We start from the raw sequence: 144,179 nt of genomic DNA on the forward strand, positions 1-144,179 counted from the left end.
AGCACTCATTTATTTATGAGAAGATTGTTTTATACATATATACATATGATGGACCTCCTTCTTATAGCCGAGTCCGAACGGCGTGCCGCAGAGCGACACCTCTTGGGGGAGAAGTTTTTACATTGCAAAGTACTTCACTAAATATATATATATATTTATTTATATATATATATATTGTCAAGCTAAAAGGGGGAAAAACTACATTTTGCTAGCCAAAATTAATATGAAGTGATTTGTTTAAAGAAGTTTACTTGTCCATTAACGCTTTTCAAGATCAAAATATTTATACATTTATATTTAATTTGTAATATTATTACTACAAGCTTTATAAAACACTAATTTTGTTTGAAACAGAAACAAAGCAAAAAATAATATTTTTAACCAAATGGTTGTAATATCTGTTTGATTCTATAGCATTCAGGTGACTTCCAACTCAGAGAAAACACAGACCTCTAAGAAAAACACATATTTGAAAAAAAAGGGAGAAAGACATTACCACAAGACGGAATGGAAGCAAAACTTGCTTCTGTGGTCGGGGCCAGTTTCCGCCACCAGAATCTGCATTCCAATCAGAGTAAGAACGAAATTAGTAACATCTAAGAAGAGACTGAAGGGAGAGACTGATCCCCCGAAAATCGGTTTTGAAGAAATGACAAAAAATAATCGTGACCCTTCAAAATTCCAGACCATCGAAAGGAATTCTCTAAAAAAATCTAATAGAGGTTAAAATCAAAGAGAAAAAAGTTGGAAAAAGTGGTTTAGGAACCGAATCAAAAATAATTTATAATGTAGCATACAATGGTCTAGTTTGGAAGAAGATGGAATTAAGAGCATTTGGTAGAAGTTGGAGCACGTCAGCAATCGGCCTTATCACTCGTCGTATTGAGGTGGACTCATAACTTGTATGCCATTTCTTCAGTTACACAAAATTACTTTACTCTCGTGCTCTAGTCAAAAGAAAAACGAAATATATAGCAAATAGATAGGGGGTTATTTTGAGGCCTAGTACAATGTTAGACAGCTATGTCCGCAATGCCCACCCATCCAGATCACAGCTTTTTGCATTCGTAAGCTCATTCTGTTGTGATCCCTACTCCCAAAGTAGCTCGTCTACCCTATTGTACCATTCAACCATAAAAACTGTTCACTCGAAGCGAGACATTATCATATTATTATTTAACAAATTCGTCGTTTCCTTAAAATAGTTACTGGCTAATTTCATTTACAAATCTTAAAATAGAAGGGTAATTCAATATAATTTTCAAATAAAAATGACCGAAACATGCTGCAACTAAGTAACGACATTGGTTATTAATTAGCTAAGGGCTTATACTAATATATGTGATATTCATGTGATCTATGTACACGATATTCAATTAAATGCATTATTGAAATACATTAGAGTGACAAACGAAATCGAAAAAAAAACATTAGAGATACATATGTTGATAACTTCTGCTTTGAGATTGCAGACAGAGAGTATCAAAACAGAGCCAACATCATAAAAATCAAATTTGAATGTAAACCAAGAGAGAGAACAAAAAGAAGTAAACTCTCCACTTACTCAGTTTGATTGCTCCCATGACGAAAGGCTCATCGAAGAGAATAGCTGGAAAGTGCAGGCGGAAAAGAGATTGATGGTAGCTTCATTGGCTTGGCTGTTGGTATATTCTCTCATGAACAATGTTGCTTAGCACTGGGCAACAAATATATCTGCAACACACTCATCATTAATCGCTTATAGCTAGAACGCTTGTTTGCAATGATCCATCACCATTTAGCTAAGCACACAACCCACTATTTCTGTTTTGCACGATGTTTGTATGTTATGATTATGTATGTTCAGATGATTGTTTACCAGTTGTGTGTTTAACTACGCAGATGGCCATCAAATGTATAAAATGACCGAGAAATACCACTTTTACATATAGAAAACTTCATAATGGCAACCAAAAACTTTTATTGGCAAAACAATTGTTCAAAAAAGAAGGAAATTTAACATTTAGCTGATGTATAACCAAATACAAATTATGGAACTGCCAAATCATTGCAGGCACCACTTTACATTTAGGAGAGCATTACCAGACCTTTATGTCATGTCTACATTGAATCGTTTTGCTTATATAGTTTTGAAAAGCTACCGTTCACACTAGTTGAGATGTTTTGGAAATTGCATTCTTCATCCCTACAACACAAATGTTATAATACAATATTGTTAAGATTTATTGTCTTACTTCTGCTGCAAAATGTTGGTTGTTTTACAATTTTTTTAAGAAAAAAATTTGATTTTTATTATTTGACATTATTCAGGGCTGTGTTTATTTGACACAATTTAGGCATTTAATGGGCTCTCATGCGTTGAATAACTCATTCTTATTGCAAATGAGTCATTTTTCCCTTATAAATTAGAAAGAAAAACAATTAGTTTTCAGAGCATTTTAAAGGGACCACGTGTCGTTTGCTCAAAACAGCTTTGGTCTGAACAAAGTATTACATAGTCTTCTATCACGTGCGTAAGTGCTTGTGGGTAAACGTCGCCATGTGCGTTCTTGCGTTGAATTACATACCATGGCCCTTTTGCTGTATACGAATTTCTAAAAATCAGCTTATTAATGTTGTTTTCAACGTTAATTTCAATAAACATTTTCAACGTTTTTTAAAATGAATTTAATAAAAATAATTCATCAATTTTATAGACTACAAAACCATTTTATTGCTTAATTGTGCCCGCCAGATGCGTGCTTGCGTTTGGAGTGTAACCAAATATAATTTTTTGACAACCACACGTGGTACAAGAGGTAATGTCAACAACAACAACAACAACAAAAAATCCACCCCCAACCAAATGCCGTAAATTGAAATGTCAAAGTGGTTTTAGAAATAAACCTTGTTTTACAACTTATAGTCTGTAGATTTTTGTCAAATGTTTTTTATATATGTATTTTTATCATTGTAATACTGTTTTGGTGCTTATGTGTTGTTTTGTTGCTTATGGTAGAGAACAATGTTCTCATATACCAGGGCATTTGACATTTACATTTATTGTTAAATCAAAACAAAAATAACAACCAAATATTATATGGTGCAATCCGCCATGTTGTCATCTAGCTGATCGACGTTTTGGCAAACACACACACAAAGAAATTTGTGTGCGTGTGTGTATACATGAGCAGAGAAAATGCGAGAGAGAAGATATCAAAAGAGAGAATGCAAACGAAAATCCGTCATCTTAATACTGTTAAACTTGGCCGGCTGTTAGCAGCTGTTCACGTGAGACCACCTTTTTAAATCCGCCTTGACAACCATGCAAGCTCATACACACGTGAGAGCCCATATAACCCACTTTTACCATACGCGCTGCGTAATGCATCGGGCACATTCGTTACCGCTATGTCAAATTGCAACCGCTGTGCGTTAAAATTTAGCGTCGTAACATGTTGTTTATATTTCTTCCTTGCTTCATGTACCAAATATACAATAGAAGACATGTCGACTCCTAGGAAAAAAGGTTATAGTTACAATTCACCGTATTCCAAACCCGTGCAGCAGCAATATGCATCACAAAGTGATGAGTTTATTTCACTTGAGATGGGCGGAAAGGCAAGGAAGAGCGATGGGAATATAAATCAGAGATGGACCAACTCAAATTTTTTTGGTAGTCAGCAGAAACATTGGCGTACCCCTCGCAAGAATGATGGTGATGCACAAAAAAATAAAGTAAGGATAAAACCTGAACAAAAAACAATTAATTCATATACGTTTTCCATAGAATGAATTCTCTGGAAACATTTCATTATACATACATCCATCAATGACGGAAGATCCATGGCTTGATTTGATGAAACGTATAGAATCGATTGAAAAAAGCCAAATTTCAATGGAAACCGAAACGGAAAATGTCGGCGAGATTGATTAAGACAAAGGTTAAAAAAGGTAACATCTTCTAATTCGATATGTATTTTAATCTTATACTAAAAAGGCGTAAGAAAATTTTAAGCACTCGCTTGCCTGTAAAAAATGATCAAAACCTCCTTTTTTTAAATGAAAAATAAATGCAACATGACAATTTAATTGTAAACAATTATAGAAAATGATGACATGAGGATATGTCCACCTTACTACAACAAAATTCATAAGGTCGACGTCATTTAAGAGGGGGTAGTTATTTCACAGTTTTCTATGCTGATGCTTCTTCAAATACTTTTCCCATTCGCTGCTTAATCGATTGTATATATTCATTGCAGCACGAGCGTCTTCTACAGAGTTGTGCTCTCCCGTTTGTATCTCTTGTCCCAAGATAACCAAAGTAAGCCGCTTAAGACTAGGTGTACGTCCATTTGCAACTAAGCGGCAAAGAGGTTTATATCTGGCTGTATCGCGAATGTTTGAATAAGGATGTTTTATATGTAAAACTGCCAAGTCGTTTCGTATAGCATGGCCAACTAGTATTTTTCCTGTTGAAAATAATTGGAAAAACGTAAGGGAATTTAAACATGCATAATGGACGCACCACTTACCTTGTAGAAGTTGTATAACTTCTTCTTGCACTTGTCTAAAGTCTTCTCCGTTTTCAATATCGTGAGACCGAATCCCAGAAACACTCGTACGATAATCCGTAACAGATTCTCTTGGCTTGACAAATTTGTCAATTAGGACTTCTCCTCGTTTGTTTACTATTGACACTCTGGCTAACATATCTTCCTGTCCGTTCAAACCAATTCCAACCATTTCGCAATCCATAGCCACGTACTTGTTGAGCTGATTTGCTTTCCGTTTTTGACGAAGACGGGCAGCTTTGGACAAGGTGGGAGCTGAAGTACTCACTTGCTGTTTCTCTTCATTAACAGCATCATCTCCATTCGTATCTTCGTTTATTGTATCAGGATTTAAATTTTTTTGTAATTGGGTTTCCCAATTTTGACCCGCATTTTTGCGATTTACTGCTGTATGCAAAGCGCCGCTAGTAGGAGAAAGAAGCTTCATTGACTCCATTGATGTATTCAGATTTTCATTTGACCCCACAACGTTTGCCAAAATAAAACTCGCGTTTGTTTTTGCGGGTACCGTATGTCTCTTACGTCTCTTCTTTTTCTTTTTCGATTCTGTACAATCCGTATTTTCAGACATTGGAAAATAATTTTGTTGTATGTATATATGCTTTCGTAATTTACAATAAAATTAATTTTAAATATTGTTTTGATGGCTGTAAAAGCAACGTGACATAAATATGTTGACATTTAAAGACATTATTTGAACATGCCAGTTATTGCTTTTGTATAACAAACGTTAGTACAATACGTATTGACGTTTTGCTGCAGGTTTATAAAATATAAGCACGTTTATACTGCTCATGAAACACGTCATGGTACAAGAACTTAAGGGTATGATCATGCGAACAGCTGAGTACAATTTCTTTAATTTGACAAATTTCCTAATGTTAAACATTGATGTGTGTGCTTTCATGTGTATGTGTGTTGTTTACATGAAAAGAAAATAATTGAAAGACGAAATATTTATTGTATTTTTTTATTCAGATTTGGTTTTTGCAAATTAAATAGTTTCGAGACATTGAAAAGAGGCAAATTTATAGAAAGTGAAGTCATTAGCCTAACAACAAGGAAATCAACTATACATTCCTGTGGAAATGGTCGCACAAAATTCTTGGTACTTCTTAATTGATATTCCAGTTTTTATTTGCATTATCATGTGTAGCAGCCACAAGTTCGAACGATTTTTCGTTATAAACGTGTAAATTATAAATTCAAACGATAAAAATGTGAAAAATAAACTGATGCAATCTCCTATGGTGAGATGTAAAAATGACGTATCATGATATAATTACCAAGTGTGTACCGTAAACAACTGAGTAAAATTTTTTGTCCGCAAAGTGCACTATCTTTCAATGAGTTTTGGTTGTGTGTGTATTATAGTTAAGAACCATAACACATACAAGCAAAGAAAAAATGGCGCAAACTATTTAGTAACATACTAAAAATCAGAATTGCACTAATCACTGATTTTGACTAGTAGTACACTCAATATTTTGTTTTTGGGCAACTGCCACTACCTGAAAATGAATATATCTTGGTTGTTATTTACTCTGGTGAGAAAAAAAATTATTTTGCTGCGCCAATCGACCATTTTTTCTAATACTGACAAATGTTGACGTTTGTCAAAACTCAAAAGTAAACAAGATGTGCGCGCCGCAAAATAATACAGGAAAAAGCCAGAAAATAATAATTATTTGCGTAATGATTATTTTTTAAAAATATTTTCCATTAGGTCAGGTTAGTAGAAAAATTACTTAACGGCGGCGAACATTTCAATAAACTACAAACACAAAATTGTATTTTGCCCATTATTGTTAAATAACAACCTTTTAGAATCCCGTTGCCAATGATAATAAACAATAATTTTACTTGTTTTATGCCAAATAAAGGCTGGTACTACGTTTATTTTGGTGAAAATATTTCGAAAAATCGTTCTATTATTGGTTTGACAAGGTTACCACATTTGATTTTGTTGGCCAAAATGTTGCCAACGAATTTGTCAGCTGCTTACATGTATGTATACACAAAAATATGTGTGGATCTTACTGAAACTCATGCATGTTTTTGTAATTTTATCCAAAACACACCTCTCCGAAATTAATAAATAAAGAAACACACAACTATTTTAAAAGAAACGGATACAGCTTTTATTTGTAACAATAATAAGATTTTGTAGAATTTTCACTGGTATAAGTTAAAAAAGCACAACTTTCCAAAAGCCTTTGCCAGCATCTCCCACTTGTACCAAAGTAATGTTGTTGTAATTGAATGTCAAAAAGCACAACACGTTCTTTCACAATCGTTATTACGTGGTATAGGTTTATTGCAATAGCTTGTTATGACAGAAATATTTATTTTTTTATTTCAGAAGTATATTTATATACAAATACTTTCTTAATTATGCATCCACAAATACTTATTTTTTTCCACCCGAGTATGTACATGTAAGCAAGATCACACCTCACTAGCAAACACTTAGTTACAATTAGAAATTTCGCGATCGCGTTTATTTTAGATAAGAAAACGACTTCCTGTACAGCGAATGTTGTTGTGATCTTTTTGGGTGTCGTGAAATATAAATTTTCCCTAGATAAAAAAACAAGTTATAGCGAAATGAACACTTCTCATTAATATTTTTCGCTTATTTTTTTTATATGAAGTTTCACTGCACAAACCGAATATAATACCAACCTTAAGGCTGGTACTACGTTTTTTTTTTGGGGAAAAATTTCCCTAAATTGTTCTTTCGGTAGTTTGCCAAGGTTACCACATTTGATTTTTTTTGGGTTTCTTTGGCCAAAATGTTGCCATTTAGATACAAAAATTCATACGGCACCAACCAATTTATCAGCTGCTTACATACATGTTTACATTCAAATGTGTGAGTTTGGACCGCACTCAAATTCATATATGTTGTTGCAATTTCAATTAAAAACCTCGCCTTCGTAATTAATAAATAATGAAACACAAAACTTTTTAAAAAGAAACGGATTCTGATTTTATTTCTAAAAATAACTAGATTTTGTGGTATTTTTGTTATTATAAGTTAAATAAACACAAATTTCCAAAAGCCGTTGCCAGCATCTTCCACTTGTATTAAAAATAATGTTGTTGAATAGCAAGACCAACAGCACAACACTTTCACAATCTTTATTCAATCCCATGGCAGCCGGTTGTTCGTACCGGATTGACCCGATGGATTCCATCACAGGCAAGGACTGCCACCTCAGTGTACAACACTGCTACAACAACAATCTTTATTATTCCGTACAATAATTTGTTATGAAAGATACATTAATTTTTTTTTTATTTTAGAAATATATTTTTTTTTTTTTTTTTTTTTTTTGGACTTTAATCGAAATGGCAGAGTACGACTCTATATGCCAGGTTGTACTTCCGAAGTTGGTGTCCCCACCAACTGTAAATTAAAACACGTGTATTAAAAATACAGAATTAAAACCAATGTACAGTTATAACTGTACTGTGTATAACGATGACTAAGCATCGAATCCCGAAGCGTCCGCTTCAGACGAATTCTAAATGCAAAGTGTAGAAATATATTTAATTATATTTATATATTTATGCATAGTCTATTTTCCACCCCTAGTAAGTACATGTGAGCAAGATCACTAACACTAACAAACACTTAGTTACAATTAGAAGTTTGGCGATTGCGTTTATTTTACATAAGAAAACGACTTGTTGCGCAGCAACTGTGAATGTGCTCTTCTTGGGTGTCGTGAAATGTCAATTTTGACTAGATGAAAAAACAAGTTATAGCGAAACGAACACTTTTCATCAATATTTTCCCCTTATATTTTTTACATAGAGTTTCACCGCGAAAACCGAATATAAAGGGTGATTTTTTTGAGGTTAGGATTTTCATGCATTAGTATTTGACAGATCAGGTGGGATTTCAGACATGGTGTCAAAGAGAAAGATGCTCAGTATGCTTTGACATTTCATCATGAATAGACTTACTAACGAGCAACGCTTGCAAATCATTGAATTTTATTACCAAAATCAGTGTTCGGTTCGAAATGTGTTCATTCACCGTTACGTTGCGTCCAACAGCATCTTTGAAAAAATACGGTCCAATGATTCCACCAGCGTACAAACCACACCAAACAGTGCATTTTTCGGGATGCATGGGCAGTTCTTGAACGGCTTCTGGTTGCTCTTCACTCCAAATGCGGCAATTTTGCTTATTTACGTAGCCATTCAACCAGAAATGAGCCTCATCGCTGAACAAAATTTGTCAAAATTTCGAACCGAACACTGATTTTGGTAATAAAATTCAATGATTTGCAAGCGTTGCTCGTTAGTAAGTCTATTCATGATGAAATGTCAAAGCATACTGAGCATCTTTCTCTTTGACACCATGTCTGAAATCCCACGTGATCTGTCAAATACTAATGCATGAAAATCCTAACCTCAAAAAAATCACCCTTTATTACCAACCTTTAAGTCGTTTAAATTTAGTGACATCTGCCCACAATGTAGGCGGCTTAGTTATGCCGAACGCAAATGGGTTACCCAAACGCTAATGAATTTACAAATACTGCCATGGGACTTTGCTCAATGAAACGTCAAAATTAGCTGTGCTTTTAAAAAATCTTACTAGCCCCTGGGCTACTCAAAAATTATTCATTACACTAAACGTCATATTTGCCTAGAGTGAACCCTGGATAGAAATGCTCATCAAATGACGTGTGTGTTTTGTTCTCATTAGTTGTGAAAGGTGACATTTTGTTCCCTTATCACCTTTCAGCTTTTCCCTCTCATCCACAAAATCAAGTTGCATTGCCTTTGTTTTGAAAGGTGAAAAACGTGAAAATAAATTAATAAAAACCGAAGAAAGGAAAGTGAAATTGTTTGAATTACCCCCTACCGAGAAAGTGTTTATATATTTTGCTAGCTTCATGAACCAAATCTAATAAATAGACTATAAACGAAGCTCCACAAAGTATAGCTGATGCCTCGTATTATGCTAAACAAATAAATACATTTACAAGTCGCAGCAAAAAATGCCTGACAATCCAGCAGCTCCTAAGTCATTCCCATATCCACCTATTTGGAAAGATGAGGCTCGAGTACAAGTTTTGCTGGCACCTTTTAGAGAGCGGGATGTAAATCCGGAAAACTACGACTCAAAAATGAAGTTCTGGAAGGACATTATAGTAGAATATTGTTTATTTAGAGGTAAAACGTATTTTTGCAAGCAGGAACTGCAGCAGACGTTTGCATTGGGGAGAAATAGAATTCCCGCGTGTTTGGATACCGTATTTGATGAATTGACAAGGCTAGGACTAATTCGTTCACGTAACGATTATGAAAGTGACCCCCTCAACAGTTGGTCCGGTTGGGCCGTCAACAAATTTTGGAGAACGCCGCTTAATAAGGTGAAAAACGTATTTTTAGCATCCTCCCTCGTTGAGAAAGATCTGGAAGAATTTGTTCATTTGGAAGTTATAAAAGTAAATTTTATAGATTATTTTATGCTTTCGATCTATAATTAAAATTAAATGTAGAAATATTGCAGCGATTTGCAAGTGTTGTTCGAAAAACCACCTTATCCGGGGACTTTGCACCACTATGGAGAACTTAAAGACAGAGTTGCTGCAGTCATTAACTTGTCCGAAGGTTCATTTCATATGTGTCTAGAGACTTTAAATGTTTTACAAAAAATAGGTTTGAGTCGTACCGAGGGCACTGATGGAAGCAATCTCACCATACATTTGGTGAAGATACCATGTAGGTTTGTAACACTGTTGAGAGAGACGATATATATATATATTCTTTTTATTAATTTACAGCGAAATCAGAATCTGCAATAATAATTACGGAAAGTGACCATGCAATTCATAATCTGCTGGTCACCAAACAGGTTCTCCTCAAGCAGCTTGAGAGTATAGAAAAAGAGATTTTGGAAAACGAGGAAAAAGCTCGACTCTATGTAAGAGACAATAAACGAATGTTGGCAAAAACCTATCTTCGCAAAAAACATTTGCTTGAGAAAAATCATGGTAATTTAAAGCATCGGATTTGGTATTGGGTTTAACCACCAAATTTATTATTTTAGAAAAGCGAAGCAATGCCTTACACAACATTGAAGTGCTTATTTCGAATGTGGATGATGCTAAAAGCAATGGAATTGTTTTGGAAGCATATAAATACGGTTCGAAGGCTTTGCAAGATGCTCTGACAAAGTCAAATCTCACTTTTGACAACGTAGAGGAAGTTGTTTCGGATGTACGTGAAACTGTTGAAATGAGTAATGAATTGCAAGATTCCTTGGGAAACATTAAATTTAACGAATCGACATCCATCGATGATAACGATGATGAACTTGAGCGTGAACTAAGAGAACTTCTTGGTCAGCCGTCAGAGATGGCTTCCCCAAAAGCAAAGAATGAAGGCAACAATAACTATATGACAGATGGACAAGTATCCCATAAAGTTGAGATAAGTGATGCTGAATTAATTGCCATGTTGGACGCATTAGATGTCGAAAACAGCTCTCCCTCTCACGATGCATCGTCTACTACTACTAACGTTTACAGGGAGCATGCTAATTAGTTGACTTTAATACTTACTATGCCATATTTAAAATATATATATATTTTTTTTTTAATAAAACCGCTTGAGTTTTTTTTATAAATTTGTCGAATTGTTATGCTCTGCTTTTATTGAATTTATGTGGCTTTGTGTTCGTTGAGATCATTAAACCAAATACAAATGTGACGGTATAATGGGAAATTTAATTTTTGGCTTGTAATTGTTTATAAAATGCTTGTCGGCAAACAGAATTAGTGGTTTTATGCTACGGCAATTCTAGTGAGCCACAATAAATTTTCCATAATGTGATCCGTAAGGCCGAATTTATATAGTCACTGAACCCATGTTTAGTTTTATTTATTCATGCAATATTATATAAACTAAATTCACAAAATATTAATGAAAAGGTGCCGGGCTACGTAGACCATATGCAACTGTCGTAGAACCAGGGAAGTAGTCATATGTACAAAAATTAACAAATAAAATTTGAATCGAAATGGGAAAAGACAAATATATGCATAAGTTCAGTTGCCTTGTTAATTATACATTACGATATTAGGAAATACGAAAAGCTAGAATGAAGTCGTAAGAAAATGAAAGGACTCGGATAGTATGGTATCTTAATATTAAATGTTACTAATACTGTGAACCCGAAGTGATGCATGTAAAAGCGACAGTTTGTCAGCTCTGGAACAATCCAGTATAACTGTAATGTTCTCATTGGTCTTTGAGGAAGGGCAATGCATTAAAATATGACCCACGGAGAGAATCTCATCGCATAAAACACGTCTAACTGGGTCAGAACCATCATAATAGTGCTGAGTATTGAAGAAGGCTGTCCCAACTCTGAGCCGGGCGAGGAGAATGCAGTCAGATCTGCTAAGACTGCAACAATTTCCAGGTCGAAAAGTCGCTGGGTTAACCCTTCGAAAGAAAGACGTCGACCGTTCTCAGCTGATGATATCTTTAAGTCTCCTAAGTGCTCTAAAAGGAGCCAAAAGTGCAAAAGGATGACAAGGTGGGTCGGAAAAATCAGAACACCAAGGTTGTCGGTGCAGACCAATGCCCTGTCCCCGTGGCTCGCTGCAAACTCGGCGGCAAATATGCCAGTAAAATTCGGTAATCTCGATGCAATCAGAGTCTCAAAATCGGACGCCGAGGACTTCCTTAAGACCGAAAAAGACGTGTGGATTCCATCGAGAGAGCCATCAATGAAATAAGAAACTTCAAGGTCGTGAGCAGGAAACCTCTGCAAAGAGGGCTCGAAACCCTGCAGAGTCGAAGGTGTCCATCCTATGCGCACTCAAGGTGTCATCGAAGGGTCTAGAAGGTAAACTTATATCATACTTAGAAAAAAGCAAAATATTATCAATCGAAGTTCGTCCCCTACGAGCAACAGAATCAATGCGGTCCCAGAAGATCCCATGCAATCCATCGGATGGCAAGGTTATGGATCTGGAGGCCAAATTCATAGAGTATTTCTTCAAAAAAGAGAAAAAGTCCAAGAATCTACCGTCAATCCTTAATGCCTCGACAGGAGTGGATCGCTAAAGACCAGTCGACGTACGAAAATACTCATTGATGGAAACGTTCAGAGCTGAAATGTTGGCATTTGTACTCCAACCAAAAATTGTAATGGCGTGGGAGAGCGTCCCTGAAGTCAAGGCCCTACCAGCATCGACGGCGGTATCCAAATGAGATCCCTTCGACCTAGAACAGATCAACTTCATCAGGTTGTTAATCTTGGAGTGTTTCGATCTCAAAAACTTGATATGCCTATCCCATAGTAAGTTCCTAGAAAAAATTCCACCAAGAACCCTCATCTCACTCGTCACCGCAACAGTACAGTCCCATAGGGAAATGGAGACCGCATGACAATTCCTCCCTCTGCATATATGAAGGATTTCTGTTTCATTGGCAGGAATAACCGCGCCCGAAGAAGTCGCCCAGTCAACACTTTTTCAATTCGACGATTATGCCCAATAAACCCACACGGTCAAAGGCCTTCTCCAGGTCCTGTGATATAACAAGAGAATGTCTGCCCTCCGCAAGGTTATTCCGAAGGGCCTTCTCCAGTCCATGACACAAGGTGTGAACGCATGTTGGTGCCCAGCAAGGATCGGAGAAAATACCAAGAGACGAGCATGAAAATCTTCCCAAGAACCTTCGACAGAACTGGAAACAATGAGACCGGCCTGTAACCATTCAAGCGGCCGGGATTTTTGCCCAGTTTGGGGATGGGGCAGAGAACTGCAATTTTCAGCTGTGTGGAAAAATACCTGACCCTAAAATATCATTATAGAGATTACATAACCTAACTTTGAGAGGAAAAGCTAAGTTCCTGATCATCGAATATGTAATCCTGTCGAGCGAGGGTGTTGAGCCTTTCAAAGAAGAAAGAATCTAATATGTTTGCAGGGAATCAATGTTCAGTTGGTGTTTAGAATCAACAACAAACTGATCAAAAGATGCGTCCGAACTCAAAGAACTCCAGTGATGGGCAAATTCATCAGCAATCCTCTGTGGATGATGGACTGTCCGCCCGCGAGGTTCCAAGTATGGTCACTCGCTGCCATAGATACCATAATGAAAATGATTAAAAGAAAAACTAATTGAAAATCTAAGATTATGTAAAAGGAGATTGAGGCTATAAATATACGATTAAGTATTTAAGAGTCGTATGTTGAATTCGGTGATGTTTTTCTGAAGGTGTTGGGAGATATAAGCACATTCAGGTTGGGAAATTTCGTAAGTACGTAAATGAAGCTGCAAATGGATACAGCAACAGATATTTCCATCATATCGGAATCAACTTGGGAACAAATTGGTAAACCAGAAGCTCATACCACCACAGACAGCGCTAGTGATGCTAACACCAACAGCATCAAACTTCTGGCCAAGTTCAACGTAGACGTCGATATCAACAACACCACAAAGTCTTTGCAATGCTACATCATGAACGTTGATCAACTCAACATCATGGGTATCCATTGAATACAAGCATTTGGACTTTGGGACAAGCCAATATCGACGACAAGATAAAAGTCAAAATTCAATTACTGCCCAAGGCAAGGGAAATTTTCTTTCAAAACGTCCAGTACCGTATGCGGCGAGAATTGAAATTGAAAATAAACTAGACAGACTATAGAAGACAAACATAATCACACCTGTGGACTCACCAATAGTAGTGAACAAGCGGAACGGAAAGATACGAATTTGCGCAGATTACTCAACTGGTCTGAATTCGATCGTAGAGCCTAATTAATATCCATTACCTACCCTAGAGGAAATACTTTCGGATTGCCACAACGCTTCTATTTGCTTGATAGTTCAAGTGGAGGTTGAAGACGATAGTAAGGAGCTTCTTACTATTAACACCCACAAGGGTCTGTATGGATTCGATCGTTTGACCTCAGGCATCAAATCAGCACCAGGGGCATTCCAGTGAATAACGGATGAACTTTGCAAAGGCATTGAAGACGCAAAAGCATACATCGACGACATCATGCTAGCCAGTATTCATTTTCTGATCACATTACTAATCTCAATCTGCTTATTATTGACAAAGAGGTAATTCAACCAGATTCCAACAAAATCAGCGCCATACAAAACTTGACAGTACCCCAGAATATCGCAGAAGTTCGAAGTTTATTAGGTTCCATCAACCATTACGGTAAATTTGTTAACAACATGAGAAATTTACGCAAGCCCCTTGATGACTTACTCAAGAAAGACCAAAAGTTTCAATGGACTCCAAATTGTCAGAAATCATTGTACGAGTTCAAGAAGATTCTTTCATCGCCTATTCTTTTAACTCATTATAACCCGGACTTACCAATACATTTTGCAGCCGACGCTTTTTCGCATGGTATTGATGCGGTAATTTATCACACATTCCCCACCGGTGACATAATTCATCACATTTCAAGATCTCTGACACCGGCAGAGAGGAACTATAGCCAAATAGAAAGGAAGGTTTAGCTCTAATCTTCGCAGTACAACAGTTCCACAAGATGTTATTTAGGCGCAAGTTTTCTTGCACACTGATCATAAGCCCCTATTAACGATCTTCGGCTAAAAAAAAAGGAATTCCGGTAAACCGACTTTCACGTTGGGCTTTGATCCTTTTGGCATACGACTTTGACATCACATACACCAACACCAAAGACTTTGGTCATGCAGACGTTTTATACAGACTCATCAGTGACCATGAGAAACCATCTGATGACTACATCGTGGCCTCCGTGTCACTCGAGGAAGACGTACGACATGAACTGTCTGCGAGTATGGCAGCAATTCCAGTTTCGTTCGAGATGATAGCCAGCACTACAGTCAAAGACGACGATATTAAGGAATATGTTCGAAAATGTCAGAATTTTAAAAAAGCAGCAAAAACCCCTGTAAAGACAAATCTTTGCTCTTTGCCAATAACTTCTCGCGATTATGCCGGTCCCGTCAAGAACAAATACTTCATGCTACATCGATTCATATTCAAAATATCCATCGATATATGTCATTCACAACCATAAGGATACTTACCGAATATTGTGCTTTGTTCGGTAAACCAGAACAAATTGTTTCAGACAATGGCACCCAGTTTTGCTCTGAACAATTTCAATCATGGTGCAAGGAAAGAGCGATCATTCATACAAGAACAGTAAGATTTCACCCCAGCTCTAATGGACAAGCAGAAAGTTTCGTCGATACGCTTAAACGCGCATTAAAAAAGTTCGAAGGGGAAGAAACTTCCAAAGCGCTTCAAACGTTCTTAGAAGTATATCGTTCAACGCGAAAATGAGAACTATCTTTGGTACTATTTTGAAACCAGCTCGAAGCACACAGAAATTCAATGAACAAATGGAGAAGGACTACAGCAAAAATCACGGTACACATCGTAGATCTTTCAACCACGTAGATCTGGTCTACGCCAAAAACTTCAAAGGCAACAAAAGCTCCCGGAGAAGTCATCGAAAGAATTGGTAAGGTAGTCTACAATATATTAATCGATGTAGGAAACAGAAAAATACTCGTTAGAGCACACGCCGATCAACTGCGTTCAAGAGATGCCGATACATCCAACAAAGAAACCTCTTCATCAGTATTACCACTGGACCTTCTACTGTAAGGATTCGACATATCACCTATGCAGCCAAATGAAGATTTTGCTACACCAACGTATAGTTTCCAGAAGAAAACCTGTAGACCCAATAAGGCGCTACCCGCTTTATATTTCAGAAGGGTGATGTTAGGGGGTAGAACTACAAACAGAAAGCATGCAATGTGCAACGGCGACAACATGAGGCGACAGAAGAATGAGACGCATTTATATTGCAACCGCCTTGCACAAGCGTCACTTAATTTTTGCTATTCCTTTTTCTACTTTCATAAGGTAAGGTAGTATTTTGCGTAACAATCAGCTTAAGTGATACATATATACATTTTTCATTAATTAGTTATTAGAAATAAGAGTGTTTTATTCAACATAAAAGCACAACGAAGACAAAAATAAAAAAATTGTACTCAGCTGTTCCCATGATCTCACCTTATAAGTGCATCATGTGTTCTACATTTTTGAGCACGTTTCGTATGTATCCAATTCCTTCATTTATGTAAACATATCTTTGAATTTTCTGTTTTGCACTCCTAAAATTTTGAGTAGTATTTAATTCCTTATTTATTTTTTAAGAGAAGTTTCAATGGTAACTTTTATTATATGTACTATAAATTATTTTTGGTAATATTAGTTAAATTTATGTGATTAACTATTTTTGAGTAGTATTTAATTCCTGATTTATTTTTAAGAAAACTTTAATTAATTGTTAATTTTGTAGTTTTTTAGTCATATATGGTCTAACGACTTGACTAATAAGTGAGCAAGTTAAATTAATATTGCCCACTAAAATTTTTTTACCTTCTACAAGCTCACTTTTTGCACTATTTTCTTGTTGTTGCTGCGGCTGCTTGTTGACATTAAAAATGCAGGGTGCAGCTAAAGTCAATTGTGTTGCCATTAGGTGCCGCATTTGCTCAAGATGGCTTTATGCATCTTGTGCCAAACTTTCTGATGAGGATCTAATTGCATTGAAGGAAATTAAAGTCTGCATTTATATATCTCCCTAACCCTATGAACCAGTCTATCAGACACAGCTTGTAATTCAATCGGGGATACATCATCAGGTCGGGTGAAACATCATCAAAGGATTTTCGGTTCAGGCACAATTTTTTTAACAACCTCCTACGAATGCATACCAGTGACAACCTCTTCTGGCGCCATGTCGTCCATTGGAGAATTCCCCGGGAAATGTGTATCAACGAGTAGTGTTTCCTCACTAGACATTGTCCATACATTCTCTGACATTGGAAACCGGACCATAGTCTTACTTTACTTTAATTGGCTATGACAGAATATTTGTTCCACTAGCCGAACGTAGAATAGCGTTCCAAGCGTCTCAATCTTCTGCGCTCATTCTAAAATCTCTGACACCAAGTTTCGAGGTGTCTCCCACCACTTGATCTTTCCATGGGGCTTTTGGTCTTCCCGGTTTGCGTGTACCACCGTGTTTACCTTCAAAATACTTCTTTATTGAAGTTTCTTCATCCATTCTGACAACATGACCTAGCCAACGCAGCCGTTGTACTTTAATGCGTGTAACTATCGTCGTCATACAGCTCGTGGTTCATACGTCGCCTATAATCTACGTTAACGCAAACTGCTACATATATTACGAAGAATCTTTCTCTCAAATACTCCAAGCACTGCCTTATCTGCTTTCACAAGTACCCATGCTTCAGAACCATATAACAGCACGGGTAGTATCAGTATCTTGTAAAGTGTAGTCTTCGTCTGTCGAGAGGTGGCCTTGTTTTTAAACTGCTTACATAGTCCAAAGTATCATCTGTTTGCCAGTATTATTCTTCGCTTAATCTCAAAACTGGTGTCATTCGTTTCGGTTACGGCACTGTTACTGACTGTCTCAAAGTTGTGGTTCCCAACTTTCTCCATTTTCTTTATCTGCTCGGTTGTGTAAGGCTTTTTGGGAGTTGAAACCATCCATTTCGTCTTATCTCCATTTACTACCAGATCCATTTTCACTTAATCTCTTTCGATTCTTTCAAAGGCTGCAGTTACTACTTCCGGTGACCGACCTATGATATCGATGTCATCGGCATAGGCGAGTAGCATGTGTTCTCTTGTGATTAGTGCCATATCTATTCACATCTGCATCTCGTATAATCTTCTCCAGCAGGATATTAAAGCGATCACACGATAGGCTGTCTCCTTGTCTGAAACCTCTTTTGGTATTAAATGGTTCGGAGAGATTCTTTCCCATTCTTACTGAGGAACGCGTATCAGCAAGTGCCATCCTCCAGAGTCTTATTAATTTTGCAGGGATACCAAACTCAGACATGGCTTGAAATACCTTTGAACGTAAAAGAGTATCGAAGGCGGCTTTGTAGTAAACAAAGAGATGGTAGGTGTTAATTTGTCCTTCTCGGGTCTTTCCAGGATTTGGCGCAGTGTGAATATCTGGTCTAGGGTGGATTTACCAGGTCTAAAGCCGCATTGATAGGGCCCAACTATCTCATTGACTTTAGGTTTTAATCTTTCACACAGTACGCTCGAGAGTATCTTGTATGTGATGGGGTGGAGACTTATTCCTCTGTAGTTGACACATTCCGTCTTGTCTCCTTTCTTGTGTGCGGGACATAGTATGCTGAGGTTGCAATCATCGGGTATGCGTTCTACTAGCCAGATTGCGCAGGTAAGCTGATGCATGCGCTTTATCAGCGTGTCGCCTCCGATTTTAAATAGTTCAGCGGGTAACCCGTCGGCTCCTGCTGCCTTGTTGATCTTTAGTCGGGTTACTGCTACTTGGACCTCATTCTGACTAGGAGGTAAACATTCTATACCATCATCAGGGATTGGTTCTGCGGTATCATCTTCGCCGCCAACATCGGACACTAGCAGTTGGGTAAAATGTTCTTTCCATATCCTCAGCATGTTTTCTATGACAGTAACCAGATTTCCTTCTTTGTCTCTGCAGGAGGATGTGCCTACACCAAAGCCATCGGTTTGATATTTTATTCTTTGGTAGAATTTCCGGACTTCATTCTGACTTCTGTACATTTCAATTCGCTCACACTCACGACTTTCCATTTCCTTTTTCTTTCTGCGGAATAAACTTTCCTTTCTCTCATTTCTCCCGATACCTCTCCTTCACCATTCTTAGCCACTTCATCATTTCTGACGGTTGGTATTCGTTGTTGTTGGCATATTTTCTAGTGACCTTAGTAACTCTCTACCATTCTGGAAGTTCATAGCCAAAAGTGTTATTGTCATCATTCAGCTCATTGATGACGTATGACACAATCGACAGTTCGCCAGCACTTCCTTTCTTAACAAAGTAACCGTGAAAAATTTATGTTTTAAACTGTGAAAAACGAATATCGTACCCAAAGAGCGTAAGAAAGGACAAGAGCTGGCGTTAGAGGGCAATACGGGATGACGAGTGACAAAATTTAAAGACACAACATATTTGAATTGCTTACGATATTTCGTTTTTCCTTTATTCCAACTTTCGGTTGCAAAGAAACAAAGCAAAATACGAAAAAATGTTCGAAGGAATGCCCGAATCAAAACAGAATAACCCGAAAATGTTGCAACCCTCAATGTGAATCCAATTGGAATACAATAAAAATGTTGTGTCTTTAACGCGAGTTATTTTACGGTAAGGGGAAGACAAAGCATCTTGTATTAGATCTTATATTCTTTGATTTGTGTTGTGCTTTCCTTAACCCCTTTGCAAAACACCAATTCTAGCATACAATTTATTCGCTCTTGCACTCCCTTGAGTATCGTGGATACACACCAAAGAATGATAGAGTGTATGGATCAAAGAGTATAAGATCTAATACAAGAGAGGGTTTCTGCTTTGTCTTCCCCGTACCGTAAAATAACTCGCGTTAAAGACACAACATTTTTATTGTATTCCAATTGGAGTCACATTGAAGGTTGCAACATTTTCGGGTTATTCTGTTTTGATTCGGGCATTCGTTCGAACATTTTTTCGTATTTTGCTTTGTTTCTTTGCAACCGAAAGTTGGAATAAAGGAAAAACGAAATATCGTAAGCAATTCAAATATGTTGTGTCTTTTAATTTTGTCACTCGTCATCCCGTATTGCCCTCTAACGCCAGCTCTTGTTCTTTCTTACGCTCTTTGGTATGGATTTGGATACCACAATAATATTTGGGTTCAGTGAGAATGGATGCTAAGTGTATTCTGCCTGTCCTGCCGACATTTTCTATCGTGCGAGTCACTAAATCTGCACTCAAGAAAGTTAAAAACAATCTCAGGCGATATCATTTTTTACTCTAATTAGTGTCTCGATACGGGAGAAAACGTGCCACATGGCGATATATACCCATGATTGACTACATAGGGACTAAACAAAGTTTAAAAATCGATTATCAACGTCAAGGACGTCTTCTCCGCTCTGCCCTTAAGGCATACATGTTGTAACCTTGAGGTATGCCTGAAGTTCTCCGACGTCAGACCCTCACAAGTCTTTTCTGTTAATAATATTCTTTTATTTGAAATGGCAATTGCTACGCTTTTGTAACAGGATGCACTTATAAGTACAATTTTTTTATTTTTTTTTTTTTTTGAATATGCAGTAAATCTTAATGTCAATGGCTTGATAGAAAAGTTGTGTCTTTTTTCTAAAATGTTAAAAAGATATTTTATTTGATACGATACTCCACACATAAGCAACAAAACAGTGTTATACTGATGAAAATACAAATATAAACCACATTTGAAGAAGATAAGTCTGTAAAACAAAGTTTATTTCTATTTCTTCAATTTTCGGCAATTGCCACTCAAAGTAGTTTCTTCGGGGGTACACTTTTGTTGTTGTGCTAATGACGTTACCTCTTAATTGTACCACGGTTTTGTAATAAGCATGCCTCTTTACGTTTACGATACATTTAATCTACATAAACGAGAGCATAACCAGACCTTAAGTCGGGCAAAGTCGACCTTTTGAAACCCTACATCACTTTGGATTCTCGAAATTAAAATTTGTTCAAATTTGAAATGAAGAATGTGGACCGATGTCCGTACATATTGTGGGTGTGTGTCATAGAGGAAATCGCTCTGCAAAATTTCGAGATAATCGGTTGATAAATGCGCTTAAAGAGGCGCCGAAGTAACGGGAAACATCTACATTAAGTTATTTTTAAAAAGTATATATGATGCGGATATGTGAATGGGATATCAAGTACGCCGCCTGACCTTTCCTTATTGTATAGTTAAACTGAAAAGATAAAGTTAAACTATGTCCTGAATCATAACTTTTATTTCAAGTTTTTTTGTCCAATGCCATTGATATTTTCTGGACAAAGTTCTTGCGCTAGGAATTAGGTGGTCCACGTCCAAATTTTTACAATATTTTGACCCAATTTCTATGGTTTTCGAAATCATTTTCCTAAATCCTGATCCTTCAAAATTGACTGAGGTCCTATGATCCCGTCTACAGGGGTTCGAGAGTGACTTAACAGTAGACCTCCAAGTGTTCCAGCCACAATATCCGCCTATGTTCGTTTACTACCCTGTTTATGTCCAAACTCAGCTCGCTGATTCTTTAGTTAGTGGGATCCGTAAAACGAATCCCATCACGCTCATCTGCGAGTACCACTGCCTGCGCTGGGAAATTGGGCCGTACTTGGGGTAGTCGACCGGTTGGTATAAAGCGAGCGGCTGCTGCGATAGTGATTTCTCGGAATTTCCTCTTGGCAACTGGCACATGCGTGGGTGCGGCGATTAGTGTACTCTCTGAAGCTAGCCCAATCGGCCTTCTGATTGATAAACGTCCGGCGCTCAGAGGTAATAAAGTCGGGTGGTCGGTCGATGGTGAGAATTATGGGAAGGTGGTCTGACCCCAAAGAGATGATGGCTTGCCAGGATACATCACTCAAGAGATCAGGGGATGCAATGGAAATGTCTGGCGAGCTGCTGCACCTCCTCGAAATCCTAGCGGGCGCATCTTCATTCACCGTGCAAAACGTGGAGCCTTCAGTCTGCTCTGCCAAAGCCATGCCACGTAGGTCGTTATCTGGGAGAGAATGGCGTGACTGCTATCCCCATGCGCTCAATGTAGGGGTCACTAGCGCCAGGCGCAGGGGAGATGGGTCTGTATTGCACGGAATGGTGTATCGCGAAGGCCCCTACTCCATTCCTTGAGCGATCCTTACGTAGAACATTGTATCCGTCACAACTGTGCAAACTGCATAAAATCCACAATCTCATCGATCTTACCACGGAGACCGTTGCAGTTCAGTTGGAAAAAATTATACACTTCCAATATTGGGGCTGGGATGCTGCTGTTGCGTATATTGCTGCCCGGCAATATACGCAAAAGCAGCAGCTGGCTATGATCGCACAGCAACTTGAAGCCAAAGTAAGATCGGAAATGTACCCACTCCATGCACCAGTTACACCTCACCGACACCGACCGGTGATGGAGGCGGTTCTGGCAAACCGAACAGAACCAGGGTCCGGGATTTTTTTCCAACCCCGACGCGGACCAGAAGCGTGCGGAGAAGGCACTCCGGAACGTGCCTCTCCCATAACGAAGAAAAGACGAACCAGGGGCCGTGTCTGCCCCGTGCACATAGTACCAGTCTTTATATTTGAACTGAAAAAATCGGAATGACAGTTCTGTTCGATTGTTTCGGTAATGTTTTATTGTATTGTAGCATTATTAAAAAACGTATTTACATGTGTTATATTGTGTTACGTGATATAGTTGAATAGAGACTACTAGCAAATATCCACAATGTTTCAACACCGTACTAGAGTTCGGATTTAATTTGCAAAACAAATGCACAATAATCGCAATTGAGGAGAGACTTGTGACTTATGTACATAATACGTTCAGTCAGGAGCTTCTCTTTTATGAGAGAACTGAATGGGTATAAATGATTCTTGCAAAGAAATAAACGAATAGTGTTGGTATGTGTATGTGCTTGTGATTGTGTGTGTATGTGTGTGTGTGTGTGTGTGTGTCTACTTACATCTAAATAACTTATTGTAAATGCTTAAAGCTAATGGCTAATGGCTAGACAGAAGTTCCCTATTTCGCAATTTAATATTTGAAGCAGGTTAAAATGCGTTGCCTTTTTCTCATACAATAGATGATTAACATTGAAAGTATTGTTTAGATGCGTTCGTTATCCTCAGCTATTCGATTGCATAAGTGGTCCAATTTCGCTTTTCAGACGAATTTCGAATTCCATGCTCTCGCTAATGGTTCGTCAAGAATCTGTTTTTTGACAACTTCCCAGCGTTACGTGTATATTTGAAATAAAATTAATATGCTCAGTATGGTACAAATGAAGCATATCAATACGGGCAATATGACGATGAATCGGAACGATCTGAAAAATATGATGATAACACAAATCAGATTTTTTTGTGATAATACAATTCAGATTTTTATTGTTACCGTCTATGCCCCAGTGCTGGGTGTCAGAGATTCAAGTCCATGTCGGCTTCCAAGTCAATGTGGTTCATCGAGATTCCAGAGCTATTAAAAATTTGAGTGTCATTCGTCGTCTCGCTTCCGTTGCCTGAAGACATCCGTTGCTGTTTTGATTTTCCTAGCATCCAAGAGATTACTTTTCGAAAATTTCTTATTAATAATCAAAGAGCTAATGAGCTAGCTACGAAATGGAATGAATCATGGATGATTGAAAACAAAATACAAGCTGGTCATACACATGACTAAATTTGACTAAAAATTTAATGCATTTGTCATAAATAAGATTTTTGAAGCCGAAAGCGTTAGAAACCTCTTGAGAAGAATGGTGGGCAAATACACGCACACACACACAAACTATTGCACATGTTTGTGTACGTAACCAAGAACATAAGCCTATGGGGTTGGAAATACTGTGCATAAGTGTTTGTGTGCCCACCACTGCTGCTTTAGAAATATCCTGGAATTCAACTTATAACAGTGGAAATTATTAATTTTGTAGAAACGTTCATATATAATGTACGTGGGAAAGCAGTTGATTCGAAAAGATTAAAGTTGATACGAAGAGATTAAATTGAAAAAAGAATGATATGGGGGTGTCAATGTTTTTGTATTGTGTGCATGTTTTGCTTCTCATATTTCATACAAACCATGAACATTCCTCTCATGAAACATTTTAGTTTTTAAAAATTGTTAGATATGATTTCGCTAATGCTATTTTCATTTAAACCGCAATATTTACTTCTTAAACTGCTGTCAACACTTACCTCCACTAAAGCATAGGCAGCCCTCATCATCGCTCCGCGATTCCCGACGAGAATTTTTTATCTCCTTGTTCATTTCATTAATGCATCGCTGATAGTAATCATAATCTTTTAAATACCATACAGGTGGCCAACGATGTTCACGCAAATACTCCTGGTTCTCTTGGTGCAAAGCCCTCAAGCCTTTAATAGAATATTTGCAGATGATGTTGTAGTTGACACACAAATACGACATGCACCATTCGGCCAATTGATGCGCATTGTAGAGCTTCAATATAGAAATATTGTATTATATAAGAATACACAGGTGTATGCATGTACAGTGAAGCCTACTTTCACGGGTTCCAAAAGTTTAAGGCAATGGTCCACTGTCTCATTCGTTTCATTTTGTGAAATCATTGTTAAGTCCTCTATAACTCGGCACTCAACCAAATTCAATAAACGTGGCAGGCATAAGCGGTTGGCTAACTCCAACAGGTTTAGACATTTAACAGCAGATATATGCGGTATTTCATCCGTATACAAATAGCATAGTAGTTTGTGGAATGTGTAGGCAGTAACACCAGGAAAAACAATCTGCAACAGGAGTAAATGTATTAATCTTTGTATTTACATATATTATACGAATGACTTGACAGTACCACACTGGAATGAGCTTCACGGAAGTCCCCCGCCAGCATGGCTCTCATAACATCACATCTGGCAACCATGATTGCCCGATGCGCTTTCATTTGCCCCTCATCGTCCAATTCAAAAGTGATATCTGTAAAAATACCATCACCTACGCAATGCTTCTCCATACTTTCCTTAATGCTCTGTAAAACAATTCGTTTGAAATTGAACTTCCAAAGGAGCCAACAAGATAAATTACCAAACAAATATGAGTATTTTGTTCTTCGTTCACACATGGCTTGGATAACAAATGGGATAGTTGAGATAGTTCCAATAATTCTGCAGCCTGTTTGATATCCTGTATAAAGTCATAATTGTATTTTCACCAATTAATAGCGCAAATTAATTTTTTTTTTTTTGTGTATACATACCTCTATATTGTATATATCGATTGTTCCTGTATATATAAATTTAAGACATTGGTGCAACGCCTGTGGTGTGATAAGCTATTTGTATACAAAAAAAAAAAAAAAAAAAACAATACAAATTTCATTTGGTGGATTATTGTTATAGGGGAAACAAATTTTCAACCAAAATTTCAAAAGGGGCACTCGGAACTTGAGGACTTGCTCTTTTTTTGAAAAGTTTGTCGCTGCATTGGCGTTGTTAGGGGGTCGCGGGGGAGGGGTGCTAAGCCACCCCAGAGAATCTGCATTAATTAATATTCATTTATTTTCGTCAAGCTTAACTCTACAATAAATAAATTATATTTCGATTCTAATAGAATATGCGGTCGATATAAATTATGGCCGAGTACTCTCGAAAAGCGTGCAAAACTTAAAGATTTCGGCAATTGATTTTGTAAAGAACTTCGAGGATAAAAGAAAATTCAAACCGAAACGAACAATGTTTTTTAACAGATTAGAAAAATTCTATGCTAACATAAACAGCTCAATTCGAAAACTCCCTGGGAATTAATTTCTCCCTCGAATAAAATACTCCTATTCTGACTAAATGGGGAGAGGAAAATTTTGGGAGAGGGAATTTCAAATTATCGAAAACAGCCGTTGTGCTTCAGCTGTTTTATTTTGGCTAAACATTTGATTATTATTTTTTGAAAAAGAGAACATAAAATGGAAAAATAACCAGAAGAAGAACCAAGAAGTTACAAAACGTTGTTAAAAAAAGTTGACAAACATGTGCACAATTATGGCCTAAAGCCTGCCACGATATTTCTGTGTTGTGATAACAACTTTCCGTCTTTATCCAACAATCGTTGGCTAAAATAAGATGCACCCAGAGTGGTCTTGTGGAGGTTGGTCTATTCCCTTGCCAAAAGGAGTTTAGGTCGCTGAATCTACCGGACTACTGAATCTGCAGGATTACTTTAGTGAGTAAATATTTATCACCACAACACCCCCTCTCAATCGAGAAGTCCAAGTTCACCACATAGTTTTGAAAAAGTCCAACATCTAAGGATTTGTTAAAAACATCAGCTAATTGATTCTGGGTGTTGATTGGTTCTACACCTATTGTTCGATTTCTCACATGCCCTTTCAAAAAATCGTGTTTTGTGTAAATGTGTTTGGCTCGTTTGCTTTCTAAATTCTTTGACATCCCAATGCAACCTCTGTTGTCTTCATATATCTTGACTGTAAAATTTTTAATTTCTCCAAGATCTTCCATCAATCCACGTAGCCATAGTGCTTCTGATGTTGCCAGACTCAATGCTATATATATACTGCCTCGGATGATGACATTGCAACGGGCTGCTGCTTTTTTCTACACCAGGAAACAGACGAACCATATACTTTAAATAGAAAACCGCTTATAGATTTCCAATCATTTTAATCAGATGCCCAATCGGCATCAGCATAACCAACTGGGGGCTCATTATTGGCGTTTTTGAAACAAAATTTGTATTCCGAAGTTCCTTTTAAGTATCTCAATACTCTCTTCAGATGCTGCTGCCAGTGTAAATCTGTTGGATTATTTCCAAAACGGCTCAGTAAAGCAGATATCTGGTCTTGAGCATAACATTAGGTACACCAGACATCCTAAAAGTTCGCGATATGGTTTATTAGTACAGGTATCACATGCATTCACATGTAATTGTAATCCTTTCTCCATAGGCGCTTTTACATTGTTACATTCGTTCATTCCCAATTTTGACAAAAGCTTATCAATGCGTTACCCTTCTGAGAAATGTACAAGTCCCCATTATTAAAATTGAAATTCATTCCAAGAGAATTCTGCCATTTTAAAATGCTGTGAAAGTTTTCTTTTTAACTCATAAATACTCTCCAAATTATTTCCAGCCAACAGCATATCATCCACAAAAAGATTTAAAAATATTGAATTCAATTTTCGTATACAGTAATAATGTCTTGATCTGGTAAATCCGAGAGATACAATGAAATCATTAAATTTTTCATTCCAACATTTCGCCGCTTGTTTCAGTCCATATAAATACTTGCGGAATTGCCATAAAAATTTCTTCACTAAGGTCTCCATGCAAAAATGCTGTCTTAACATCGAGTTGATGAAAATGAAATTGTTTCTTGATACCAACAGCCAGTACTACCCTTATTGTTGTTAATTTTGCAATTGGAGCGTATGTATCATAGTAGTCGATTCCGTATTTCTCTTGAAAACCCTTGGCAACAAGCCTGGCCTTGTATTTTGATGAATTTCCCAAATTGTCATTTTTGATTTTAAACACCCACTTGGATTTCAACAAATTTTGGTATTGGGACTATATCCCACACATGATTTTCTTGCATCGAGTGTAGCTCTTCTTCTACAGCTTTTTTCCATTTTCCAGCATCTTTTCTTGAAGAAATTTCCACATAGCTGTTTGGAACTTGGCTTATACTAGCATCTGCTTCAAAACCAGTAATGTAATCAAGAAATCTCCCTGGAAGTCTACTCATTCGGGTACTCTGTCTTCTTTTTTCTACTGGTTCTTCTCTTTCTTTAAAGCCATTAAAAGAGGACACACTCGAATTCTCAGAATCACTGGCATTTTCAGGTTCTATATCATTGACTACTTCTTCATCTATGTTTATTGGAGAATTTTCAGACACAGCAACATCCTCGACTTCCCCTCTTGCTCGTTGCTGCTATATATTATTTTAGGTTTTGAGGTCACTTCTTGAACAGCCTTGAATAGGAAACTATTTTCATCAAACTTCACATCTCGGGCTAGAATGATTTTTTTCGACTTTATATCCCATAATCGGTACCCTTCCAACTTTTCGGTTTTGGGTCCAACTTTTTTCTTTGAATATTTGGCTTCCAGGAATATGCCATGCATCCAAAAATTTTTCCGATATTGTTCATTTTGCTGAGGTGAATACGCAACTGTTGTTTCTACATTTCCTTTAACTTTGTATCACAAAATCTGATCTTTTGACAAATAGTCATTTTTCCCATCATCAATAAGCGTCACGAAATATTTCGATCCATTCCACGCAACTGGTGTGATAGGACCACATACACCCAAGTTTATTCTTTGGAGTCATCGGGTAGTCCGTGTCCTAGTGCCACTAAATGGACTTCTACAATGCTTACTACTCTACTGTTCTTTAAAAATTTCACATCTAGGCCACAATTGGTGAGCTTTCTTACTGACAACAAATTGTCCCGCAACTCTGGAGCATATAACACGTCTAGTACGATCACCTTGAATCTTTTATTACTAGTTCCTTCAATATTACCAATTTGTTTCGCAACAATAGAATGACTATTCTTCGCGACATTCATTTCAACAGGCATCTCCAAATCTTTTATTGTTGGGAAACTAGATTCATCCAATCCAAATTGAACTTGATTTGGCTGTCATACGTTCTTTGAACTGTTGTGTTCTTGTATGCAATGAATGACACCGACTTACTTTCTGCAGATCTTGCATCCTTCCGCCAACAATTTTTAACTTGGTGGTCTTTTGCTAGAAAAACCTGTTGATTGATGTTGAACGTCTTCATTTATGTTAGAAAATTTCGATTCTTCATTAATTAGCCTTTCTTTAGCCATGTTAAATGTTAATTTGTGTCCCTCTACATTTTGCAACACAGTAACTAGGGGATTAAATTTATCAGGCAGCGTCAAAAACAGTTGCGCCAACACATCACTTTATTCCATGTTTGCTCCAGCAAGCTTCAAAATACTTTTTTAAGATCGTCACAGATGGCAAATCGTGGATCTATGCGTACGCGAACGAAAAAAAAAAATAACAAGCGACCGTGTGGGTCTTCGAAGTCGAGCTAAATTCAGCGAATGTTGGTCGTGGAAAAAGCGCTTTGAAGCAAATGGTCGTCTGTTTCTTCGGCAAAACTGTTCAAACTGCAGGTGTTCAAAATCACAAAATCTTCCTTCTACCCTTAAGGTATCCACGGGTGTGCATTTAAGTAATCCGGTAGCACTCCTAAAGCAAGAGTTCATGGTCACGTTTATCTTGGAGATATTCCTTGAAGAAGTCCATCCGTAAATAGTAATACCATGTGAAATCGTGCCGACAGCAAGTTGCTTGTATCGATGTGTGGACCTCCTTCCTGGAACAAATAAGCTACATCAATTACGTTCCGGCAGATGCAGTCGCCTCGATTCCTACAGAGCTAGAATTGATGCCGACGTGCAAGATGTATGTCCCGATTGTAACCAGGGACCGCACGATACACGTCACCTGTTTAACTGCCCGGCCAGACCCACTCGACTCAGACCCAGATCCCTGTAGACGCACCCCATCTTAGTCGCAGAGTTCCTGGGTCTTGACACTCAACAGAATCAAGTAGATAGAACACAATAAACTGCTACAACAACATAAACTTCTTCACGTTCTCATCCCACTGAAGTTTCCTTGTGAATGTGAAACCCAGAACCCTCATTTGTCCCAATATCTGTACAGGTTTATGCAATTAGATCTGCACAAACGTTGGTCGGTGGCCCAACGCTGTACACAATCGTTAAATTCATTCAATTCATTCCGCGTTCATAGCCCTGTCACGTAGCATACAATCACACTGGGAGAAACTCAGTTCGACCCCCGTGCGGTTCAGGGCGGTGACTGTCGACCCATCTCCTCATTATTAAATGCCCTTTCAGTATTCAGGAAACCCGCCATCGCGTACTCCTTCAGTAGGAGGACTACTTCATGGAGGGCCGTCTCCTACGACCTACCCTTGAGGCCTTCTACGTTTTTAATAAACACAACTGCCTCTTCACATTTACGATACATTTATTCTAAATTTACGAATAAATAAAATAAAACTTTAAGACTTGTACTTGGCCATTTGATGTATGCAATTTTTGGAATGGAATTATAGGCTCAAAGATAATTCGCCTTATTCCGGTTGGCAATGACCTAGTCGAAATTCGAAATTTTTACAAAATGGTATTATGGTTCTCGAGAACGAAAATTCGTTTACATTTTTGGTATCACGTCGAATTCGACTGTCAAATTTGACGAATACGATCGATACATAAGTTAATTGCATTCTAGAATACATCACGCCTCTTTGTCGAAATAGTATGGAACCTATGTTTTTTTCAAAATTGTTTTTTTTTAACTGTCAAAGGCGAATAAGTTACAGAATACCACGAAACGTGAAATTCGCCTTCGACTGCTGTCGATTTTCGCCTTCGACAATGGGAATAAGGTGAATGTTTGTGCTCTGATAACAACACTTTTTAAACGTTTGCTTACACAAGTTTGCAACGCGTAAATTTTTAAACGTTCCAGTATGGGATAGGGTAACTCGAATTTCGACATTCCGTTTGTTGCAACTTCATATATCGATCTTTTTTCCATGTACGGTTTCCACACTTGAAGTGATTGAAATGTCCCCTCACCCAGGTTGAAACGCGTCTCAGTGTTTTGTGTTGTAATCGTAAAAATCTTTGATAATTTAGCTCGATTCGAAGAGAAATATACGTTGTTGTTATTGTAGCAGTGTGTTGTACACTGAGGCGGCAGCCCTTGCCGATGAAGGACTTCATCGGCTCAATCCAGTACGTACAACCGGCTGCCATGGGATTGAGAAATAAATGTAAAGTTAAGAAATAAATAATCTACGCCTCAAAAGGCAGGAAAAGTTTAAAATACAAGTACGGCAGAGCTCGGCCGGCATTCGAAACTGGACCCTGGGAGCAACAGCGACAGATGTCGTTGTTGTAGCCACATTTCCAATGACACGCCTTGTCATATCGAACATCATAGGCACCCAGTATTTGTGCTAGAGCCAAAGCCGCCTCTCACTGAGACTCTCCGCTCGATGCGGCTGATTGTCCGCGACTGCCGTTGCAACTACTCCGTATGGAGCATTCCACTATCCGCAACCTCTGGACGGACCCGGTAGCTCGCAGCTTCTCGTGACAGCACTCAACACCACACAGATCGAACCTCATTGCTCCAGACTGCGTGGTGCCGGGCGAGGGACGTTGCCTCCGTTTGGCGTTCGTAGTTAAGCCTGCAAAATATCGATGGCACTGTCGATACTATCGACAATTTTTCTTGTTAATGAATTTAATTTTTGTCATTCTACCAGAACTAATCAGTTGGTTCTTCCGAGGGTAGATAATTTTTTGAGTAGTACTTTTTTTGTAGTAGTAGTAGTATTTATTTTCATAATTCTTTATGTATACAATGTGTGGTAAGATTTTGTACAATATATAAATAAATACTTAATATTAATCTCTAAGACATGACATATTGTCGTTAGTCTGCATATGGGGTTTTGCTATTGTTATACATATATATACAGATAATATTCAGTTTAATAGTTGAATTCATTTATCAGATTTAGCCTGTATCTCATAGCCATTTTGGTGTATTTTGCAAGCCGTGTCCATTCTACAACTGCGCCATCAAGAAGACTTATTACTTCGTTTTCTGTTAATATTTCCTTGTTAAAATATATTTTCCTAATTTCTTTTAACACCGGGCACCGGCCTATGAAGTGTTCCACGTTTTCTATCTCCATTGTGTTGCAGAGCGAACATATTTCGGATCCATTGTTCCTGTATATATTACCATTTAGAATCGTTGTTTCTGTTCTGATCTGTAGTATGCATCTTATGTCTTCGATCTTATATGATGTTTTTAAATAGTTTGCTCCTTGCATAGGATCTAAATTTCTGTATATCCTACTTGTGCTCTGCTTTCTCGACATATATATATTATAATTCTTTACTCTTAGTGCTTGTAGCAGTTTAGTTCCGTTTTCTTTCCAAGTTGTTTTGTTCAGATTGTTTATTGACCACTCAATATCATGTTCCGCTCCCATTTCATTTAGGCGTTTTACCCAGGATAATTTGTTCTGCAGTATTTTCTTTGAAAGAAGAAATGGTAGACGAGATTCGTCGTACTCAAATAGAGTTTTAAACACATATCTTATGTTTAAATCTAGTGTAAATATATGTCCATTTTCGATGGAAGTTTCTAGCATTATGGCGTATGTTGGTATGCAATCTGGGAGATTAAGCATTCTCTTGATGAAATATGTCTGCAGCTTGTCAACTTCCTCAAAGTGTTTGTAACCCCATACTTGCGCAGCGTATGATTGTATTGATCTGCTAACGGCTAGAAAGAGTTTCCACTTAGATTGAAGTGGTACATCCTGTTTTTTTAGAAAGTCGTTCCATGTGCTATTTATACTAGTTTTTGCTGCTTGATTCCTTTTTTCAACATGCTTGCTAAAGCTCATGGATGGTGTTAATGTTACTCCTAGATAACAATATTCCGATGTTATCGTCACAGGATTCGATTTAAATGTCCAGTTTTCATTTCTGGCTATTCTCCCACCTTTTCTAAATACCATAATTTTTGATTTATTTAAATTTACTTCGACTGTCCATAGTTTACAATACTCTTCCAAGTTGTAGATCATTTGTTGTAGCACATTTGGTTCATCGGCTAGTATTACGATGTCATCGGCATATAGAAGTAATCTTACATTTAATCCATTTAGGTTAACTCCGCCTTCTAGAGTGTCATGCAGGTCATTTAGGTACAGAGCAAATAATAGCGGTGAGAGTAGGCATCCTTGTTTGACACCTGACGAAGTATTGAAGTATTCCGACAATTCATTTCCGGTCCACACTGCTGATGTTGTGTCTTTATAAACGTTTTCGATAAATCTTACAGCTTTCGTTGACATGCCTATCGATTGCAGTTTGAATATGAGCGCTTTCCTTGAAATGTTATCGAACGCCGCCTTAAAGTCAACGAAAAAAGCATACGTTTTCTTTTTTTGGCTGAAATTCAAATGTACGATTGAGGATAGGTTATAAATATTGTCAGACGTGCTATAATTTTTACGAAAACCTGCTTGATACTCATTTAGTATCTTATGTTTCTCCGACCATAGTGACAGTCTTTCATTAAGTATGCCCATCATTATTTTTGCAATACAATTCATAAATGCAATACCTCTATAGTTGCACGACAAGGTTCTATCCCCCTTTTTGAAAATTGGATAAATGATAGTCCTGAGTAATGATTCATCAACACAACCGGAGTCGTACAAGGTATTGAACGTATTCACAATTTCTGCCAATAGATCATTTGGTGCATTTTTAAAAAATTCGTATGGCACTCTATCCTCGCCAGGAGCCTTATGGTCTTTTGTTTTACTCAAAACTTTTTTGACTTCCGACAGTGTTATTGGCGTGTCCAGCTCGTGATAAAATTGCAAATTGTGTGCATATTGGATGTCTGATTGCTCTTGGTGAGGATTTAATAGATTTTTGAAGTGCGTTTGTAGATCTTCTGCAGAAGATTTAATTTCTTGATAGTAGTTCGTGTTTCTTATTTCTTTGGCAATTTTCCACCACTCTTTGCTATTTTGCACTCTTTCTAGGTTGCTTTCTATGATTTTATAGTAAGAGTCTTTAGCTTTTTGACAGATTTCCTTATATTTTTGCCTTTGATCCCGATACTCCAGTCTATTTTCCTCGCTACTGTTGGCCCTGTATTTCTTGAGTGTGGCCTGAACAAGTATTCTTGTTTTATGGCACGTTATATTAAACCATTTTTGTTTTGGAGTGAATTCTTGGCTTTTTACACTTACATCATAGTGAGCCTCTTTTATTATCTTTACTATGTCTCCGCAGGTAAACGATATTGTTGTTTGTTTTCTATCTTGTAAAACTGATGATACTTTGGATTGGTATTTTGCTAAACCTTTGGGGTTCCAATGCAATTTAGGTAAAAGTTTTGATTTGTTCTCTTTTGTAAGCATTTTCAGAGTCAGAATTATTGGAAAGTGGTCTGACCACATTTTATCATCTACATTAAATTTTTCTACAAATTTCAAAAGATCTTGACTGACGGCACATATATCGTTAACTGATTCGCCAACGCCACTAACAAACGTAAACTCTCCATTTTCATCACCCGCCGTCATACCGTTGATAACAAACAATCCAGAGTCATAGCACAGGTCCAAAAACTGTCTTCCTCTGTTATTTATAATAATATCCTTGGACTTTCTTTTCTCAAAACCTGCCGAAAATTCTTCTTTATATACCTCATCTAGGAGTATCTGCATGTTCCCAATTCTGACGTTAAGATCTCCAATGACTATTGGATTTACAACTTCACTGTGCCGGGTTACATTTTTTACGATTTCGTATGTTTCTTCCCACATTGCTGATCTCATATAGATAGGTATAATAGTGAATGCCGTGTTTTGAGTTTTTATGCAAATAACACACATATTCTCTATAGTTTGGAATGTACTATTGAAACCCTTTATCCGCAAATCCTTTTTGATTCCCAGAAAATATCCTCCTATACCTCTTCCGTAATTACTTTGTCTCGTAGCTGGTATCCATTTCTGCTCAAACTCTCCGAAGTAAATTTTAAAGCGTTCAAAGCTATCAGCGCAGACATGGGTTTCTTGTAAAGCAACGATATCCATAGTTTTTATATAGGCAAAGAAATCTGCAAATAGAACCTTGTTTGCTAGGCCATGTATGTTATAAGACAATATTTTTATGTTTATAGGATAACTTATATCTAAGTCTTTAAAGGTACACACATTGTTTCTTATTAGTTTTTTTGATTCGATTTTTGAAGCAATTGGTGATAGTTTAAACTCACGTCTTCGATGATTTCTCCATATAGTTCTTTCAGTATATCTGCTGCTTTCTTATCTCCACTGACAAGTATTTTGTTGCTATTCCACGACATCCATTGCGTACCAATCTTAATAGACGAATTTTTTACCATCACTCTGTGAGTTTTGCTTTTCAATAAAATGTCAGTTTTCAATTGCATCATAACTTTTCGATCGACCTGTTGATTTTCATTTAGATCCCTTTCAATTTTTACAGTTGATCCTGCCAGTTTCACAGTGTTTTTGAGTATTAATTCAGCCATTTCTTGATTTTGCATCTCGGCTACAACTGATATTTTGCTGTTAGAAGCCGTGTGTATTACCCTAGCAGTGGTCACTAGTACATTGGGTAATTTTAGTACATTCTTGCATATATTCTGAACAGAATTAATGGGGGTACCTTCTTTAACTAGACCCCTAAATATAACATTTTTGCGTCTTCCATGGTCAACTAATCTTCTTATTTGTTGTTGATCTTTTTCTCTTTCTAATTTAAGCTGATTTATTTCCTCCTTCAATTTCAGATTTTCGTTTTTTAGACTCTCAACTTTAATGTCAATATCTGTTATGTGTTGTTTAAGATCTTCAACATCAGTTTTTGTACAAAGAGTTTTGATCTTTTCATCCATAACTGCTTCCATAGATTTTTGCATCATAATCATTAATTCATTTACCTCAATATTTCCTACAAGGGCAGTCCTTTTAAAAGCAGTTGCTTCCTCTGGCGATGTTTCCCGTAGTGTTCTCTTCGGGGTATTCATTTTGTTTTGTTTTATAACGTATTTTTTTCGAATGTTACAAAAAAAAAAATTGGTACTTTACTTTTTGTAAGGGTTGCACGTTTGTACAACTCCTTGCCTACGGATTTAAAGAATTTCAGTCTGTCAACAAGATCTTTATCAAATCGTCTTCGTCTACACTTTCAGCGCTTTTAATTTTTGTGTCAAATTGTCAACAACTTTAACGGAATGTTTTTATCGTGCGTATTATTGGTAATTTATTTATTTTTTGATTTTAGTATTACTTATTTTTTTCCATTTTGTTTAATTCTTTTTTTTTTTTTTGTTAAGTGATATTTTTTAATTATTTTTTTTTTCAAGCTCTTTTATTTATAATTCTTGATAATTTGTTTTCAAAGCCAAAAGTATTATTGTGATCTTTTTTTTTCTATATTTTGGTTTAAGTATTACTTTTTTTATTATGCTTTAATCATTTTTTTAATTTATTACGTTGATCTTTTTTGAGTAGGATTTTTTTTAATCAGTTGCTGCTTATAATTTTTAGTAATTTGTTTTTATTTGTTATTTAGTTTTATCTAGATTCAGAAAGTGTTAAATAGGTTAAATTTTTTTTCCATTTTCTAAGTTTTTGAGTTTTTTATTTTTAATTAGGTAGTTTTTTAACTTATGTTAGAAAAAGTACGTCTTATGCATAGTGTGATTATTTATAGGCCTGATGGCTTCGCATTGCATGAAATGAAATAAATAAATAAATAAATTTTAATTTATGGTTGAATATCGATTGATTTTTTCTTTCGTTACTTTCGGCAAAGTTCGATTATTTCCCAAATTGAACAACAAATTAGCGATCCGCTCCTGAATGTATCCCAATCATTAATTTGTTGACTATTTCATGTATCGTTCGGATCGTCCCATAAACTGATATGGCTTCGTCATTAAATCTCCCGATTTTACTTCTTAAGCCAATAGAGGGCGCAATTTTCATCCGATTGATAATAATTTCACTCATGATTTCCAAATGACTTTTTTAAAGTTGTCTGTGCATTTAAATTGCTTCTACATAAACCGAGGTCTTTAATTTTTGATTATCTTTTTCGTTTTAAATATAGGTGATAGGTGATAGGAAATTAAGGATAGTATCGATACTATCGATTTTTATTATTAAAAATATAAAAATATCGAATGTTGCGAATACCGATAGTTTGCCAGCTCTAATTCAAAGTAATTAACACAACTTCCACAAGCTGCATAGATAACGTGTTTATACCATGGAAGCGATTGTAGTTGTATGGATAAAAAAATCCAACACAACAACGATGAACACATGCATGCACTAAGCTCGTCTCGAAATCGAAATAAACGCAAAAATCTTACAATCAGAGAAAGTTGTTAGTAAATACAGCAAAAATGTTTCCTGTAACAGAAAAAAAATGAAAATTTGCCCATGAAGATTGAGAGAAGTTTACCCCAGGTCCTGGGTAAACTTCTCTCAATGTTTGCCCCAGGACCTGGGGTAAACTTCTCTCAATGATAAGGCACCTCCTTTTTATAACCGGGTACGAACGGCGTGCCGCAGAGCGACACCTCTTCGGGGAGAAGTTTTTACATGGCAAAGTACCTCACAAATGTCGCCAGCATTAGGAGGGGATAACCACCGCTGAAAAATTTTCTGAGAGTCCTGCCGGGATTCGAACCCCAGCGTCCAGCGTCATAGGTGGACATGATAACCTCTGCGCTACGGTGGCCTCCAGCAGAGTCTGCTAAAATGGAACCGCAGTAAATTTTTGCTAAAACAGCAAACATTTTCTGCTGTTTTAAAATGGTAAGTTTTAAAAAAAGCTCAAAAATGTCAATAAAAAGGAACAGACGACGGTCATTCCCACTGATGCTGACAAAACAATTGGCACTACCAACCATAGAGGAACAAGCGCTGAACAACCGCATATCCAAGGATACGGAACGCAATGAAAGCATTTGATGTAAAGATAAGAAAAAACTAATGTTCAAAAGCAGAATAAATACATACATTTTTTCTTTATAGATATTATCAAGACCGGCAGAAGGAGCTTCACCGTCGTTTGCGTCTAGAACGAACAGACCGTCATGTCGCCTATGCCGTTCTGAGTACAGACAGCAGCGGAAAACAAGAGCCTATTGCCATTCCTGTCCGGCACGGAATAGCCGTGAGCACTACGCAGGCTGGAACAATGAGATTCGATCTGTGTGGTGTACAGTGCTGTCACGAGAAGCTTAGCTGCGAGCTACCGGGCGCGTCCACCGGTTGTGGATAGTGGAATGCTCCAAACGGAGTAGATGCAACGGCAGTCGCGGACAATCAGCCGTATCGAGCGGAGTCTCAGTGAGAGGCCTGGCGCACCGGCTGCACAAATACTGACTGCCTATGATGCTCGATATGGCACGGCGGGTTATTGGCGCCTTTAAATATCCAATGGCTAACCTGTTCCCACGGCGATCTGTCCTTTGAACCGGAACGAGCTTGCTCACCTACAGGAGCTTGCCGAGGATCGTCACCTCCACATGAAAATGTAGCTAAAACAACAGCCATTTCTGTAACAAACCAGCTTGTGCAGAGCATTCAACACTTATGCATTAATGCGACACCGGCACAGATAATACGTTGGACGAGGCACAATTTACACAAAAATAGTTTTTAAGGCTTTTCTCATATAAAACTCATAAAAAATTTTCTCCCATTCGCTATACATGTATAATTAAAAAGTAGTAAAAAATCATAACAAAATTCAATACAAAAGTACAAGTACAAAAGGTGTGGCTCTTGTACTTCGTGTAAGGGCAACGGATGACGCAACCGTCGGATGGTTAAAAACATAAATATAATAAGAGTAGTTATTTTGTCTGCTGTTATTTTAATTCGTTTAATAATCTGCAAACTGTAAGAAATTGAAAAAAAAGGACTATATGTGCTTGTAAAATTGAAAGCTAAGGTGGAATATAGTTTTTTTTTTTTAATTTTTATGCAATGTTTGAACCTTTTTTAACCTTTTGAAAACAGCAGAAAATGTTTGCTGTTTTAGCAAAGAATTACTGCTATCCTATTTTCTGCAGACTTTTTGCTAATACAGCATACATTTTTGCTGTTTTTACTACAATTTCCCTCTGAGTGTGAAAAAATACATTGGTATCGGTCCTATAAACCGGAATAAGCTTGCTCACTAATGGAGATTGATGAGGATCTCTAACTCCGAAGAAGTATGTGGTGCCCAAAGAATTGAGTCGGTGAAAATAACCGACCCTATTGATTTTATAAATAATTGTTAGAATAAACGTATACGAATTATTTTGTTCTTATATAAAAGAGCAAAAACACGTTTCTATAATTCTTTTTTTGTTGGATATAGAATACGCCCTCCTGCTGAGCTGGTTATAAAAATTTATAAAATATAGTTTACCTTTGTTAGTGTTAGAATTGTTTGGTTAAAATGAATTCCTCTGGCGTTTTCAACTTGGACCACACGAATGTTCTGAAAAACTGGATGATGCAAATCTTTGTAAAGTTCAACAGGACGTTTTGTTTCGATAAGGGGTAACGCCTGATAGCTTGAACGGCGCTTTATTTGTTCCCACATTCTGAAATATAGTTAATATAAATATTTAAAATTCATAAATGGTTGAACTTTTTATGTGTGAAATGAAAAGCACAAATAACTTGGAATGATTTTAATACAATTTTTTTTTTGTTCTTTTTTAATGATTTTGTAATTGTTGCTGGTGGCGTCACCAATGTTTCGAGATTCATATTTTGAATGTACTTCTTTTTAATAGCAAATAGGTTATTTGAACAGATGCCAGTTAACAATTGAACACAGCAACCAAATGAAGCTAACATACATACATATTTATCATGGCTCTCATGGCTCACATAATTATTTTTTTATTTATTTATTTGCCCAATTTCGTTATTTTAAGGCGCACAGCCCATTTATAAAATTACAGTAGAACTACACATAATGTTAGATTACTCTTTAATTTACCTTTGTGCTCGGGATTCGTTACGTATCAGTAAACATTCAGTATCGTCGTTAAAATCAGCCGTAGTAGCTTCGCCGAATGTGGAACTAACCTAGATATTTAATAGATAATTAATTCTGATACATATAGATATATATATATATATTTTTTTTAGCTATTTGAAACTTACCATGCTGGACTCGCTACTACTTCGACCGCCCATATCGGAGATTTCGATATTTAGTACTCGGTTGAATACATTTGAAGCAGTAGCAACCATAAACTTGTGCACGGGAAATTTAGTTGAGCCCACAACGAGAATGAGATCAGTATACGTTTGGGCAAGAAACATATTGTACATATCCTGCCGGTAATTGCCCACAACTACCGTTACTTCTGGCGGTGGTGGCTTAGGTGGCCTAAATGGAGCTTGCAGCATGGGTTTTTGCACTTTTTTAAGGTTGGTCATCCAAAATCGCTGCTGACGTCTAGCTATTAATGCAGACCGGATGGCGTTTTCAAAAACCTCGTTAACACCGAAATAAGTGAAAACACTAGTTTCGTAGTACGACACACCCAATTCTCTAGCAACGGCACGAGCTTCGTCCGGCATCACTAAATCACTCTTAAGAGCGGCCCTATTAACAATAATTTTTATTACTACACATTCTGTTTTTGTTTTTTTTTTTTTTCATTCCATGTACCTCACGAAGGTACTCCTTTCTCCAAAATATGAGAGATATGTCTCATCTCTATACATATACCGCAAGTCATTTTTACATCCAACTAATATGACTGGAACATCTGGACAAAATCTTCGTATTTCTGGATACCACATAGCTTTACAATTGCGCAGTGATATGGGACTTGCTATTGAGAAACATAGCAATACAACGTCGGAACTAAATATTTATTTTAAAGTAGTTTTCTTAATCTCTGCTTACACAAATTGTTTCGTACGCTGTTATCTTACCGTCCATAAGCAAAACGTCTATCTTTATCATGGTCGCCGAAAGTGTCCCATAGTCGTAAAGAAACGTTTACTCCGTCAACCACCTCCCATGAACGTTCCAGTACGTCTTTGTAAATACGATACTGATCAATTGCCCAGACAGTAGGTACATGTGTGGATAGTAGCTGGGAGAGAGAGACATGTTTATTGCAAGCACGGGCACAAATGAGCCTTGTTTTCCCAACTGCAGTGTCGCCTACAAGCACACATTTGACAAGTTCTTGATGGGGTTGTTCGTTATCCATTTTGCCATCGACAATAAGTTAATCCTCCTGTAAATGAGTTGCAAAATATTAGTCATCAACGCAGAAGCGCAAAGGTAATATAACATAATGTGGGAAAAAAGAGGCGATGAGTCCGCGTTCTTCCTATAAGTGGGAATGGTATCAGCCCTAAGTACATTCAAGTTAATCAGACAATAACTGCTGGTTTCATCTTATTTAACTGCATTTAAATAAACAAAATAAAAATATCGCGCATATATATGGGCCTATTCATTGTGTTCGCCTACATCTTGAGACAAGAGTCTTTAACATGAAAGAGCCAACGATACACAAGCATCAGACTTAATATGCTACAAGTTTAACAAAGACATCAGAACACGATGATTTCCTTTCGCATTTGTGTGGAATCGTAAAAAATAAATAAGTTTTCGGTATATTCCTGGGCCGTTTCTCTTACAAATCTTAATGCATGCAAGGCATTTAGATTCGTCATGCGTTAATGTGGTGTTATCCAAAAGCACACTTTGATATTTTAGAAATGGAAAACTCGACTGTCTTGAGACATTTTATACAAGTGCGTACACTCCTTTTATTTTTGTACTAAATGATTGTGAACAATAATACAACGACCAAAACATTTATTCTTCTCGACAACTTACATGCAATGACCTATAGGTGGGCCAATCACTTTGTTTCCCGTTGTGCTTGTTTTCTTTAAGCAAACTTCCGTATCGGTGTTAGGATAAGTTTCACTGTTTTGTCAACTCTTAAAACCAATTTTTTTATGCTCCAGCTACGACTTCCAGTACAATAGCTCATATCTAAATCCATATATTGTTTATTTGCTTCGAGCCATGACGATTACATTCGTTGTTTTAAATTCCTTTATGGCAAATGGAGGCAGAAATCAAAGGAAATTTGATTCAAACTGTAAAGAATTTTATATACTTTATATAGAAATATTGATTTATCTCGACGTTTTAAGTTTTCTCCGCGTATTGAATCCGGGTTCTCATAATATTCTTATTTATTTAAGCCTAAACACTAAAAATAACGTAGCAATGGATGGACGTTATAAGTTGCATCGTATGGCTATATACGAACCAATGTTTGCAAAACTCGGGGTCCAGTTTCTCAATACCCATAAATAAGTTATACCATCGGCATATGAAAAGCGTGTAAAATTTGGGAAGATGGAGGGAACGAAAATTGTTTACGCTTAAGTTCAACGGTCAAAACGCAAAAAAAATGGTAACGACGAAAATGCGAGCACATTCCGTAGAAGAGGTACTATAAGCAAAATAGTAGCTTTGTGGCGCTGCGCCAATACAAATTTCGCTTCAATTGATTGCAAATGTTATTAATTGCTGAGGAACTGGGTCACAAGCAAGATTTATTCATTGATAGGAAGGAGCAGTTGCCCAGCAATAAAATGTTGAGTGCACTATACTCGGCATATAATTTAGACGGGAAAAAAGACGAACACGACCTCCCCCGGCAAACCAGAGTGGTTCTGGCTAAATTACGTTCCGACAGATGCAGTCGCCTTAATTTCCGCAGAGCTAGGATTGATGACGACGTGCAAGATGTATGTCCCGATTGTAAGCAGGGAGCGCACGATACACGTCACCTGTTTAACTGCCCGGCCAGACCCACTCGACTCAGACCCAGATCCCTGTGGACGCACCCCATCTTAGTTGCGGAGGTGGGTCTTGACACTCAACAGAATTAAGCAGACGAAAGATAGTACACAATAAACTGCTACAACAACAACAACGGGAAAAAAGATGTTCGTTTAACCATAATTCTGCACCAACTCCCGCAATTTCAGGCAGTGCCACAATAAGTGCTCAACCGTCTATAACGTGTAAGTCCACCATGTGTCCAGGATTCACTAATTGCATGGCGAAACAATTAAAGGGGTTTTATTTGTACAACAACCACATATCATATGCTGCAATCCGCCATGTTGTCATCAAGCTGATCGACGTTTTGCCAACACACACAAATAAATTTGTGTGCGTGTGTGTATATGTGTGCGTACATGAGCGTAGAAAAGAGCAAAGAGAATGCAAACAAAAATCTGTCATTTTAATACCGTCAAACCTGGCCGGCTGTTAACAGCTGTGCGCGTGAGACCACCTTTTTAAATCCGCATTGCACTAATAGGAGGATCGGTCACTTGCGAAAGTATAAAGTGGATAGGCCCCATGAACATCATAAAGGAAGTAAAATCTGTCTATTGAAAATGTCACCAAATAGGAGAAAACGTAGACAAAGAATGAATGTAAAAGGGGAACAAGTTTACATTCTCCATGCCAAGTTCTGTCAAAAATTAAAAAAATTTTATGTCCGCTGATCGCTTGGCTTAACCTTATTCAGTGAATCCTGCCATGTGTCAACCGCGACGTAAAAGTCCTGACATTGCAATGGCTTGTCAGGACCCCTTTCAGCTTCAGAGCAGTAGTTCCACCCCATCACGAGAGGTCCCCTGAACACACCAAGTTACCACATATTGGTGAATAGCACCCACATTATCTTTCGGTGGTTTATGTCAAGCCCTTTAACCAATCTTGGCAGCATACTATATGCACTCTGACAGCAACACAACAAGATGAAAACGTCAGTTTCGCAGCCAACAAACTTTAATACCTTCCTTTTCAAATGACCTGAAAATACCGCAAATATCCAAGAGCCAAAAACCGTCCTTGTGGTGATTAAGCTCTTCCCACAATATTCCTATTTAAGCCCTTTGCAAGTGGAAAACTATCCTGTCCATTAACATCGTATGAACTCAATTCAGGAGGAATCCCCACGTCCACCAGAGAGTTATGCATTTGACGTATGTGATGTGTGGTCCCTGGTTATAATCGAGACACACGTTTATGAAGTTGGAATCAATCCCAGCCCAATTAGAATTGAGCCAAAACTATCCTGATCTGCCGTGGAAGTTTAAAGCATTCACTTGGTAATTATTTTAACGCTACAATAACCTAGAAAATACAATTTAAACCTGACGTCTTGGTGGTTTTGTGAGTAATGTCCCTGGAGCTAATAAGAATTTTGAACATTTTTAAATTTGTGATATATATTAAAAAATTAATAAACTTCTTACTTCATGCTCTGATTGGCGAATCGAATTTTCTTCGCCCTGTTTACAAACGGTGACATATCAAGCTCCCAAAAAGATGCTTTGTTGTAGCAATTCGCCGATACGGCCAAGGCGAATTTACTAATCAAGGCGAATACTCTAATCAAGTTCAGTGTCCATCCATTTCTCATCACGCACTTATTTTTTCATCTTTTAATATCATTTTGGCGGCTTTTGAGGTACCGGGATTATGGAAATATTGATTGGGACGGTTTGATGCAGTGCTTATATGCCTTTGATTAGGCATCCTTCTTTTTTCATAATGATCTTATCCTTGGAAAAGGATTCATAATGATGGTGGTGATTGGATGAAGCGCAAGAAAACTTTGTCAGCTCAGAATCTTAGAGATTTATCCTATAGTGCATATCAAGAGCATCGTACTCCTGAGAATTGGACGACTTTTTGTAAATATCGGAACAAGGCCAAGTCCGTTATGCGAAAGAAAAGAAATAGATATTATTCTGAACTATTTGGTAGTCTAGATTCCAAGGGCTTTTAGAGTGTTCTAAAGGATTCTGGTTGCTTTGGCGATGATGGTGATGTTGATACGGTTAACAATTTTTTTGGTTCCGGTGTTCGAGCTAAACGACCTATTAATAATGCTTTTGAATAATTTCTCGATATGGGAGAGCAGTTTCCTTTCGTTGTGTAAATATAGATGATGTTGCGGTAGCTTTAGGAAAAATTAAGACGAAGACCATTGGTGTTGATGGTATTCCTATCAAGTTTCTTAACTTTTATTTCCCTATACTTCTGATTTGATTTTGCATTTATTTAATTCTATGTATGGAAATTTTCGCATGTAGTACCAATTCCTAAGTCTTCTATTATTCGTGGTCCTAATGATCCAAGACCTATTTCAATTCTTTCAGTAATTTCTAAAGTTTTCGAACATATTCTTAAAGACCAGATACTGTTGGGTGTTGGGCATAAAATTGTTGATTTCCAATATGCGTTTCGATCAGGTCACAGCACGACATCTATGCTGCTTCATCTTACTGAGTCAATACGGAATAGCTTGAATAATGGGAATAATTGTGTCCTTTTGTCTCTTGACTTGACTAAGGTATTTAATTATATTTGCTTTGGTACTATGGTTGAGAAATTAAGGGATAACTTTAAGTTTTCTAGATCTGCTTGCAGGCTAGATAACAATTGCGGTAGAGCACTATTTGAAAAAGCCAGAAAATAATAATTATTTGCGTAATGAATATTTTTTAAAAATATTTTCCATTTCTGCTATCAGATTTATTGCAAATGCGAATGTTGCAATATGGATATATTTTAGGTCTTGCTTTGGAAAAGAGAAAAACACGGCGAGTTAGACAAATAATGTTATTTTAATGACATCTGTATTACAATATTTCCCAATTTTAGGAAGTTTTGTACATGGAACCGTCATCACGAACCATTACTTCACGAAAAATGAATGCAAATGCAAAATTTGCTTCCATTTTTTCTATTGTTTAAGTTTGGTCGAATATTCAGTTTTCGCGGTGAAACTCCATATAAAAAAATTTGGGGAAAATTTTGATGAAAACTTACTATAACTTGTTTTTTTGTTTTGTTAAATTCACGGCGCCCAAAAAAAGCACAACCACTGTCGCTGCGCAACAAGTCGTTTTCTTACGTAAAATAAACACTAACACTAACTAAGTGTTTGTTAGTGTTAGTGATCTTCCTCACATGTATTTGCTCGGGATGGAAAAAAATATTATTTGTGGAAGAAACTGTTTGTATTAAAATATAAATAAATATACTTCTAAAATAAATGTTTCTTTCATAACAAGCGATTGTAATAAATCTAAAGTAATATCGATTGTGAAAGAAAGCGCTGTTCTTTTGGTTTTGCTTTTAAAACAACATTATGTTTATACAAGTGGTAGCAAACACTTTTGAAAAGTTGTGCTTTTTTAACTAATGCATACGAAAATACTACAAAATCTAATTATTTTTATTTGATAAACTGGTTGGTGCCATATTAATTTGTATGTGTAAATGGCAACATGTTGGCCAAAGAAACCCAAAAAAATCAAATGTGGTAATCTTATCAAACCACTGAAAGAACGATTTAGGGAAATTTTTCCCAAAAAAAAAACGTAGTACCAGCCTTTACATGAAAATGATGAACATAACTCATGCCAGTTAAACAAAATATTGACGCCGTTATAGAAAAATCATTAAACAGCGGCGCCATCATTTCAATAAACTACAAACACAAAACTGTACTTATTTCCATTATTGTTAATTAACAGCCTTTTAGAATTCCGTTGCCAATGATAATAAACAATAATTTTACTCATTTTATGTCAAATAAGTCGTTTAAATTTAATGACGTCGACAATGTAGGCGGCTAAGTTATGCCGCACGTAAGTTGGCTACCAAAACGCAAATGAATCTACTGACTAGGGCTACTCAAAAGTTATTCACCACACTTAACGTCATATTTTTACTATGCCTACAACTTTGCTACCATTCGACACACAGCCTTTGTGGGGAATTCTAGAGTAAATTTTGTTGAAAGGATTAAATGTTTGTTAATAGTGATCGATAAATACCTTAATTTCGGTTGTCATATTGACTCTCTTCATTCTCGTGTTTATGGTATTTTGCGTCAGTTGTATTCGGTATTTATTTCCCTTCGTGGATGAAAATCACACTTGCTCGCCCTTTAAACTTCTTCGCTTAAAACTTATTAACTTCTATTCTACAATAAAACTTAGTGTATTGTAGTTGCTTGAATCTTTTTGTATGGCTAACATGGGACTTGTTCAAAAATCCAACAGTTTAAATTTTTGCATAATTATGTTATGGCTGGGGAGCCAATTAAAATGTATTAGGCTAAGAATCATACATCTTTTTGTAGCTGTGAAGTATTTAACCTTTTAATGTTTATTTAGTAGTATATATCGTTGTAATACGTCTTTTTTGGCCGGGGAGGCTTATATATAACTATTAAGAAATAAATAAATAAAAACCAATCACTGAAACCAATAAAACAAACAAAAAAGTTACCGGCAGTTGCTAACAGTCGGCCAGATTTGACAATATTAAGATGTCAGATTTTTGTTGGCATTCTCTTTGTTGTTATCTTCTTTCGCGCATATTCTCTGCTCATGTACGCGCACGTAGACACACACGCTCACAATATTCTTTGTTCGTGTGGGCAAAACGTCGATCAGATTGCAGCCGGTTGTACGCACCGGATTGACCCGATGGAACCCTCATCGGCAAGGGCTGCCGCTTCAGTGTACGCGTTCGTCTTTTTTTGTCATGGGAGAGGCACGGAGCGCCTTCTCCGCACGCTTCTGGTCCGTGCCGGGATTGAAAAGAATCCCGGACCCTGGTTCTGTTCGGTTTACCAGAACCGCCTCCATTATCGGTCGGTGTCGGTGATGTTTAACCGGTGCACGGAGTGGGTACATTTCCGATCTTGCTCTGGCCTCGCTTCACTACGGGAGTATAGTCATACTGGATATGTCGCAAGGTGATGTGCGAAAATAGCCAGCAGTGGGACACAAGCGTCGTCGTCGGACTATGTGACCCCCCACGACTTCTCCCGTATCATGCCAGTGTGGTCTCGTCAACTTTGTGACACGCAGTGGAATAATATTCAGATCTTCCAGAATGCCGCCCACCGAACTTCGACGGGCTGTCTCCTCAGTTCTCATGTGGACCATCTCCATCAGGAGACAAAGATCCTACCAGTGCAAAGACATAACTAAATACATGCTGTCTAAGCAATTCCTTTTGGGCTGTTATCGCAGAGACCATCCAAATCATCATCTTGTGATCTAGAGCGTGAGGTTCAGCGCTACAAGAGAGAACCTCTACATCAAGCGGCATATCAAGCAGGTCTAGACAACATTCATGCAGACACGGTAGCAGATGCGGTAAATGGCTACCGGGTTAATGTAGTCCTTGGAAAACGACCGCTTCCCATTGCACATGAAGAAATTGACCTCCCCCGGCAAACCGGAGTAGTTCTGGCTCAATTACGTTCCGCAAATGCAGAATCAAGCAAACGATAGATAGAACACAATAAACTGTTACAACAACAACTGTTGTCTTTGTTGTTGTTTGACTTTTGTTTGTGTTCACAAACGTAGTACCTCTTGTGTTCGCACTATCTTCGTCACCATTTTTTATAGTGCGTCTTGACAGTTGTTCGTATGAAATTTCGAAAATGGGCTTAAGCTTGCGACCCGTAAGACAGGTAAATAAAACGAATCAAACCCAAAAACTACATGGGAAAATCGCCGTCAAGCTGATCAACGTTTTGCCAACACACACAAAGAAATTTGTGTGAGTGCGTTTATACATGTGCAGAAAGTGTGCGTACATGAGCAGATAATATGCTGCTAGGCAAATTTATAACAAGTAAAGTCACTAGCCCAGCTGATGGAATTTTCCAATTCCAAAGTTGTTTCCAAATCCCACTAGAACGTCAATTGCTGTGGATTTTAAAATTTCTTCACCAGTGGGAATTTGTTTGTTAGTGTGAAATTTCGAAGTCTGTTGCGCCACCATCCACAGTGTTGTATAGTTGATTTCGTTGTTAAATTTGCCTAGATATACGAGAAAGAAAATAACAACAAAGATAATGCAAACAAAAATCTGTAATCTTAAAACCGTCAAACGGGGCCGTCTGTTCGCGTGAGACCACCTTTTTAAATCCAAATTGGCTTTTGACGTTCTAGTGGAATTTAGATACAACTCTAAAATTGGATAAGCTGACATACTGATTTTAGTTTGTATAAATTTGCCTAGCCTATAACTATACTAAATTTCTTTACGTTTATACGAATAATTGGCCAATTGGAGTTGTAGCTTTTCCATCCCAGCTGATTGATTACCTTTACTTCGTATTGCTTATTTTAATATTTACAAAGTTTCATTGATTATAAAGAATTTGATCTTACGAAGAATTTAATGTTGTTTAGATCTTTTGCCTTACTCCAGTTTCGCCAGGCTCTAGGAATAATAAGAAGTGTGTAAGTGAAAATCTGAAGATGACATCATAACTTTGATGCGATGAGAGTTAAGTTATTTGGTCATATTATTCACAGAGAGACGCATCATCATCGCCAGCTAGTTTCGTCAATTTGCACAGTGAACAGGAATAAATATTCGACAAAGGAAATACCAACTATGAGTCTAAATCAAACTGATACCCACGTGAAGTTAAGGTAATAAAGTTGCAATTTTTATTTGTGTCGGTGCTTCACACAATTTTTGTTGAGCCTTTCAGTTTTTTTTTATTGACATAGGAGCTTTACGGCAATTGCAAATTTAAAATTCGCTTTATTATAAAATTTGTTGGTCAGTTTAAGGTTGTTCGTAATTCCATATGATTTATGGTTATTCGTTTAAAGAAATATATACGAAAGTATAATTCTAGGTTAGGCTTGTCTATCATAGTCTCAAAGGCTCTAAAAGGGCATTTTAACCCCTTTTGTTACATATATTCTATAACCTGTTGCCGTTTATTTTAAAAAACATACGTGGAAAATTGTCAGCATTTGACCGGCATTTTGTATCACATATAAATAACGTAGATCGTTTTATCCTTAAAATATTTATATAATGTCCCGAAAATAGAGTTGCACTCCCCGTAATAATTGTACAAACATTTACTGAATTAGTGATTCGTCCATCTACCACAAATGGTAAGAGCGCAAAAAAACTACCAGGAGCAGTTTACTTTTAAATTAAATCAAATAAAATGTAGTAGTAGTAGTAATTTATTCGTTCTTATGAATATGTAGCTAATGCTAAATTGTTCTATTAAGCTTGTATTTACTGTAAGTTTAATAAATACATAAATAAATAAAATATTATTGTATTTAATAGTATTTCCAAAAATTAAATTCAAGTTTTAAACTGATTATAAGAATACCCGACATGGAATAGCTGTGAGCACCACACCAGCTGGCACATTGAAGTCCGATCTGTGTGGTGTTCATTGCTGTCAAGAGAAGCTTAGCTGCGAGCTACCGGGCGCGTCCACAGGTTACGGATAGTGGAATGGTCCATCCGGAGTAGCAGTAACTGCAGTCGCGGACAATCAGCGGTATCGAGCGGAGAGTCTCAGTGAGAGGTCGGGTGGCACCGGCTCTTGCACAAATACATAGTGCCTACGATGCTCGATGTGACTAGGCGAGTTATTGCAACATTTTAATAACCAATGTCCACCCTGTTCCCGCGACGATCGGACTGTAAGGAGCTTGCTTACCTAAAGGATCTTGACGAGGATCGCCACCCCCACATGAAAATATGGTTACAACAACAACCATATTGACTATGTGACATTAATCTAAAGTTGCCTTTCCCAACCAATTAACAATTGAGTTTATTATTTTTACATTAATGTTGCAATTTCTTCGAAGTTATGAAATTGATATAACTTTTTACTTTATTTCAAAGAAATTCATGAATTAAACATTTTCTGTAATTTAATACACTTGGAACATTATTATAAAATTGTTCCCAGCTATATTTACTTCACCATTTAATAAGCTAATTAGCTCTATTTCTTCTAATTGACTCTCCTAAACAAGGTTTGAATTTGCTTTAGCTGTGACTATGAAAAATAAACAAGCAACAGCTAAACCAAGTAAAAAAAATCAGAACTAACATGACTTCCCAAAGCTTTCAACAGTATAAATTACTGTATTGCATTATAAAGATCTATGATATTAAAATTTAAGTTGTCTCCAATATAATTAATGTCGTCTTGTTAATGAATGTGCTTTTGAGGAAAAAATGCATGTGCATATATCCTAATTTATTACGTATCCCCTGAAGGTGTCAACAAAAATTGACGAAACGTTGGGACAAATGAAATAAAAAGGAATTTTTATTTACGTTTTTGACTGAAAAAAGTTCAAACAAAGTTAATTTTCTGTGTTGTTACTACTTTCTAATATTTTGAACCTAAAATTGTCTAATTGAGTCTGTAAAGGACTGCCACTCTTACCTTACCTAATCCCTAGTTCACTCATAGTTGGGTATATGCAATTAAATGTTGAACAGTATTATTTACATAAGGTGCACTGCGTACACAGAAAAAAATCACACAAAAATGTTCGGTTAAAAAATTTTACTAATAATAAAATCGGTTTCAGTTAAAAAATTTATTGATTTAATCATTTTCTAATTGAACATAATTTTTTTTCAATTACAGTCGTGATTGAATTTTTTTGCCAAAATTATTGAGTCAATTAATTTTTTGATTGAATGTGAAAAATTTGTCAATCACAATCGTTATTCAAATATATTGCTTAAGTACATTCAGTTAAAGGCTACTTCGCCCCCTACAGCAAAGAACAAATGTCAAGAAAACTTTTTCAATTAAAATTTTAATTGAAACTAAAAGTGGTTTTAATTAAAAATTAATTGAATCAATAAGTTTTTTAATTGAATACGGATTTTTTTTTTTTTGAATTTTAATCGTGATTGAAATTTAGAAAATTTTTATAGTATATATATTTTAATATATTTTGTATATTAAACATAAGAAGTACTTCATTGTAATTTGTTTAAATTGGCCACTGTGTGGCTTCAAGTTGCATTATCTGAATATAATAAAATGAAAAAATTAATTGATTCAATCATTTTTTTAACTGAAACTCAGCCTTTTTCAATTACGCTTGTGATTGAAGTTTTTGTCGTTTTCAATTAAAAAATTTAATGCTTCAATAATTTTTTTTTAACTGAACTTTAAAAAAATGTATATATAAATTTGATTGCAAATTTTATATATTAATTTAACAAGAACGATCGTTTAGACTCTAAATTTTTTTTCTTTATTTATTTATGATAGTAATACAAAAGCCTTCGTGGCCAAAAACGCATTGCTAAGAACATATTCCCAAATAGAAAAACTTATACCTACATGTATATACAAACTTTATACATAATCAAATTCATATACGAAAATTCAATTGGCTTCCCCGCCTTAACTTACTTTACTCGCCTTAACTACGCACTCAATTACAAATTAAAAAGTAAAACAAGTCCTTAGCTGGTTGGCATTGCAAAAAAAAAAGAAATCCGAGACAATTATATCTAGATAAAGTCCGATCGTAATTTGGGACGGTATTGCGGGAGGCTTAGAACAATTCACTGATTAAAATGTCAGCGTCATCGGTTAATAACTAAAGCTTTTATGGGTTTTTGACCCTTTGTCGGCAGATCGGTCTATATGGCAGCAAGAAGCAAGGCAAGAACTTAAACAGCGTGCAGCAAAAAGACGCCAAATTTCAGCCCAATATCTCAATTTTTGAAGGCTTTAGAGCGATTAAAACAGACGGACGGACAGAGACACGGACAACGTTAAATCGGCTCTGCCTTGGCATATCTATCTGATTTAATTTGATTGATTTGTTTGTGTTAACCTACAACAAGATTTCAATTATCTTATAATTATAGTATGCGAAGTAACATTGGTAAACAATGATGGTTCACAAAAGGTTACAAACAAAAAAAAAAAAAAAAAATAAGTACAAATTAGCATAAACTCTTTAAAAGAAAAAAAAATAATTAGAATACAGAAAAAATATCAAAACAAATTTTATGTTTTTATAATACAAGAATAGAAAAAATATAAAATTGGTGTATTTCCTTGAAAATAGTTTATGAGAGACTTTTTAAAGTGTTTTGCGTTGCCTGTGGATTGTATCGGTGGGGGCAGTGAGTTTCATAAGCGGATTGCATTTACAAAGAACTGCCATTCAGAAATCAATAGGCGATACCGAGGTTGGTTTTTTTTTTAATTTTATTTCTATTACAATTGAGTTTAAAGCTCATCTAGTATTTTTACAATATTTGTATGATCTGCTTAGTACTAATACTTATCATTAGTAAGCACAATAGTTGAGAAGTAATTCGACAATTACACTCTAATTTTTAATGATTTGCTTAAAATTAGTTGACCAAATCCAACGGAACAGTCCTTTGCAGCCTTCTTGTGGACAATACCGCCGATTATCGGCGACTGCCGTTGCAACTACTCCGTATGGAGCATTCTACAGCTTCTCGTGACAGCAATGAACCCCACACAGATTGGATCTCCGTGTTTTGTTGTTTCAGTTTGTTTTGTTCTTTCGTCTGTTTGATTCTGTTGAGTGTCTCGATCCAGGAACTCGGCGACTAAGATGGGGTGCGTCCCGAGGGATCTGGGTCTGAGTGGAGTAGGTCTGGCTGGGCAGTTAAACAGGTGACATGTGTCGTATGGTCCCAGGTCACAATCGGGACATCCTGCACGTCGGCATCAGTCCTTGGTCTGTAGGAGTTGAGGCGGCTGTATCTGCCGTATCGTAATTGAGCCAGAACTACTCTGGTTTGGCGAGGGAGGTCAATTACTTCAGGCGCAATGGAAGGCGGTCGTGCTCCAAGGACTACATTAACGGCATGAATGTTGTCTGGACCCACTTAATATGCCGCTTTATCTAGAGGTTCTCTCTTGTAGCGCTGAACCTCATGCTCTAGATCATGTAGATCTACCTTAAGACTTCTGGACGATGATCTGGATGGTCTCTGCGATAACAGCCCAAAAGGTATGTCTTGTAGTTATGTCTTCGCACTGGTAGGATATTTAGGACATGAGAACGTCACAGTTCGAAGGGCGGCATTCTGATTATTATTCCACTGCGTGTCACAGAGTTGACGAGACCACACTGGCGCTACATAACTAACCACAGACCGGCCAATTTGAGAGCTCTTACACATCCTTCCCACATGCCACAACTATTTGCTATAAAGTCGTGAATGTTAGCATATCTCCCAAGTAACAATTTTTATTTACTATTTCTATATCCCGTCACGGGATAGCTGTGAGCGCCACACAGGCTGAAACATCTCGAGTTCATACGGAGTAGCTGCAACGGCAGCCGAGTGGCACCGGCTCTTGCATAAATCCCGAGTGCCTATGATGCTCGACATGACAAGGCGAGTTATTGGCGTCTTTAAATAACCAATGGCCAAATGGTTCCCGCGGCGATCGGTCCTTCGGACCGGAACTCATACAAGAGCTTGACGAGGATCGCCACCTCAACATGAAGATGTAGCTACAACAACAACAACAACAACAACTTTTTCTATATTCTGATTTCGATATGACCATTTATTTTCTCCAGGTAATCGACCTCCGAACACCATTGTCTTTGATTTCTCCAGATTAGCCATAAGATCCCATTGTATACAATACTCCTTAAGCATAAGTATCATATTTTGCAAAACCACTCTCTCTTCTGCCAGTACTACTATATCGTCTGCATATAATTACACTCTAACGTTGATGTCCTCCAACATTGACCCCCTTCCAGCCACTTAAATTAAATGTTGTTAATATTACAGAGGGATATGATTTAAGTAAACATAATCGGCAGTAAATTTATGTTGGAGGCTTTTGTTTTGCAATGTTTTCAGGCTAAATAACATTGAAAAAAGCGAACAGGATAATCGAGAGTATAGGGGACTACAATTAAAGAATGGCCTCAAAGTTCTACTCGTTAGTGACGTTGGCACCGACGTTTCTGCCGCAGCCTTATCCGTGCAAGTTGGGTAAGTTGAAATTTACTTCATTTTTCGACCATCGCCATATTTATAGTTGATTTTCTTACAGGCATATGTCGGATCCGGATACACTACCCGGACTGGCACATTTTTGCGAGCACATGCTATTTTTAGGCACAGAAAAGTATCCGAACGAGAACGACTACACGACGTATCTTTCGCAAAGTGGGGGTTCGTCTAATGCAGCCACCTATCCTCTGATGACTAAATATCACTTCTACGTTGCTCCAGATAAACTAGACGGCGCATTAGATCGATTTGCACAATTCTTCATCGGCCCATTATTTACACCGAGTGCCACAGAACGTGAAATCAATGCTGTAAGAATTGTTTTTTGTTTTCCTTTTCTTAATTCAGTTGAACACCGGAAGTTTCTTCGGACAGGTTAATTCAGAACACGAAAAGAACATTTCGAGCGATGAATGGCGTATAAAACAAGTGCATAGGCACTTGGCGAAGACAGGTCATGCGTATAACAAGTTTGGGAGCGGGAGTAAACGCACACTTTATGAAATTCCCAAGCAGCAAAATATAGAAGTAAGAGATGAATTGCTCAAATTTCACAAAGAGTGGTACTCTGCAAACATAATGAGTTTAGCAGTAATTGGAAAAGGTACTTATATTTAGTAATTCCTAAGCTTTGCGTCGAATCCTACACATCTACATCTAACGTCTCTAAAGAAAACCTCATAATTAGTTAACTTTTGTTTTTAGATAGCCTCGAGGAACTTGAAGAGATGGTGCTACAGAAATTCGCGGAAATCGAAAATAAAAGCGTGCAAATACCAAATTGGCCACGTCAGCCATATGACGATAATCAGTACGGGCAGAAAGTACTTATTGTGCCGGTCAAAGATCTGCGTTCCATAACGATTAGCTTTACGACGGATGATCTCACAGAGTTTTATAAAACCGCTCCAGATAGCTATTTCACACATTTGCTAGGACATGAGGGAAAAGGAAGCATACTGTCAGAGTTGCGCAGATTGGGTTGGTCTAATGATCTGCTAGCCGGACATCAAAATATTCTAAATGGATTTGGATTTTTTGAAATTCACATTACTCTCACACAGGATGGTGTCGACCATGTTGACGACATTATTCAAATTGTTTTTCAATATTTTAAAATGCTGCGCGAACTTGGCCCACAGAAATGGATATTTGATGAATGTGTCAAAATTAATGAGATGCGATTCCGGTTCAAAGAGAAGGAGAAACCAGAAAAGTTAGTAACCAACGTTGTTTCGTGTATGCAGGTATACCCATTAGAGCAAGTGCTAACAGCGCCTTATTTAAACGATGAGTGGAAGCCAGAGTTAATAACAAAGCTGTTGGACGAACTTATACCATCCAAATGCCGTGTAATAGTAATTGGACAAAGCTACGCAGAACAAGCTGATATGTCGGAACCGTACTACCAAACTAAGTACACAACGTTGAAAATAGAAAGGGAAACTATGAAGGTTAGTTAATTTGATACATTAATACACACGCATCTGCTTTTTATGTTTAATATTCTGCATTTTTACGTAACGTACCTTTTAGAAATGGGAGGAGTGTGAGTTGAATAAAAATTTGGCTCTTCCGCTCCCAAATGCATTTATACCCGAAAAGTACGACCTGGCTCCGTTCGACCATGATTTATCTAAACATCCCGTAATTATTATGGATACTCCTATATTACGAGTATGGCATAAGCAGGATAACTTCTATTTGAAGCCAAAAGCCTGCATGTCATTCGATATGTCCAACCCGATTGCATATTTGGATCCTCTCAATTGCAATTTGAACTATCTCATGGCGTCTCTTATTAGAGACCAGTTGAATGAATATTTATATGATGCGGAATTGGCCGATTTGAAGCTGCAGGTTGGAAATAAGTCGAATGGAATTGACGTAAGTAAGACACAAATAATTTAAATGCATTAGTAATGGCACGGAACGTCTATATGCAGATAGCTATAAGAGGATACGATGACAAACAGGTGGTTCTTTTGGATAAGCTTCTCGGTCATCTGTTTGACTTTGAGGCGAACGAAAAACGCTTTGATATCCTCAAAGAGGAGTATAAGCGCGATTTGGCCAATTTTAATGCTGAACAACCATATCAACATTCAATTTACTACCTAACCCTGCTTTTGGCTGAGAACGTATGGTCAAATTGTGAACTTTTAGACGCTATTGAGTGTAAGTAGAAGAACAAAGTCATTGATCCAAGTCCAGTTAATATTGCTATGATTCTGTCTTTGGGAAGTGGTGACATACGAGAGGGTTCTGAGTTACGCCAAAGAGTTTTTCTCCCGACTACACACCGAATGTTTCATTTACGGCAACATAACAAAACAAAAAGCTCAGGAGATAGCTGGTATGGTGAATAAGCGACTAGAAGACACAAATGCCCGAGTATTGCCGTTATTGGCTAGGCAAATGCTACCTAAAAGGGAATATAAACTATGTCCAGGTATTTATTAACCTAATTGTGTTTCAAGTCAAGTCAATTTTTTGAAAATTAAAACGTAAAACCTCTAAGGCGACAGCTATTTGTTCGAGAAAGAAAATGACTTCCATAAGAGTAATTGCACCCAATTGTACATTCAGTGCGGACAGCAATCTGACCGCAGCAACAATATGGTAAATCTTATCTCGCAAATTTTAACAGAGCCATGTTACGATTGTTTAAGGACAAAGGTACGCTGCACATCGTTATTAAATTGTCGTCGTAATACAAATTACATTTGCGTTTTTTTTTTCATTTGGAAAATCATCCATCGCGAAAACAACAGGAGCAGCTGGGTTACATTGTCTTTAGCGGACCGAGGAAAGTAAATGGCGCCAACGGCATAAGAATCATTGTGCAATCAACGAAACATCCATCGTTTGTAGAAGAGCGTATTGAGTCATTTTTGCAAAACTATGTGGTAAGTACTTAAAACCTTTGCCGCACCCATAATGCTGCAACACAAACATTTGCAGAACGTCATAGAGGAAATGCCAGAGGAGGAATTTGAACGACATAAAGAAGCGTTGGCAGTCAAAAAACGAGAGAAACCCAAAACTGTTTTTTCGCAGTTTTCACAATTCTATAACGAAATTTCATTGGCGCAATATCATTTTGATCGAAACGAGGCAGAAATTGCTATATTGCGCAACATTACTAAGGATGAATTGCTCGAGTATTATAAAGTAACTAGATACAAATTTGGATATAAAAAAACATTATTGTAAATTGATTTCCCTTTTAAGAAATTCATAGCCACTGAAAGCCCCGAGCGAAGGGTACTTGCAGTTCATATTGTTTCAACCCAAAACCAGGATGAGAATATCGCTACCAATGTCGATCGTCGTCATGCTAGAATTTCTGACTTAGTCGCATTCAAGTCTAGCAAAGAGCTATTTCCGCTCTCGTCTCCTTTCCTTAATATCAAAGCAAAGGGGGCACGAAGCAAATTGTAATACCGGTTAAATACATACATGTAAGTTTTGTGTTTGTTTTCAATTTGTATATATTCTCTAGACAATGTATTGAACATTTTACGCAATAAAGTTAATGGCAGTAAATAAAGAGGAGGTTGCTGGGTATTGGATCAACTATTACATATTTATTTAAAAAACAACACAGCAAACAAATAATAAAAAAAAAATAATCAACCAATCAATAGTTGATTTTATTCTACCAAGAAATATTCCTCAATAGTTGCGCGTCACCAATTACAAATTAAAATACCCGCCACGGTATAGCAGTGAGCTCGACACAGGCTGAAACATTGAGGTTTGATCTGTGTGATGGCGTTGTTGTTGTAGCCACATTTGCAAGTAGAGGTAGCGGTCCTCGTCATGTAATGACGAGGACCGTAAGCAAGCTCGTTCCGCGGTTCCGCGGTTATTTAAAGGCGCCAATAACTCGCCTTGTCATATCGAGCATTTAAGCAGGAGCCGGTGCCGTCCGGCCTCTCACTGAAACTCTCCACTCAATACCGCTGATTGTCCGCGACTGCAGTTGCAGCTACTCCGTATTCGAAGCATCCGCAACCTGCGGACGCGTGCGGTAGCTGTATGGTGTTAAAAGTTATTCCCTGCCGGAATAAGTTAAAACTAGCAGAAATGCGCTGCTGACGACGGGTTTTTGGCAGCTCAGAAACTGCAGTCCAGCAAATCTTTTGACCACTTTTTAATTCTGCAGTTTAGGTGCGCAATAACCAGCGGATTTTGAAACAGCACCAAACCCGACTTGTTGTATAAGGGTCAAGATTCTCGTTAAAAGACGTCAAAACTAAACAAGTAAAAGCACGTTAAGTTTGACCGGGCCCAATCTTATATACCCTTCGCCATGGATCGCATGTGACAAGTTCTTTGAATGACTTTTTCAAATATATAAGAGCTATATCAAGTTATAGATCACTTGTCATGGCTGTAAGAAGTCGCAGAAAAATACCACCTCCAACATATCAGGCAAATCGAGTAAAAGCTGCGTCCTCCAGAGGCTCAGGAAGTCAAATTGGGGGGCCGGTTTATATGGCAGCCCCATATATCAGGTTATGAACCGATTTGGACCATACTTGGTACAGTTTTTGAAAGTCAAAAAACGCTACGTTGAAATTTTCATTGGCTGGTCACAACATGGATCGATTTGGCCCATTAACAATCCACACCGAACTATACTAATAAGAAGTATCTGCTTTACTCCTCCCAAAGTAAGACATTGTCTAGATCGTCTTAAATGTCATGGCGAAATAATAGAAAAAGAGATGAAAAGCAGCTAGCGAGCGCTAACCATTAATAAAAATATAGGAAGTTATTAATCATGGCACAATGTGATAATAAATATTGGAGACAAGAATTCAAAATATAAACATTACATTGTGTACAGCGTATTTAATCATTGAAAGAGATCAGAGGAAATATTCTTATGAAGAAGTCCATTTGCATCGTTCAGAATCAATTCACGTTGATAGGTATTTCGGTTCATTTTGCCTTTACAATTTATAAGAGCGAAACGACTCGTTTGCCACAAAAAAAAGAGTCACTCAAAGCATGTGAGCCCAAATAAATGCCTAAATAACACAGTCCTGGATAATGCCAAAAAAATAAAAATTGAATTGAAAAGAAATATATGTATGTATAAAATAAAGAAAATGTTACCGAAAAAGCAAGAAAGAATAAATGTTAACAATAGTGCATCATAACATTGACGTTGGAGTGTGAAAAAATGCAATTTCCAAAACATCACACTAGTATGAACGGTTGAGATGTTTTTCAAAACGAGTCGATGTGGGCATAGCATTAGCCTTTACCTTATCAGCATTCAAAACCTGGGCAGAAATGCAGTTTACGAGGAAAATGGCAAAAAAAAACCCAATTTTTTGTACGCCTCCCTAAATTGAGCCCATGAACACGAATATGAAGTCCTTTTTTGGGGTCCTTCCCCTCATCAAGTGAATCTTTATGGAATATAGGCTGCAGGTCCTTGAGAATTTTGAACCTCTTTTGACAAAATTGGAACAAAATGTGTAGGTGTATGTTAAAAAGTTTAAATTTTTTTCATGCTCTTATTCTACCCATAATTTCCTTTAATTTGAGTAACATATTGCCTATATTCGGGGTCATTTCACTTTTCACGTGAACAACTGTCGAACTCTATATAAAAAAATTGTAAATGAAAAATGTGGAAAAATTAAAATGCTTTTTTAATTTAATTTAATTTGCTCATTTATTAGTCAAGTCGTTACACCATATATGACTACAACACTACAAAATTAACAATTCATAAAAGTTTTCTTAAAAATAAATCAGGAATTAAATACTACTCAGAAATAGCTAATCTCATAAATTTAACTAATATTACCAATAATAATTTTTAGTACATATAATAAAAGTTAATATAATTTTTTTTTTAATAAATCAGGAATTAAATTATATTTTTAGGCTAATGACTTAAAAGAAGCAATTAAAAATCGTTGTTGTTGTACACTGAGGCGGCAATACTTGCCGATGAAGGATTCCACAGGGTCAATCCGGTAGGTACAACCGGCTGCCATGGGATTGAATTAGAAATCGTTTTAAATAGTTGCAACAAAAAATGGAATACTAATCCTAAATACAGTTAAAAAAGAGAAGAAAAGTATTGACAATTCAAGAAAAGAAAAAATCGATGTACCGTTTTTGGCAAGAGCTCTAATAAACAAGTTCACACGATGAGTATGATCATAATGTGCCGTATAATAGGCCTATAATAAGCCTTTTATACGGCACACCATGATCGTACTCATCGTGTATACGTGTTGATTAGAGTTTTTGCCAAAAACGGTGCTTCGATTTTTTCTTTTCTTTAATTTCATTTAATTTTCCACACATTTTCTCTCTTTCTATAACTTTATTTGGACAGAACGTGCTGTATAATATCTGTCAAGTAATGACTACAACAATTTTGTGTAAAGGGTAATAGGTAGACGTCAATCATTGAAAAAATCAAATTATTTATGATTATTCAGCCATGACTGATAGTTGTGGGTATGTGTGACGCATACACCCTTATTTTCACCACTATTATTACAATGATGTGCCATGTAAAGTCTTTTATCGATAACAATTTTTTAATTGCTGGGCCCAAGTAGAACTGAAGACTGGCTGAAATTAACCACTTAAATGTATGATGAACACACGGATGTACCAAATCGAATTATATAGGTTTTTTGAGATTTCAAATTGTTCCGACTTGCCTCTGTGAATTGAGAATAGATGCACTGCATATATACACAGAAAAAAAATAAAAATCAGTTTCAATCACGAAATTAATTGTTCCAATTAATTTTTAATTAAAACTGTTTCAATCACGAAAGTGATAATATCAATCCCATGGCAGCCGGTTGTACGTACCGGATTGACTGTGTACTGTATTGACTCAGTGTACAATATACAATATATACAATATTTTCAATTAAAAAAAATTATCAACATTTTTTAAATTTTCAATTAATTTTTTAATTGATCCACCGTAGCGCAGATGTTAGCATGTCCGCCTATGACGTTGAACGCCTGGGTTCGAGTCATGGCAAGAACATCAGAAACAAAATTTCAACAGTTTCCTCTCCTTATACGGGCGACATTTGTGAGATACTGAAAAAATTATTGACATTTTCAATTATATTTGAAAATTGTTTGCTCCCATCGATTTGTCGAAATGTGAGACGTATGGGTTTTTGAAATCTTCTTCCTTTTACAATGTAGGACACAATATAACAATATATATATATATATATATATATATATATATATATATATATATATATATATATATATATATATATATATATATATATATATATATATATATATATATATATACATATATATACATATATATATATATATATATATATATATATATATATATATAAAGGGTGATTTTTTGAGGTTAGGATTTTCATGCATTAGTATTTGACAGATCACGTGGGATTTCAGACATGGTGTCAAAGAGAAAGATGCTCAGTATGCTTTGACATTTCATCATGAATAGACTTACTAACGAGCAACGCTTGCAAATCATTGAATTTTATTACCAAAATCAGTGTTCGGTTCGAAATTTTGACAAATTTTGTTCAGCGATGAGGCTCATTTCTGGTTGAATGGCTACGTAAATAAGCAAAATTGCCGCATTTGGAGTGAAGAGCAACCAGAACCCGTTCAAGAACTGCCCATGCATCCCGAAAAATGCACTGTTTGGTGTGGTTTGTACGCTGGTGGAATCATTGGACCGTATTTTTTCAAAGATGCTGTTGGACGCAACGTTACGGTGAATGAACACATTTCGAACCGAACACTGATTTTGGTAATAAAATTCAATGATTTGCAAGCGTTGCTCGTTAGTAAGTCTATTCATGATGAAATGTCAAAGCATACTGAGCATCTTTCTCTTTGACACCATGTCTGAAATCCCACGTGATCTGTCAAATACTAATGCATGAAAATCCTAACCTCAAAAAAATCACCCTTTATATATATATATATATATATATATATATATATATATATATATATATATATATATATATATATATATATATAATTTTTAAGCACCATATTACATGTGCTTAAGTAAAATCAATTGAAGGTTACACAGAAAAAATTGCAAAAAGAATTTCAATTATAAATATAATCACAAAAAAATTGAAAAACATGGTTCAATTAAGAAAAATATTCATTCAATTAAAAAATTTGCTGAAATCGGATCTATTAATGAATTTGTATTATTGATTAATAATTTTGTAACTTGGATTTATGAAAAACTCAATAAAACAATTTATTTCAAAACTGTCCCTTCTCTCAAATAACATGTTTTACCAATTTAATAAAAGGAAATAATTTATATTTTTGTATTATTAAAAATATTTTTTTTATTGGATTAAGTTGCTGATGTGCTAAAGCGAGGACGTCGAGTGTGAACATCTTTACCGACAGTAAAATTGCCATAAGGGCAATAACAACCAGGACGGTAAGGTCACGAACAGTCTTGCAGTGTAAGGAGATTAACGCCTTCTCTGAGGATGGCAACGGAGTAAGGGAAATGAAAGGGCAGACGATTCGGCGGCGAAGGCAAGAGGACTGCCCTCAATAAACGTGGTTAACCCGAAGCCTTTCGGGTCGACGCAGTCCGACATTGTAGAACATCGTAGGTCTGCGAAAATCCTATGGGGGGATCCAGATCGTGAGAAGACGATGTTATTACTGAAAGGAAGCAAAAAGAGGTCAGTATTGCTATTGGTATCATAATGGGACACATAGGACTACGAGCTCACTTATGAGAAATCGGGGCGGCATGTGATAGCATGTGTAGGGCGTGCGGGGAAGATGATGAGACGTTGAAGCATTTCCTTTGTCATTGCACTGCTTTCGCGTCTAACAGATACCGGCTCTTAGGTGGAGACACAATTCCAGACATGAACCAGCTAAGGGGAGTGGTATTGAAATTGAAATAAATACCAATCTTAGCGTTTTGCGCACAATACCACGAAATCTAGATCCACATGAAGGCATACTGCATTTGTTATCTTCCGTCATCAGCATCGATTTCCAAGCCAATATAGTCTCAATAGGGATAAAAACATATTAAAATAAAATAATGGTTATTAATACCTCGTCTACCTTCTTCCATGTCCTCAAATTTGTTTCGTTTGGAACCAAGGCGGATTTATAAATGTGGTCTCACGCGAAAAGCTGTTAACAGCCGCCAGATTTTTGTTTGCATTCTCATGTACGCACACGTATGCAAAACGTCGCAAAATGTCTATCAGCTTGATGGCAAGATGGCGGATTGCACCATATGATTTGTGGTTCTTTTACAAATTAGAGCACCTTTTATTGTTTGGCCATGGTTTGGAACGTACTTATTTCATTTTTTCGCATTCTAGTTTTTTCTGCTTCACACTATTTCAAGATAACACTTTTAAAAATATATTGTTTTTATTTAACAATTATTAATTAATGAATCATTTTATTTTATTGAGGGATAAATAAAAACCACATTTTCTATTTTTCTTGATAGTTTTTTGTCTACCACGCCGCTATGTGTCTGTCTATGGTAGAAACTAGACATATATTTGGCTCATTCGCACTTCTTCACATTACATATGTGTGAAAGAGGACACAACAGGACGCAGAAATAGATACTCCCAATTTGTATTATTAAATAACAATTAAATTCGTAGAATTAAAATATGCTCAACGAATGTCTTCTTTGCCAATAACTTGCCATGATACAAAAAAAAAATCGGAATTCAATGTTGAAAATAATTAAGGCAATTAACACCATTTATTTTATTGTGTGATAATAAATAAAATTGCTTTTAAAAAAATTTAATCACGATTGTGATTGAAAATAGCTTCAGATACAATTAAAAATTTATCGAATCAATTTTTAACTAAAAATATCAAACATTTCAATCACGATTGTAATTGAAAAAAAAAATGTACTTAGAATTTTTATTTATAGATTTACAATTCACTTATGCGAATAAAGCGAGTCGCAGTTTCATTCATGTCAGGCGATTTTGGTAAAAGTTTCTATTTAGGTAATGTCTTTATCGATTTCCAAAGCTGATAATCGATACTTATCGATTTTATATTTATATATTTATACAACCATGAGATTTTGATCAGCATCATTTTACCATTTACTTCACGTAAAAGTCTTAAAAGTACATAAGTAAAGTTGTTGAGTGTTTGTTTCTCACGGCCATTCCCGTTTTTACTTCGGATTCGATTCTTTGATAATTTAAAGGAGTAATGAAAATATAGAATATGTGAATAATTAGACGACTTGCATTCAAGCCTTAATTTGTAAAATTTTAAAACAGGAGAAAATTTGTATTTGTTTGTTGTGTGTACATAATTTACGCCTATCGTCTCGTTTCATCATTCCCTTTTTCAATTTGTGCGTTAAATTAAAAGAGAAACGAAAAGAAAAATATTTCAGTTAGCGTAAATATAGAAAAAACAACATAAAAATATAAAACGTTGTGTTGGGGAATATGCCTGTCTAGAAGCGTCCTTGTTATTTACATATAGTCCGAAGGACCCCGTCGCAGATGATATATTCAATAACATCGGGGTCTCAACAAATGAATTTATAGTAGACCCACTAAATTTCTATTCGCACAGCTATAATGGCGGGAAACCTGGTAAAGTGGTGGAAACATAAAATTCTTGGAGGATATAAACAATTTTCTGGTAAGTTTATGTTAATAAATCCTCAGGAAAAGCTATGAAAATTGAAAAAAAAAAATTAAAAAAGGCCCAAATAGTTTGAGAGCAAATATACAAAATATTCGATATCTGAAAAGTTTTGCTCAAATATCCCAAAGTAAGCGTCCAGTCATCAGTCGGTTTGTCTGTGTTCGGAAGTAGAAAACATGTTTCATGTATTGTACTCGACGAACAGACAGACAAATTGTGGCGGCGGGCCCATTCAAAGGTATAATAATTGATCGCTTTGAATAGCCGACGCCGACCCGCCACAGTAACGCTCAGCGAGATAAAATTTACTATGAGAGCAAGAAAAACAAAACATAAATCGGAGAACCGATGTAAACAAATGGTTGCTACGACAAAGAAACTATGCAGAGTTTGTGTGCGTGAGTGTGGTTGTTTTTTTTTTGTTCGACTTACTGAAGCACAGCAGAGATGAGAGCTAAAGCGAATGGTACGGTACTTTTTAGACGAAGAACACTTGTCACACTTGAATCGCTTGCGATTTTCCAAATTGTTCAATCGTTTTAATAAAAATAATTCATCGAAAATTTGTTGTACTTAAGAAATGAGCAGATGCTCCTATAAATTGAGACTGACAGCCTCAATCAAAACCTACAGCTTAAGCAGCAAATGCCTTTCTATAAATTTGTATAAATGATTGTGGTCTGAGATATTTCGTTATTGCATTGCCGTCTCTGATGCGCAGGAGACGTCGAGCGACCCGTGGACGGAATATTTCAAAGAAAATTCAAAATGAAAGGGGATGATGTTTCGTACACAATGAAAAATTGGTCAGCCATTCGTGATGCCGACGAAATTAGTACGCTCGTCGCCTATATATGTTCGCTTAAAGTATGCATTTCATTTAATAAATTTCCATAATCTGAAAATATGACGACGACGATATGAAATATGTATAAAATAATTTAACATTAAGACATAGATTCTTCTTGCGAGTAATGTTTATTCTCTACCAAATATCTTGTCCATTTTTCCAGTATTCGAAGTCAAACGCCTATGAGAATGAGAATTATATATCCGTCCTTTATGATGAAACAAAACTAGGTCACTTGAAGTGTTGCCGTTTTGGGCTTTTTCTATCAACTTTGTCCGTGGGCATTGAAAAATAATAGCATTTGGTCGGAGGGCTTGAAAAATTATAGGATTTGGCAGGATGGGCGGCTCAAATAGATTTTGAAAGTAAAAGTGGTACCTATATACCGTGTTGTATTTGTTGTTGTTGTAGCAGAGTGTTGTACACTGTGCGATTTTTTCGTTTGAAATATGTCATATTCGTGTTCTGCAAAAAATTTCCTTCAATTTGAGTACCATGTTGCCTTTATTCGGCTTTATTTCGTTTGACGAGGGTGAAGGCCCGTTTGGAGGCCCCCAGGCCCGAACCCCAAAGACGGACTTCATATTCATGTGCCTGGGGTATGCAAAAAATTTGTTTTTTATTTTGCGATTTTCCCCGTAAACTGCACTCCAGCCTAGTTTTGCATATATTTTCTTGGTAAAGGGTCACAGTCACTCGATCTGCTTAGGTTACAAGGAGAAAAACTGCAATTAAAACAAGATTTCAACTATACTCTTGTTTTTACATTTCTATAAAGAAATAACAGTTTTCTAATCACCTTGGAGTAACAGCTTTTAATGCATTTTCTACATTTTTAAACGTACCGCCTTACTGTCCCTATTATTTTGCAAAGCCTAAAAATGGACTTTTTGTAGCAAAGTGCTTTCTTGTAAAATGTCATTACATGTTTGATATATTCGTAACGGCAGTTGTTTTTGAATTCTACATTCATCAAAAAATTCTATAAAATTCTATTCTATAAATGATTTCATTTAGATCTCATTTTACGTGCTTTAGAATCCTTTATTTGTCCGTCTATCCGCTGTCCCTACTTTTTTGCACATAACTGTATGTTCATCGACTTGTTTTGCTTAACTCGTACATCACAATCGTTGAGACGTTTTGTAAATTTCTATTTCAAGACCCTGACGTAATTTTTATGATGCACTATTGTTAAGATATATTTTCTCTTCCAATATTCTGAGATAACCTGGTAGCGTATTAAATAACCAAGCTACTCGCACTGTAAATCAGTGTGCCATAAATGGTCTTACTCTGGAAATAACCAATTGATTAGCACGCACTGAGCGACAGAAGATAAAGCTTTCGGCTGAAAATTAGGAGCTCGGGTTTTAAAGATTTTGTAGAACAAAACGAGCAACCGAAAACTCACAAAATCCTGAAAAGAGCATTTCAAAAATTGGAGAATATATAACACACTACTCTGTTAATGGCTAGTTGCACCTTCATCATATTACAACCAGTGATCCCAGAAAAGACCTCAAGGCTATATAAAATATTCGGGAGGCAAGGCTATATAAACTGCGGGAGGCATTACCAAATCTGTATTGTAAAGCTGCCGAAGTGCAAGAACGGCGTGTGATGCAAACTGCAGACCATGAACATTCCACTAAGGAACTGGGGCAAACTTGAGTGCAGTCCGATTCAACTCAAGGGGCCTGCTTTTTAAAGCCGAGTCCGAGAGAAGTTTTTACATGGCATAATACCTCACAAATGTTGTCAGCATTACTAGGAGGGAAAGACCTTCGCTGTTAAAATGAGGTTTAAACGAGAGCTTGTCATCAATTATTAGGCCCAAACACTTCATGCTTTGAACAAATTCAATTTGCACTCCAATATATGACTACTCTACAGCATGCAACATCTATATAGCGAAAATCGCCTTTAATGATAAGTTGCACTTCGTCCGCATGGGCGTAAGGAACGTAACAATTCCCAATGGCATCAAATACATCTGTCAAAAAAAGTATAAAAAGAAGTGGACCCAGGACTGATCCCTGGGGAACCCCACTTTTTACTGGAAGAGTTGCCGAAGATATGCTATTGACATGAACATATCGCTCCCTCCCTGCCAGATAAGAATACATCAACTGCCCCCAAATCCATATCTCGTGGCTAATTTGGAAATCACATTAAAGTAATCCACTCTATTGAACGCCTTTTCAAGATCCAGTGATAGAAGAACACACATCTTGTGGTCAGATAGACAGCGTCTAATAGAGTCGGTTAAGCCAAGAAGGAGTGTAGTGTTACTTATACCACTACGAAATTTACACTGGTAATCATTCAAAAACATTCTACTCTCAATATATGTGTTGTTCCTTCAACACGTATTCTACTTTATAAACGTATAAAGTTGTCTGAAACTGAATAATCGACCAGACAATCACAAATTATGCATATCATTTATGTATATCAAAAATAATAGGGGACCCAATACACTACCTAGCGGTACCCCATGTTCCACCAAAGCCAATCCACTCTTCCAATTTTTTATTTGAACATGCAGTTTCCTATTACGCAAATAGGATGAAATAAATTCCAATTCGTGGCCACGAAAACCCTAATAATCAATTTTTTTCAAATAATATTGTATTCAATTATATTAACCTTTTTTACCATTTTTTCGGGATCACATGCCTTGAATGGCCCATTTTTGTAGAAAATGAGTTGTTTTGCCCTTATAATTTGTAAAGGCAAAACGGAACGTTTTCAGTGCACTATGAAGGGAAAACGAGTCGTTTGTCCAACACAGCTTTGGTCTGAAAGCCTTATAACTCGCCAAAGCTCCCATATAAACTGCCTTGTCTGCTTATAAAGAAAAACAGTGCATAGATCTTAACAAATGGAGGGTATATAATTTTCGCCCCAGCCAGCTCTTATTTTTTAAAGCACCTTTGCGAAATTGGGAACATTATGAAAGTCTCTCACACAATAAATCGCTTCGAATTTGGATATAGCTCCATATATACTGAAAAAAGTCGGTACGTCATCAATACATCTTGGTGTTACTTTAGTCAATGTCAAACGTAAACGCTTTATGTCATATATATTTCTCGGTATTGTCTTAATAAAGAACGGGTTTAATTTATTTTCAATATCGCATGTCAGTGAATGGAATTGAACCAGTATTGTGCAATTGTTGTTAATGAGTTTTTACACTTTCTATCAATCATGCTTACCATTTGCGTTTGCACCTATAGAATCATTGATGGCACAAGTCATAGTTGGAGATTTCTCCTTTTTTCTTCTTTCCGATAATGGATGAAACAAATGATAGCAGACATGGTTCCAAAGATGAAAAAGATGGATTGCGAATTGTACATATTAATGTACAGAGTATTAGAAATAAAATCGATGAAATAAAGTATGCTTGACATACCCGACAGTCAACTTTTTAGATCGGAGAGGGGAACTCAGTTATTAGGTCGAATGAAGGCGATCCATTAGTTGAAAACTCCAAGATTCACATGTACGCGGATAATATGCAGGTGTACATAAGTGCGCTAGAGATTGAATTTCGGGATGTATTAGCCGTTAAAATATTGATCTCGACAGAGTCGTAGATTGGGCAAAAGCAAATGGGCTGAGCCTTAACCCAGGGAGGTCTAAATGTTTTCGCAAACCAGACGACATTTCTGTTTCTTTTCATTTCTGTGCGCAAATAGTTTTGGGGTCATATTCAATAGCAATTTGATGTGGTGTGGCCATATTAAATCGGCATTCGTTAGGACTTATGAAAATCTAAGGAATCTCTATGTCAATTTTAGCCACACTTTATTAAGAATCCGGATATATGTATGCGAATTATTTTCAAGTTGCACTCAAGAAATGTTGAGAAAACTAAATATGAAGTTTATATAAAAATGTAATCCAATTTGTTTACGACCTACCAAGTCGTGATCACATTACCCCATACGCGAGACTATTATATGGTGTATCGTTTGAAGATGTTTTGAAATCAAAATCTCTCTCAAGCCTCCATGAAATTGTGTATACTAATATGCCCGGATATTTGTTTGAATTCATACGCTTTGCAATATAAGCAAGATGAAATAAGTATATACAAATCAGACATGGTAAACTAATTTTTCAAATGATTTTTTCTTTATACCTGCGATAAGACTTTGGAATAATCTGCCTTCAAACAGTCAAAAAATCTCCAACGGACGGCCGTTTAAGTTAGAACTTTTTAACTATTTTTCAAACATGCATTAATAATTTGCAATAACTTGATGTCAACTTTAAATTAAACCACTAATTTTTTTTATTGTGATTCCAGTATATGTTAATTAATTTATTTTTGTTTATATAAGTTATTTATAATTACACTTTTTCAAATATGTTAATTTCTCTTAACCTTATAATTTATATATCTTATAAATGGCATAGGGCGATTAATGAATAAATAAATACAAATACAAAAACAAAATAGCACATTTGGTGTTAATTTTTCTTTCAGTGTATGCTCGATTGCAGTTACGTCTTACGGAACTCACATTTTTTTTTTGTATATTTCTATCAAATCTACTAATTTCCAACAGTTCAACAAGTTTTTTAATTTTATTATTATTATTATTTTTTAACAATAATCAGAACCAAAAAGAAAAAACGAAAGGAAAACATAAAAAAAGAAAAAAATAGATAAAAGAGAAATTATCCTATAGTATCTCATCATAGTGTCGAAGCAGTTTTTTCGATATGTATCATTGTCATAATTGAAAACACGCAAGAAGTTAGAAAGTAAATTAAATTGAAGTGTGCTCTTATAGAAACATCCCATTGATATGGGATAGAACTCTTGCTATGAGTATTTGATTAGCTCGAGTAGAGTGAGAAAATGAGAACATATTTACCAGAAATATTGGATCACGGGATTTTGTAGAACACAATCAGATTTCTACATTTAACAAAATCATTGAAGGAACAACCGATTTTTAAGAAACTAAAAAATTTTGTTCGGCTACTTGGGGAGTTGTTAGTTTTTTTTTTTTAACAATTTTGTAGCGTGGTGTTTCCAATATCAGTTTGACATAATTTACTTCAAATCTTATACATTGAACCAAGGCGCATTTATAAGGTGGCCGCATCGACGAATTGCCATTGCCGAATTCTATTCGCCGTGACAAAAAATTTTCGGCAAATTTGTTTCGACCAATCAGACCAACAAGTTCATTTATTTTTGAGTGTCAAGTAAGAAAAAAAATTTTAAATTTACAAAATTCCCATTAGCTCCAAAGTCTTAACCCATAAAACCATCAAGAAGGCATAGTTTTAACTAGGTTAAATAGATAGCTACCAAGTGAAGCTAATGTTGAATGCTGCAGAATAATTAACGTTCTACTAGCAAAGGGCTCAAATAGGAAGATTTTAACTAGAGAGGTTTGCATAACTTTTTGAAGCTCTCAGATATTCGTGGGATTTTCAGGCCATTTGAAGAGGACATTTAAAGTTTGTTGTCTACGAGGATGGCGTCGTCTTTATGGTGTGTAGCCGTGTGAAATGATTGACCAATTGGCTTGATGTATCCCCCGAAAGATAATTCATAATTTGTGATATTCACCAATATGAGGTAATTTGATGTGTTCTGGGGATCTCTCCTAGATGGGGTGAAGCTAACGCACTCATTGCAATGTCAGGACTTTGAAGTTGACGGACATGCTTTTGATTTGTGGGGTCGAGGAGGAGTTATAGAAGAACATCTTTTTATGTTTTAATTGCCTTCAGGCACATAGTCCTCTCGCCATTCTTGAAAACTATATCTTTAAATGGCAGATTGGAGGGAACTCACCAGCCTGGACAACATTTTGTCATGCATGTTGGCTCCTTCATTCTAATGTCTGACATTGCACTGTACGCTTTTTCAATCTTTTTTGGAGCGACACAAAAGACCAAGTTTCCTGCGTGAAGCTTAAATCGATTAAGGACGTTAGACGCGTGCCATTATATAATTTAAGTTTAAGAACTATAACAGCAGAAAGCACAAAAATCAATTTAAAAAATATTTATTTTAAAGTTCATATTTTTGTAAGGCGAATCCAAATATGAATTGGCATGTCAAGTTCTATCATCTAGGTTGATGCGGCCACCTGATATAATTCTGGTTTACGATTTTAATGCTGGTGCAAGTTTAGCTGCAGATTTGGTGTTGTAGTTTTTGCTGTTACAAATGTTTTGTTGTAATTTTTCATTTTCTTCAATTTCTTAGACTTTTGTTGTTGAACTTCGAATTTGATGTTTTTGCAATGTTTGTGTTTTTGTAATGTTTCCAGACTGTAATTTCGTATTGTCTTTATCCTCCTTTGTATTGATACTTTTGTCCATCTTTTTAGTGTTTTGCATCCCTTGTTGTTGCATTTTTTACTTACCTCTATAAAATTTCAATTACTTACCTTTTAAACTTTTCACGTATCTTTTTAACCTTTCACTCTATAACCTTTCATTCACTTGCGATTTTGACCTTTTGATCTTAATTATTCCTATTTCTATACGTGTTATTTAAAATTTAAAATTTTTCATGATTTTTATAGTTTTCTTTATTAGTATTCATGAATTATGAGATATCACAGGAGACATTAGGAGCTATTGCTTTGAGTTTGTTTTGATAATACTATTAAAATCCTATAATATGAATTGTTTTAATAAACAAATATCGAGTTTCCTAAAAAGATGCTGTTTATAGTTGTCATTATTTTTTTTCATGTATGCACATACAAAATTTCAGCGAAATCGGACGTGCATTTTTCCCAATTGTTTTGAAAAATTACCGTTTTCATTCATGATTTCCATTTCAAAAATTGGATAGAACAGAAGATAAAACTCTAAGATAAAAATTTGGAGGAGTTGAATGCTACGCTAAAATAAAAAAAACCTCAACATTTTGTTAATAAAGTTCCCTTAAAGGTACTGATTTCATCAAGAAAATAATTTTTATGTATTTTTATCTAAGCGTGAGGCGTGATTTTAAACTAAATAGCGAGTTAAATAAGAATGGTAGACATAAATAAAGTTATCGTTATAGTCCTTATACGAACCGATTTACCCAATTAACCTTTTTGATAACATTCAAAATATTGAGTTTATAGGATATTCTTATGACTCTTAATATCAATTTAATGAATTAGTAGAAATCGGTCCAGATTGAGATATAGCTGCCATATATGTATATCACCCGATGTTCACTTTTAGAGCCACTGCAAGCGCATTTTTGGACCAATCTTGCCAAACGCTTTCCTCGACGACTACCTCAATATCTAAGCCGGCACCGAAAAATGAAGTGTCTACATAAGGAAGATATCAGCCGAAATTTGGAAATGAATGAAAACTACTCCCTAAACCTAAATACGAAATTCTAAAAATGTACTGCCTCAAGTCAAGCGGGGTTCCCTGTTAGACTAATTTGTTAAACTTCAACTGCCGACATCTGTTTATTGAAAGTAGTGGGAATCACTTTTATTCTTGTATTCCTCATAGGCACTGCTTAATTTAATTAAATTTTTTGCCTTTTTTTTATTATTTGGTATTGTAAAATAAAAAAAGTTTGGTAAAGAGTATACAAAGTTTAGGCTTCAAAGGGCATCATCTATATATTATAGAAAAAATATAATTTACTCGGGAATTGCTTTTACAACTTTTAAATAGCCCAGTTGTACTCACTCTCACGTATAACATATTTTGGTGTGTGTTTTTGTACCACATTTCATATGGTGCCCTCTACAGATCGACATCATCTTTGATGTCGTACTGTTTCCTTTGTTCGTGCTGTTGCCCGAAGCGCGGCATCATCTAAAAGAAAAGGAACACACAAAAAATACTTCAAGCCGCTTTTGTTGATTCTTCTCAACAAAAAAAGATAGTCTTTTAAACCTCTAAGCAGCCGCGCCGCCACCGTCAGATGTACCACACTCGAACGATGATTGTACGACTCAGTCTCACGAAGTTTTAGCTCATAAGATACTACGTAAATACAACATACCAAGAAATCTATATAAATGCATACATACATACGCATGCATATATGTATGTATTTATATGCCATGCGAAGGCAAGTAGGTATGTATCCATACTATTGTATTAGAGTGGGTCGATATAATAAAAATTGTAATAATTTACCAAAATATTTACACACACCTACCTATAGTTAGAACGTTTTTGCGGCAAAGCAACTAATTAAAGATTTCACATATTAGAGGTCCATTCAATCTAGTGAACGCACAAGTCGGCTTGCGCTAAATCGTACGAAACAGGATAAAAATGCATCAAAAATCCCAAAATAGATACCAAACATTATTTTTCCAAACTTACAACTTACGCCAGCCGACCTTAAACGTACGCGAATAGCTATCTTAACTTGAAAAAGAAGAAAACGACTTCCGACCCACGTTAAGGTGATAAAGTACCTACAGTGAACATGTGTATGGACGTAAGGCGGCTTTTGTATCTTTCTGCTTTAAGAGCGTGCCTTTTGTGTACGTATAGGGTTTTTTTTTTTTGTTATTCATTTTTTGTGTGTATCATTTTATGGAGTAATTGTGCCCACAGTAGACACAGCCGAAAGACGAATTTGTTGAAATGCTACACGCCTTTTCCTCAAAGCAAGAGGGAAACAAGTTTGACATCTTTCCGAGATTGCAATGAAAAACATTAGCTAAAATCAATGACCACAACAGTCGACATATGAATTTTCCTTAATATCAGCGAGTAGTTAGCCTTTTGATTCCAGTTACTGGGCCAAATCGAGTAAACATTTTTCTAAAGTTTTAAAAATGATTGCAATTTAATCCAGTAATATTTTTTTTGTTTTTATTATTATTGTGAAAAATATCAATAATGTAGGGTAAGTGTACCAGCCATCCTTGCCATCCTCTTTCCGGGTAACAATGTTCAATTCAATTAAAATTTGGTTTTTAGAATTCGTAATTTTGTTTTGTTTTAGATGTTTTAACTTAAAATTTTAGTTCCCGACGTCGGCATATAGTATTTTGGTTATTTTATTGACTCGCATACTTAACACAAAAAAACAAGGAAAAACAAAAAAAATCGTAAGTTCGCCTGAGCCAAAAATTAAAGAAATATAGCAGCCGTATTTATATATTTCTCATCTGGAGGTCGGTATACATAAAAGCTTTATTCAACTAAGATTCGGTGTGGACCGTATTGGGAAAGTATTTAGAAAGGTCAATACTACCCCAATTATCGAAATTTCAGGGAAATCGATTTAAAAAATAAGCCATTTATAAAGTCAATAAGCCCAATCGAGAGGTAAATCTATATAAGAGGTATATCCAAATATTGCCCGAATTAGATAATATTCGAAGGGAAGATAATCATACGGACTCTCTTTACAACTCATTTATTCAAAATTCGGCTAAAAAATTCGACTTTTAATTTTGAAAGGATACAGCGCGATTATATCAGTTAAGTGACATTTTTATACCCTCCACCATAAGATGGGGGGTATACTAATTTCGTCATTCTGTTTGTAACTACTCGAAATATTCGTCTGAGACCCCATAAAGTATATATATTCTTGATCGTCGCGACATTTTATGTCGATCTAGCCATGTCCGTCCGTCTGTCCGTCCGTCCGTCCGTCCGTCTGTCTGTCGAAAGCACGCTAACTTCCGAAGGAGTAAAGCTAGCCGCTTGAAATTTTGCACAATTACTTCTTATTAGTGTAGGTCGGTTGGTATTGTAAATGGGCCATATCGGTCCATGTTTTGATATAGCTGCCATATAAACCGATCTTGGGTCTTGACTTCTTGAGCCTCTAGAGAGCGCAATTCTTCTCCGATTGGAATGAAATTTTGCACGACGTGTTTTGTTATGATATCCAACAACTGTGCAAAGTATAGTTCAAATTGGTCAAGAACCTGATATAGCTGCCATATAAACCGATCTTGGGTCTTGACTTTTTGAGCCTCTAGAGAGCGCAATTCTTATCCGATTAGAATGAAATTTTGCACGACGTGTTTTGTTATGATATCCAACAACTGTGCCAAGTATAGTTCAAATCGGTCCATAACCTGATATAGCTGCCATATAAACCGATCTTGGGTCTTGACTTCTTGAGCCTCTAGCGTGCGCAATTCTTTCCCGATCAGAATGAGTTTTTGCACGACGTGTTTTGTTATGATATCCAACAACTGTGCCAAGTATGGTTAAAATCGGTTCATAACCTGATATAGCTGCCATATAAACCGATCTCGGGTCTTGACTTCTTGAGCCTCTAGAGTGCGCAATTCTTATCCGATTTGAATGAATTTTTGCACGAAGTATTTCGTTATGATATCCAACAACTGTGCCAAGTATGGTTGAAATCGGTCCATAACCTGATATTGCTGTCATATAAACAGATCTGGGGATTTGACTTCTTGAGCTTCTAGAGGGCGCAATTCCTATCCGATTTGGCTAAAATTTTGCATGACGTATTTTATTTTTACTTTCAACAACTGTGTCAAATAAGGTTCAAATCGGTTCATAACCTGATGTAGCTACCATATAAACCGATCTGGGATCTTGACTTCTTGACCCCTAGAGGTCGCAATTATTATCTGATATGCCTGAAATTGTATACGATGGATCCTCTCATGACCATCAACAAACGTGTTTATTATGGTCTGAATCGGTCTATAGCCCGATACAGATCCCATATAAATCGTTCTCTCTATTTTACTTCGTGAGCCCCAATGGGCGCAATTCTTATACGAATTGCCTGAAATTTTACACAGGTCTCCAACATATAATTTAATTGTGGTTCGAACCGGACCATATCTTGATATCGTTTTAATAGCAGAGCAACTCTTTTCTTATATCCTTTTTTGCCTAAGAAGAGATGCCGGGAAAAGAACTCGACAAATACGATCCATGGTGGAGGGTATATAAGATTCGGCCCGGCCGAACTTAGCACGCTTTTACTTGTTTCGGATTTCTTCGTTACGATTCGAACTTCTGTGCCACGGAGGCCTCCAACGTAGTACAGATTATGTTTTCGTCCATAGGCGGAGTTATTTTGAAGATAGGCTACATCGGATAATATATTAATCTATCTTCCTTATAAACCGATCTGCCAATTCGCTTTTTGAAGGTTGCATAATCCCTAAAGGCGGCATCGAATAAAAAATTAAAAAAAAAATATTAAAATAATTTTTATGACTAAAATGTTCTTTTGATTGTCTTTTACAATTAAAAATTTTTTGCGATTATTAAATTTGCCTATGCCTTCTTAACTTATAAAGTTGATACTTCCACTAGTTTTTTTCTTAAGAACAGGCACTTTCGCACTTATTGATGGACACTACCCTCTTACTAAACGCGAATTTATGCCGTAATCTGTAATCTCAGCTCAAATATTTTTGTTTACGAGGAGAGTCTAGGATATTATTGATGTTTATTGACCAGTTTTATTAATAGAAAGTTTTAGATATTTTTAGTTATTTTTGAGTTTAAAAAAACACTACAACTGTTACATGCCGAACTTAAGAGCACTTGCCCTACCTATTTATTTTTATTAAAACAATTATTGAGCTTTTGAGCTTATCATAAATCCAAATTGCAAAATTGTTAATCAATAACACAAACTCTTTTACAGGACCGATTTCAGCAAATTGTTTATTTGAATGTACAAATTTCTTAATTGAACCTAGTTTTGAATTTTTTCTGTGAAATAGACTTAGATTTTCCAACTGCATGTACACCGAAAGGGAAAACATGTGATTCTAACGAAAGGTATTTGAAAAAAAACGAATACTATTTAAAAATTTGGAGGCCGCAAATAAATGTGATAAACAAATTTAATAATGTAGATTCGAGAAGGATCGATGGCCCTAAAAGCCATAATAATATGAGAATCGCCTTCAAAATATTTAGAGAAATATGTATTTTCAACAAGTAAGGAAAGGACTATATAATACCCTACAACTACATTATAAGTGAAATTAGTAGCTATATCTTTTTCTAAACCGAATTTTATGGACTTCGATGGATGTCTTCAAATGGATTATAAAACCATCCGTATCAAATTTCGGCAAATGTTTTCAAAATTGTATAACTACGGCTCTTATATGAGCCAATAGGGCGATGTTTATGGAAACGAAATATAAATCTGAACCGATTTTGAAAAAAATTTAACAAAAATGTCAACAATCCCTGTATTCTTGCCGCACTTGACCTCAGCAAAGCTTTCGATTCTGTTGACCATGACGTTTTTTTTTAACTCTTCAACAATTTCAATTTGTCACATACCTCTTGTAGACTTCTTATGTCTTATATGTCAAATAGCTCGCAGTATGTAGTCTGCCATGATCGTGTTTCTAATGTATTTCTATTTCTACTGGTGTACCAAGGTTCTGTCTTGGGACCAGTTTTGTTTATGCTCTATGTTAATGACGTTCGTTCTTGTGTAGAACATGTACACCTAGCAATATCTGCCGATGATTTTCAGTTGTTAAGTACAACTGACTCTGGTACGTTAGAAAGTTGCATCACGAAACTTGATGAAGATATTGGAAGAGTTTGTCAATGAGCTCAGTCCAATAGCTCAAAATATTATTGTTCAAAACAATGTTGTCACATCGACTGACACTATCACCTCAATGGGCTTTGTAATTGATTCTGATATTGTATTGTATTGGGTTGCCCAAAGTAATTGCGGATTTTTCATACAGTCGGCGTTGACAAATTTTTTCACAGCTTGTGACTCTGTAAGAAGAGAGAACCTCTAGATCAAGCGGCATATCAAGCGGGTCTGAACAACATTCATGCAGACACGGTAGCAGACGCGTTAATTGGCTACCGGGTGAATGTAGTCCTTGGAGAACGACCGCCACCCATTGCACCCGAAGAAATCGACCTCCCCCGGCAAACCAGAGTGGTTCTGGCTCAATTACGTTCCGGCAGATGCAGCCGCCTCAATTCCCCCAGAGCTAGGATTGATGCCGACGTGCAAGATGTATGTCCCGATTGTAACCAGGGACCGCACGATACACGTCACCTGTTTAACTGCCCGGCCAGACCCACTCGACTCAGACCCAGATCCCTGTGGACGCACCCCATCTTAGTCGCAGAGTTCCTGGGTCTTGACACTCAACAGAATCAAGCAGACGAAAGATACTACACAATAAACTGCTACAACAACAACAACACGAACGAGGGGGAGCCGTACAGACCGATAATGCTTTTAGATACTGTGACTAGATAAATTGCTACGACCACGGATGTGAGGCTAAAGGAGCTTTCTATTTGGTAATGTGGCGGCTACGGACACTTTGTTATCATTGAAGATATCTGTATCCGTTCGCAATTGGCAAACTAAATTGCACTAATTTTTTATAACCCCACTGTGCGTAACTTTTAACTGCCCGGCCAGACCCATTTATAAAGGGTGATTTTTTTGAGGTTAGGATTTTCATGCATTAGTATTTGACAGATCACGTGGGATTTCAGACATGGTGTCAAAGAGAAAGATGCTCAGTATGCTTTGACATTTCATCATGAATAGACTTACTAACGAGCAACGCTTGCAAATCATTGAATTTTATTACCAAAATCAGTGTTCGGTTCGAAATGTGTTCAAATTTTGACAAATTTTGTTCAGCGATGAGGCTCATTTCTGGTTGAATGGCTACGTAAATAAGCAAAATTGCCGCATTTGGAGTGAAGAGCAACCAGAAGCCGTTCAAGAACTGCCCATGCATCCCGAAAAATGCACTGTTTGGTGTGGTTTGTACGCTGGTGGAATCATTGGACCGTATTTTTTCAAAGATGCTGTTGGACGCAACGTTACGGTGAATGAACACATTTCGAACCGAACACTGATTTTGGTAATAAAATTCAATGATTTGCAAGCGTTGCTCGTTAGTAAGTCTATTCATGATGAAATGTCAAAGCATACTGAGCATCTTTCTCTTTGACACCATGTCTGAAATCCCACGTGATCTGTCAAATACTAATGCATGAAAATCCTAACCTCAAAAAAATCACCCTTTACTATGGTAGCATCTTCCCTCCTTAATTAATTCAAAGGAACGGCGTTGGTTTCATCGTAGCTCTCTGATGAGGTTGAATCTTCATTAAAAGTGAATAAAAAAGAAACAAATTTAATAATTACCAATAAACAATATTTATGTTGTTTTTGTAGCAGTGTGTTGTACACTGAGGAGGCAGCCCTTGCCGATGAAGGACTTCATCGGGTCAATCCGGTACGTACAACCGGCTGCCATGGGATTGGAACAATATTTATATTTTTTTACTTACCTCTGCCATTTGCTTTTGTGTTTTCATGTAACGGCTGCTTTTCATGAAGCAGCTGACCTTTACAAAACATCTGTTCAAAGTTGCAACTTTTTGCTGGCAAAAAATTTGCAGGTTCTCTATTTTCAAACTGTCAAAATGTGCTCTCTCTCGCGCTCTCTTCTGTTGGCAAATAAAGTACTCGAATGTCTTCCAGTAAAAATTTGTGCAGTAAATTTGCAGGTCAAAGTTTGCTCTCTCTCGGGCTCTCTTCTGCTGGCAAATAAAGTACGCGAATGTCTTCCAGTAAAAATTTGTGCAAATTTGCACAAGTTTTTGAGTTCCCGAACACAGCTTTATTGCAAATTGCTCAAAGATGGACTAACATATATGTATGCTATCGGACGATTTATGTATATATGTATGGGAGCTAATCTTAATCTGAACCGATTTCTAAAACATTTTCTAGTAAGGTCGAGAGTCATAAAAAAATTCGTGTGAATAGTTTAACAAATGACAACATTATTGCAATATTAGTCCGAATCGGAGTAACATATGTCTGAGATTTATATCTAAAACTCAGCCGATTTTTTTCCAATTTTAATAGGCTTTGTCACCTGGCAAAAAAAACGTGCCGAATTTGATGATGATCGGACAAAAATTGCGATTTGAACACAAATTAACATGGACAGACGACAGACACACGGGCAGGCAGACAGACAGACAGACGGACATTAGTAGATTTATTTGTTTTAGTAGATCATCTAGGAACCCGCAATTGTTAAAACCTAAGCTTACAACGTCTTTAGAGCAATCATATGATGTAAGAGCAGCTACAATTTTTAAAAGTTGAGTGTTAATTTTCGCAATATTTATATTTAATTTTTAATATTTTGTTATTTATGTCTTCTCATTAAATTTCTATTGTCTTAATTATGCACATATTTTGAGAATCTTAGTTCATTTTGGGTTGCACAAAAAGAAAAAAAAAGACAATAATTTTTTTGTTTTTCATTAAAGCTGTCTCATTTGAGTAGTCATTCATTCATCCATCATTAAGTTTTTAAACTTAAGGAAATATTTTAAAAAATTTTAAACCAAATTCGTAGTCTATTAGTCTATGCAAATGTATATCAGATCATTTTGTTTTTAGGGTTGCATAAGGGAAAGATGGAAGCCAAATATTTATATATAAAATTTCGTATAATTTAATTATTGTGTTCATTATTCAATATATATTAACAAACACCAAAGAAGATAAAGACAACACCGAACTAGAATTTTCAGTTGCCCCGTTTTTGGAATATAAGTGATAAGACGAATATGAAATACTATTGGGTTGCCAAAAAAGTAATTGCGGATTTTTCATATAGTCGGCGTTGACAAATTTTTTCACAGCTTGTGACTCTGTAATTGCATTCTTTCTTCTGTTGGTTATCAGCTGTTACTTTTAGCTTGCTTTAGGAAAAAGTGAAAAAAAAGTATATTTGATTAAAGTTCATTCCAAGTTTTATTAAAAATGCATTTACTTTCTTTTAAAAAATCCGCAATTACTTTTTGGGCAACCCAATAATTTTAACAAAACTCCCGAAGAAGTTGGAAAATACCAATGCAACGTTGAGTAAAATGTGAAATAAATTATGAAAATAACTCGGTTTAAGCAAGCACACTTTTGCTATTGAATATAAGATTTTAGTTCACATCTATTTTTATGTTTGTATAATAACTATTTTTACACGCTTTTTAAACGTTTGTACTATTTTATTGCAGTGCAAGAATGCGCTACAGATTCGGAGGAATTAATCTATAATCAGGTACGCGCTTCGTCCTCCTGCAGTGCACCCCCGGATTTGCTTTTGGTTAGCGATCGCGAAAACAATATTCCTTTAAGATCTGAAATAGCTCCTGGTATAAATACGTTGGCAACACCTAATAATTGCCCCGCGGTCAGCTCAAGTAATAATAATCCAAAAGACCCCCAGCAACATCACCCACCCCAACAGCATCTCCAAAAGCAATCTTCTGCTTCATATAACAACTACAAAGAGGCAAATGTAAAACATCAAACTAAAATCACAAGCAGCAGGCAATGTGCAGCAACGGCAGAGTATGTGCAGCAACAGCAGTTGGATAATGAGGGGCAACTGGACACACAACAAAATAATTCATCAGCACGCCACGCACACCGCCATCAACCGCGCCCTGATGAACATATAAGACTAGAGGTAAGTGATATACTTCTCCCATATCAAAGAGTGCGGCCAGATTCAATGAATGTAGGCCCGAGTCCGAGTACCTCCTGCAGAAATGTTTAACTTGGCAAATTTCTATAGTTTCGACAATGCAGAATTATATTCTTATTGAAAAAGTCTAACTTCAAAATATATATACGCTGGCCTATGCTATCCGGTCCAATCAAAATTTTGGTCTGATTCTTTGTTTTATTTCAACGAACTGAAGAAGAAATGAGCAATATTTTATGTTTGTTGTAGGCTAGGTTAACGTTTCTATTAATAACACTCCCTGAATGTATGGAATGATACTGATGAAATTGTTTGCCAACCCTTCAACCACTGCTACAGCTAATATCATAAACTTGTGGACTAAAGGTTTCACCATCGTCGAAACCATACTATTGAGTCATTACTCTAGCGACCAATCCTTCTTTGTTTGTAGCTATCTGAGCCAAAGGTGGATTGGTGGCAAGAGTATTGAGTCAATACTATGCTACAATCGACAACCAATACTCTTGCTACATGGACAATCTATTAAATATCTGTTCTAAAGTAAAACACACAGAACCCACGAACTAATTTTCGTCAAAGTTGAACATATTTCTCGTCCATTACTTTTTTCCATCTATGCGCTTCGGCTGAGTTTAAAGCTACATCGTATTGTACTACAATGGTCCAATTTATTTTTATCTTGAGCATGAACTTTGTGCCTTGATGCAAATATGTCGCCTATTCTGATATGTTTGAAACCAGTCTCTGTGGATCTCTTACCATCATCCATGTTTTCCGTTTCTTGAATTGCATTGGGGTTCCATTCAATTTCTAAAAAGTTGTTCATCATCTTGATAACGATTTTTTTTGAATATCAGGTTTTTGGGAAATTTTAAAATAATTTCTAACATTAGAACTGCGTTCTGTAAAATTCAATATGTTTTCTTACTTCAAAACTTCATTCTTGAGTATTTGCAAAGATGACCACAAGTGCAAAGTTTACACGCGATCTCTCAAGCTTGCCCCCGTTCTCGTTTCCTAAAATATCCTTATGTCCAGGAAACCGGCATAAAGCCAGTTTATGATACCCCTTAAGGCCCGGCCCTGGATAGCACCACACAGGCTACAACATTGAGGTCCGATTTGTGTGGTGTTCATTGCTGTCACAAGAAGCTTAGCTGCGAGCTACCGGGCGCGTGCACATGTTGCAGATAGTGGATTGCTCCATACGGAGTAGCTGCAACGGCAGTCGCGGACAATCAGCGGTATCGAAGAGTCTCAGTGAGAGGCCGGGCGGCACCGGCTCTTGCACAAATAATTTATGCCTTTGATGCTCGATATGACAAAACCAATTATTGGCGCCTTTTAAAAACCAATGGCCACCGTTTCCCCGGGGATCGGTCCTTTGGACTGGAACGAGCTTGCTCAACTATATGAACTTGACGAGGATCGTTACCTCCACACGAAAATGTGGCTACAACAACAACAACCCCTGAAGACAATATAAAACGTCTCGAAAAAGGACCAACACTTTAGATCTCAAACTCGTAAAGCCTTCAATGCTGCTTGACTATCGTTGTACATATAGATATCAGTTCGATTTATTCCTCTGGAAAGCACAATTGCTTCTAAATGAGTAATCACATAGGTAATCTGCCTGGAAAATGGTACTATTATCACGCAGTCGCAAATCGTCGTGGGCGTTGATCTCAAGTTTACCGAAATATAAGCCACCGCCGGTCGCTCTCCTTCTGTAAATATACTATATTAATTCGACCCTTCAACCATTTCGTCAGCGTCGGTAAACTTATAAAGGGTGATTTTTAAGCTATTATCTTTTTGGCAACACTGGTTTAAACAGCTCACGCACGTTTCGTGTTTTGTTTCACCGTCAAATATCTTCAGTTTTGCTCTATAATTTAACCATGAATTAATTTTGGGAATCAGGTAGACCCCAGAAAATTGGTCCCGAAATTGGGTATCAATTTCATATGAGCCCCACATTGACATGGTCGTTAAATATGCCCGATTTAGGGGTGTTTTTGGGAGTGGGGTGGTCCACCAAACACTAAGCCCTAAAAAAATATTAGCTGCGTGCTCTATTCTCATTTATCTATATATCATTTATTTGAACCCCATATTGGCATTAGCCTCGAAATTAGATATCAAATTCGTTTTCTAATCGCAAATACCTTTCATTTAAGCCCCTTATTGCTATGGTCGTAATTTGTCCTCTATGGGGCATTTTTTGAGGAGGGGCGGCCCCCAAAACACTTGGATATCACATTCGTATTTTACACTCAAATAGATTTTATTTAAGCCCCATATTGCCATGGTCAGTAAATAAGTCATGTTTGGGGGGTGTTTTGGGGAAGGAGTGGATCCCCAGAAACTTGGTCCCACATTTGGATATAAAATTCGTATTCGACTCGTAAATACCTTTCATTTAAGTCCCATATTGCCATGGTGGGTACATATGTCCGGGGTTGGGGTGGTCCCCCAAATACTTGATCAGACAATTGGATATCAGATACGTTCTCTAATCTTAAATATCTTTCATTTGAGTCCCATATTGTCGTGATTGGTCTATATATATATATATATTGTGGAGGTTTAGGGGGTGGGCGGCCCCCCATGTAGCTCATCCGAAATTTGGATACCAAATTTTTGTTTTGGTACACAAAATTTCGCTTAAATCGCACCACCCATCTGCGAGATCTGGCGTTTCTGAAAATTAGGGTAAGGGGGAGGCTCCGCTCCCCCTCCAGATATAAAAAAAATGTAGTACCCTATTTTCACCACGGAATAATCATGCAGCATCTGTGATAATTTCAAGATAATCAGTTCAGCCGTTTTTTTTTTGATTTTGATTTTGATTTTTATATATAAGAAAGAAGAAAGATATGAAAATTTAACCATTACGTCCATCAACCTTTAGCATTTTTTAGGCTTTCACATAATTTGTATTGATCTAAACAATAGTTAGCGACATTTTGGTACATTGCGTGTTGTTTGTTATCACTTCTAAACATATTCTCTTTTCATTGATTCACTTGCAGGAATTCACGTGCGATGTTTCAGTTGAAGGTGGCAAATCATCACAGCCTTTGCAGTTTTCTTTTACATTCTACGATTTAGATGGGCATCATGGCAAAATTACTAAGGACGACATTGTGGGTATTGTGTACACCATATATGAATCAATTGGTAAATCAGTCGTGGTACCTCACAGTGGCAGTAAAACGATCAATGTCCGCCTTACGGTATCACCAGATGATAAAACGTCGAAATCTTCTAAAGTAACAAAAAAGGTTGCGCCAAGTTCCTTCACGTTTGAACAGCAAAATATTGCATCGCAAAAGGATACAAACAATGCACCTGCACGTCGTCTGCATCGTTACAGGCCGCGCAAAATCATAAAGTCTGACGAGGAAGACGATGACAGTAATAGCGATAAAGAACGTGAAATACCTACGACACAGATCAATACTAGTGCCAATATCCTACTACCGTCCAAAAATGGAAGAGTCTCTTCGAAGCCACCGAAGGGAGAGCAGCCCTGTTGTTTGGTGCCGCCAGAGGGTGTTCAGACGGCAAACCCCGATGATAGTATATATGACCAATTGAAGAAAGACCCCCCCATTCTTGACACTTGTCGAGAATGTGAAACTCAAAATGTTGCCATTTATCCTATACATAACAAATCTGCAGAGAATGAGGCCTATTTGAAAAACGTGACTTCAACGCGAATAAAATTGCACCGAAAATCGCGAAAACAAAAGGTAGGTTCCAAGCGCAATCTGATATGTGCATAGGTATTAGACCGTCCCATGTTATTAAGGCGAACAATTTGTTGGAAATAGAGAAATGCGTATCCTCCATTTTTCGCCATTAAATTCAAATAAATTCAAATTACGAAACATTATGGCGACTCGACGTTCAAAGTTGAATGGTAGTGCATTCCAAGTTATTCAGTTGAGTATTTTAGGTCTTAGCAAGAAATTGGTACACATTAATATGGAACTAATTTTTACCAAAAATGTCTTTGGAAAAAATTTTGATGATGATTGGGCAAGAAATACGATCCCCACCTTAATTACAAAAAAAAAAAAAAAACGCCAGAGGGACAATCAACATAGAAAGGATATGCGGACAGACGTGATGATTGGGTAACAAATACCATCCCCACCTTAACCCATCCCCGTTTTCGCACCAGTGACTTGGCGAACATTTTCATGTTTGGTTGTATGTTACAAACTTATATTGAAAAAGCCCCATTTTTACGGATTGCTCTGACGCTACAAACAATATAGAAGTAATAAGGAGTATGCCATTTATTTATAAGGGGACCAGAAATCTTCTTACACGTTAAGTTTCAAAGCGATTGCACTACAATAAGGGGTAGTGGTCTAAAATAGGTTAATTACCAAAAACATAGGGACAGCAGGATTTTCTGTGTTGAACTATAGATTTTATGTCAGCCACAGTAGGGTAGAGGGAGGGTACAGTATGTGTTTTTTTTTGTAATAAATTCCATCCAAAGGTGAACTTTGTATATCAATTTGATACTTGGACCTAGGCGACATGGGGGATCAAAAGGTAACAAGTAAAAAGGCATTAAGTTCGGCCGGGCCGAGCATTGGACACCGCCTAACTCGGGTTTGTATAAACAACATTTCGTTGAAATCCGATTGAAAATGCATGACTCTGAATCTATAGGAGCTATCTCGAAATATGGCATAGGGAGTAGCTGCAATTGCAGTCGTGGACAATCAGCAATGTCTAGTGGAGGGTCTCAGTGAGAAGTCGGGCGGCACAGACTCTTGCTTACATACTAAGTGCCTATGATACTCGATGGGACATGGCGAGTTATTGGCGTCGTTAAATAACCAATGGGCATGACGTTCGCCTGATCTGGAACGCGCTTGCTCACCTTGGAGCTTGGAGGATTGCTACCTCCAGGATTGCTACTAAGTGCCTATGATACTCGATGGGACATGGCGAGTTATTGGCGTCGTTAAATAACCAATGGGCATGACGTTCGCCTGATCTGGAACGCGCTTGCTCACCTTGGAGCTTGGAGGATTGCTACCTCCGCATAGGGAAATGTAATTATCAAACTGGACCAATCTTGCCACAATTCACTGTTCAAAATATCAGCTAAATTGGGTAAAAATGAGCGTTATATATGAGTTCAAGACCTAAATCGGAAGATCGATATACATATAGCAGCTATAACCAAATATGATCCAATTTGCACCATATTCGAGGTGGTTGTTTAGGGGTTTAACATAGCTCACTCTACTTAATTTTAGCAAAATCGCATAGTAAACGCTATTTATGGGTGAAAGACCTACAATCGGGAGTTCTTTCTATATGGTGGATGTAAACTAAACGGACGTCGGGGTGTCGAACACATCTCCCTGTGTTAAATTTCAGCGAAATCTGGCAATAAACACGACACGGATGTCGAGGATCTTAACACAAATCGCACTTGCCGATGAAGGAATCCATCGGGTCAATCCGGTACGTACAACCGGCTACCATGGGATTGAGATTCGCACTATGCTTCCAAAGACTTTAAATTTGAATCCGATATTGTTCCGGTAGGCCAATATATCCCTTTGGCGGTTTGCTTGAGCGTAGGGCACCCCTCAGATACTGATCACTACTTTTCAACATTCGATTCGTACTCTACTTCCAAATATAAAATGTTTAATTATGACACAGAATTTATCTACCTTAATTAAAACGGCACTTACATTGCTGTAAAATCATAACGTCTGGGATTATCGATACAAAATTTTAACAGAAGATGGAAACAGTCGTAAATTAACTTTTCCTATTCAAAACTGAATGGGCACTTACATCTTTTTGGCGCTTAGGGGACGCTATGTATGTATGTAATACGAGTATTTATATCCAACAATTGTAACGAATCTTTGCCCAGATTGTTTTTTTTTCCCACAGACAGGTTAAGTTTTTGATATAGCCCCTATATAGACCAATCTCCCGATTTAGAGTCTTGGACTCATAAAAACGGTATTTATTACCCGTGTGGTTGAAATTTAGGACAATGATCTGCGGTAAGATCCCCGATATCCTTGCCGAAAATGGGCCAGATACCATCCATATATGAAACGAAACTTTGCCCATATTGTTTTTTCCCACAGACAGGATAAGTTTGAAGATGGGCTATATCGGACTGTATCTTAATATAGCCCTTATATAGACAAATCTTCCGATCTAGAGTCTTAGGCTTATAAAAACGGTATTTATTGCCCGATTTGGTTGAAATTTAGGACAATGATCTGCGGTAAGATCCCCGATATCCTTGCCGAAAATGGACCAGATACCATCCATATAGAGCGATCTCTAGATTTAAGGTCTTAGGCCCATACAAGTCGCATTTATTACCCGATTTTGCTGAAATTTGGTACAACAATTTTTATTTTTTATTTATTCATTCAGAACATGTAACAAAAAGCTACAAAAATGGCCAGTGTAGATAATTACAATGGGCTACTCATTAGACGCGTGGATGTCTAGACGACTAGGGTCTTGTCATCATCCTAACCCAACCTAACCGAGTGCACATACGAGAATTAGAGCATTCGTGTTGTTGTTGTTGTTGTTGTAGCAGTGTGTTGTACACTAAGACGGCAGCCCTTGCCGATGAAGGAATCCATCGGGTCAATCCGGTAAGTACAACCGGCTGCCATGGGATTGAGCATTCGTGTGCTTACCCAAAGTAATTTTCCATCTTAAGTGATGGTGTAGGCAGCTGCGACGGCCGATGGCCGCTCTCCATATCTATTATGGACAAATATTGCATTCATGCAGCTTACAAGACCTATTTTCACCCAATCAGAGCAATAATCAGTGCCATATCAATCAAAAAAGTATAACAAATGCCCAATAGTGGGCCAACTGATCCATGTTTAAAATCAAAACGGAGTAGCTGCAACGGCAATCGCAGACAATTAGCAGTATCGAAGAGTCTCAGTGAGAGACCGGGCGGCATCGGCTCTTGCACAAATACTAAGTGCCGATGATGCTCGATATAACAAGGCGAGTTTTTGGCGCCTTTAAATAACCAATGGCCACCTTGTTCCCGCGGCGATCAGTCCTTTGAACCGGCCAATTCCATATGAAAATGTGGCTACAACAACAACATGGCCTGATCTGGCCCATATTCGATTCGAGTGTCACGCGGCTTTATACAATGCATTGTTCTAAAATGCAGAGTAATCGGACAATAAATGCGATTTGTTTGCGCTTTAGACCCAAAATCGTGAGATCGGTTTATATGGCAGCTATATCCGGATATTGGCATAAATGTGAAGGACTTCAATTGAGATTTCTATCTTGCTTTCAAACAATGGTATTAATTGCACTTACCTCTTAATTATTTAAAAGTAGAGCATTCTTGTGGCAGCGAAAAAGTTGTAAGAGCCATAAATACCGTTGTCTTTATTTAAATGCATAGCGCATAGCATTTTTTTTACCACTAAATGCATTAAACAAAGAAGTGATACATATGTAAAAATTATATTCCAATGTAGGTTATGCTATGATTTATAATATCTAAACCTTTTCCTATAAAGTTTTGATTTTGACGCTAACATCTTTTTGGCGGTTAGGGGAAGATATGTTGTACGTACGTACGACACTCTTGCAACATGATTTTATTAATCTTTTTGATAATTTTTTAACCGATTATCATATCAGACGCTGTCGTTTTGGGATTATGGGTCAGTTGTTTTACTACACCGCGTACGGCAGATGTACCGCATTGCTGTCGCCATCCGATGCAATAAGAGCATTATAGAAAGTCATTGCATAATTGCGTTTTTACATTTTGATATCCTTGAAGCTATTCAGAAAGATTACGAACATTGAATTCGCAATGCTTTGTGGGTTAAATTTGCTAATTTTTTCGTAGCGATGAAACATATAGTTTTAACATCGCGTTTAGTTTTTACGCCCATAAGCCCAATTTCGTAATTTTAAGCCACATGGCTTAAAAATATATAATATAAAATATTTCAATGATTTTTTGTTTTTCAAATACACATCTAAATACAGTGTTTTTTTTATAATTGAACTAGCTGGACAGGGCCCGCTCCACTGCGCCTTCTTTCACTTTCTTAGTTTATCGGGGCCCTATACGGCCACGTCAGGAAATAAGTCCTGTTGGGGGGTTCTAGTACGGCCTTTCAGATATTTCGCGCCAATGTGGATATTATATTGGTGCTCCTCTCCAAAATACCGTTCTTTGGAGCCTTATATTGCTATGGTCGGTTAATATGTCCGGTATGGGGGTGTTTTTGTGGGTTAGGCGGATCCCCATATATCAGATTAGTGCTCTGGTCTCAAATACATTTCATTTCAGTCCCATATTGTCATTATTGGTTAATATTTCATTTGGCTGGTGCCCTTGGAGGTATAAACAAACTAAATTTCGCTTAAATCGCCCCACCAATCTCCGAGATCTGGCGTTTTTGAAAATAGGGTCAAGGGAGGGTCCGCCCATTAAAGTTTGAATGTTAGATCTACTTCATTCTCTTGGATTTGGTGGTGGATTGGAGTAGCCAAACTTTTTGCCCCGAAAGTAGATATCAGATTCATACTCCACTCCCAAAAAACACATTGGAGCTACATATTGCTATATTCGGTATATATGTGTGGTTTAGGTGGAGTTTATGAGGTGAGGCGTCCCTGAAACACTTGGCCATGAAACATATACAGATTTGAGCCCCTTTTTGCCATAATCCGCAAATGTGTCCAGTTGAAGGGGTATTCGTTCGTTCTCAGCCCTGAAATAATATCAGCATCGTGCTCTACTCCCAAATTTCTTTAATTTGAACCCCAATTGGCATTGGTTTAGGGGGAGTTTATGGGTGACCCCAATCATCAAATACTAATTATTTATCGCCATAATAGGCAATCATGATCGGTTTGAAGGGAGTTTAGAGGCGTACCCTGAAGTAATATCAGCTTCGTGCTAGAGCATGAGTTTGTTTGAGCCCCATAATGTCAAGCATTTTGAAGTAGGCTATCACGATATTCAAGGCTACGGGTCTTGTTCAGTTTCACACTAATTAATTCGGTTATCTACATTAAAAATCATATTTCAAAGCGACCACTTGGGATACCACATTCTTACAGATCCGCAGGTCCTCCTGTGTCCATCCCAATTTGAGGATAGTGGACCAAAGACTTTTTATTTCTGTCCTATTTTATCCTGATCGGCCTTCATATATTATTTCGCATTACTCATATATTATTTTTAATTCCTTTTTGTTGAGTAGGATATTGCGATCTACTGTCCTGCGGAACGGTAGGACGTGACCCAGATACTTGAATCTTTATACCAACATTACATTCTGCCATAGACCTTTCTTTTAATTGACATATTATCTATCCCGATCGAACTACACATCCTATTGAAGGGTATTTAGTGGGTGGGCCGGTCCCAGACTCTATCCTAGTTGTGCATACCAGATTCGTAGACAACTCCCAAAGACCTTTCATTCGGTACCCATTTTGTAACGTTGGACATTTATGCCTATTTTGGGGTTTTTTGGGGTTGGGGAAGTCCCGTAGACACCTTGGACCAAATTCTTATAACAAATTCAAAATATCTTTCGTTTGATATTCATATTCTCTCAATCGATAAATATGTCCTGTTGGGGGGTTTTGGGGGTGGGGAGACGCCTCAGACACCAAGGAATAAATTTTTATATCAGCATTGCACTCTACCTTTAAATGGCTTTTATTTGATATCCATATTGTCCGAATCGGTAAATTTCTCCTGCTGGGGGTTTTAGGGGGTGTGGAGGGCCTTCAGACACCAAAACATAAATTGTTGTGTCAGATTTGTATTCTACTTTTAAATACCTTTAATTTGATACCCATATTGCTCAAAGTGGTAAAAGTGTCCTGTTGGGTGGTGTTTTTGGGGGTGGGGGCCCCCGACACTAAGGGTAACATTTAAATGCCAAATTCGTACTCTACTCTTAAATACCTTTCATTTGATACCCATATTGCCCAAAGCGGTGGTGAAATTTGTATACCAAGAGTGAAATTTGTATACCAAATCCGTACTCTACTCTTCAATACCTTTCATTTGATACCCATATTGTCCCAATCGGTACACATGTCCCTTCGGGTGGGTTTTGGGATGGGGCATCCCACAGGTTATTTGAGCCCAAATTTTTGTTTACCAATTTCGTGTTTTTGGGGAACCATAAGGTGGCATACAAAATTTCGCTTAAATCGGTGCATGCATTTCCGAGATCTGGCGTCTATGAAAATTGTGGTATGGGGGAGGGTCTGCCCGCCCCCCCTTCGAAAATCTAAAAATCCGAAGGGGGAACAAAGCGCAACAATTTCATTTTTATATAATAGATTCCTAAAAAAAATTAGGTTAGGTTGAAAAGAGGTCCGGTTATTAATCCGCCCCATGCCACTATGGGCATACACCTTAGCCAGTAATTGGCTTGGTGTGCGCTGCAAATGCTAAATAGTAACCTCAAAAAAGAAGATTTTAAGTTAGGAATTCCGTACTACTTACAAAATCCTCTATTGTTTTCCATACCACTCCCCTAGGTTTGGTTCATGTCTGGTATTGTGTCCCCACCTAAGTACCGCTGTCTTTTAGCCGCGAAAGCCGGGCAATGACATAGGAAATGCTCCAACGTCTCATCATCTTCCTGAATGCTGAACTTTTGTATCATAAAAAGAGTTAACAAAGGAAAGAAAGTAAACTACTTATTAGGCTACTCACTGAAAAAATATAATTGAAGTATGTAGGACTCCATAGTGATAGTTTTTGGCTTGTATGTTTGTGCAAAACAACAAATGTCGATCAGTATGTTTAAAGTGAGGCTGCCGCCTCAGCGCACAACACTTGCGAAATTTTACTTTGATTCATATAAACTTGGTTTTGAATAAATGCGAAAAATATGGAATTTCACAAGCAATAGTTGGAGACCACCGCAGAGGCTAGCATGTCCGCCTATGACACCGAATGCCTGAGTTCAAATGAACATCAAAAAAATGTTCAGTGGTGGTTTTCCGCTTACTAATACTGGCTACATTTGTGAGGTATCCTGCCATGTTGAATTTTCTCTAGCAAGTGGTGTCGCAATGCGGCACGCCCTACGCACTCGGCATAAACGAGGATGCCGCTTATCATTGAGCTTAAACTTTAATCGGTGCAGTCCGATTGATATGGGATAAGTATCCCCTGTTCCTTAATGTAATGGTTCCCTTTTTTCCTGAGTAAAAAATTGGTGGTTTCATGTACTCATGTTGTCAGTTTAACGGTTTTATGTTATTAATTCTTTTTGTCTATTTTCCGTTTGTTATTATTTTATTTCTTTTTCTTTTCTTCTTTTGCATCATTGCGAACGAAACACCCACCCACCTTTGACCGAATGCAACTGCTTGAATTGGGCTTTGTAATGGATAATAACCAACAAATATCAGTATCATCAAGAGTGCATGCAAACACGGCAACGTAGTCTGTCGGTTGGCAACGAGACCTGTTGGAATAACCGTCATTTGCAGAAGGCGGCAAATCAAAATCATCAGTTGCCCTGGATGGCTGCCCAACAGCTGCATACTACGGACGTTCTAGATGGTGTCCAGTTGCGGAATCCATTTCAGCCCATGGATGTGAACGTGTCACAGAAGCGCAATTCGGCAGAGTGCTGGAAAACAGCACTGAATCGAAACGATCTTATTAGCATCATTCGAGAGAGCATGGAGAAGAACCGTTTGTGTTTTCAACTGAACGGGTATGTGTGTTAAAATCCCGTACTACCAGCCACATTTTATTTTAATTTCAATTAGCGAAAATAAAAATCCATCGTAAAGTAGCTGTTATTGATTATTTTTGTTGTGTGAAATGTGGCAACATTGCATGCTCATTCCAAGTGTAAAACTGATCAATCATCCACCTTTAACAATTTGTTCCATAGGAGTTGCTGTGTTAGTTGCAGCCTAAAACTAACAATTGCCATTTTCTTATGTTTCTAGAAAACCCCAGGCGAATGTGAGTCCTATCCGTCAGCAATCTCAACGTCAGCATCCATTGCAGACAATGAAACAGTCACAAAGTCAAACAAGACAAAAGACAAAAATTCCTATGCTCATTGCCAAACACAATAATCGGTCGACAAGTTTTTCAAATAACAACGACTTAATTGGTAGTGAACTTCAACAAAATAGCAACAGCATTTATCATCTCCAGCCAAATGGACCCGTCTTCCAACAACATATGGGATTGAATGCCGCGGCTTTAACAGCTCACAATGCCGTTCCCATGCATAATGGTTCGGGTGTATCATCTGGTCAACATAGTAAAATGAACCTCTGTGGTTATGATTCATTTTTGCATGCAACAATTTGTGGAGGGCGGCTGAACCCAGCGTCACCTACGCAAACTCCTTTGGCCAATGCGCCATTGACGTTTCATCATACTCAACCACAGCAACAGCCAATAGCGACCGCAACTGTTCAACCTATGGTTTCAACATTTAACTCCAATCCCCCATGTGTTCCCAAGCAAATGGGACTCTCGCAAGGTCCCAATAATAGCAGCAAACCCAGTAGTAGGGTTGTGCGGAATGGATCTCTCTCTCAAATTCATACCCATGGGGGGTTCAGCTCACCCAATTCACCCCAATATCATGGTTATCAGCGTCTACCGTCGGGCATTAAGAACGGCATATTACATTTGAATATGTCTGAGCAAGGTCCAGATAAGCTGCAGCTGCAGAATGAATGCTCCGAAAAGTTCCGATCAAATCAAATACAAAATTATGATCTGTATGCCAAATTAACCGAAAAATTGCAGAGAACTAGCTTAGCGGCCTCCAACAAAGAAAACGCCCATCGTCGGTATAAACACCGGGGAATGCACCATCGAAGAATAAATGCAGGCTCTGCCACCGTGCACGAGAATGAAATGTGCCCCCAAGCGGCTGATGTATCAGCCAAGTCTAACGAATACACCACTCTCATGCCATTTTGTGAGGATGTAGAATTTCAAAATCTCATTGGCCAAACAAGTGATGATGACAGTCATTCGCAGCATGAGATCGTGGCCCATGAAACCAATGAAAATGAAAATATTGCCGGTGTACCATCTTCCAGCACAAGGCACGTTGCTGAAGGCACATTAGTCGACCTAGAGGATCTTGATGTGCCATCATCCGCAATCAATGTTGGCGAAAACTCCAACAGTAATAATATCTTAGTTGCAAGTCCAAAAGAAGATAGCGAATCGCACATAGAGGATGAAGTGGAAATCGATGACGAGTTGGATGATGATCTCGCCGATTTAGATGAGATTGCGGCCAACCAAAGTGACCGCAATAGCCCCATCAGCAATGAGGCTAACGAGGCAACCATTGTCCATACTAACGGCGCCAATACAAGTACAACGTCTTCCCTAATCCATAGATATGTACATGAACACATACATCATCACTACCATCATTTTGAAGAGAAAGACGAATGATATTCCACAGATGCTAATAATGTGTAAACAATGGCTACATACTACAGTAGTTTTGATCTGCCTGCCAATCGCCAAAGTGCGAGTTGGATGTTTCTGCAAAAAAAGTAAAAAAAAACACAAGATCCAATTCTGTGACTGGTGGGCGAATCATCGAAACCTGTTTTGGCAGCCACGTCAAAACTATTGTATTCTTATCTTTATCACTTCTGCATTGAGATGTTCTTGAAAGTTAAGCTCTGCCGCTTGTCCGTGTTATTTTTAGTGTACATTAATTTTTGTTTCTTCAAACACAATTGCGCTATGAATGTACGTACTATGTGTGTCGCAAATCCTATTATCACAATAAAGTAGTGATAAGTAACAATTATTGCAAGTTTCCCCTAAGACATTCGAATAGTATTTAATATATGTTTTTTTTTAATTTAAATGTAAAAATCAAAGCCTTCAGACTATAATAAGTGTGTTTTCTCTTCCATACCCCTGATAAAAAAAAAGTTGATGTGATGTTGGCGATCAAGCCCCCCAAGGCGGCGTGGCAACCCCAAGGCACATTTAATATTAACAAAACAAACAAAAAATGCTACTCTCTTCCACTTTTTATTATAAATTTAAATTAAGCGCATGTATTTCATTTTGTACGCGGTATGCGAACAAAATGTTGACTTTTGTCACAGCCTCTAAGATATGAATAACAATACTATGGACTAGTTAAATTATCGTACTATAAGTTTAAAAACTAATCTACTAATCGAATAAAAAACTAACGCAGCATTTGCAAAGCTTTCTTCCTACTATACATGTTTACTGGTGAGCCATCTAGCTCACCTCCCCCCCCCCCCCCTCTCTCTCTCTCCCACTCTCTCTTATATACTCGTAGCTGTTAACACATAGGCCGCCAGAGGTCGGTCGGTGCAGCCTAAGAAATATTTTTATTATATAGATTAGTTAAAACGTTTACATATTTTGCACTAATTTGTAATTACAACAATAAAATTGCCTCCACCAAAAAAGAAGGATCGTGTGCGCCCCCACATCCCGCAACGCGAGGAGAAGAACCAACCACCTGCCGCAACGGAGAAGTAATATAACTTAACGTGTGTGTAAGAAATCAGCGGAGCAAACGCTTCTCTTTTGGTGGTTGGATCATAGATTCGGCCAATGCCGAATGCTTTTTGTTTGAATTTTGTCTCAAAATATGCCGTACTTGTTTTTGTTATATATATATTTTTTTTTTCTTGCAAAAAATGTCAAGTTTCAATGGTACATCATAGATTTGAAAAAGACTGATTTCCTTCAATTTTTTAAGAACTTGTTTATCTAATTTTAAATATACCAATTTTTAAGTATATAAAAATATACATTAATATATATATATATACACGAAACCAAAAACAAACAATGTACATAATGGCAAACATACATGCATGCGGTCGGGCGGTCGGTTGGTCGGTTGGTCGGTCGACAATATGGCCAGCCGGCCTTAGTGATTGTCCTTTTGAACTGAACTATGAATAGGTACTATGTACCTATGTGTAGTTGAAAAGTTGATCGAATACGGACACATGCTAGCTGCATTGTGTTGTCAGTGTTTATTTTTAAAATGATTCGAAAAAAACACATGTGTTTGTATGTATGTATGTATGTTCTTATGTATATGTCGTCTTTATTATTATTGTGTGTGTGCGTAAACATGTTGTCCTTTAGAAGCCAACAACGGACAAATAGGTATAGGGTCTTTGCTAAATCGGATTTGCCAATCATGTGGTTCGGATCGTTATTGTCATTAGTGCGGCTATAGCTACTCGTCTCCGTTGCCGTCTCCTCAGTTCTATTTTCATGTGTCGTTGGTGGTGTGTTCGGGCAAAGAGAATCGTTTCTCTGTTTTGTTTTTGATATTTGACCATTTTCATTTGTATGCTGCGAGTTGGTGGCGATAGTTTGGATCGCTATTTGGTATTACGCAAACATTGGAAAAAAGTGGTATATTTGTTAAGATTTAGAGACAAAGAAAATATTAGGAAATCCGAAAGCGAAGTGCGCGATGACAAATTCGTCCAAATGTGCCGTATGTGGGGTGTCGGCTTCGCTGAAGTGTATGGCCTGCAAACAGGTGTTTTATTGTGGCAAAGAGCACCAAAAGATTCATTGGAAGAAAGGTCACAAGGCGGAATGTAAATGTTACGAGGTGAACGCACATATAGTTATTGGTAAATTGTCCATTCTTCTATCTGTTTATTCTAAAGATTGCCAGAAACGATGTGCTGGGTAGACATCTAAGAGCATCACGAGATATCAAATGTGGAGAAATCATTCTGCGGGAGTCTCCATTGATATACGGACCTAAAGTTGCTAGTGCCCCCCTGTGTCTTGGATGCCATCGTACTCTTTCGACACCAGTAGGAGGCAGTAATTTTTACAAATGCCGCAAGTGTTCTTGGCCCTTGTGTGGACCTGATTGTGAGCACTCTCAGCATCATCTGCACGAATGTCAGTTGATGGCATCTCGAAACTTCCGCGCTAAAATTGACTATAGTGGACAGGTGGGAAAAAAGGAATCGGCCTACTGCGTCATCCTTCCTCTCCGATGCCTACTTATGAAGGCTAGCCAGCCGGCAGATTTTGAAAGATTTTCAGAACTGGAGGATCATTTAAATGAACGCAAAGACACGCCCCTGTACAACGTGTTGCGCGCCAATTTGGTGACTTTTGTAAAGACCATTTTGGGCATGCACGAAAGTGAGGAAGAAGTTTTACGTGTTGCCGCCATATTAGATACGAATGCTTTTGAGATCAGGCAGAACAATTTAGGCCGCAAAGTTAGAGCCATATACCCTTCAGCGTCAATGTTTTCACATGACTGCATTTCGAATTCGCGTCACACATTTGACGATAACATGCAAATCGTTTTTATCGCCAAGACACCCATAGCCAAGGGTGACATTATTTCAACCTCCTACACCCAGCCTCTGTGGTCCACCATAATGAGGCGCAGTCATCTGCTGCAGGCCAAATGCTTTGAGTGCACCTGCCGCAGATGTTTAGATCCCACAGAGCTAAACACTTTTACAGGTACCTATGTGAAATTACCACGCAATGAAAAGTAAAATAACCACAAAAAAATTATTTCTTAGGAGCCATTACTTGCAGCCGGTGTAAAGTTGGAAAGGTACATACATACAATTATATCAACATATCGGCCACCTTAAACGCAACATAGGATAGCATCAAACACCACAGTGTTCCATCGCACACTTCGTTACATTTTGCTCGACATTATGCCGATGGTGTTATTAGAGAAGAAAGCAGGTATACGATTGTTGAAGGCTCTCTAATTCATTGGCCCGCAGTTAATTCAGTTTGTTGCTACACTATCTTGCATTTAAGGTTACCCTACCCCTTAACTAGCACGCTGCACGCTACATGCTTCAGCTTAGAGATCTGTGCTCCAAAATACAGTACAAAAATGGTTACCGCAACTAATAAACATTCGGGTAATTGCAATAGCGTGTTAAGCCTAAGTCTCGTTCTACTCTACAATGACGGTAAAATCACCAAACAACTACGCATGTACAGTGTCGTGCGAAATAAATTCAACGCTTTTCAATATGGATGAAAATATTCAAATAGGGTAAGTGCGCCTAAGTTCGGCATGTACCAGTAGTCGGCACTTTCGTTTTTTAAATTCAAGTTACTGACAGCCTTATAAGTCGAAAATAGACAAAATATGTCTTTTTGTTATTCACAAACGAATAATAGCCTATGTTTCCCTTAATAAACCTATTTTAAATTTGAAAAAATTGTAGGCTCAACCCTTCTTTAATGCTGAGTTAACATGGCACATCTAATGTATGGTCATTGTAATAGTATTGGTAAAAACAAAGGTGTATTCGTCACATGTACACATACCCATCAGTCATGGCTGAAAAATCAAAATCATTTGATTTTTGTCGATGAATTACATACGTCTATCGATTACCGCTTACAAAGAAATGTGTAATCATTAATTGCCAGATATTGAAAAACACGTTCTGTGACAAATAACGTTAAGAAATGAGAATTATGAACAATTAAATAAAATCAATGAAAAGAAAAAATCGATGTACCTACCGTTTTGAGCAAAAGCTGTAGCCAACACATACATACACACGATGAGTACGATCATGATGTGCCATGTAAACTCTGCTTAACAGTTCAAAAAGCCTATTTTTGTGCACATTACAAAATGGATACCAGATGGAAATTTACTTTAAGTCAGCTTGACACCAATGAATCTTTGTCCCATAGCACGACTATTCGAATGCGAAAAAAATTCCTGTCAGTTTTGTGCACAAAAATTTAATAATATTATTTAGTTTAGAACACATTTTTAGTCGGAAAATGTGTTCGTTTCTATCAATTCTGACAGTGCTTGTAGCAGAACTTCAACTTGTCAAAAATTTTCAATTTCAATCGTGTCAGGTCAAGGCGCATTAATCAGGTGGCCGCATCAACCCAGCTGAAAGAATTTGATACGTCAATTCATTTTTGAATTCGCCTTACAAAAATATAAACTTCAAAAAAACATTTTTTTTAATTGATTTTTGTTTGCTGCTGTTATGGTTCTTAATCTTAGGTTATATTGGCAGCACGCGTCCAACAACCTCAATCGCTGATAGGTTCACTAAGGGAACTAAGGTCGATTGAGTAACCCCCAAATAGCGCAAAAGAACACAAATAAAATTTACGTCAGTACAATGTCAGCCACAAGAACGAAGAAGGAGCCAAAATGCATGACAAAACGGCGATCAGGCGGGGAGAGTTCCCTACAATCTGCCTTTTAAAGCTATATTAGTCAGGAATGGTAAAAGGACGATGCACCTGAAGATAGTCATAATCCTGCACCTAGTCCCGCAATTTCAGGGCAGTGCCGCAATAGGTGCTCTCCTCATCCCCACACATCAAACGTAAGTCCGTCATGTGTCCAGGGCGACATCAAAGTCCTAACATTGCAATGAGAGCGGTAGCTCCACCCTATCTAGGTGAGATATTCTGAACACACCCAGTTACCTCCTATTGGTGAATTGCAGAAACTTTAGATACGTCAGGCCCATTGGCCAATCTTGGCACACGACTTCACACCGAAATGACAACGTCATCTTAGTAGTTAACAAACCTTCACTGTCCTCTTCTTATTACCAGAACATGCCAGGGATATCCAAGAGGTTCAAAAAGTCATACAAAAGGCCTTTTTATGGTGATTGAGCTCTAGTCACAATCATCCTATCTGAGCCCTTTGCTAGTTGTAAGCTAATTATTGTATTTTGCAGCATTCAATGTCAGCTTCACTTGCTAACAATCTACCGCTACAATAACCTAGTGAAAGCTATTTCAGCCTGCCATCTTGGTGGTTTTTCGGGTTAAGCCTTTGCAGCTAATAGAAATCTTGTAAATTTTTAAATTCGTTTTTTCTTGCTTGACACTCAAAAATAAATAAAGTTCTTGCTCTGATTGGTCGAAAGAAATTTGCCGAAAATTTGAAATGTCACGGCGAATAGAAATCTATACACCTTGCTTATAAATTTTGACATATCAAGTTCCCACAAAAGATGCATTGTTGTAGCAATTCGCCGATACAATTAAAAGTTTGAAGAAATTTCAAAACCAAAAATGAATGTTTAGAAAACTGCTATTCTCCTATTCCATCTCTCTGTGGCATTTATTACAATTTATTGTAAATAATAAAGGCTGATTGGGTGAGCTGGTGAGCTACCATGAAAAGGTGGCCAGTCTGACTTGTGGTGAAAAGTAAATGTTGTGAGAAAAAGTGAGACATGTGTTAACAAGACATTACAAGAAGAGAGTAGGGGTAAGCCCCAATACGGCGCTGTCGTATCCGCTAGTCCATGTTATCACTAGGCCATGAATCTGGGGTCTATTCAGTGATTCCACACATTCCTCCACGCACTTCAACCTAACTGTACTAGAGCCCACGGCCTTGAGGGCCGCCATACACACATACTGATTTCGACCCGGCACGCGATGATTATCAGTTGAAACTCTGAGCTCCAATTTCCAATTTGGTGTTCATTGTCATTACGAGAAGCTTAGCTGAGAGCTACCGGGCGAGCCCACAGGTTGCGATTAGTGAATGGCTTTGCATACGGAGTAGCTGCAATTGAAGTCGCGGACGGAATTTTAAATACTTTTCTTATATCTTCCAAGTGTCTAGTCAACAAAAATCATTGTTTTTAAAATAAAAACAGAACAAGTAAAAAGGCGTTAAGTTCGGCTGCGCCGAACTTTGGATACCCGTCACCTCGGGTATATATGTAAACCAATGCATACCTTATGCCCCATAGCAGCTATATCGAAATATGTTCCGATCTGGACTAAATACCAATAAGTACTAGTCATTGTTCAATTGAGTATAACAAAATATTGGTATTTTTAGAAGCTATACCTACAAATAAACCGATCTGAATCATATAGGACACGGATGTCGATAAGTGTGTCAGTGTGTGTGCCCGGTAGGATTATAAATCCATTGGCCTTTATGGGGTCAAAGACTTTAAATCAAGATATCGGTCTATATAACAGCTATATGCAATTCTGGACCGATTTGGACCAAGTTTTAGATAAATGTGGAAGAGCCTAATACAGCTTACTGTCCCAAATTTAAGCGAAATTGGACAATAACTGCGCCTTTTATTGCCCCAAAACCTTAAATCGAGAGATCGGTCCATGTCCAAATGTGGTCCGATCTGCGCCATATTGCAGAAGTATGTCGAGGGGCCTAACACAACTCACTGTCCGAAATTTCGGCGACATCGTACAATAAATGCGCCTTTTATGGGCCCCAAACCTTAAATCAAGAGATCGGTCTATATGGCAGCTATATCCAAATCTGGACCGATCTGTGCCATATGGCAGAGGTATGTCGAGGGGCTTAACTTAAATCACTGTCCCAAATTTCGGCGACATCGGACAATAAATGCGACTTTTATTGGCCCGAAACCTTAACCTTAACTCCAGATCGGATCATATTTTGATATACTATCCATACAGCTGAATCTATCGATTGAACTTCTTGACGTATTTTTCAGCCCATTTACATAAAATTTAAAAAATTGGCTAATATTCACCTTTCTACTTATATCCTTTCGGAATAGGTTCATGTCGGATCTCAGTTGAATGTAGCTGCTATATAGACCGATCTTCGGATAAGAACTATACCTATGGCTGTGGATATGCAAACTTTGTCCCGCTAGAGCTAAGGGCTTCTTTTTCGTTTTTTCTTGTTTCTTTTTTTTTTTTGGTGTTAAGTATGTTTAAGTTAATTAATGAAAACTTGTGATTTAAAACAAGTACAGAAATTAATTCCTTTAATATTTTCTTTACCAAAATACTATATGCCGACTATAGGAACATATCATGCCGAGCATTGGGAAATGGTGCCGACTACCGGTGAAAAAGAGCTTTTTTCATAAAGTTTTTAAGAATTTAATAAAAGAAATTTACATTTTTTATAATTCCATCTAAAACAAAACAAAATTTCGAATTTTAAAAACCAAATTTCAATTGAATTGAGCATTTGTACCCGCAATGAGGATCGATTGAAATAGGCGAAATTCTTAAACTGTCGACTACTCGTACACTTACCCTATATCGAATAATGCCTTGTGTTTGTACAGGATTCACCAGTGAATCCTGGTGTTTGTACATACAAACTGTTTATACATTTTTATCTTACGTAATGGAAGCTTTAAAAATTGTACATCAAATCGGGTTTTGAAACCCACATTATCCCAGCCCAAATGGCTAAAGCCAGACTGATGAAATGTTTACTTGAATGTTGGCCTTGGGTCATAGGCACGGGATAAGGCTGGATTTGTTAATATTCGTACGTTTAGGTACGAAATGGTACATATTTGCCCAGCGAGAACGAAAAAGGCTAGGATTATGTTATTGGACTCAAATTAAACATCTTCTCGAAAAAATAAGGTTTGGTAAAAAAAAAAACTTTGGAACATCGTATCGGATGTGGGAGAAATAGTACGTTAACCGCAATTGGTACTATTTGGAAATTTCTTTGTTAATTAAACTAGAGGTCTGAATTTTGTAAGTTAGGCACACTTTTACAACCGTAATTGGGCGAATATAAGAGTTTTTGGAAATTTGTACATTAAGGAACTAAAAAAGCACCAAAATGGTACGCAATGGGTGAACTTTGTACATGGCGGATGCATAGAGGTAGAATTTTGAAATTCGACTTAATAGACATCTGTTGCTAAAGGATGAAGGTGAAATGAGAAATAGAAAAATAGATCTGGTAACGGGAGAAAACGTACGTTTAGTTCCACAACTGGTACCATTTGGTACTTTCTGTGCAGATGCAACTAGAGGTCTGAATTGAATGACTTTTCCACAATTTGAACATTTTGGTACCAAAATTGGTACTTTCTTCATAGATGGAGCTAGAGGTCCGAAAATTAACGGAGTGAACTACAACTCTCAAAATTGGGATACAAGTACATCTTGTCTATAAATATTAAGGTGACCAGAAGATTGTTTAAAATCGTATATTTAAGTACTAAAATGTACAAAATGGTTCATTCTTTACGAATTGAGCTAAAGCTCTCAAAATTAAGATACGGTTACACCTTGACAGTAAATATTGGGCGGTGAGAAAATTTGTTTTTAATTAGTGCCTAAACTAAAACATACAAAATGGTATTTTCTTGGGCATAAATTTTTGGGCGACCAGAAGATTTTTTTCTTTTTTTCCGAATTGACCTAAAGCGCTCAAAATCGGGATGCATTTATACTTTGACTTAATGATTTTTCCGATGTATTGTTATTCTTGGTACTATTTGGTACTTCTTTACAGAAAGTGGACAGATTTCTGAAATTATTGTACATACATATGAGAATACATGCCGATTGGAGCGCGCTCTATTCGTATTTGACGTACATAAGGAAATTCTTATGAATACAGACAGTGACAGTGCATATGTAACGCAGGTATCGTGCGATAGCAACTCAAATCGGACTATTTCTAAATCTGAGCCGATTTCGGCCAAAATCGGTGCTCATAGTAAAAGTCATAAAAAAGGTATTGTGCAAAATTTTGGGAAAATCTGTTAAGAAATACGCAGCCAAAGGCTCTGAAAACAAAAATCGATGATACATATACATATGGATGTATATGAGATAGAGACTAAGTGCTCCTGAGTTTGGCATGTACCAGTTGTTCATTTTTCAATCTTTCGTTTTCTTAGTTCTGTTGTATATACAGATCCAGATCCATCAGCTACAGCGTCTGCATGAATATTGTCTAGACCCGCCTGATCTAGAGGTTCTCTCTTGTAGAGCTGAACCTCTCGAACCTAAAGGATCTTTCAAACACAGTTCTATGAATACGAGGTACTTTCACCTGCGTAAAAAGTGGAATAAAGCGCAAAGTGGAGGTGGCTTTCCACTCTTAATGTCTTCGTAAAGAATATAAAATCCTGCAAACTAAAAAGCTGTTGAAGGATGATCCCAAAAGCTTAACAAGAAATTTTGATATATGTTCACGAATCCCCTGATCTTCAGTAAATTATATTGTTGTTGTTGTAATCACATTTTCATGTGGAGGTGGCGATCCTGTTGTTGTAGCAGTTTGTTGTGTTCTATCTTTCGTCTGCTTGATTATGTTGAGTGTCAAGACCCAGGAACTCTGCGACTAAGATGGGTCTGAGTCGAGTGGGTCTGGCTGGTTAGTTAAACAGGTAACGTGTATCGTGCGGTTCCTGGTTACAATCGGGACATACATCTTGCACGTGGGCGCCAATCCTCGTTCTGTAGGAGTTGAGGCGGCTCCATCTGCCAGAACGCAATTGAGCCAGAACTACTCTGGTATGCCGCTTGATCTAGAAGTTCTCTCTTGTAGCGCTGAACCTCACGCTCTAGATCATGGAGATCTACCTTAAGGCTTCTGGGCGGTGGATATCTATCCACAAGATGATGATTTGGATGGTCTCTGCGATAACAGCCCAAAAAGGTATTGCTTAGACAGCATGTTTCTTCGCATTGGTAGGATCTTTGTCTCCTGATGAAAGTAGTCCACATGAGAACTGAGGGGACAGCCCGTCGCAGTTCGGAGGGCGGCATAATGACAGATATGAATATTATTTCACTGCGTGTCACAAAGTTGACGAGACCACACTGGCGTTTTCTGGTTGATAAACATCCAGCGCTCAGAGGTTATGAAATCGGGTGATCGGTTCATGGTGACAATTATGGGGAGGTGGTCTGACCCCAAAGAGATGATGGCTTGCCAGCATATGGCACTCAAGAGATCAGGGAATGTAATGGAAATGTCTGGCGAGCTGCTGCACCTCCTTGTAATCCTAGTGGTGGCATCCTCATTCACGCTGCAAAACGTGGAGCCTTCAACATGCTCTGCAAAAGCTTTGCCCCGCTGGTCGTTACCTAGGAGAGAATGCCATGAAATGTGATGCGCATTAAAGTCTGCTAGAACCAGACGATAATGGCCAGATAGTAGCCCACTTATGGTGGGGGTTCTAAGCCTGGCCATTAATTGGGGCGCAGCTACCAACCGGCGGTATGTACACATTGTATAGCTCTATTTCGGCAGTACCGGACCTGACTGCTATCCCCATGCACTCCATGTAGGGGTTACTAGCGCCAGGCGCAGGGGAGCGGTGTCTATATTGCACGCAATGACTTATCACGAAGGCCAATCGCAAAAGGCGACGACGACGACGCTTGTGACCCACTGATGGCTATGTTCGCACAGCACCTTGCACCATATTCAGTATGACTATACTGCCGTAGTGATGTGAGGCCAGAGCAAGATCAGAAATGTACCTACCCTATGCACCGGTTAAACCTCACCGCCACCGACTGATGACGGAGGCAGTTTTGGAAAACCGAACAGAACCAGGGTCCGGGGTTCTTTTCAATACCGGCACGGACCAGAAACGTGCGGAGAAGACACTCGGGAATGTGGCACTCCCATGACGAAAAAAGACGAACACGTACACGTACGATGAAGAATTCCATTGGGTCAATCCGGTGCGTACCGCCAGCCATGGGATTGGGTAATCATAGCTAGTCTATGGTTACCCCTTGAATTGCATTTCTATTTTCCGTCGCAGGTTTGTTTAATTATCTAATCCATTTCTTTTTTGGCGGATATGTGGTCGGCTTGATGGAGGAACCAATTCCGTAGCAGCCGGTTGTACATTCCGGATTTATCCGATGAAGTCCTTCATGGACAAGGGCTGCAACCTCAGAGTACAACACACTGCTACAACAACAACATGACGCAAGAATGAGTTGAATTGTCAAAAGGTTTCCCGATTTTGGACACTTATTGTCAGAATGCTTATTCAGTGAGCGTTGATAAGTAGTAATGGTGTGTCTCATTCCAAGGCGAGAAAATTTTTTAAGTTCTCCTAGAATCAGTGTCAGTAGAGTTAATTGGGGATAGTTAATAATGGTAATAATGAAGTGGTGGTGCCGGAAGCTTTTGCTTTTGTTAGCTTTTTGTCGATTGAGCTCATATAAAGTGCCAATTTGTAGATCCTCCTACATTTTGCTTTTGGTTTTATACACTTATTTCTTAACTTTTTGCAACTAAATTTAATTTTCATAACTACATCCCAAGATAGCTACAAAGCGAGATAAGTTTTAAAAAAGGAACAATCTGCCGCTGGAGCAGTATAAACTGGAGTTCATTTCATTGATTTCTGTTAGGTACACGTGTAACAATAATAATTTATTTTTAGATATGAAAAGCTTCGCTCTTGTTTTGCACGACACTGTACGCACGTACATTGAATGAGATGTGCCACAAAAAGGAGAAGTTGTGGTAACTGAAAACGTACTGTATATAGGAATAGGCGTTTTACCAGACAAAGTGGGCGACCATTAATGTCAATACTTTCTATCTAGATAATATCGACAAATCCAATGGACAATAGTGCTATTTGGAAGTGTCAATTGTGTCCCCATAAGCTGTCCGCTAAGCAAATCAATCTCGGCAATCAAGCCATTCAGAACGAGATCGATTCGTTAGACAAAACATCAGCGAAAGCCTTCGAAGAGTTCCTCTTCCGTTATCGAGATACGCTGCACGAGAAGAATACTCACATATTACAGGTTAAGTATGCCTTGACACAGCTATATGACTTCTCCATGATTGGTAAGTGGCATTCATGAGCTAAAGGGGTTTGGTTGCATTATTGTCCTGAGGCTTCTTTTGGTAGAACATAATGATGCTGCTTTGAAACGCAAACTAGAACTTTGCCAAGAGCTGTTGGAAATAGCAGAGCTCTTAGATGGAGGCTGGAGTATATTCCGCGGCAATTTAATTCTAGATCTACAAGAGGCTATGGTCGTCCAAGCAAAACGGGAGTTCCTAAATGGCTTGTTGACCCGCGAAGCGACACAGGTTTGTGGCGTTTACACACGGAATTGTGTGCATTACTAATGTCCATTAATTGCTTAACACAGGAAAAACTATTGGAGTCCATGAACCTGTTGAAGGAAGCATTGGAAATAATGAAGTTGGAACCCGATATGAAGCAAATGCTAAACGAACGCACTCAACTTCTGGCTAAAGAATTGGAGATGGAAGACAGTTAGAGCGTGTAAACCGGTTTTAGGCAACTTTGCCTCTGTTCATATAAAATGTTCTTGATTACTTCTAAAAATATATTTACATAGCAGCTGTATGAAAAGTAATAAAATAAAACAATAGGCATGAAGAAGCCATGCTACGTCCATAACCATGGATCTTAAAATATGCCTTTACTTACTTACTCGGCTTATGGTAGGTTCTACTTTGCTACTTCACCTGTGTCTGTACTTTGTTTCATCTCCCTTTCCTCTCATCTTTGAACATAGTTTTGGAATAAAAATAACCCGAACTAAGGTTTGAACCTCACACTTTATAGTGAAGAAATTTCTTCCTGGCACGGGATAGCTGTGAGCACCACACAGATTGGAACTTTGAGCTTCAATCTGTGTGGCGCCCATAGCTGTCACGTGAAAGCTTAGCTGCGATAGTGGAATGCTGCAACTGCAGTCGCGGACAATCTGCGGTACCGGGTGGAGAATTCCAGTGAGATGCCGTGTGACATCGGCTCTTGCCTAATATGACAAGGCGAGTTATTGGCGTCTTAAAACAACCAGTGCCCATCATGATCCCGCGGCGAGCGGTCGTACGGACCGGCGTTCTCACCTATAGAAGGCTGACGGGGATCGTCACCTCCACATACAAATGTGGCTCCAACAACACAAGAAATTTCTTGGCCTTAAAAACCTTAAAGCAAAACCAGGAACAGGTTAATGTTATTTGGGCCGTTTTACAAAGAAATGATATTTATTGGTATTGTTTGTTCAAATGTTTTTCACAGAATCTATCAATTTATCATTGACAGCTGCTAACCATTCGAACCTATCAAAACATTTGTCTATATCTGCATATGATTTAGGTACATATAATATTATCTAAATTGAAATAAAAGTCTGAAAACTTAGAATTCGGCTTAGGTGTTCTGCTACTACGCCTCGGTTCCACTGCGACTTGCTCTTCAGCCGGAGGCACTTCTTTAATTAATTCATTTTCAGCTTCCTCAACACCAACAGGAATCGCACTGCTGTTGTCCATACTTAAATATATTTGGAACTTGATTAGCATCTTCGCTTGAAACATCCACCTCAGACTCAATTTGATAGGAAAAATTATAATCAACTTCGCCCCTCTTGTTCTTCTCTTTTGACAATCACATTTTCCTGTTTCAACAGCATTAGCTTTTTGTTTGGGAATGATGTTTCATCAAATTTCACCTCCCAAGCAAGTATCACTTTCCGGTTTTCAATGTCTCACAATCGATATCCGTTAGGACAATATCCTATTGTAAAATGCGTATAATCATCAATAAACGTAAGGAAAAATCTTGACCCATCCCATGCAGTTGGCGATATAGGACCGACCAAACACATCGGAATGGATATGCTCTAGAGGTCTAAAAGACTCATTCCGTGTTCCTTTAAATAGTTCTCTAGGCCGCTTGCTCGATACACATACATCGCAAAACTCATATTTTTCAAAACCAGTTGGTTCTGACCTCGATAGTTGATATGACCAAGTCGTTTGTGCCAGAGTCCACTTTGATAATTACATTTCATCCTTACATACTACGTTCATTTGCAGACAACCAATCTGATGTAAAAGACGATGCGTCGAAATTCCTGCGTTTCGCTGTTAGTGACGGCTTTTCTTTTAGTAGCATTTCTCGCGATGAATTGTTTGATGCTTTTATGTCAGTTAAATGCAATGTTTCTGGGTATGACGGGTTCCCGATGAGTGAGAAGGTCCCTAGGGACCTTTTTGCCTTTTCAATCTGAAATTACTCCTACTTCGGCCACTACAACCCACCCCAAAGTTACTCTGATATGATAAAAACAAAAAATTCTAAGATCAAAAATACACATTCGAATTTCGAAGAACAAAAATACACACATATTTTTTTTAGTCGTCATTGAGAGAGCAACAAAAGTACATGTGCACCAAATGTATGTGTTTGTTGTTTTTTTTATGATTATTTTTTCTCACACATACATTCTCAACTTTATTTCAGCGCATCAGTGAAGTAATCCCTAAATGCCTTTGAGTTCAGGTAGACGTACGAAAGAGTATAAAAGAAGTTGAATTTTCGTAAACCAAATCAGTGACAGTTTAGACAGCGAAGAGTAAAATCGTGTGTGATAGAAACAAAACTATAAATATGGCAGATGCAAGTAATTTGGACGTTGCTCAAAATTGTTGTACGCCGCAGTACACGTTACCAGCAAATGACTGCGGATGAAAGGCGTGCAGCTGATAGTAGATTTGCTGATTTTATGGATGAAGAAATTGATATTGCTGCAATTGATAATTATGAAGTTGTGGATGATGAAGATCGCACATACCAACATGCTGCAAGAGTCAGATGCCGAAACTGAAGGATACGTCGAGCTAAATGAAGATACTGATGACAACGATGATGAAGAGGAAGAAAATGATGGTCAGGAAACGAATGACAGTTACTATATTGGTAAAGATGGCACCCAATGGAGTTAAAAAGCACCACCAACATCACACACTCGTTATCATAACGTGGTCGACTTCAGAAGAAAGAAACCAAGGCCAACAGGAAATAAACACGTCCCCTATACAATAATGCGTTCAATCATGACAGAGGAAATAATACACTTAGTGCTACGTGAAACAAATCGTAAAGGCAGGGAGGTTACAGCTGCATGAAATTTGGCGAATCCCACGAAGAAAAAGGAGTGCAAGCCGATGAGTGACAGTTCTGAACTTCACGGCCGTGTGAAAAGGTCCCTACGGACCTTTTTTGTAAATCATGTTTTTTTTCATATGTAAAGCTTCTGTCAACAAACTGACTCTTTTTATTATATTTTTCAAACAAACAACATTAAAGGAAAAAGCTAGTCTACTTAGTTTCATCAAAAGTTTCTTATAAATACGAGTATAACAAGTTATCATATTACAGTTCGGCCAACCTGACAATATGATTGCCCACAATCATGATATAAAAATTGTGTATATTATATAAGTGTGACCAATAACATAAATCTATAACCTAGGTGTCAACCATTTCCGAAGTCGCTTTGCTTCAATTATACCCTTATATGGGATCTGTGTCAGTTGACAATTGTCAACATCTCTCACAACGTAGCGATCATTATCTAATACTTTTTCAATAATGGAGGGACCACGATATTTTTCACAAAATTTCTTATTCTTCCCAACTGTATTGTCAATATTCATAATAACAACATAATCACCCTCATCGTAACGTTTTGCCGGTTCATGATGTTTGGAAAAGTATAATTCGTTGTAGTTCTGAGATCGCTGTGTAGAATTCAATGCCTTAACCCGAAGATTTGCACAGGATACGCCAATTTCGCTGTTATTAAAAGCGACACTCAATGTATTTCTAGATATTAAATCGGTTGAAGTCCGTGCGGCAGAAAAACAAGCGGCAGTTCCAAGAACCAATTCAGTTTGATTTGTGGACTCACCATTACATTGAAATGACTGAAGCAAATTTTCAGGATCGGCAGTTGCGGAATTAATAACGGGAGTTTCATTCAAAGTATTGGATGACATTGTAGTGACAGTTACAGATGAATTCCCAGCAGAATCAGAAGAAACCACATTTCCAGAAGGCAATTCAGTCTGCTTTGATGGACCACCGTTAACTTGCAAAGAATCATATAATGTTCTCAATTGTGCAATTGACGCTGTTTCTGGAAATTCCACATTTGAAGCTTTCAAAGCTGAAAGAATTCTTTCTCGAGTAGGGCGTGAATCCATATTTAAAAAAAATTTTTTTTTTTTTTTTGAGTCTTCTTTTTTTTATTTATTTTTTTTTTTTTTTGGGAACCCCACACCTGAATTGTAAAGCTTCTGTCAACAAACTGACTCTTTTTATTATATTTTTCAAACAAACAACATTAAAGGAACAAGCTAGTCTACTTAGTTTCATCAAAAGTTTCTTATAAATACGAGTATAACAAGTTATCATATTACACATATAAATTTTTTTTTTTTGATTTTTTTTCTTTTTATTGTTTATAACTAAATTCTACATACAAAAATAATTTTTTTTTGCTTGAATTTTCTTAAGACTGTTATAAAAAAATTTAAAAATTATTGTTGTTGAGGAAATAATGCACTTAGTGCTACGTGAAACAAATCGTAAAGGCAGGGAGGTTACAGCTGCATGGAATTTGGCGAATCCCACGAAGAAAAAGGAGTGGAAGCCGATGAGTGACAGTTCTGAACTTCACGGCCGTGTGAATCATGTTTTTTTCCATATAATTTTTTTTGATTTTTTGTTTTGTTTTTTTGTTTATAACTAAATTCTACATACAAAAATAATTTTTCAACTTTTTTAATTTTTTTTTTGCTTGAATTTTTTAAGACTATTATAAAAAAATTTAAAAATTATTGTTGTTGAGCGTGTACTTCTTGTCCCCTGCCCTGTGCGCAAGTGTTGCAGCGATGTAAAAGTGTGCTATGTTCTCCGCAAACAGCGTTGCCGCAGCCGAAGCAGTATGCCCGCGTTTTCCGCTGTCGCCCGTACTCAGAACGGCAAAGCCTACATGACGGTCTACTTGACCTAGCCGCAAACGACGGTACATTGCTTTCCATCGGTCTTGGTAATACCTGAAATGAAAAGAAAAATAAAAAACAAAAAAAATATATTCTATTCTTGAATTTGAAGATGTTTTCTTACCCTGACATCGAATGCTTCCATCGCATTGCGTATCCTTGGATAGGAGGTTATATGGTTGTTTAGAGCACGTTCTTCGATATTTGGTGTGGCCAATTGTTTCGATAGCAGTAACAAGAACGACCGCCGTCTGTCACTCCTTTTTATAGGCATCATTTCGTTGTAAATCGTAAAAGCAGCCAATGCAGCGACGTCCAGCATACTATTTTGGGTTGCCCAAAAAGTAATTGCGGATTTTTTAAAAGAAAGTATCCAGATTCCAGGACTGTAGAGGGCATCTTTCAAATTTATTTGAACACCAGTATAACTTAAGGCATCGATTTCACCAACCATTGATACTCATACATGCTCCTCGTTCTTAGTAACTCTTATATATATAGGACTCGATAATTTCTTCAGATTTCTGAACACTTTTTTGTTTTTCACAAAATGATCCGTTGCACCAGAATCCATAGCAAACACACACATCCCACATTTCTTTCCCGGTTGCCTTATCTCTTATGTACTCTAGGTGGTGATCGATCATGAATCAAGTTGGTTATAATATCCTGAGCCTTTACATCTAACTTGCGAACTCACCATTATTGGTTTCTTGAGTTGACATATTTACATCAAGGCATCCTGAAGCCGCCAAATGTCTCTCTACACGAAACTTCCTATTCCCAAAATTGGATCCGCGAAATTGCACAATGCCAGTTTTATCTGTGGGATCCATAACGGAATGTAATTTGAGGCTGTTTTACGAAGAAATAATATTTTCTTGGTATATTCTGTGAGAAACCTTTGAATAAACAATACCAATGAATATTATTTCTTCGCAAAACGGCTTCAAATTACATTACAGATGCGATTTTTGCTCTTGAGTGGGCCATAAATAGCTTCGAATTTGCATTTGGCTCACTTTTCTCTTTCACGACTCGTAGATTAAATTACATTTTATATATTTTTTTAATAGAGAAAACAGAAAGCAATTTAATACAACTAATTTTATTCTTTAATTGGGGGTGAAGGTAATTGTGAATGATTTTTAACCCGAAATAGTTATTTCTTTAACTACAGCTTGCAATATATCCGGTGTTTTGAAACACAAAGAAAGAAAAAAGAAAGCAATTCAATACGTCTAATTTTATTCTTTAACTGGGGGTGAAGAAAATTGTGAACGATTTCAAACCGGAATAGTTATTTCTTTAACTACAGCTTTCAATATATCCGGTGTTTTGAAACACCAATTTTTCACATGCTTACTAACACGACACCAGGCTTCACCATGCTTTGGTTCGGCGCTTATACAACGGTCCAGTACTTCTTTTTGGTGCGCTTCGGTACCATGCACCAATTCAAACTTGTAAAAATAGGCCCAAGCATCTCCCAAATCGGGGTCGATTTTAACCTAAAATCATATGAAAAAATTATTTTTGTGGCATTATTGTACATTCTGTTTAAATCAAGTAGTTACCGTTCGGTTAAACCAATCTCGACACTTGGAGAATTTGTGTTCCGACCAAAAGAGTTTTGATACGGCCAATAATACATGCGGATCGTGTTCACATTTTTTTAAAGCATCAACAGATTTGGTTTTTCTCTGTGGTTTCGATTCCATAAAAATGGCCTCAGCCCACAATTCACCGGAGTTTGGGCATTCTTGCAGGGCTCTTGCCATCATTGTGCTAGCTATTTCCTTTAAATCGGCTCTAAGTTCTACACGAATTGCTTCCAGCCACAAAATTGGAGTTTTCGGATTGCGTAGTCGTGCTCTTTCTAGTATAGATCTTGCTTTAGTGAGGACTCCTTTTCGTTCCTCCAAATTTGCAGAGAGTATCCATAAAGGTATAGAAGAGGGACACTTCTTTAGTCCTAGGTTATATGAATTTGCTGCCTCTTCCAGTCGCTGCTGCTGCTCCTCAATTTGACCCTTCATCATCCACAATTTGGGAAAATCAGGAAAAACTTCAACGGCTTCTTCAAGAAGCCGCAGAGCATCATCCAGTCGATCTAAAGCCCATTCAAGACGTGCTGATTTCATCATAACTCGGGGTGTTGGTGCCGATCCTCTTGCCTTGGCCAACAGTCGCCTAGCTCTTTCGTATTCTGCATTCTCAGATTCCAATTTGACGGCTGCTAACCAAATGTCCTCGGAGTTTGGATTAGCTTGAAATGCCAATGAAAGGATTCCTCTTGCTGCGGGGACATCGCCAGCAAGCCATTTCGATTTAGCACCCATCAACCACAACACTTCGGATTTTGGACAATGCGCAACTGCTCTCTGCAGCAAAGCCTCCAGGGATTCGCGTGTACCATGATTTTTTTCAAAATATGCAGCCCTTAGCCATATGCTTTTCTTGGAGGGAAATGTTTGCAGGGCATGAGCATAAACTGCCCTTGCACATTCAAATGCACTTTCCTTGGCGCACTAAAAAAGACATTTTTCAGAATTTCATTGAGGAATGAATAATTGTAATATATTTTGTACTTACAAAATCTGCATCGTCCATCCACGTTTGCTTGCGATCTTCTTCTTCAACTCCGACACCAATTACGGACTTTATTATTGATTGACAGCAGTGGACCGCACCAGACTTCTCGGCTTCAATTGCCTCTTGGAACCAATGTTCGCGATTTATCTCTACTCCGTTTGCGGACAAAGATGTGAGAGAACGATCGATTATTTTCTCCACCATATGAATGTTGCCATTGGCTTCCTCTAATTTAGCAGCGGTTGTCCAGATTTGACGGTCGGTCGGTATGTTTTCGCGGGCTTTATTTAGAACCTTGCGAGCATTTTCGTAGGTTTCTAAACGTGCTAGGGCCAACCACAATTCCACACTTGTATTGCAACATTCAACGGCTCGGGAAAGTAGTATACGGGCATCATCGGGATTCTCTAATTCGACGGCGGCCTTCCATAGACGAACTGAATTTGGAATGTGCTCGAGTGCTTTGCGGTACACACGTCTCTTTGCTTTAGTCTCTGTCTCCAAATCTGCAGCTTTAATCCAAATCCTAACTGATGTGGGAATATGACGAGCAGCTTGAGCTATTACTGCCTTAGCTGTATCTGTCGGTTGCAATCTTGCAGCCTCCAGCCATAAGTCTTCCGACTGGGGATTAATTTCGCAGCCTCGCATTATTAAATTTCGTGCCATTTGAACTTTTCCCGTGACTTCTTCCAAACGAGCGGATGCAATCCATGCTGGAGGATGATTGGGATTAGTCTCTCTTACACTTTTTAGCAACAAGCGGGCCTTTTTAATATCATTTATGTCACCGCCGTATGTAGGAATCATACTTTGCAAATCGGTTAAGTAGCCTTTGGGATCTACCACAGTCTGGCCAGTAACAGAGTCGGAGACTTGAGATAATTTCACATTCATTAGAGTGTTACGAGCCTGTCCTATTTTTCTTAAATCTAAATCTCCAGTGGGAGTTAACATGCCGGGTGTAGCCACTCCCGGTACCATTGATGCCAGGCCGGAGGATGGGTCTATTGTGGATGATGTTTCGCCCCCTAAATTTCGTGATAAAACACTGTCCGGAAGTGGTGTAAATTTTTCAGCTCTTTGGTTTCTTTGCTTTCTATTACGACTATCGCCGACCTCTGGTATGTTGCACCATTCTTCAGCGGACACTGTAGCCAAGGAACGCTTCAAATCCGAGAATTGCTGTTGAATTTTTGGTCTGAAACACAAAATAAACTTTATAAATGCAATGATGATTGTGATGATAATTACGTTACCTTTCTTGGCGATATTTTTCCAAATCTTCGCGCAGCCTACGATCTCTATACTCCTTACGTTTTTCATCCATACGTTTATCGATTGAATCGTATATAGCATCAGCTTCTTCGTCGTCTTTGTCATACGGGTCTTTTGAGAATAGTGACCCGCTGTAGCCACTAAACTCGTCGTAATTGGAGTCATTTAAATCTTCGTCCTCTTCATCATCTTCGTCTTTCTTTTTTCTCTTTGTTGCCGGCGGTGCATGACGGTCATCCGAGACATCGTTTGCATCTCGAGCTGGCCCAATGTCAGACCGTGTTGTGAAGCCAGTCGCACTACAAAAGAAGAACCACACATGTATTTGACTAATGCGAGGAAGGATAGCAATGCACCTCAAACACTTACCCACGTCCGACGCCAGCAACATAGCCCAAAGGTGCTGGGACTCCAAGAAAATGTTTCTTGTTTCGATTCGCTATTACCGCTGCAGTAACATTAGACATTCTTAGTACTGCTTAGTGGCTAAGTTATAAACGTTTGTGAGAAATGAAAAAAAAAATACCAAAATTACAACTCTTAATGTACAAAGCCGCATTAGCAGATAAATTCGCCGGTGAAAAAGTTTGCTTGCCGTCTCGTCACGTATGGGTAACCCATGGCACAATGAAGAGGTAGTGTCATGTGCTGTGTTTTATTCATGGCAAAACAATTAGAGGTTGCCTTATATGTACAACAACAACAAATCGTATCGTGCAATCCGCCATCTCATTATCGAGATGTCATTTCAAAAATGACGTTGTTCTGAACACAACCAAAGAAACGCGTGTGACCGTGTGAAAGAGAAACACAAAAATGGGGCTATTTGCTGTGAATGTAAACACAGAATTGACATCTTAATAATGTCAAACTGGCCGGCTGTTTCAGTTGGTCGCATGAGACCACCTTTTTAAATCCACCTTGTGTTTTATTATGCTGTGTCTTTTCATGCGGAAATCTGTCAGACTCCATATAAAAAACGTATGAGCTAAAAACATGTGAAATAAATAAGAGCCATTTTTATGCTAATGTCTTAGACGGAGTACTTAAAAACATTTAGTCCCAGTGTAATATGAAGATAAGATTGTGCTTGTGCAAAAATTTCATGTAATTATGTTAAAAAAAATTATATATTGATAAATTTTTTCGCAACTATTCCGGAGTAGTAAATTTTTGGCACATTGATTTTTGGATTGAGAATAAAAATAATAATGATTGAGAATAAAAACATTTCATTCTTGCCCTAGAAATTCTCTTAAATGTACAAAATGTATTCTTCCAACAATTATTTACAGTTTTTGAAATATGTACTCCATATTTCTTACTTCCACGCAACCGTTTTTTTGCATAGCTCAATCGCAAATGATCCCAAGAAATCACGCTTGACGGCAGCTGTTTTATTTTTGATCTACCTGAGATGATCGTGACCTACATGTCGCTCTTGCCCTAGAAATTCTCTTAAATGTACAAAATGTATTCTTCCAACAATTATTTACAGTTTTTGAAATATGTACTCCATATTTCTTACTTCCACGCAACCGTTTTTTTGCATAGCTCAATCGCAAATGATCCCAAGAAATCACGCTTGACGGCAGCTGTTTTATTTTTGATCTACCTGAGATGATCGTGACCTACATGTCGCTCTTTGGCTTCGCTCCATGTATGACATAATTACCAGGTAGTGTGCCGTAAACAGCTGAATACATTTTTTTCTCGCGAAGTAAACTATCTGTCAACGAGTTTTGGTTGTGTTTGTGTGTCTTATAATTGAGAACCATAACACACAAAACAACGAAAATTGGCGCGAACTGGTAACATACTCAAAATCAGAGTTGCACTTATCACTGATTTTGACAGATCAATATTTTGTTGTTGCGCAACCGCCACTACTTGTAACTGAATATATCGTGGGCTCCATGTATTTAAGAGTGAAGTATGCAGTTGTTGTAGCCAAATTTTCATGTGGAGGTGACGACTTCGTCAAAATCTTATAGGTGAGCAAGCTCGTTCCGGGCCAAAGGACCGATTGCCGCGGGAACATGGTGGCTATTGATTATTTAAAGGCACAAATTACTCGCCTTGTCATATCGAACATCTTAGGGTTGGTATTCAATTCTGCTTTCGGAATAGTCGCGGAAAATTGTTCCGCGAGCGGAAATTGACTGTTATGTTTTGTTTTTATTTTCTTACGAAAAGACGTTTTTTATATGCACTTATGGTTTTATAATTATTTTTTGCAAATAAATAAATAACAAAAAGAAAAAACGAATCATTGAAAGCAATAAAACAAAAATGATTCCGACAATGATATCAATGTTGCCACTAAAATTTATTTTTGCCATTTTCCTCACTAAAAAGAGAGTACTACTTTTTCACCTATTTTCCTCCAGCATTTCCCCGACGTTTTTTTTATATGGAGTTTGACAGCATTTCGCCTGAAAAGCTAAACAGAATACTCAGCTTTAGGCACTCAGCATTTTTGCAAGAATCGGTTTCGCCCGACCGCTCGATACCGCTGATTATTCGCGACTGCCGTTGCAGTTACTCGGTGTAGAGTATTCCACTATCCGCAAGCTGTGGATACGCAGCTAAGCTTCACGTGACTGCAATGAACACCATACAGATTGGATCACAATGTTCCAGCCTGTGTGGTGCTCACAGCTATCCTGTGCGAATCTCCCCGGTCATCCAGGCGTTTTCTTGGGCTGATTTCCTTTCCCGAAGAGGACAATTATCTTCGAAGGACCCCACAGTACAGTTGTAATCCTGTTGACATTTTCGTCAATGTCTTCTATGCTTGGACAATCTAAATTATCTTGCCCAAGTCTTTTTCTGAGTAGCCTTCCGAATTTTGTCCACTTGGTTTTCAACTTATTCCGGAAGCTTATCGGATTTGGCGCTGGTCGTGCTATTCTTAACCTAATGTAGCGATGGTCAGAGAAAGAGTGTTTCATAGAGAAACTCCAATCCTGAACCTCTTCGATTAGATTTTCCGAACATATCTAATAGCTCCTCCCTAATCCTATTAACAAAGGTACGGGGTTGCCAATATTAAGTGTCATTAGTATTCAAGAACTCTGCCAGGGCTTGGCCCCGCTTATTAGTGTTGGTACTACCCCACGAAATGTGGTGAGAGTTCGCATCGTTTCCTGTCTGTTTTGCTTTCCTCACCAGCCGGATCGAGAGTCGAAAGGCAGATAAAGTGATGCCAGGTATGTTGCATCCGACGTTGACAACTCTGGGGAAAATATATAATTCAAATTTTTATAACAATACAATAACGCAGGTCCTCAACCGAGTACCAGTGTTAGTATGGAATAATTGGTTGTTGATATGGTTCAGTCCAGAAACTTTGCTCCGGGTCGTCCATGGCTCCAGAATTAAGACAATATGAATCTTGCCCTTGTTGATTTTCTTTATCAGAGCGTGTGTAGCAGTCTCGCTCCGGTGGAGGTTTATCTGGATTACCTCAATCATTGGTCCTCCAGTAAATGGAGATCTTGGGAGTAGGTGATGATATCATCGTCTGATCTCTGTTCGTTAGACTGCATTGGCTTTCCTGTCACTGCACGGCACGGGAAAGAGGCCATGATTGTCTCTTTGTCAGCTCCCTGTTCGTTGGGCGGTGTTGAGTCACTTGCCACTGCACGACTTGCTGTCTCAAAATGAGAAGGAGACTTGATCAATGCCAACCACAAGGAGAGTTCCTTCTTCCTTCTCCTCCCTGTGGAAGACCTCCCACTTCTCTGCGACCAGAGCTTGGTTTTGCTAGCCTAAGAATCCCAACATGCGTTCCGTTGCAAATTTACTGCGTCATCCCTTGATGAGGACCGTCGCCTTTGTAAGCTGGGGGATATTCATCTTTCTCACCAGGTCGAGCTTTGCGCCCTCCCAGGGAGCGTGAATACCTCTGGCGAGCTGTTTGACGGTATCAATACATTCCGCCGACGCAGAACGCAGCGTAAAGATGTCCCCTCCATACTCGAAGCTCCGCTCCACTCAACGGCTACAATAATTCATGGTAAGTATCGATTGAAAATAATATATATATATATATATATATATATATATATATATATATATATATATATATATATATATATATATATATATATATATATATATATATATATATATATATATATATATATATATATATATATATATATATATGTGTGTGTTAGCAAAGTGTTAATTCGAAATATATTAATAGAACAAGTAAAATCGTGTTAAGTTCGGCCGGGCCGAATCTTATGTACCCTCCACCTGGAACGCATTTGTGGGGTTCTTTTTCCGGTATCTCTTTGTAGGCAAACAAAGGATAGCGGATAAGAATTTCTATGCTATTATGCTCCCATTCCGACTATAATTGAACTGAATTTTGAAGACCGTAGTAGAAACCATTGTGTAATTCGAAAAAGAAGGAAATTAGGGATATCGGTTAACATGGGAGCTGTATCAGGATATAGACCGCTTCAGACCATATTTGTCACATATGTTGAAGGTCATGGGAGAAGCCGTTGTACAAGATTTCACACAAATCGGATAAGAATTACGACCTCAAGTGGTTCAAGTAGTCAAGATTCAGCTATATCAGGTTATGGACCGATACGAACCTTAGCACACTTGTTGGAAATCATGCAAAATTTCAGCCAAAATAGATAAGATTTGAGCCCAAGGAGGCTATTAAGAATTAATGTCGTTTAATTTGTATTCTTGTCGTCGCGCCAGAAGTGTTGTTGAGCTTTGTATTTAAAATATTGACGCAATTATAAAATATTTGTTAAACACACTCAGAAAAGGTGGTCTATAAAAATACGTATTCCAGTTAAGTTAGTTAGTAATTTTAATATAATTTGGTTTAATTGTGCATAAAGCAAGGACAAATTTAAAGTATTAAATAAATTTTACACATCTTTAGTTAGTTGCAAATAGTTCATAAACTTGAATTGGGTAAGTAATTTTACTAAACCAAACTTCTATGCAACAAGTAAAATATTCCTTTGCTTTGCTTTCCTTTGTTAAATGACAATCACATTTATCTTTTATCTTTGGAAAAAATTGCAAGAATTAGAAAATTCCAGCTGGAGTTGGGAAAGAGGTATCGTAATGAAATTTGGATTTGTGTTAAGTGGGTGGCTGAAATCAGTTACAACAATTTTCCCGTCATGTTTTGGGACGAAATTGGCTTGTCGAAAGACTGCAGTTTTTTCATTCCCAAAAATCAAACAAAAAAATTTCTAAAACTTATTAGGAGTGAGATTTCTGGTATCCTTTTTTAATGTCTTGTTGCATTTGATGATTTTTATATTGAAAAAATAATTTCAAGTCAATAATCCTACTCATATTAGTTGCGATTTTATGGCAAAACCATTAAATCCAGCTTTCTTCGCTAAATGGTCATAAAGTATAAAGAAAATGCTTTTGTTGTTGTAGGGGCTTAGGAAATAAGAAGATTTTTTTACTCAAAAATTCTCTAAATTATAAATACATAAAATTCCACCAAAATCCGACAACGAAATTGAGGGTCAGCCGTAATGGGTTAAAATTTTGTTTTGAGAATTTTTTATTGAAATTGGTCTACAATTTCATTGTTTGGGACAGCTAAGCATAATAAAAAGACTTTAAAAATGTTTATGCAAAATGTAATCTCGCAACGTGCAAAATTTTCAATAACAATCTCGAGGTCTATAGGCAGTCCCTCGCTGAAATTTAGTCCTTAAAAAATTCATTTAAATTTACTTTCTAGAAAAACTTTTATTGACATTTTGTTTTAAATCGAAATCGAATCGTGATTCTGAGTCGATCGCTATACTTATCAATGGGTCTATCTCTCTTCCTATTGGGTGTTACAAACTAATTCACTAAGTTATAATACCCTGTGCCACAGTAGTGGTGTAGGGTATAACTAGATATAATGATCGTCACTATTTCCAGTTCATTGCATTAAAACTTACAATACGAAGTATTTGCAGCAATTTGATTAGCTTTTAGCAGTTTTTAAAATAGAAGTGGGAAATGATATTTATAGAAAACTGATGCTTGGCCTATGGATTTTCTATTGGTAATAAAAGTCGGACATACACCAATTTTGTCCGTAAGCATGTAGTAAACTGAACATTAATGGAAATGAAAAATATTATCATCTTGAAAATAGTGTGGACCTGAAAAATCTAAATCAAATTGGTACTGTGAGAAGCAGCGAATCTTGGGGACTTCATAATGTGGCGGTGGCAATTATAATCCTTGACGACATATCTACAAATTGCAACATTTGTCCAAATCCAATGAGAATTGAATGGCAAACTACATATTAACCCTCCGATGAGTGACAGTTCTGAACTTCACGGCCGTGTGAAAAGGTCCTTACGGATCTTTTTTGTAAATCATTTTTTTTGTTCATAAACAATGTTTTTTTTTGATTTTTTGTTTTGTTTTTATTGTTTATAACTAAATTCCATATACAAAAATAATTTTTAAAATTTTGTTTTTATTTGAATTTCCTTAAGACTATTATAAAAAAATTTAAAAATTATTGTACTTCTTGTCCCCTGCCCTGTGCGCAAGTGTTGCAGCGATGTAAAAGTGTGCTATGTTCTCCGCAAACAGCGTTGCCGCAGCCGAAGCAGTATGCCCGCGTTTTCCGCTGTCGCCCGTACTCAGAACGGCAAAGCCTACATGACGGTCTACTTGACCTAGCCGCAAACGACGGTACATTCCTTTCCATCGGTCTTGGTAATACCTGAAATGAAAAGAAAAATAAAAAACAAAAAAAATATATTCTATTCTTGAATTTGAAGATGTTTTCTTACCCTGACATCGAATGCTTCCATCGCATTGCGTATCCTTGGATAGGAGGTTATATGGTTGTTCAGGGCACGTTCTTCGATATTTGGTGTGGCCAATTGTTTCGATAGCAGTAACAAGAATGACCGCCGTCTGTCACTTCTTTTTATAGGCTTAATTTCGTTGTAAATCGTAAAAGCAGCCAATGCAGCGACGTCCAACATATTATAAAACATGGCCAACGGCCATCGTTGTGTCTTTTTTGCAGCTGTAAGTGCCTAGCATTTGATCCATGGTATCAACGCCGCATTTGTTGGCGTTGTAATCTAATATGGCATAGGGCTTAAGCTTCTCGGTTTGCTCGTCAACGAGGCAGGTGTAGTGCATTGTGGAGAGCACGTTCATCACTTTATTTTTTTCGGCGCGTATGAGCATAACGATATATCCCCCTCGTTAAACCCAAATAACGTACTATTGATGGTGCGCTTCGGGTTCTTCTTGAACTCCTGTGGAATTAATGTTTTGTTGTAGCGCACTGTACCAACATATGCGGTCTTCCTCCTCAACAAAATACGCGCCAAGTCAAGAGTGGTAAAAAAATTATCTGCGTAAGACCCTAAATCGGAGGATCTGTCTATATGGCAGCTATATCCGAATCTGGACCGATCTGAGCCAAATTGACGAATGATGTCGAAGGGCCTAACACAACTCCTGTCTCAAATTTCAGCAAAATCGGATAATAAATGTGGCTTTAATTGGCCTAAGACCCTAAATCGGAGGATCTGTCTATATGGCAGCTATATCCAAATCTGAACCGATCTGGACCAAATTGACGAAGGATGTCGAAGGGCATAACTTAACTCACTGTCCCCAATTTCAGCAAAATCGAGTAATAAATGTGGCTTTAGTGGGCCTAAGACCCTAAATCGGAGGATCGGTGTATATGGCAGCTATATCCTAATCTGAACCGATCTGGGCCAAATTGACGAAGGATATTGAAGGGCCTAACACAACTCACTGTCCCAAATTTCAGCAAAATCGGAAAATAAATGTGGCTTTTATGGGCCTAAGACCCTAAATCGCCGGATCGGTCTATATGGGGGCTATATCAAGATATGGTCCGATATAGCCCATCTTCGAACTTAACCTGCTTATGGAGAAAAAAAGAAACTGTGCAAAGTTTCAGCTCAATATCTCTATTTTTAAAGACTGTAGCGTGATTTCAACAGTTCTAGTTCGGCAAATAGTATTTGAGAGTCAAATGCATAAATAACTACATATCTTAGAATTTTGCGTAAAATGGAACTGCAGGGACAAAATTGACTTAACAAGTTAGCTACTGAACTAGATGATGGTGCCAACTGGGATTTTTGTTACGTATGTGTGTTTGTTTGTTTCAACACTCTAGTGGAATTCAGTAAGGTGTTTTAACGAAAATCGTTTAGTTAAAAAGCGATAGCAGAAAAGTTAACGAATTTGTTATTCAGTAGCCACTTTGGGGACCACCCCAAAACCGATTAGGTCGTTTTTGAGAATATACGGAAGGGACAAGCAAACACAAATTGATTTTATATATAAGACACAAGCGTAGGGAGTTTTTACCACAACGATCTTATGCACATTACTGAAAGCCAATAGCTTATTGTACTCTACATAATTTTCTGGCAGCTCTTTAATGAAACGCCTGTTGCTTTTTATTGAGCCCACCATGTAAGAGTGTAAAATTGTAACGCTTTGCAATGTTGACAACTGGTAACTGCGCATGTCTCTTCTTTGGGCTCCACATGTTCGACAGGAATTCGACGAGTTCTCTCTTCAGTGTGCAAAGAGAAACATAGAAATTTTAGCGAATCCATTGAATAACAATGAAGACAAAACTCCTTCCATCTCCAGAAGGCATCACAGCAACACAGGAGTGGGATGGGGGTGGAGGGGGGGGGGATGCGAGTTAAGGTCCCTGCTTGATAGACAATGGCTTGTGATTACTTTACGCAGACAGTTCTTATTAAATGAAAGTATACATTTATTTTCCTAATATAATTTAAAAAGTTTCCCAAAAGGCAACGCCAAAAACAGCGGGAACGGAAACGGGGTCGCTTGGGCGTTGTGTGTGTGTGTGTGTGTGCAACTTTTTAATAGGGTTCATCAAATTTGCATAATTGTAGTAATTTTAAACGAAACAAGATGACATCGAACTTAATTATTGGCACAATTAAAACCCTAGCACCACAGAAAAGAGGTGGAGTTTTTGGCCAAACGCACAACGTATTTGACCAAAATTGAGTTAATTTTACCTTGTTGTGGTGATATTGAATCGATGGATCGATTAAACATAGCTACCACATTGTAAAGATCAGACCAGCAATCATGAATTAATCTGCTAGGGACGAAGGGCCCGCCACCACTGAAACAATAGTTAACAGGACCAACTCTTGCCCATATGTGTCACGTAGATGACCTCACGCAGTCATTTTCACCCTTCGCTCGTAATTTGGGCAAAGGACAGCAAATAATAAAAATGAATAAATAATCAAGACCGGCTATGGAGCTACAGGCTAGCTTGCTCGTTTGATGTACACATGTTTATGCGTTCTTACATGTGACACGTCATAAATGCTTGTTGGGTCAGTGTCAATGTCTATGGTGCCAAACAGATTGTGCATAACATACATCTCCAATGGCAAAAGAATCAACAGCATTAACATCACTACGACCGACTACGACTACGACTACGACTGCGACTATGGCTGCTCTAAGTCAAAGTGTAAGAAAATAAATAAATTGATGAAAATCCCAGCACGTTTCCAAATCTATTTGCAGCTGGATAAACCCCCTTGGCCATGGAATATATTTAAGACCTTCTAACACTTATTAATATGGCGTAATCCGCATGGACGTGCGGCTGCGGATGGCTGTTGATAGTTGACGAACAATACGGTTACCCATCCCAACTAACTGAATGAATTAATACATCAACTTGGAATTTGAGATTATTACCGCTGGCTGGCTTATTACAACAGTGTAATGAAGAGGAGCAGTAGAATACACATAGGTCGTAATCTTTTGAACGCGTTGCGAATGCCTTAAAAAGTGTGGGCGGCTTTTGAAAAACAATCTTCTTGTCGCCCAAAATTTATAGTCAAGGTGTAGCTGTATCCCAATTTTGAGAGATTATGATCACTCCGTAAACAAAGTATCACTTTCTATGTTTTAGTATCACTTTACATAGTTTTAGTTTGTAAACGTATCCTAATTTTGAGTGATTTGAGCTCAATTCGTAAAGAATGCACCATTTTGTACCTTTTAATGCCTTAATGTACGATTTTGAATAATCTGATGTACATAGGTTCCAAAATTCAAGGCTCTAGTTCAATTTCCAAAGAAAGTACGAAATAGTAGCAATAGTAGCTAGAATGTTCCAAATAGTACTAAACGTACAGTTTCTCCCACTTCAGGTACGATTTTCCAAAATTTCTTCTCCATACCTTACTTTCTCGAGACGCTCCTTAATTTTAGACCAAAAACATAATTCTAGCCTTTCCGTTCGCGCTGGGCAAATATGTACCATTTCGTACTGTTTGATACTTTTTAGTACCTAAACGTACGAATATCGCCAAATATAGCCTTAACCCGTGCCTTTGACCCAAGACCAACATTCGCGCAAAATTTCATGGTCCTAGCTTCAGCCGTTTGGGATGGAAGATGATCAGTCAGCCAGACATGCAACTCTTTCATATATGTGGACTAACACATGCCCTGTCGCTTCACTGTCCGCGATGGTACAACCAACAGCAAGGTGTAACTGTATCGCAATTTTAGGAGCTTTACCATCAACCTTAAAGAAAGTAACATTTTGAAAGTTTTAGTACCTAAATTTACTAATTTGAAAAAAATCTTCTAGTCATTCGGTACATAGTGTTTAGATGTAACTGTATTCTAAATTTCAGAGCTGTAGCTCAGTCTGTAAAGAAAGTACCATTTTGTGCAGTTAGGTACCAAAATGAACGAATATCAAAACAAATCTTCTAGTCGTCCGTTACATACTGCCAAGACGAATCTGTATCACAAATTTTCGAGCTGTAGCTCAGGCTGTAAAGAAAGTACCAAATGTTACCAATTACAGCTTTCTTCCACACCTGGTACGATTTCATCATTTTTTAATTTTACCCGTCTCCGTTCACTCTAAAGTAAATAAGCTATTTCGTACTATTTAGTACCTTTTGGTACCAAAATATACGATTTGTACTATGCCATCTAAAACTTCTCTCCAAAGAGGTGTCGCACTGCGGCACGCCGTTCGGACTCGGATATAAAAAGGAGGTTCCTTATCATTGAGCTTAAACTTGAATCGGGCTGCACTCATTGATATGTGAGAAGTTTGCCCTCTGTTCCTTAGTGGAATGTTCATGGGCAAAATTTGCATTTTGAAAATTTGTTCAGTTAACAAGAAAAGCACCAAATAGTACCGATTGCGGTAGTAAATCTACTATTTCTTCCACTTTCAGTAGCATGAAAAATAAATTGTTAGTCGAATTTCTTGGACCCTATAAAAGATATTCAGCACATGTTAGCATGTTTTTTCTAGGGGTTTTGAGCACTTTCAAGCTTGAAAATCGGACTATAAATGCGCTTTTGGCAGCCCAAAAATTTGTAGGGCCGAGGTGACCAATGAGCCCTCGGGCGCTCTAGGGCCTTGCACATAAGCGGGTTAACAGCGCAGCTATAACCATGTAAAATTTTATGAACTCATTTTTATCCTTTCTAAAATGGCAGACTTATTTCCACTTTTTTCCCATCCCACTGTTCGTCGTTATAGAGCTCGTGCTTCATACGACGCCAATATTCTCCATCAATGCAGACTGGTCCATACATTTAACGAAGAATCTTTCTCTCAAACACCCAAGTACAGTCTCGTATGCATTCACAAGTACCCATGCCTCGTAACCATACACTTAACCAAATTTCTTATAGAAAAAAACAAGCAAGTTTTCAAACAGCAGTTTTTGTCTGCTGAAAATGGGAGAGCAGACATGATTGCTGTTTAAGAAAACATAGGGCTTTTGTTTTAGCAAACATTTCGGTGTGCTATCTTAATTAACTAACAAAATCTAACTTACATAGAGCAACCATTGGTAGAACGGTGCATTGGAACTATTTTACTCCCATATATTATTTTATTTTGTTTATTTATATATTCACACTTATAAAGGGCGATTTTTTTTTTAGCTATAACCTTTTAAACAACTCAACTCACACACGTTTCGTGTTTTGTTTCACTGTAAAACATCTTCAGTTTGGTCTATAATTTAACCATGAATCGTCTTACAATGCAAAGAATTGAATTTTACTATCAAAATGCGTGCTCAGTTAAAGACGTTCATCGCGCGCTTCTTGTGATCAGGGACGAAGCTAATTTTTGACTCAATGGGTACGTAAATAAGGAGAATTGTAGATTTTGGAGTGAAGATCAGCCAGAAGCATTGCAAGAGCTACCAATGCATCCAGAAAAAGTCAAAGTTTGGTGCGGTTTATGGTACTTTTTCAAGGATGATGCGAATCGTAACGTAACTGTGAATGGTGAGCGCTATCGCTTTTTTTACAGGTAGTGGCAGTTGCTCCAACAACAAAATATTGAGTGCACTATCTGTTAAAATCAGTGATTTGTACAACTCTGATTTTGAGTATGTTACTAGTTCGCGCCATTTTTCGTCGTTTGTGTATGGTTCTTAACTATGATACACACACACACACACATACAACCAAAACTCGTTGAAAGATAGTGCACCGAGCGAGAAAAAACTGTACTCAGCTGTTTACGATACACCACCTGGTATTTATGTCATGATAATAGCCATACACGCATATTTTGCAACGGCGTCGGCGCATACCTTTCCGATTAGTCGGACATGTCCAGGAACCCAGAAAAGTATTTATGATTTTATTTTCGATAAATTTGTCACGTATCTTCTCGATGGATAACTGTTGGTTATATTTGAAATGGAATTTAATACTGCTGAGCTGTCAGAAAAGATTACTATTGTCTTTTTTAGTACCAATGGCAAAGTCTATGGCGTGTAAAATACCCGCAGCTACTGCTGTGAAAACGGTAGAGTGGTTATTAAGTCTTTTTGTACCTTATATTGTGGCACATTTATCAACTACAGCGTACGATGGATTACCACAATTTCTTCTCCAATCTCTGACACCCAGTTTCGAGAAGTTTCTCTCCACTTGGTGTGTGGAGAGTTCTATTATGTTCGCCTTGAAAATACTTCTTTGCTGGAGTTTCTTCATTTATTCTGTGAACATGACGTTACCAACGCAACCGTTGATTTTGATGCGCTTAACTATGCTATCGTCTTCAAACAGCTCATAACATAAAGTTGCCGACTATCTCAAGTTTGTAGTTCCCAACTTTCTCCATTTTCATTATCTGCCTTGGGCCTACAGGACTTTTTAGGAGTTGATATGATCCATTTAGGTATGCCGAGCTACTAATAAAATCCTTAATTGTTTTCCATACCAATTTATATAAGTACGAGCTAGCCCGGTGTGCTTCGATACGCCCTAACGTTGATTTTCAAAATTGAATATTGCTTTAAATGCTATGAAGCTTGCGTCCAGAGGCATGGGTCTTTCTCGAATCTACATTACATTCAAATTACGTTATATAACGTTCAAGTGCATACTATATCTGCTACAATACTTTTAAAGTCCTTGAATTTGAGTCCGATATTGTCCCGAGCGGCCTGCATATCCATTATAGGGGGGTTTTGTGGCGGGCCCCATATACTTGTCCCTAAATTCGGATATCATATTCGTTCATTGCTCCCAAAGTCTTTTCGTTTAAGTTCAACGCCTGGGAGATATTTGGAGGACCTCAGACACTTGATTCCTAATATTCGTACTCTACTTTCAAAGAACTTTCATTTAAATCCAATATTGTCCGGGTCGACGTACATGCCAGTTTTGCAGGTTATTTTTCTGAGTCGTCATCAGATTCGCATGACGTTTTCTTGAGGCCCATATTGTCTCGATCGGTCGACATGTTCTTTTGGGGATAATTTAGGGGCCTCCCACACTTGTAAAAATACACTTTTAATATTTACATTTTGTAACCATGTAACATTTAGAAAATAAAACTCCCATATTACCAATCGGACCCTCCTCCTTACCCTAATTTCCAGAAACGCCAGATCTCGGAAATAGGTGGTGCGATTTAAGCAAACTTGTGTGTGCTCTCTTATAGTAACCTAAAACGGAAATTTTGTATCCAAATTTCGGATGGGGTAGCTGGGGGGTTATATATATATATATATATATATATATATATATATATATATATATATATATATATATATATATATATATATATATATATATATATATATGTATGTATATATATATATATATATATATATATATATATATATATATATATATATATATATATATATATATATTAAATGAAAGGTATTAGGGGGGCCAGCAAGAATTGATACCCACTTTCGCCACCAATTCTCTGGGGATCTACCCCTTTTCCAAAATACCCCACAAACAGCAATTTTTTACTGACCATCGCAATATGGGGCTCAAATAAAGGTATTTGGGAGTGGAATACGAATTTGATATCCAAATGTAGGACCTTGTATTAAGGGCTAAAAATTTTTCGACCATTCCAATATGTGTCTCAAATGAAAGGTATTTGGGATTAGAAAACGAATTTGATAGCCAATTTTGGGGCCATATGTCCGGGGGACGCCTCATCCTATAAACTCCGCTCAAAACCAATAGCAATATGGGGTTTGAATAAATCGTATTTGAGAGAAGAGCACGATGCTGATATTTTTTTCAGGGCCAAGTGTCTGGGCGATCACATCACCCCCGAAAACACTCCTAAATCAGACATAATGAGAATATCGGGCTAAAATAAAGTATTTTAAGAATGGAGTACACCTTACATCCAAACTTAAATTCGTAGACCAATAAAGATCATATGGGGTTCAGATAAAGGCACTTACATTGTTAAACTGATAATCAAGCGATATACTATTTTCGTAGCTTGGTAATTCACCAAAAGCTCTTTAATTGTCGAAAATATATATTCAAAAGTTGTCTCCATATAAAGTCAAAGTAGAAGGAGCAGCGGAGCTGGTCCGGTCAGCTAGTTTAAAATAAAATTTAAGCATTTCATTGAAAGAACAAGATTGAGTTATTTGTAGAGCAAGATATAATTATATCCAAGATCAGATATGCTTATATATAGCATATCTCATTGGATATAATTATGTATAGCAGATATAATTACATTTGGTTCCATATCCAAATATATCTACTACCAGATATTTTTATATATAGCATCAGATATAATTATATATAATTGGATATGACAGATCGAACTATATCTTATACTAGATATATTTGGATCCAACCATGTCAATTGTTTTTCACTGGGGGGAAATGAATAAAAGAAAATGTTGGCACATCGAGATTTAAATTCAAGGAAGTTTCATGACTGAGATGCTGACAAGTAGGCTAATGGAAATATGTGCCTCAGTGGATGTTGCAAATGCAAATGCAAATGCATGATAACTCGATTAAGGAACAGGGCCAATTTGCATTCCATATTCACTTTTAATATGAAATAGCCATAAGTAAGCTCCGCTTTGAGTAACATTCCACATAATAAAATCTTCCCTTTGAACATAATTTCTCATGGTTATTAGCTGGACTCCATTTGGAGAAAATGGCCGGTAAAAACACATGACTGGCCATAAAATTCAAATATAAATAATGGCTTAAAATAATTTTGCAATATACATTCGTATGCTCTTGCCAAGTATGTTTGAAATGGAATCCAAAGTCCACGCTGAATATGTCTAAAAGCAAGTAGAGCTGACTTCTTGAGCATCCAGCTCAACCGAGCTTTACGCCTGTATATAGCGTAGCTGACACGGAGTGTTACCAATTCGAACGACCAAATTTTTTGTGTGAAACTATTTTTTAACCGAGCGAAATTTGACAAATTCTCGTCAACTTTGTTCAAAAGGTATGGCATATTTTTTAACTCTCAAGAAAGTGTTTATTTGTTCATGAATATCCATTTTGTTCCACCGATTAACGTTGCTTTTGTTTCATATTGGGCTGAAAAGTTCGCAGGCAAACATAGAGAATCATTAAACTACGATTTTGCCTCGGTGATACTTTTTCATCGGTGCTAAATTTCCATCCAGCGACCTTGAGGGAACAGAAAAATTCGCTGGGCTTAGATCTGGAGGCTAGTGTGTATGAGGAAGCAATTCATTGTTTTCATCGATTTGCGACATGGTGTATGGTGGACCTAATGAAAAAGGATTTTCTGCTTCATCTAAGTTTGAAGAGCGTATTATCTTAAGCAATGACCCAGTCGGTTGGGCGCCTCGTTCGTGCGATTTGACCCCTAGACTATTTTATTTCGGGGCAACGACAAGACTTTGGTCTATGGCAACAATCCGACGACGTTAGAAGAGCTCAGAGCCAATATTGACCAACAACTGGACATAGGAACCGTTTCGACTGAAATGTGTAATGCAAACGTTGTGGCCATATGAACGAACTCAAGTTTCATTCATAAAAGTTTTGATTGTACATCAAGCCGATAATAAAGTTTTTGAAATATCTCAAATAGTTTGCGTTTTATTTGAAAAAAAAGTGCTCAAGTCCTTATTGGAAAACCCGATATTAAAAAAATTGTTTACAATACAACACTAGAAACAAAAACACTTGCCACAAAATTTGACTTAAATTTTGTGAACATAGGGTACTTAATATCCAATTATAGGCCGATCTTAATCGTATTTGGTTCAAGTGCCGAGAAGCTCTATACAAGTAAGTGGTTCAAGATTTCAACGAAATCGGGTAATAAGTGGGCCGTTTATATGATTAAGCCCTAAATCGGATGATCGATCAATATGACAGCTATATCTAAATATGGTCTATCTGGGCCATATTTGGGCTACATGTTGGGAGTCTTAAAGCAGTTCACTATGTATGTATCTAAATAAAGCACGGTGTAGACCATTTTCGGAACGGATGCTGGGTAATAAATTCATCGAAGTCGAGTAATGAATGCGCCTGTTATAAGCCTAGGACCCAAAATCGGCAGATCAGTCTGTATGACAGCTAAAAATGGTCCAGATAGGAACATATTCCTATCTGGACCATTTTTGGATTGAATATCGACGGGCCTAATAAAGCTCATTGTTCTGAATTTCAGCGAAATCCGGTAATAAATGCACCTGTTACAGGCTTAAGGCCCTAAATCGACATATCGGTCTATATGGTCAACACCATATTCGCGTCGGATGTCGAGGCCCCTAGTGCAATTCAGTGTTTCAAATATCAGCAAAATTGGATAATAATTGCGACTTTTATGGGCTTAAGACCTTAATTTAGCAGATCGGTCTATATGACAGCTATATCTAAAGACAGCCCGATCTGGATTATATTCCAAACTGATGGGTGGAGTCTCGATACAACTCACTGTTCCAAATTTCAGCCAAGTCGTATAATAAATGTGCCTGTTTTAGGCGTAAGACCCAAAATGGGCAGATCGGTCTTAATGGCATCTATATCCAAATAGATTCCGATCTGGGCCATTTGTTCAGCGAAATCGGGTAATAAATGTGCCTGTTAAAGGCTTAAGACCTCAAATCGCCAGATCGGTGTAAATGGCAGCTATATCCAAATATTGTCCGATGTAGCCGGTCGGGGCAAAATTTCAACTCAATATCTCAGTTTTCAAAGACTGAAGCGTGATTATAGCCGACAGAAACAAGGACGGACAGACAAACGGACATCGTTAAATCGCCTTAGAATTCTACAACGATCCGAAATGTATACATTTTGTAGGGGCGGAAATGGACATTTCGATGTGTTGCAAACGGAATGACTAATAATTAGCAATTGTTGATCCTTTCTATTTGCTATGGGCTTGCTATTGCAATCGCTCGCTCACCAGACAACGATCTCTCATAATCCAAGAGAACTCTAATGAAGAAGAGGATGTTTTCAACAATTCCATTGTCATCAAAGAGATAGACTGCCATCGATAAGGGCAAATTGGACAAGTGAATGAAACTGTGGCTTTTCCTTTACGTCTGCTGTATGTGTTTGTATGTTTGTAGGTTATGTCGCCGGTATACGTTACACGTGCTGGTTGAGGAACCCCATTCACATTTGCCACATTAATCTCGAATGATACTCTTAACATGGCCGTTATGCTCCCCCCCCCTGCAGCAGGTGAATGTGATTTGTGTAAACTTTATGGTCAGGCATAAAATTCAGATTGAGCCTTGTTATTATCGCTGTTCCCTTTACTTTTGGTTTGGTTTTTAAATCCTCCCTTGGGATTTGTGTGTTATGCATAAATTATAACGAAAGTCTACCTCCGATCTGTGTCGTGCCCAACTCTCTCCTCGAAGTTCTTGGCGCTCACTCCATTGCTCTTCGCCTGTCCATTCTAATGTAATTTGCTAAATTTGTGTGTTTGTCTCGAGCTGTCCGTTGGTGGGGTTGGTTGTTGTGTGTTATGTGCGGATGAATTCATGGGTTTTATATTCATGAATTAGCCCCCTAAGTGAGTGAATTATTCCACTTGGCTTCACCATGAATTTCGTTAGGCAAGTGAAGCGCCACTCGCCGAAACAAACGAAATTTATAAACTTACAGCCAACTGACAACAGGCTGCAGTCCTGGTCTCCGCAACCATCGCAATCTCCAACACCAACACCAACCTACCCATGCCAATCCCATCGCACCGTGGAATCATGTCAAATGTTTCATCCTTAAATACCTGTACATGGATAAAGGCATGTTTATTCGCATTGCATGAGTGTGTGTATGTGAGCCTTTGCCAGTGTGGTTGGCATATGGCGCAGCTTATGTGAACACAAGAAGCAGCTGCCTTGCCAGTCATTATGGGATCACCATATCAATCAAACACAATCACAGCTTCCAATTCCGCTCGTGCAGATGTTTATTAACACAGAGAAAGTGAGAGAGAGAGAGTGTCTGTCTGCTAGAGGAACTCACACAAATTTTGAATACAATCTAATCGAATCTGTTGAAAGTCGTATTCACAAGTCTTACGAAGCAGGAACGTAGTCATGTGTGGTTAATTATAATGCTGTCGAAAATTTATCGGCAAAGAACTTGCAATTAGCCTCTACACCATTGCCAAGTGTAATTCGGAACATATCAATTGAAATTCAGAAATTCCATTTGAACTTCAGATATTTTTTTTGATATTCGGAAAATCCATTCTCCTTCCTTTATTTATTTGCCCAGAATTCTCGATTGCTCCCGGCGTTGAGTATGGTTCTTTGTCCTGATAGCCAGTCTTGATCCAGAAGGCTTCCTTTCTGACTCTGGCGGGTTTTCCTTCAATCTTTCCTTTAAGCATTGTTTGTATGAATCAGTGTTTATCGTATCTCGTTACACAGAAAAAATTAAAAAATAGGTCAAAAAGCCAATTTGTATATTCAATTTAAAAATTTGCTGCAACCGGTCCTATAAAGAGATTTGTGATAATGAACTCCATAAACCAATTATTTGAACGTTGTCCTTTCTTTCAAGCAACTTTTTTTTACTGTTTTATTAAAAATAAACAAAGACTTTTTATTTCATTGTTGTTGGATTAAATTGCATATAAAATATATAGCCTAAATATATAAAAAAGAAGAAAAATGTCGATTGCATTCTCAACCTCCTGTCGGGGACATGGTCTGTAAAGAGTATTATATAAAAAAAAAAACAAGTGAAAGCGTGCTAAGTTCGGCCGGGCCGAATCTTGGGAACCCACCACCATAAACTCTGTCATAAATTTATACAGAACAAGTTACAGTACGGTTCGGACCATAAATGAATTGAATGGCAAACATTGTAGAAGTCATTGTGTAATATTTCAGTCCATTCGGATAAGACTTGCGCCTTGTAGGGGCTGTATTAAGCTATAGATCGATTCAGACCATGACGGCCATGGGAGAAACCGTTGTACAAAACTTCTGGCAAATTGGATAATAACTGCGCCCTCTAGAGGCTCAAGAAGTCAGGATCCCAGATCTGTTTATATGGCAGCTATATTAGGTTATGTACCAATTTGCGCCATACTAAGCACAGTTGTTGTAAGTCATAACAAAATACCTCATGCAAAATTTCGGCCAAATCGAATCGCATACTAATTGCGCCCTCTAGCGGCTCAAGAAGTCATGATCCAAGATCGGTTCATATGACTGCTATACCAGGTTATAAACCGATTTAAACCATACTTAGCACAGTATTTGAAAGTGACATCAGAACACCATGTGCCAAATCACAGCCAAATCGGATGAGAAAAGCTGAAGAAGTCAAGACCCATAATTGGTTTATATGGCAGCTATATCAGATTATGAACCGATTTGAACCATACTTAGCACAGTTGTTGGAAGTGTTACCAAAAACCACGTGCAAAATTTCTAGAGGCTCAAGAAGTCAAGACTCAAGATCGGTTTATATGGCAGCTATATCAAAACATGGACCGATTTAGCCAATTTACAATCCCAACCGACCTACACTAATAAAAAGTATTTGAGCAAAATTTCAAGCGCCTAGCTTTACTCCTTCAAAATTTAGCGTGCTTTCGAGAGACGGACGGACGACTAAAATGCCATGACGATGAAGAATATATATACTTTATGGGGTCTTAGGCTCATATTTCGAGGTGTTACAAACAGTATGACGAAATTAGTATACCCCCATCCTATGGTGGAGGGTATAAAAATGCTAGAAAATATTTAACATACATAACTACACGAATAGGTAACTGCAGGTTACCAGGTTTTTGTGTTTTGTGATCTTTTGCCTGGCAGGAAAGAAATTGAATTTCGTTTTACGAAAAAAAAATGCTTTGAAGACAAAGCCCAATTTGTCTTCCTATTTACTTTACGCAATTACTTTTTGGGCAACCCAATAGTATACCTCCATCCTATGGTCCTATAATTTCAGAAACGCCAGATCTCGGAGATGAGTGGTGCGATTTAATCGAAATTTTGTGTGCTCTAATATAGTACCCTAGAAATAAAAATTTGGTATCCAAATTTCGGATGGGGTACCTAGGGGGGCTGCCCCACTCCAAAACCTACCAAATATGACATCACGACAATATGGGACTCAAATGAAAGGTATTTAGGATAAGAAAACGTATTTGATATCCTATTGCCGGACCAAGTGCTAGGGGGACCACCACAAGCCCCAAAACACCCCTAAATCGGACATATTTACCAACCATGGCAATATGGAACTCAAATGAAAGGTATTTGCGAGTAGAATACGAATCTGATATCCAAAAGTGGGACCACGTATCTGGGGGTCCACCTCTTCCCCAAAACACCCCTCAAACAGGACTTATTTACTGACCATGGGAATATGGGGCCTAAATAAAAGGTATTTGAATGCAAAATACGAATCTGATATCCAAATATGGGACCAAGTGTTTGGGGGCCGCCTCTCACCAATAACATCCCCCAAAGGGGACAAATTTACGACCATACCAATATGGGGCTCAAATGAAAGGTCTTTGGGAGTAAAGCACGAATTTGATAACAATATTCGGGAAAAGTGGCTATGGGACCACCCCACCCCCACAACACCACCCAAATAGGAAGTATTTTCTGACTATTGCAATATGGGGCTCAAATAAGATGGTTTTTAAAGTGGAACACGAATCCGATATATACTATTAAGGCCAACTCACTGAGTGGCCGCCCATCCCCCAAAACATCCCCAAGCCGGTCATGTTTGCCGACTATGGAAATATGGGGCTCAATGGGTGGGAGTGGACCACATATCTGATATCAACATTCGGGACCAACTGTCTAGCGGACGTCCCACCACCATAACAACCCCCAAATACGACGTATTTGCTCATCAAGACAATTCGGGTCTTAAAAAGAGTGGAACTAAATATTTAAATAAACCGGACATATTTGCTGACTTTTGCAATAAGGAGTTTAAATGAGATAAGAAAACGAATTTGATATCCAATTTTGAGGGCAATGGCAATATGGGGTTCAAATAAATGATATATAGATATATATGAGAATAGAGCACGTTGCTGATATATGTTCTGGGTTTAGAATTTGGGGGACCACCCCACTCCCAAAATCACCCCTGAATCGGGCATATTTACCAACCATGACAATGTGGGGCTTAAATGAAAGGTATTGAGGGGTAGAGCAAGAATTGATACCCATTTTCGGGACGAATTTTCTGGGGGTCTACCCCTTTCCCAAAATACCCCACAAACAGCAGTTTTGTAGTGACCATCGCAATATGGGGCTCAAATAAAGCCATTTGGGAGTAGAATATGTGGCTCAAATGAAAGGTTTTTGAGATTAGAAAACGAATTTCATAACCTATTTTGGGGCCATGTGTTTGGGGGACGCCTCATCCTGTAAACTCCTCTTAAGCAAATGGCAATATGGGGTTTAAATAAATGGTATTTGAGAGAAGAGCACGATGGTGATATTTTTTCAGGGCCAAGTATCTGGGGGACCACCTCTCCCCGAAAACACCTCTAAATCAGACATCATGAGAATATCGAGCTGAAATGAAATATTTTAAGAATGGAGTACACATTACACCCAAACTTAAATTCGTAGACCAATAAAGATCATATGGGATTCAGATAAAGGCACTTATATTGTTAAACTGTTAGTCAAGCGATATATTGTACTATTTTCGTAGCATGGTATTTCACCAAAAGATCTTTAATTGTCGAAAATAAATATTCCAAGGAAACTTTTCTTCCATATAAAGTAAAAGAAGGCCCAGCGGAGCGGGCCCGGGTCAGCTAGTCTCTTATAAAATTGGCTCCAAATTCAACTTAAATGAATCCCTAGTTAAACCTACGTTAAATGCCAATTGAATACTCCATGCGTGGTATCTTCAAATATTGGACAGCAGCGACAACAATATTTAGAGTCAGTCAGTCATAGACATAGGTGTGTTTACAACATTTCAACATTCCCATTATTTTTGCAATACTTTATTTCTCATAGTTTTATACCCTCCACCATGGGATGGGGGTATACTAATTTCGTCATTCCGTTTGTTATATATTTTTGATCTTTATGACATTTTAAGTCAATCTAGCCTTGTCCGTCCGTCTGTCTGTCGAAAGTAGAATCTTAATCGTTTCATATCCTGATATAGCTGCCACATTAGCCGATCTCCCAATTTGTTATTTCTGAGCCTCTGGAAGGCGCACATTCTGGAGCTGGTATTTTTCTACACTCATAGAAATTTGTTAGGAAAACCAGCAAAAATGTTTACTGTAACAGCAGAAAGTCTGCTGAAAATAGAACAGCAGCAATTTGTTGCTAAAACAGCAAACATTTTCTGCTGTTTTCAAAATAAATTAAATATATGCAGATCACATGACCAAAACATCTTGAAATTCTTGCAAAGTTCAAGGAAAATTGTTGTGAATTTCAATTGATAAATTCTGAAATTCAATTGAAATATTCTTAATTTCAAATGGAATACGTGAATTTCAATTTATTCCACCTGAATATTAATTTAAATATTTTGAATTTCAAATGGAATTTGAGAAATTCAAATAGCATATCTGAATTGCAAATGAAAAAAATCTGAATTTGAATTGAATATCTGAATTTCAATTGGAATATCTGAATATCAAATGGAATTTCTGAATTTCAATTGGTATATTCTGGTATTACACTTGACAATCGTGTAGACATTGTTAGGCAGTACAAAAAAGATTGCCCAAAAGTACGTTTACATTGGCCACTAAATCGGGATGTATGGCCTTGAGATGTACGTGCTAAATCCTGTGTTTTTTGCAGGTTTTACCATACAAAAACAAATCCCAATTTTGCAGGGTTTATTTTCAAATGCCAAACAAACCCGATTTCATGCTTGAAAAATCGATAAAAGTACCAAAATATGCACATTCGCAAATTTTGCCCATGAACATTCCACTAAGGACAGGGGCAAACTTCTCACATATCAATGAGTGCAGTCCGATTCAAGTTTTAAGCTCAATGATAAGGGGCCTCCTTTTTATAGCCGCAGTGCGACACCTCTTTGGAGAGAAGTTTTAGATGGCATAGTACCTCACGAATGTTGCCAGCATTAGGAGGGGAAAACCACCGCTGACATTTTTTTTCTTCTGATGGTCTCGCCAGGATTCGAACTCAGGCGTTCAGCGTCCTAGGCAGACATGCTAACCTCTGCGCTACGGTGGCTTGTGTATGACACTTAAATCCCCAAAATGGAAGGTAAATCCAGATCATAAAAATTTCCATGTAAACGTGCTATAAAATGAATTCTTCTTTCCTTGGGTGCACCACAAATAATTCCCACAAATAATTCAACCCGAATGGAGCTTTTTTCACAGCATAATGTTTTGGCTGTTTTGCGATGGTAGAAAACAAGCAAATCTTCTTCACTACATCCACACCTTCAACTTGATTGAATTAATTGATTAAATTTCACAGAGTCCTATTCAAAATGATTTTGGTACTTCGTTTACTTAAAATAACATGTGGGATCAGTGCGTAGGTCCCTCCAGGGAATGTAAAAAGATTGCAAATATTTTTGTCCAGGAAGGACATTCATTGTGTGACCATATGTGCTTGCGCGTGTGTCTTTGGTGGGGTTTGTGACCATTTGTGTACATGTACGTCTCTGGTAACCACTCCATCATGTTGCCAGCATTACGCCTTGGGCTTTGGTTAACTAAACGACAATAAATTATGGCGCAACATAAAAATGAAATTTGCCATAAAATCGGCATAAAATTACTCCACACACCATCACGACGCCCACATCCCTATTATATTGGGGACTGAATGCGATCTTTAACGAAATAATAAAAGGAATGACGCATAATCCACATGAAGCCAATAATAATAAAACCCAATAATAAATATTGACAAAATCACTCAAGTGGTGGGGAGTGGAAGCACTTCTATTGGCACATCCTGTGTAAGTTACTGCAAAGTAGCATAATATGTGAATATTTTTACACCGCACTCACACAAAATCCTAATGGACCACCTAGTACGGGTTGGTCAGTGGGAACATTAGAATGAAGTACAATTTGAAATATTTCGTCGGTGTAATTGTATCTTGTTTCCCACGCCACTTTATTGAGTTTGGATAAACGCACTTGAAGTTTGTAAAATGCATTGACATAGGGCATACATACACATCAATATATTGAAAACTAAGGAAGATACGTGAAATTTCTCAGAAATTGGGAAAGGGCGTGTCTTAACATTACAAAAACCAATCCCAACTCAAAAATGGCGTATGGAACAAGGTAGCATTAAGCCGACGATATGTCGAAAATTCGAATTGCTGAAGTCCTTCTAGTAGAATATGAAATACCCAAAAAATTTAAAAAAAAAACACTGAGACCACTTTAACCCTTTGCGGGGTTATCACCTCATTAATCGGGCAGCATTCTTTGTGAATGACACCCGTTGATGTTAAATAAATGTTTTACTTGAAAGTAATGCCTGCATTGTCTGGCATTTACTATCACGCTATAGTCGGAAAAAAGGATATCGAGTTCTTGGATGGAACGCATTGCTTGATCAAATGAAAAATCTCTGCTGGAATATGGCATTGATCTTCTATCGTCTTTGAATAATGCACAGTGTGAAATATTTCCTTAACAAAGGATTTGTGTGCTACGAAGACGACTTGCGAGTGAGAGCTGAGAGCTGAGACAACGGAGGACATGTTGAGGCTTTTGATGAAAACCCATTTTCCACCGGATACGACGGGACTCACGAAGACACCGGAATCTTGGAATAATAATGTTGATCGAAGGTTTATAATTCACCATAAATTCGGTGAAGGAATCCTTGAGGAGCTCAAACCATTTAAGTCACCCGGACCTGATGGAATGTTTTAGGCGTTACTACAGAAGGAGACAGACTATCTGGCGCCCCACCTGGCCAATATTTTCACAGCGTGCCTGGGACTTGCATATTCTCCGAAAGACTGGCAGGAGACAAGGCTATAAGCCCTATAAGCCATGGTACGTATTGTGGACACCATGATAAGGAGTAGGACATCCAGCGAACTGCTCAAATACAAACAGCATGCCTATGTCAAGGAAAGGTCGGTGGAGACTGCCCTGTACGAGGTTGTGCATAAAATAGAAGAATACGTCGATGCCAAAACGTACACACTGGCGGTATGCATTGGCATCGAGGGGGCATTTAACAACTTATTCAATCCTTAGACCAGTACCGGGTGGACCCGGTCCTTAGAGACTGGATAAACCATATGCTAAGGAACAGGTGGATAAATTGTGTGTCCAATGGCATAAATATATGGGAGAAAGTGGCACAGGGCACGCCACAGGGGGACATTTTATCGCCAGTCCTATGGATGAGCACCATAAATGACCTATTGCGGATGCTGACTGAGGAGGGATTTGAACCCGTCTGCTACGCAGACGATGTTATAATACTTCTAAGTGGTAAGGATCCGAACAAGCTATGCAGAAGGGCCGAAAGGGTCTGCATATGGCATATGACTGGGCTAGACCCAGAGGTCTCAAGGTTAATATCCATTTTCACGAGGAAGTCAAAGGTGGGCCAATTTAATGCACCACGTTTCCTCAATAAGACGATTTTGATATCTGACAAGGTCAAATAGTTAGGTGTGATCTTGGACAGGAAACTGAATTGGAAGTGTCACATTCAGGAGCATACTGAGAAAGCTCACAGATGTTGGTCACTATGTAGACGGGCCGTTGGCTCGAAATGGGACCTGAATCCGTGGATGGTCCACTGGCTCTGGGGCGTGATTGGGCCAATACCTATATACGCCTCAG

The 144,179-nt window shown here is 37.6% G+C and overlaps 10 protein-coding genes and 5 long non-coding RNA genes across 17 annotated transcripts; 5 read left to right on the forward strand and 10 right to left on the reverse strand.

The window, feature by feature from the left end:
- Positions 1-1,928: 1,928 nt before the first annotated feature.
- On the reverse strand, positions 1,929-2,710 carry LOC106096167 (uncharacterized). The gene is made up of 2 exons (XR_001222868.2): positions 2,235-2,710; positions 1,929-2,185 (listed from the first exon to the last, which is right to left on the reverse strand). It is a non-coding gene; the product is annotated as an uncharacterized LOC106096167 (long non-coding RNA).
- A 662-nt stretch (positions 2,711-3,372) lies between these two features.
- LOC106096140 (uncharacterized) lies at positions 3,373-4,071 on the forward strand. Its single transcript, XM_013263730.2, has 2 exons — positions 3,373-3,717; positions 3,770-4,071. The coding sequence occupies exons 1-2, from the start codon at positions 3,391-3,393 to the stop codon at positions 3,914-3,916; spliced, it is 474 nt and encodes a 157-aa protein (XP_013119184.1). The 5' UTR covers positions 3,373-3,390; the 3' UTR covers positions 3,917-4,071.
- Positions 3,925-5,236, reverse strand: LOC106096207 (uncharacterized). The gene is made up of 2 exons (XM_013263849.2): positions 4,518-5,236; positions 3,925-4,454 (listed from the first exon to the last, which is right to left on the reverse strand). Exons 1-2 carry the CDS (start codon positions 5,125-5,127, stop codon positions 4,168-4,170), a joined length of 897 nt encoding a protein of 298 aa, XP_013119303.1. The 5' UTR covers positions 5,128-5,236; the 3' UTR covers positions 3,925-4,167.
- Positions 5,237-9,132: 3,896 nt separating this feature from the next.
- On the forward strand, positions 9,133-11,211 carry LOC106096198 (charged multivesicular body protein 7). The gene is made up of 4 exons (XM_013263832.2): positions 9,133-10,027; positions 10,082-10,304; positions 10,367-10,576; positions 10,633-11,211. Exons 1-4 carry the CDS (start codon positions 9,578-9,580, stop codon positions 11,127-11,129), a joined length of 1,380 nt encoding a protein of 459 aa, XP_013119286.2. The 5' UTR covers positions 9,133-9,577; the 3' UTR covers positions 11,130-11,211.
- An 11,610-nt stretch (positions 11,212-22,821) lies between these two features.
- Positions 22,822-42,127, reverse strand: LOC106096185 (rho-related BTB domain-containing protein 1). 2 transcript variants are annotated; one of them, XM_013263798.2, is made up of 13 exons: positions 41,769-42,127; positions 40,847-41,157; positions 40,578-40,775; positions 40,064-40,511; positions 39,897-39,985; positions 39,315-39,492; positions 25,457-25,531; positions 25,285-25,383; positions 25,055-25,228; positions 24,747-24,989; positions 24,417-24,681; positions 23,617-23,770; positions 22,822-23,548 (listed from the first exon to the last, which is right to left on the reverse strand). In XM_013263798.2, the coding sequence occupies exons 2-12, from the start codon at positions 41,128-41,130 to the stop codon at positions 23,640-23,642; spliced, it is 2,184 nt and encodes a 727-aa protein (XP_013119252.1). In that variant the 5' UTR covers positions 41,131-41,157; positions 41,769-42,127; the 3' UTR covers positions 22,822-23,548; positions 23,617-23,639. The 2 variants fall into 2 exon arrangements, with proteins under 2 accessions (XP_013119252.1, XP_013119251.1); XM_013263797.2 differs by having other exon boundaries at positions 23,617-23,788.
- Positions 42,128-49,089: 6,962 nt separating this feature from the next.
- Positions 49,090-64,613, forward strand: LOC106096173 (insulin-degrading enzyme). Of its 2 annotated transcripts, XM_013263773.2 has the most exons (14): positions 49,090-49,255; positions 49,331-49,450; positions 54,693-54,827; positions 54,889-55,159; positions 55,224-55,452; positions 55,554-56,302; positions 56,385-56,735; positions 56,795-57,026; positions 57,094-57,300; positions 57,370-57,527; positions 57,623-57,757; positions 57,813-58,022; positions 58,083-58,312; positions 64,378-64,613. In XM_013263773.2, exons 1-13 carry the CDS (start codon positions 49,194-49,196, stop codon positions 58,290-58,292), a joined length of 3,069 nt encoding a protein of 1,022 aa, XP_013119227.2. In that variant the 5' UTR covers positions 49,090-49,193; the 3' UTR covers positions 58,293-58,312; positions 64,378-64,613. The 2 variants fall into 2 exon arrangements, with proteins under 2 accessions (XP_013119227.2, XP_013119226.2); XM_013263772.2 differs by lacking the exon at positions 64,378-64,613 and having other exon boundaries at positions 58,083-58,406.
- LOC106096178 (uncharacterized) lies at positions 59,692-60,386 on the reverse strand. Its single transcript, XR_001222872.2, has 2 exons — positions 59,979-60,386; positions 59,692-59,905 (listed from the first exon to the last, which is right to left on the reverse strand). It is a non-coding gene; the product is annotated as an uncharacterized LOC106096178 (long non-coding RNA).
- On the reverse strand, positions 63,198-64,396 carry LOC106096177 (uncharacterized). Its single transcript, XR_009398790.1, has 3 exons — positions 63,978-64,396; positions 63,632-63,920; positions 63,198-63,560 (listed from the first exon to the last, which is right to left on the reverse strand). It is a non-coding gene; the product is annotated as an uncharacterized LOC106096177 (long non-coding RNA).
- Positions 64,614-64,997: 384 nt separating the features above from the next.
- On the forward strand, positions 64,998-97,286 carry LOC106096174 (protein naked cuticle). The gene is made up of 5 exons (XM_013263777.2): positions 64,998-65,561; positions 82,459-82,913; positions 85,973-86,695; positions 94,410-94,720; positions 94,962-97,286. The coding sequence occupies exons 1-5, from the start codon at positions 65,498-65,500 to the stop codon at positions 96,445-96,447; spliced, it is 3,039 nt and encodes a 1,012-aa protein (XP_013119231.2). The 5' UTR covers positions 64,998-65,497; the 3' UTR covers positions 96,448-97,286.
- Positions 73,940-74,394, reverse strand: LOC106096176 (uncharacterized). The gene is made up of 3 exons (XR_001222870.2): positions 74,326-74,394; positions 74,116-74,272; positions 73,940-74,041 (listed from the first exon to the last, which is right to left on the reverse strand). It is a non-coding gene; the product is annotated as an uncharacterized LOC106096176 (long non-coding RNA).
- Positions 97,287-98,212: 926 nt separating the features above from the next.
- LOC106096175 (SET domain-containing protein SmydA-8) lies at positions 98,213-109,238 on the forward strand. Its single transcript, XM_013263778.2, has 6 exons — positions 98,213-98,632; positions 98,691-99,516; positions 99,579-99,613; positions 108,388-108,637; positions 108,702-108,886; positions 108,949-109,238. The coding sequence occupies exons 1-6, from the start codon at positions 98,489-98,491 to the stop codon at positions 109,078-109,080; spliced, it is 1,572 nt and encodes a 523-aa protein (XP_013119232.1). The 5' UTR covers positions 98,213-98,488; the 3' UTR covers positions 109,081-109,238.
- Positions 100,235-100,845, reverse strand: LOC131998551 (uncharacterized). Its single transcript, XR_009398788.1, has 2 exons — positions 100,555-100,845; positions 100,235-100,475 (listed from the first exon to the last, which is right to left on the reverse strand). It is a non-coding gene; the product is annotated as an uncharacterized LOC131998551 (long non-coding RNA).
- A 2,704-nt stretch (positions 109,239-111,942) lies between the features above and the next one.
- LOC131998563 (uncharacterized) lies at positions 111,943-113,026 on the reverse strand. Its single transcript, XM_059371023.1, has 2 exons — positions 112,531-113,026; positions 111,943-112,415 (listed from the first exon to the last, which is right to left on the reverse strand). Exons 1-2 carry the CDS (start codon positions 112,823-112,825, stop codon positions 112,372-112,374), a joined length of 339 nt encoding a protein of 112 aa, XP_059227006.1. The 5' UTR covers positions 112,826-113,026; the 3' UTR covers positions 111,943-112,371.
- A 432-nt stretch (positions 113,027-113,458) lies between these two features.
- LOC106096191 (uncharacterized) lies at positions 113,459-114,763 on the reverse strand. The gene is made up of 2 exons (XM_013263808.2): positions 113,751-114,763; positions 113,459-113,680 (listed from the first exon to the last, which is right to left on the reverse strand). The coding sequence occupies exons 1-2, from the start codon at positions 114,078-114,080 to the stop codon at positions 113,459-113,461; spliced, it is 552 nt and encodes a 183-aa protein (XP_013119262.2). The 5' UTR covers positions 114,081-114,763.
- A 94-nt stretch (positions 114,764-114,857) lies between these two features.
- On the reverse strand, positions 114,858-118,057 carry LOC106096190 (pre-mRNA-processing factor 6). Its single transcript, XM_013263807.2, has 5 exons — positions 117,869-118,057; positions 117,481-117,798; positions 116,222-117,422; positions 115,204-116,157; positions 114,858-115,137 (listed from the first exon to the last, which is right to left on the reverse strand). Exons 1-5 carry the CDS (start codon positions 117,964-117,966, stop codon positions 114,913-114,915), a joined length of 2,796 nt encoding a protein of 931 aa, XP_013119261.1. The 5' UTR covers positions 117,967-118,057; the 3' UTR covers positions 114,858-114,912.
- Between the last annotated feature and the right edge of the window lie 26,122 nt (positions 118,058-144,179).

This window comes from Stomoxys calcitrans, chromosome 1, assembly GCF_963082655.1.
Source record: "Stomoxys calcitrans chromosome 1, idStoCalc2.1, whole genome shotgun sequence".
NCBI lineage: Eukaryota > Metazoa > Arthropoda > Insecta > Diptera > Muscidae > Stomoxys > Stomoxys calcitrans.

Excerpts from the sequence above, each read along its gene's own strand:
- LOC106096140 (XM_013263730.2), top strand. The coding sequence starts at position 3,391 with ATGTCAAATTGCAACCGCTGTGCGTTAAAATTTAGCGTCGTAACATGT. Across the intron at positions 3,718-3,769 it reads GTGATGCACAAAAAAATAAA|AATGAATTCTCTGGAAACAT; the intron begins GTAAGGATAAAA and ends CGTTTTCCATAG.
- LOC106096207 (XM_013263849.2), bottom strand. The coding sequence starts at position 5,127 with ATGTCTGAAAATACGGATTGTACAGAATCGAAAAAGAAAAAGAAGAGA. Across the intron at positions 4,455-4,517 it reads AGTTATACAACTTCTACAAG|GAAAAATACTAGTTGGCCAT; the intron begins GTAAGTGGTGCG and ends TATTTTCAACAG.
- LOC106096198 (XM_013263832.2), top strand. The coding sequence starts at position 9,578 with ATGCCTGACAATCCAGCAGCTCCTAAGTCATTCCCATATCCACCTATT. Across the intron at positions 10,305-10,366 it reads ACATTTGGTGAAGATACCAT|CGAAATCAGAATCTGCAATA; the intron begins GTAGGTTTGTAA and ends ATTAATTTACAG. Across the intron at positions 10,577-10,632 it reads TTTGCTTGAGAAAAATCATG|AAAAGCGAAGCAATGCCTTA; the intron begins GTAATTTAAAGC and ends TTATTATTTTAG.
- LOC106096185 (XM_013263797.2), bottom strand. The coding sequence starts at position 41,130 with ATGGATAACGAACAACCCCATCAAGAACTTGTCAAATGTGTGCTTGTA. Across the intron at positions 25,532-39,314 it reads CAATTCTAACACTAACAAAG|CTTATCACACCACAGGCGTT; the intron begins GTAAACTATATT and ends GTATACAAATAG. Across the intron at positions 25,229-25,284 it reads AAAATACTCATATTTGTTTG|AGCATTAAGGAAAGTATGGA; the intron begins GTAATTTATCTT and ends ATTGTTTTACAG.
- LOC106096173 (XM_013263773.2), top strand. The coding sequence starts at position 49,194 with ATGTTGTTTAGATCTTTTGCCTTACTCCAGTTTCGCCAGGCTCTAGGA. Across the intron at positions 49,451-54,692 it reads GATACCCACGTGAAGTTAAG|GCTAAATAACATTGAAAAAA; the intron begins GTAATAAAGTTG and ends CAATGTTTTCAG. Across the intron at positions 57,528-57,622 it reads ACGATTGTTTAAGGACAAAG|GAGCAGCTGGGTTACATTGT; the intron begins GTACGCTGCACA and ends CGAAAACAACAG.
- LOC106096174 (XM_013263777.2), top strand. The coding sequence starts at position 65,498 with ATGGCGGGAAACCTGGTAAAGTGGTGGAAACATAAAATTCTTGGAGGA. Across the intron at positions 86,696-94,409 it reads GAAAATCGCGAAAACAAAAG|TATCATCAAGAGTGCATGCA; the intron begins GTAGGTTCCAAG and ends AACAAATATCAG. Across the intron at positions 94,721-94,961 it reads TTGTGTTTTCAACTGAACGG|AAAACCCCAGGCGAATGTGA; the intron begins GTATGTGTGTTA and ends TTATGTTTCTAG.
- LOC106096175 (XM_013263778.2), top strand. The coding sequence starts at position 98,489 with ATGACAAATTCGTCCAAATGTGCCGTATGTGGGGTGTCGGCTTCGCTG. Across the intron at positions 99,517-99,578 it reads AGAGCTAAACACTTTTACAG|GAGCCATTACTTGCAGCCGG; the intron begins GTACCTATGTGA and ends ATTATTTCTTAG. Across the intron at positions 108,638-108,701 it reads ATATGACTTCTCCATGATTG|AACATAATGATGCTGCTTTG; the intron begins GTAAGTGGCATT and ends TTCTTTTGGTAG.
- LOC131998563 (XM_059371023.1), bottom strand. The coding sequence starts at position 112,825 with ATGGATTCACGCCCTACTCGAGAAAGAATTCTTTCAGCTTTGAAAGCT. Across the intron at positions 112,416-112,530 it reads TCAGTCATTTCAATGTAATG|CGAAATTGGCGTATCCTGTG; the intron begins GTGAGTCCACAA and ends TTTTAATAACAG.
- LOC106096191 (XM_013263808.2), bottom strand. The coding sequence starts at position 114,080 with ATGGTTGGTGAAATCGATGCCTTAAGTTATACTGGTGTTCAAATAAAT. Across the intron at positions 113,681-113,750 it reads TGGAAGCATTCGATGTCAGG|GTATTACCAAGACCGATGGA; the intron begins GTAAGAAAACAT and ends TTTTCATTTCAG.
- LOC106096190 (XM_013263807.2), bottom strand. The coding sequence starts at position 117,966 with ATGTCTAATGTTACTGCAGCGGTAATAGCGAATCGAAACAAGAAACAT. Across the intron at positions 117,423-117,480 it reads GAAAAATATCGCCAAGAAAG|ACCAAAAATTCAACAGCAAT; the intron begins GTAACGTAATTA and ends TTTGTGTTTCAG. Across the intron at positions 116,158-116,221 it reads GGATGGACGATGCAGATTTT|TGCGCCAAGGAAAGTGCATT; the intron begins GTAAGTACAAAA and ends TGTCTTTTTTAG.